At 49.2% G+C, this 120928-nt stretch overlaps 3 protein-coding genes and 2 pseudogenes across 4 annotated transcripts in view; 3 read left to right on the forward strand and 2 right to left on the reverse strand.

Annotated features, from left to right (window-relative positions):
* The window catches only part of Il22ra1 (interleukin 22 receptor subunit alpha 1), a 22338-nt gene extending 18431 nt beyond the window's left edge, over positions 1 to 3907 (forward strand). For both annotated transcript variants that reach the window (XM_042272090.2, XM_076565399.1), the window contains one exon: positions 2199 to 3907. In XM_042272090.2, the coding sequence (XP_042128024.2) occupies positions 2199 to 3152 (954 nt within the window). In that variant the 3' untranslated portion in view covers positions 3153 to 3907. The remainder of the gene's footprint in view (positions 1 to 2198) is intronic.
* An 11688-nt stretch (positions 3908 to 15595) lies between these two features.
* Myom3 (myomesin 3) lies at positions 15596 to 64868 on the forward strand. The gene is made up of 36 exons (XM_006975675.3): positions 15596 to 15811; positions 16556 to 16636; positions 17961 to 18120; positions 18755 to 18912; positions 24189 to 24284; positions 25041 to 25129; positions 27025 to 27069; positions 27382 to 27522; positions 29675 to 29836; positions 31063 to 31204; positions 31912 to 32111; positions 33250 to 33303; positions 33706 to 33833; positions 37697 to 37880; positions 40508 to 40682; positions 42322 to 42443; positions 42807 to 42994; positions 43210 to 43336; positions 44684 to 44862; positions 46981 to 47095; positions 48278 to 48434; positions 48858 to 48967; positions 49358 to 49402; positions 50448 to 50584; positions 53140 to 53284; positions 53482 to 53541; positions 53850 to 53917; positions 55001 to 55111; positions 57785 to 57872; positions 58339 to 58377; positions 58617 to 58725; positions 59890 to 60053; positions 60854 to 60890; positions 61062 to 61084; positions 63100 to 63155; positions 64514 to 64868. Exons 1-36 carry the CDS (start codon positions 15651 to 15653, stop codon positions 64775 to 64777), a joined length of 4320 nt encoding a protein of 1439 aa, XP_006975737.2. The 5' UTR covers positions 15596 to 15650; the 3' UTR covers positions 64778 to 64868.
* Positions 64869 to 73631: 8763 nt separating this feature from the next.
* Positions 73632 to 75337, reverse strand: LOC143272021 (heterogeneous nuclear ribonucleoprotein A3-like; annotated as a pseudogene).
* A 3583-nt stretch (positions 75338 to 78920) lies between these two features.
* LOC102903887 (large ribosomal subunit protein uL15 pseudogene) lies at positions 78921 to 91735 on the forward strand (annotated as a pseudogene).
* A 4130-nt stretch (positions 91736 to 95865) lies between these two features.
* LOC102904209 (large ribosomal subunit protein P2-like) lies at positions 95866 to 96408 on the reverse strand (the record flags this gene model as incomplete). Its single annotated transcript, XM_076563623.1, has 1 exon — positions 95866 to 96408. A coding segment is annotated over one exon (471 nt), but the record flags the coding sequence as incomplete, so codon positions are not given.
* Between the last annotated feature and the right edge of the window lie 24520 nt (positions 96409 to 120928).

Consider the following 120928-nt stretch of genomic DNA (forward strand, 5'->3'; position numbering starts at 1 on the left):
TTTTCAACACACGGTCTCACGATGTAGCCCAGGCTGACCTCAAACTCAAGATCGTTCTGTATCAGCCTCTCTAGCATGAGATGCCTCTGTGGGCAGGGATGGATTGTGTACATCTTGAATGGACCTCGGTGCCTTGACAACCCACATAGAGGGCCTTGCCTATCTATATCCCAAAACAGAACATGGAGCTGGCTTAGTGGGTAACCACTTGCCATGCAAACATGAGGACCTATTAGGACCCCTGTGCTCACATAAATGCTGGGAGGGTGTGGCAGCCCACCCTTAAACCCAGTGCCCTAGAGGCAGACACACAGGATTCTCAGATCAAGGTGGCTAGTTAGACCAACCAAATTGGTGAGCTCTGGGCTCATTATCAATACCCTGCCTGCTACAAGCCGCAAAAATATATGAAGTAGGATTTCAGCTGATTACGACAAAGCTAATACCTGGAAGAAGCCATGGTCCTTCCAGAGGTCAAGCTGAGGCTCAAGGAGCCTTGGTGATATTTGGCTTTTGATTATCAGACGTTTTCTGCTATGAGTTTCTTGTGTGCTATTGCAGCTTTTCCATCATTTATTGGGCACCATTTCCCCTCTACTAAAGGAATATTTAGATAACCTGCGCTGACAACTATGTACAGCCTGAACCCTAGTTCAAGCCTCCCTGTAATTATCGTCATTGGCAGCATCCAGCCAGGACTATCCCCAGACGGAGCAAAGTACCTTATCAGAGATACCTCTGTACTAAGAACAGACTTAAGCATCCGGGCTACCTGTTTGAGAAGGCCTGGCACATGTGCCAATTAAGCCTAACTTCCTCCTTTTCCAAACCTTACCTCTAGTCCCAGATCTCCCTCTAACTATCACCAGAGGCATCTAGCTGTTCAAGTTGCCTAGCGACCGAGCACACTTTCCCCCACTCTGCAGAAAAATGGCAGATAGCTTGGACAGATAGGAGCCACAGGAAAAAAGAAGACAGTTTTATTTCTCCCATTGACCTAGCAACTTATAAATTCTTAACAATTTTCTACCAATCATGTTTAAGGTTATAGTTGAGCACATAAGATCCCTATTCTTAGGTATTACCTGAATTTAGTCTTTAGTTAATTCATTAGTCACTTCCCTTTTGGGTTGCAAATGATAATTAACAGTTACTGCCCCTCTATGTGATTCTTATCACCCTCATTTTGACCCTGGAAGCCTGGTGGTCACTGCCTGAGGAAACTCTTACCTACCTTTATGATCCTGTAGAATTCAAGCCTGGTGACCTTGCTCGACCAGGGGACTGCTATTGCTTGGGTTTATAACTGGACTCCTGTAAGACTTGGGGGTTCTGAGGAGGTATGTAGAGAACTGAGAGAACAGAGAGACTGAGAACGGAGAGGGACAAGGAGGATTTTGACCAGAGAGAATGTGTGGACAAGATGGAAGATGAGGAAGAATCAGATGGGGAAGTACTAGCTGGATAAGAATGAGGTGAAAAGGTCCTAGATGAGGCCAAGAGAATTAAGATAGAACTTAGAGGGAGCAGTAGATAAATATAGAGAGAAATCAGGCAAGAAAGGAGCTAGACATGAGAACAGAACTGAAGCTGTGTAAATAGGATGTTATTCCAGAGGAATTAAAGTGAATAAACTAAAGAGCTCGGTGTGCTGAGATTCTATTTTCCCAAAGATAGTCCTCGCTGTTTGTAGTTTCTCTCCTGAGCCCCTGGGATTGTGGTATTAAGGCTGGTCCCTCTAATATTATACAAGACCTGCCTTGATATAGAAGATGAAGAATGGCCAAAGATACTGGGTGTCAGTCTCTGGCTTCCACACACATGTGCATGCATACACACTCAAGCACCCATGAGCACACACATCATGTACAAGATCATCAGAGAGAGAGGAGAGAGAGAGAGAGAGAGAGAGAGAGAGAGAGAGAGAGAGAGAGAGAGGAGGAAGGGATGGAGGGAGGGAGGGAGAGAGAGAGAGGGAGGGAGAGAGAGAGAGAAAGAGAGAGAGAGAGAGAGAAAGAGAGAGAGAGAGAGAGAGAAAAAGAAAGAAAGAAAGAAAGAAAGAAAGAAAGAAAGAAAGAAAGAAAGAAAGAAAGAAAGAAAGAAAGAAAGAAAGAAAGAAAGAAAGAAAGAAAGAAAGAAAGAAAGAAAGAAGAAAAGGAAGAGCATGCCCTAAAGGGTGGATTCTTGTCTTCCCACAGAATGTCCAGCGTGTCCTGTCCTTCCAGCCGCTACGCTTCATCCAGGAGCATGTTCTGATCCCTGTCTTGGACCTCAGTGGCCCCAGCAGTCTGGCTCAGCCCATCCAGTACTCCCAGGTGGTGGTCTCTGGGCCCAGGGAGCCACCTGGAGCTGCACAGCGGCCCAGCCTGCCTGAGATCACCTACATAGGGCAGTCAGATGTCTCCATCCTCCGGCCCACCAGAGCGCCACCTCAGCAGACATTGTCCCCACCATCCTATGCCCCAAAGGCTGTCCCTGAGGTCCAGCCCCCTTCCTATGCACCTCAGGTAGCCTCTGATGCCAAAACTCTAGTCTACTCGCCACAGCAGGTGATGAAGACCCATCCTTCCACCCATAACGCGCAAGGCATTCTGGACAGCTGGCCTGCTTCCTACGCTGTGTGTGGGGAAGACACTGGCAAAGACTCCGCTCCTGAGCTCCTCTCCCATCCCAAACACCCCATGCCAAAGGGTCAGCTTCAGGAAGACACTCTTGCTGGAAGCTGTCTCCCAGGGGACCTTTCTCTGCAGGGAGTCACCTCCTTGGCTCAGGAGGAGATACAGAGACCAAAGTCACTCCCCCTACCTCTGGAATTTTGCCCAGACAGAGGGCCTGACCTTCACACACTGCACAGCAGTGCACCAGACACACCACGGTACCTGAAGGGGGCGCTATCCCTCCTGTCCTCTGTCCAGATCGAGGGCCACCCTGTCTCCCTCCCTTTGCACACCCACTCCCTCTCACGTTCCCCCTCCAACCAGGAACCAAGTCCCTGGGGCCTGCTGGACTCCCTCGTGTGTCCCAAGGACGAGGGTCCAGGGACTGAGGCTGAGGCCGTGAGCCACCGTGTTGAAGCCTCTGAGCTGGAACAGTCCACAGAACTGGACTCTCTTTTCAAAGGCTTGGCCCTGACTGTGCAATGGGAATCCTGAAGGGAGATCAGAGCAAGCAGGCCGGGGCTTCCTCCTGCCCGACCTGGCTGACAACCCCACACCCACCAGGCCACAAACTCTAAGGCCAGCTCCAGGTGGGTGCCCTGGCGAGAACCAGCAAAAGGAAGATTTGGGGCCCAAGTGGGGATACAAGCGTATGGTGAGGGCTCTGGCGGAGAAACCACAAGCAGGTGGCATGCGCAAATGGCCTGTGCCACAGAGCCAGGCAGGTAGGACAGAGTGAGGTAATGCAGGGAAACCTCCTGGAGACCCACCCCACGCCGCCCCTCAGCTCCTAGGACATGGGGCTGGAGGCTGCCTATCTTCCCTTGCTTCCTGGCCAGCTCCCTAATGTAGTTTAACTAAAAGTGAGGCACCCACCCTCTCTGAAGGAGCGTGGATTGGAAGCTGGGAGACCCAGCCTAACAGGCACTTCTGCCGAGGCCAGAGGTAGCACCATGGCGGAACTTCAGGGCGGAGTGTGGCTCAGGGCTCACTCCCTGCCGGAAGCCCCTTCTTGGCTCCTCTGTGGGGGGCTTCACCCCGGAATGGCCTGTTAGTCCATCACAAGGTGAGGGGTGTGCTGCACAGAACTTCTCTGCAGGCAGGGGTCCAGAGAAAAGCATTTCAACGGGGCGTGGAGCCTCAGCATGTCCGGGCTCACATTCCGGCCTCTCCACGTGTCTATCGTCTGCATGACATCAAGCAAGTGAATTAGCTAGCTCAGACCTCAGCTCCCTCACCAAAGAAACCGGGATCATCACACTTGTCTTATGAGGCGGTGCCAAGGATGACATTAATGTCTGGGAGGTGCTTTGTGGCAGGGTCCAATACCCGGCCACCATCTTCCGCTGGGAGGATTTTTTGTTTTGTTTGTTTTTAAGTCTGGGAACACAAGGGGGGCGGGCCCTCCCATTCGTGTTGGCTCATGGGCGTTTTCTCCTGGGATGGAGACTGTCGCTGGCAAGGACTGAGCTATCTAGGGCAGACAGGAGGAGTCTCTACAGGGTTTTCTGGAAACAGGCCCAGAGGCAACATATGGCAGGGAGCCTTCTCTTTGAGACTGTGGGGGGAAGCTGTTTGGACAGAGGCCATCTCACAGGGCCTTCTGGGCGAGGAGGAAGCCCCAGGCCTCTGTCTGCCCCATCTCATGACACAGTGGCAGTACTGTACCACCCTGGCCCCTGACCCCGTGCCTGTACCCAGAAGAGGAAGCATCCTTTACTCTCTGCTGTCAGAAAGCTGTGCCCATAATACATACCACTCCCATCTCAGATGGGCCTTACAGGAGGAAGCTGAGGCCTGGGCCTAGCCAAAGGCCTGCTGTGGAGCCCACTTCAAATGCAGAGTCTTTTGTGTCAAGAGTGGATGCTCTCTGCCCTGTTGAAATTCTGGGGGGCTAAGTCTGGCCGAACACAGAAAAGGAAGGGCCCCTAAAGGGCTCCTGAGAGATAAGTGCCCTCCCCATCACCTTCTTGCCCCAGATTTCTGAGACACAGCACTACACTCCATCTGCGTCATCGTGGCCCTCCAGAAGTACACCGTGCCCTTCCGCTGTGCTCACCTGTGTTTCCCCCCTTTTTCCCCACTACACCCCCTTAATGACACATAGTGACAGGTGGGGCACTTATCTATATATCATTAATATTTAACCTCCCTCTAAGGTCATTGACCCAGTATCTCCGGCCAAAGGTTAACTGCCTTCACTTTGTTTAAGAGTAAAAAGTCACTGAAAAAAAACCAGGTAGGTCTGTTCTTACTCGGTCAGTGCAACCAGAGCTGCAGAGATGCTTTTATGGAAGGCCATAAACTGGCAGCCAGCTCCAGAACTATGTGTGTAGCACCCATAACAGGAATGAGGGAGAAACAGGAGTGTCTAAGGAGGAGCCCATGGCCCCCCTCAGAGGGCCCCTCTGAGGGATCACGACACAGACGCTGCTCCCCTGGCATCCCAGGTCTAAAGCTGGGCTGGATCCTGCTAGAAGGCAGGCTGTCGAAGTTCCACAGTGTCTCAGGTGAGCTTGGCTTTCCTGAGAGCCCTACCCTACTCTATAACCTGGAAAGTCTCCAGCTCTGCCTGTGGTGCCCTGTCCCACCCAGAGAAAGGTGAGTCTCCGAGTCGCCTGCCTCACAAGGAACTGCAGAACCTGGAGTACGAGACTAGTGATCACGGCATTCCCCCAACCTTATCCTCCAGGGACAAGTCAAGACCCCAGACCCCTGTCCAGCTGGAACCCACAAGCTGTGTGCAGCCAAGGAAAGACGTGACTGCATCCTAACACGAAATGGTAAACTTACTTAAAACATCACGACATGTTTCTGTTTTTTTTGAATGTAGTTGCCTGGCTTTGCAAGTATGAAGATAACAGTGTCATATCCAGAGGATGCTTGAAAACGCAGGAGCTTCCAAATCCTGCAGATGCTCTGGTGTGTTACATGCCTGTGATAAATCTTAATTTGTAAACTGGGCACCTGAAGAGACAACAAACCACAGGACAGAGTGGCAGCTGTAGGAAGCAGGATAAAAGTTACTTGAACACAATACTTAGTTACCAGTAACCAGTCTGACTGAGTGATGGGTGTGTAGCACATGGAGAATGGATACACCGGGTCACGGGATGATGCCCGTCTATGGCCAGATGGAAGAGGATGGCATGACATCTTATCATGTCAATTGGAATAAGAGGCCACATAAAACTTATAGATTATGGAGCTCAGTGGCTAAGAGCACTGGCTGCTCTTTCAGAGGACCCAGGCCTAATTCCCAGCACCCACAGGTGGCTCACAACTGTCTCTAACTCCTGTCCCAGGGGATCTAGCCTCCTCCCCTGACCTCTGGACACTGCGTGCATGTGGAGCACAGACATGCATATAGGCAAAACATCCATACACATAAAATAAAAACGAAAGAGGGGGAGATGTTTTAAACTTATGAATTATTTCCGGAAATTTCCATGTAATATTGTTGACTAAAAGTAACTGAAACCAGGAAAAGCAAAACCGTGGATGAGGAGAACTCACTGTAGCAGCTGCGGTGAGGGAGAGAAAGGACCTCGACCTGTCACTTAGTGGATTTCCGTCATCGTCTATCCTCCTGCTAATCTTCCTTCCGTGATGCACCGCGGTGCCCATCCTTTCCAGGGAGGAAAATGTGGCTCAGAGAAGTGAGTTTTCCTCCTCTCACAACTTGGGACTGGGAGTTAGGGACCTAGATGACTCAGCAGGTAAGAACATTTGCTGCGCAATCCTGAGAGCCTGAGTTCAAATCCCCAGCACCCATGGGGAAAAAAACGAGTGGACCGGTAACCCAGCTTCAGGAGAGGGAAGCAGAAGAGGAGCCCTGGGGCTTTGCCGGCCGCTAGCCCAGCTCCAGGTTCAATGACGGACTCTATCTGAAGGGAGGAAACAGCCAGGGACTGAGCAGGATGGCTGATGTCATCCTCTGTGTTCTGCACACATGTGGGCAGGGCACACTCACCCACATGTGTGCATTCACCACATACCACACTCACATTCACACACTCACCCACATGTGTGCATTCACCACATACCACACTCATATTCACACACTCACCCACATGTGTGCATTCACCACATACCACACTCACATTTACACACTCACCCACATGTGTGCATTCACCACATACCACACTCACATTTACACACTCACCCACATGAGTGCATTCACCACATACCACACTCACATTTACACACTCACCCACATGTGTGCATTCACCACATACCACACTCACATTTACACACTCACCCACATGTGTGCATTCACCACATACCACACTCACATTCACACACACACACACTGTGCCAACAACGACAAAACTTGGCGATTCGGCTCAGTCGGTAGCATGCTTACTTAACATTCACAACCCCCCTAGAACCCATAAACAGGGCATGGTGGCAAATACCTGTGACCCCAGCATGTAGGGGAAGAGGCAGGAGGATCAGAAGTTCAATGTTGATTGGATGTGATGGTTCCCACCTTTAATCCCAGCACTCAGGAGGCAGAGGTGAGCAGATCTCTATGAATTAAAGGCTAGCCTGGTCTACATAGTGAGACACTGTCTCAAGAAGAGGAGGAGGAAGAGAAGTTGTTCAAGGCCATCCTCAGCTACGTAGTAGGTTTGAGGCCAGCCTGGTCTACATGAAATCTTGTCTCAAAAAGGAGAAAGAGGAAAAGTTTCTTTTGGCTCACGGATTCTGAAAAAATGTTCTGTCGTGGTGGGGAGTGTGTGCTGGAGGGAACAGCAGCTCCTTCTCTCGTGGTGGGAGTGAGGTGACGACAGATGCCCAGGCCTTGTTGAATCAGGAAGTGCAGAGCTCAAGACAGCGAGGAAGAAGATATGCCTCCTCTAAGAGACCCACTTATGCTAGCTAGATCCCATGCCCCCACGGTCCCATAACCCCCCAAAACAGCACCATCAGATGGGGACCTGGCATCCAGGCGCATGGGCCTATGGGAGGCATTTAGGCTCAAATTTTAACAGGAGTTTGTTGAAAATATAACTTCCCAACATTGCTCTGGGAGAGAGACAGACAGACAGACACAGACAGATGACAGAGAGACAGAGAATACACGTTTTGTCATCAGTATTTGGGACAGAGTCTTGCTATGTAACCCCAGCTGGCCTGTCTTTCATTACATAAACAGGCCGTCTTTGAACCCATGACAGCCCTCATGAACTCATGGCCTATGTCTCCCAAGAACTGGGATTACAGGTGTGCAGTACCAGGCCAGGCTTAAGAATGTGTGTGTTAGGCCGGGTGGTGGTGGCACATGCCTTTAATTCCAGCACCTGGGAGGCAGAGGCAGGCGGATCTCTGTGAGTTTGAGGCCAGCCTGGGCTACCGAAATCCAGGAAAGGCGCAAAGCTACACAGAGAAACCCTGTCTTGAAGAAGAAGAAGAAAAGAATGTGTGTGTGGTTATGTTTTATTTATTTTGCGTGTTCAGGCCACGCAGGAGTCAGTTCTCCCCTTCCATCATGTGGTTTCTGAGGATCAAACTCAGGTCGTCAGGCGTGGCAAGAGCCTTGACCTCAATGAACCATCTTGCAGGCCCAAGAATTTATATATTTTTTTTCTCTGATTTTTTTTTTTTTGTTTTTGTTTTTGTTTTGTTTTTTGTTTTTTGAGACAGGGTTTCTCTGTGTAGCTTTGCACCTTTCCTGGAACTCGCTTTGGAGACCAGGCTGGCCTCGAACTCACAGAGATCCGCCTGGCTCTGCCTCCCGAGTGCTGGGATTAAAGGCGTGCGCCACCACCGCCCGGCCTAGAATTTATATTTTTAACAAACTCTTGTGAGGTTTCCCCTCAAGCAAATTAAAGTAACAGTGTCTCCTTCCGCAGCCTCAGTTTACAACCTTCGAACAGCCCATCACAGGACAGCAAGGCTGGGGTGATTAAAAGCCCTCAGCTCTGTGAACAGACAGGACTTGCCTGGGTTTCTGTCCTGAAATAAGGCTAAACTTCTGCAGGTCTCTAAAAGGCCAGGTCCTTCTGTGTCCCTACCGAGTCAGGGTCAGCCGGAGCAAAGAGGCTGTGACCACTTCTTCCTCCAGCTCTCCACCTTCCAGACAGTGCACCAGGACAGGCATGACCAGAGAGGGTCCTGTTTGCTTCAGATCCTGGCTGCATTGAGAATCAGAGCTCTGAAGCCCCAGCCCACACACTCAGCCCGCCCTGGAGACTAGAGTAGATCCAGAATCTCCATGCACCAGGAGGAAGGAGGCATCTAGGTAGGCAATTCTCCACAGCAACCAGAAGTTGGTCCCATCGGCCATGGACAGTTGCTCTCTGAAAACAAAACAAACAAACAAACAAACAAACAAACAAATGGTTGTAGACTGAGTTGTTGACAGAGATAACAGAGCTCCGGTGGCCCTTGGCTTGGTCATGAATCCAAGAAGATAACGGACAAATAAAAGGGAGAAAGATGGAAATAGATGTGAGATACGGAGCCAAGCAAAAATGCATTTCTTGCGTTTTGATCACAATTTAGTCTTGTAGCTATTCTGCAAGACAGGTGGCTGTGGTCTGAATGTTGGTGCCCCCACCCCACCCCAAAAAAAGTGTGTGTGTGTGTGTGTGTGTGTGTGTGTGTGTGTGTGTGTGTGTATACATGTGGGGGGGCACATGCGAATGTGAGAAGGCCAGAAGTCAGCATCGGTGTCTTCTTCAATCACTTCCTACCTTAATTTCATAGAGGCTCTCATTGAACCTGGAGCGCGCTGATTGGCTGGACTGGCCGGTCAGCGAGGCAGCTCCTGTGTCTGCCTCCCAGTGCCGGAATTACAGGCCCATGCCCTGCTGGGGTCCTCACATGTGCTCATCAAGCACTTTACCCACTGAAGCATCTCCGGAAGCCCTCACAGGCTGGCACTTACCCCTTCTGCAGCTGGGTCAAGAGCCGGGAACATTACAACCTGATTAGGTCCTGCTGAGGGGTCGGTGGGCATGTCCTAACCTCTTCAGCTCTTCTGTCACATGAAGACACAGCAAGAAGAATTGAGATGTGCTACACTGGCTGGTTTTATGGCAACTTGACACACGCTAAAGTCATCTGAGCAGAGGGAGCCTCAATTAAGAAAATGCCTCCATGAGATCAGGCTGTAGGCAAGTCTGTCAGGCATTTTCTTAATTAGTGATTGATGAGGGAAGGCCCAGCTAAGTTGGTGGCCCTGGGTTCTATAAGAAAGCAGGCTGAGCAAGCCATGAGGAGCAAGCCAGTGAGCAGCACCCCTCCATGGCCTCTGCAGCAGCACCTGCCTCCAGGTTCCTGCCCTGTTTTGAGTTCCTGTCCCGACTTCCTTCAGTGGTGGACTATGATGTGGAAGTGTGAGCCCAATAAACACTTTTCTCCCCAACTTGTTTTTGGTTGTGGTGTTCCACCACAGCAATAGTAACCCAACCTAAGACACATGGGAAATGAGACTTGACCTTGAACTTTCATACCTCCAGAACTATGAGAAATAAATTTCTATCCTTTTTAAATGACCTAGTGTATACCAGGTCAAATAGACTGAGACAGTATTTATCCACTCATTTTTTTTTTGTTTTCTATTAATTAATTAATTAGCTTTGCTTTGAGACAGGGTCTCATGTAGCCCAGGTTGACCTCAAATTTGCTATGTAATTGAGGCTAGTCTTGAACTCCTGATCCTCCTGCCTTGACCTCCAAAGTGGTATGATTATTGGCATGCACCTCGCTTTCCATTCATTTTGAAAGACAAGTTGGGGGCCCGGCTGTACTCCAGGCATTATTATTATTTCCTTGGGGCTAGGGAGAGAGTGAATGTAGGAATGCTATCTACAAACCTTTTCCAGTCTACAATTAAGGAACCTGAGGCTCAGGAAGGAGGCTGAAGGCTGAGCATGACGCCACATGCTTGTAATCCCAGCACTCAAGGTGCTAGGGATGGAGACTCATGGATTTGAGGCCAGCCTCAGCTACAAAGTGAGACTTGTCTCAAGATTTAACAATGAACTAAAAACACAGAAAGAAGGTCAAGGCCCCTCAGAGGCCAGGTCGCCCTCGTTAGTGAATAGAGGTTCCTATGACCAGCATCGAGGCCGAGAGCTGTGTGACTGAAATCATCTTCCTGCCACTCTGTTTCCCGTCTCAGGGTTGGCTATACTTACAAAGGACCAAGTGATATGGGGCTGCATCACCGTGCAGGATCGGCTGAGGGAGACAGGGGAATGGACCCCATGTCCAGATGGATGGGGGAGTGGTGAGACAAGGCCTTCAATGTCCCCAGAGTTCAGGAGAGACCAGTAAAGCCCTCATTTGTCAACCATCTACAGTATGTCTGGTGCTGTGGGGGAAGCCCAGGACTCTGCCGGGATCCTTTCCATTAAAGGGCCCAGTTGGAGACTGGAAAGGTCTCACTGTGTAGCCCAGGCTGGGTCTGGATGCCTGGGTCCATCTGCCTCAGCCTCCTGAATGCTGAGATTACAGGTCTGTACCACCATGCCCTGCAGGCAGACCATGAGGCAGCCATTACTGTCCCCTGGAATATAGATAAACCAGAAAAAAGGTGACTTGCTAAGCCAGAAAGCCAGGGGACTGGTCGGGATCCTGAACAGTCACTCTGAGGTGCCCCTGACTCTGGCGTGTGTCTGAGATGTCACTTCTGGCTGCCTCAGAGGGCAGGGACAATGGGGCCTATTTTAGGGCTGTGTTCTTCTGAGAAGAGGTGCATCTCACTTAGACATCACAGCAAGTGTGTGGACCCAAAGAAGCTCTTTCTAGATGGGAGAATAGGAGATGAGGAAGCAGAATGGTACATACTTGAAACCATGGCACTTGGAGACTGAGGCAGGAAGATTGCCAGCTGCAAACTAGCCTGGTTTACCATGTCTCAGAATAGTAACAACCTTGTGTCAGAACAACCAAAAAAAATGGTCAGGCTGAAATGATTTCTCAGTGTTAGGCCTGGCTCCAGTAAACCCGGGTTCAATTCCCAGCACCCACAGGGCAGCTACGACCATCTGTATTCTCCAGTTCCAGGGGAGCTGACGCCCTCTTCTGGCCTCTGTAGTTAGCAGGCACACATGTGGTGCACAGCCATACATGTAAGTAAAACACTCATACACATACATTTTTAAAAAAAAAAGAAAAAAAAGTGTTTAAAGAAAAGGATGTTGGAGCCAGGCACTCCAGCATCCTCCCTGGGAGCTGCTATGACCCTGGCCTGGGGAAGAGACAGACTCAGGGAAGCTTATGGAGGGCTTTGCAAGTACAGCAGGAGATTAAGATCAGGACCGAAGAGCTCAGTGCCACTCACGCCCTCTCCCCAGGGAGCAGCCTCCCAAGTTCTAGGAAGAGCTGCCCATGACATAACCCTGGTGCCCGTGGTCCCGTGAAGAGGCCCGTAGAGAAGCCATGTTCTCCAACCTAACGCTGGCACACTCTTCCCAGACCTGCTCACGCTCTGGAGGGTCATGTCCCTCCCTCATGGCTCCCCAACTCCTCTCCTGGGCCTGCCTCACCTGCCACACACAACCGTGGGCAACCCAGGAGCAGGGCCAGTAGCTGCTAGAATGACGGACCGGAAGAAGCCACACATCTCTGCCTTAGCCGAGGGAATCAGAGTTTTCACATTCGGGTCACACATCTGCATGGAGCCCGGTACCCTGGCACGCTGTCTCTGCCTTTCAAGAAGGAATTCAGATCAGGGAAGCTGGAAGCCGTCCCCAAGGTACCCTGCAGCTGGAAGGAGAATTGAGAGCAAACTATAGCTGGGAACACAGCGTGTCCACCTTCCCCAAACCAGGCTGGAGCTCTAGGCGTTACTGTTCGCTCTAGGCAAGGAATGGGGTGGGGTGGAAAGGCTAGAGGTGGGGGAGGGGCAGCGTGAGTAGTGGGGGCCACCCCACCTGTTGCTGCTGCCCAGCAGTGCTGGCAGGAAGGCACGGCCCTCCCCTCTGCCTCCACCCTCACCATACTTCCCATCCATTGTCATCACACTGTCTCAGCGCTGCTATATTTAAGACGGTGCAGGGCTCCAAGATCACATTCTTCACCCGTCCTCACTGAGCCGAGGGCAGGAAGAGACCAGGGACCTTCTTCCTGTCCCGGGGACGTTTGCGTGGACACAGCTGTTTCCGTGAGTCACATACAGGGATCAGGGTCTGAGAGAGCCCTGCTGAGAGAGACCCCAAGTCTCTTTCCACAGGGAAAGACCTATGTGGGGGTTGTATATAGTGTATGTGTAGTGTACATGTCTGTGGTGTATGTGTCTCTATGGTATGTGGTATTGTGTATGAGTATATGATGTGGGGGGGTCTATGCATAGGTTTACATGTATGTCTATAATGTGTGTATGTGTTCATGCTGTGTGTGTGTGTGTGTGTATCAAGTAGTGAGGGGTAGTATTTGTGTGACTATGGTGTGTGTATCTATAGTATAGGGTGGGGGATATGTGTATATGATGTGTGTATCTATTTTGTGTGTGTGTGCTATAGGGTGTGTGTGTGTGTGTGTTTATTGTGTGTATATATATATATATATATATATATATATATATATATATATATGTAAATATATTGGGAAAGGGGCTTGGGAGATTTGAGCTTGTTAGCACCCCAAGTGAAAACAGGGAACCCCAGAACTCTTTGCTTCATTTCACTGTTGTAGCCCTGGGTCGTGAGTCTTCTGGTCCGAGTCCCCCTTGATAGTAAAGCTAAAAATAAAGAAAAGAAAGGCCCTTGGGGGGACACTTGGAACTGGAGCCTTTGCTGCGTGAGGCAGCCAGTCAGGGAGCTAAGAGCTGACAGGTCCCGCAGGGCATGGAGCGTGCCTGCTGAGTCCTGCTTGTTCGAACCCAAACCCTGCAGTGCCAGATCCTAGGGCCACCAGGTTCCTCCGGCACAGGGGATGGGGACGTGGGGCTCTGCTGGGAAAGGAACAGCCTCCACTATCCAGGCCAGATCATCACAGCCCTCCAGGGAGCTAGGAAGCCACTGCACGTCCCGGCCTGTGCCGACCCACTGGGCAGGATGCATCCACTCCAGCCCAGCCAATACAGCTCCTCACAAAGGGCAATGGAGGCCACGAACCTGTTCCCTGCTTTAATCCCACACTTCAGTCAGCGCTTTAAAAAGCATCCATGGCTCACCGCAGAGGAGGGGGTCTGGAGGCTGAGTGCCAGTGGGCCACTGTGTTCCTCAGGGCAGAGTATCAGGAGAGAGCCAGTGCTGACGTCAGAGCACACGAACCCTTGCTGTTGGGGTCGTGGCCAGTGTCCCAGGACATCGGTGGAGCCTCGCTCCCCAGGTCAACCCTTGCAGCTGAGGAAGAAGTGTGCGATGGGCAGGTCTGGCTAGCTCTCTGGGTGTATAGATTTTTTCCTATCTAGGAGATGCCAGAGCCAGCCTAAGTGGGCAACTGTCCTTTGGCTCTGCTGAGACACTTAAGAGCCAGGAGACCTTTTAGAGCAGCCCTTAATGGCTGCAGGCTACAGCAAGACACTGTCTTCGCTGATGGGCACAGCTGTGGGCAGCACAGGAAACCAGACCTCAGTGAAGTGGAAGAAGCGCAGGCCCATTGACTAATCCTCAGCGGCCTGAGCCCCACCACCGAGTCACATCCGACCTACATACAGATTCGAAATAATCAGTAAGACGGGGCACCTTCTCAATCGGGACCAAATTGTAGGGTAGAGATTTATAACACCAATAGGAGTAAAGGAGAGAAAGTTCTAGAAGGCCTGCCATGCTTTTACAAGGCTTCTAAGGAAGATGGTGGCCATGCCTGACACTAGGGTGGGACTTACTTCTCCAGGCTTTCAGGAGTGTGGTGGGTACATTTTACGGATGAGGAAGCCAAGTTATAAAATCCAAGAGCATACACTTGGAAGCATGAGGAAGAACGAGGGTCATGGGATTGCACCCAGCCACGGGCCCACAGTCTCTGCATCATGAGTCCACATGGCACCTTCAGATTGGTCTTGGAAGAGTGGCTGGGATGTGGAAACCTGTAGTTCAAAGGCACAGGGTAGGACTCAAGGAGATGAGACACCTGCCCATTCTGGGACCTAGACCCAGCCTTGGACAGCATCATGCTGTCACTCGATGTTGCTTGGATTCTAACGGCTTCCTTGGGGGAGGGCGTGAGAAGGCGTGGCATCAACGACACAGACACAGGGAGTCCATTGAAAGCAAATAATGAACTCATTTATATATATATATAATAGGGAAGGCCTTATATACCCTCCTCCCAGTGCCCAGTCTGTGTGGTTGTCCCTCATTGGCTGGCCATGATCAGGAACTCTGACATCAATCAGGAACTCTGACAGTGAGTGTTGCTAGGTCCTCAGGCAGACTCTGCACAATCAGAAACTCTGTCAGCAACTAGGAGCTCTGACAGTGACCAGGGAGGAACTCTGACAGCTCCTGTTGCTAGGCCCTCAGGCAGACTCCAGGTTGGCTCTTAAGGAGTACTTATGTGCATGCTTAGGCAACTGGTCCGAGCCAATTTCCTCGACCCTATGGGCCTCTCCTACTACAACTCATCACCTAGAAAGCCAATGAAGGGGATGAATGGGATAGGACTGTGGCTGACAGCCAGGACTCTGCTCCTCAGTGGGCTTCTGCTCATCCACTGCCAAGGCACGTGGGACATTAGAGAAGCCAGGCTCTCTCTGTGCCTGCCTTGATCACCTTGGTCCCTCACCTTCTCAGGCTTCAGTTCCTATGATCCTCTAGAGCAGCGGTTCTCAAACTGTGGGTCGCAACACCTTTGGGGGACAGTGTCACATAACAGATATTTATATTCCAACTCGTAACAGTAACAAAATTATAGTTATAATGTAATGAAGTGGTAACGAAATAACTTTATGGTTGGGGGTCACCACAACGTGAGGAACTGTATCGAAGGGTCACAGCGTTAGGAAGGTTGAGAACCACAGCTCTGGGGAAAGAGGATGCCTGGTGGGATGACCGTACACCTTGACCTTGACAGGTTGTTGTATTCACAGTCATGACTCTGCCCCACGGTCCCGAAAATGCTGGGGAGCCCCAAGCCTCCCAGGCTGTGCAGGTGCACAGGCTGGAACACAGGCAGGAGGAGGAGCAGAAAGAAGAGCGTCAGCACAGCCTGCGTATGGGCTCTTCCGTGCAGAGGAGGACCTACCGCAGCAGGTGGGAGCACCCTCCGCAGCGGGTGGGAGCACCCATCCCTGGCCCCTCCCCACCCCAGGACCCCAGTTTGAAGCATAGCCCAGCTGTCTGTAGAGCCTGTCTGAGAGGAGACACGGGCTGATGGGGGGAGTGTGTTGCGACTTTTTGTCACCATGTCAAAGCACCGAGAAAAACACATTAAGAGTGGGGGTTTGTTTTGGGTTTTTTTAGGGGGGCTAGCCATTTATGGGTTGCATTCCAGTCTTGACTCCACTGCTTTGAGCCTGAGGTGAGGCAGAGCAAATGTGACAATGTAGTGAGGAACAAGGAAAGGAGGGGGGAGCCTGGGACATGACAAAGCCCCCAAGACCTACTTCCTCCAACCAAGGTCCACCTCTGGATGTTTCTTCTGCTCCCAATAAAACCCTCGAACTGAACCTGTCAGGGGATCCATTGACTGACGAGCACACAGCCCTGTGGTCCAGTCACTTCTCAATGAGTAGATCTGCCAGCTGAGGACTGCGATTTCAACACAAGTCCTTTAGTGGATCCTCAGATCCAGATCCTAACAGGAGGCACAGTGTGTTCTCCGGAGCCCATCTGGGGTGAGCAGACACCCCTGCTCTCCGAGACCCCAGCATGAAGAGGGAGATTCAGTATGAGAAGGGAGCTCAGGGGGTGCCTGCTGGTACCCTAATGAATAGCCATGGTCTCAGGGACCCCAGGGAGTCCCCCAAGAGCAGTGACCTCCCTTTCTCCTGGCAGTGAGGAGGAACAGCAGTTCAGTTCCGAAGACTATGCCCTGGCTGCTGCCCTGGCCCTGACAGCCTCCTCAGAGTTGTCCTGGTAAGTCACATGACTGTCCCTGGATGAGGAAGGGCTGGCTGTCTTGACCCTGGTTCCTGTCCCCTGTCCCCCACCTCCCCACTGGGCTCCCACTGATACACAGTGGACCTGTCCGAAGTCCCTTTTGGAGGAAAAGGGCTGGGCAGGGTGCAAACCAGCCACTTTCTCCACACCCAGCTTCACACACACACACACACACACACTCTCACACACTCACACAGGCATACACACACACTCGCACACACTCGCACGCGCGCGCGCGCGCACACACACACACACAAGCACACACACTCACACACACTCACACACACCACACACACCACACACATTCACACACACCACACACACACACATACCACACACACACACACACACACACACACACACACACACACACACACACACACACGAAGAGTCCCCACAGCAGGAAAGGACTGTCCCCGAGCAGCTATCCTCATTACCCAAAGTAAGAGAGGGATTGGCCTTGGATTACAGAGCTGGAAACAATTGCAAGTCTCACACAAGAAACGGAAGGTCCCTGAATGCCTCTCCAGAGGTACCACAGCTCTGGCTTCGGCCCTGAGCTTAGAGGTCTGGGACACAGTCCTGCTGTCCTTAAACCAATCACTAGACCTCAGTTTCCTGCCCTATGAAATGGGGAGGGGAACACTTATCCACCTGGACACAGCAAAAATCAGTCAAGGAAGCCAGGCGTGATGATACACACCTTTAACCCCAGCACTCCGGAGGCAGAGGCAGGAAGATCTCTGTGAGTTTGAGGCCAGCCTGGTCTACCAAACAAGTTCCAAGACAGCCAAGGGCCACACAGAGAAACCCTGTCAATAATAATAATAATAATAATAATAATAATAATAATAAATCAGCCAATGTTTGTTGAGCAGCCCTCACACACTCCATTCGCATGCTTATTAAGTTCTGTTGGTTAGCAGGTCCCCCACATATATACACATTTACATACACACTTTTTTGAGGCAAGGTTTTATGTGGCCTAGGCTGGCTCAAACTTACTATGTAGTCAACGGTGGTCTTGAACTTTTGGTCCTGAGTTCCGGGACTGTAAGCATGTACTACCACATCTGGTTTATGTGGTTCTGTAGACCAAACCCAAGGCTCTGTGCATTTGAGGCAAGCACTCTACCAACTGAGCTGAACCCCCCAGTCCCCTTCCAAGGTGTCTGCAGGCAGAAGAGGATGCAAGGCTGCGCTTGGTCCTAACGCACACTCCCGAGGACCACTAACATGTGAGGGTGGGGGTACGACTGCTCCAGCCTCCATGGGCCCTGTCTGAGTCCTGACCCTGCAGGGAAGCTAAGCTGAGGCGCCAGACCACCACAGTAGAGCTGGAGGAGCGTGGACAGAGGCGCGTGGGCTTTGGCAATGACTTGGAGCGGATAGAGATGGCCTTCCTCCGGACCCAGAGGCTGCTGCGCCAGAGACGTGACTGGAAAGCCCTGCGTCAACGGGTGAGGCACTGGGGTCCCCCTTCCCGCCAGCCTTGGATCTAACACCCACCACAAGCCCTATGCTCACTCTCACCCCCTTCTCAAAGGAAAGGACTCAGGTCCTGGGTTCCAATCTCAATACCCCTATGCTTGGCTGAGTAACCTGGGAAAGGGTCAGGCTGTTCTTGAGCCTCAGTTTCCCGCCTGTGACTCGGGTGTGGCTGTAACAGCTCTGTGCTGAGGTAGAAATTAAATGAACTTAGATTTGTGACTTCTCAGTGTCTGTACGACCTTCTCAATTGTCCAGGGTCCGATGTCCCTTCCCTACCCGCTGTCCAGGTCAGACTTCAGGCAGCTTCTTTACATAACATATGGTGTTTTTCATGGATTGACTCACTTACTCCCCATTACAATCCCCAGGGAGGGGGTGAGCAAGTAGATATCCTCATCATCCTCATTTTACAGGCAAGGAGAATGAGGCTCTGCCTGTGATCCCATAGCTGGTCCTACAGCACATTCCCTGCCCACTGAGCAACACTGCCTCAAGGTGGAGTGGATGAGGGCTCAGCCAGTCTGAATGCTGGGGCTGGGGGGTGGCAACATTGTGGGAAACCCATCCCTGGCCCCTAGGAGTCACACACCCCTTCACCTCCAGACAGAGGAGAAGGTCCACGAGGCCAAGGAGCTGATTGAGCTGTGCTCTGGCCGCGGCCCCTGGTTCTGGATCCCGCTTCGCTCGCATGCCGTCTGGGAGCACACCACTGTACTGCTGACCTGCACTGTCCAGGGCTCGCCTCCATTCCAGGTCACCTGGTAAGCTCCTGGGGCTGGAGACCGAGTGTTCACTCTGCACCCATCTCGCTTGGAGGTCTTTGTGGTCCTCCATCTTCACCCAAGCTTCTTCTGTCTCAGCAAGGCCACAGCCCACAGACTCTGAGCTCTGCCCACCCTACACACAGAGCAACGACAGCTGCCTGGGAGCCTCAGGCCACCTCAGGCCTTGGTTATTCTTAGTCACCTTCCAGCCAGCCTGGGCCTGGAAGACTGGCCCCCTGGAGAGCCAGCCCTTGTAAAAATATGATTCTGGTGGTGTGAAAAGGAAGCTGAGCTGAGCTGAGCATCTTCAGCACTAGAGACTGTCTGGGAGGACGGAGAGCTTGGGATGAGAGGTGGGAGGGCAGGACCCTGCTGGGAGAGCAGGCTCAGATCTAGAGTGTGAGCCTAAAGTCAGGCCTAGCATTCCCTCCGCTGAGTCAGAGTGTGGCCTCAGGTGTATGATGTCACCTTCCCGGATCCTCCTGGTTTGCCTTCACCTCCTGCTCATACAATGGGCTGATGATCCCTTATCCAGCTGATGCATGGCTAAGGGTTTAATGTCCCACAGAGGAAGTCCTCAGACCTTGACAAGAGCTGGGAAAGTGCCAGGCATGGTTGCGCATGCCTGCAATCCCAGCACTCAGGAGGCTGAGGCGGGAGGATCATGTCTTTAAAAGAAAGAAAAATGGAAAGAGCTAGGAAAGCAGGAGACATTTCCAGAAGCATACCAGAACTCCAGAAGCCTCATGGCTGTGAGGGTTCCCCTGAGCAAGGTGGTGGAGATGGGGTAATAGTGGCCACTTCCTAGAAGGAGTCACGCTGTCCACAGAGTGGATCCAGTCCCTGTTCACAGGGTCTTAGGCCAATTGCCAGGCATGCTAGCGGATAAGGAAGGGGCTTCAACAATATTTACCATCAGCATAGCCTTCCCAGGCCCTGTCAGGGTCTCACCATCAAGGAACGCTCAGCCCAGGGAGGACTGGCCACAGAGAAGTATATTCATGGTCCTGCTCAGATCAAAGGGGACGGGGAGGGAAGGTAATGGCTGTCCAGGACTGAAGTGTCCAGGAAGGCTTCTCAGGAAGATGTGGCATGGGAGCTAGACGGTGAAAAGCCCATGATCCAAAAACAGAAAAAAAGGTAGCATCTTGCTGGGACCCGCTTTATACAGACCCAGAACTCATGTCCCGTTTGAGCCTTATCTAAGGTCACATAACCAAAGTGGACCAGGATTCGAATGCGGTAATCCTTCCAGGAGCCACAGAGCAAGAGACCAATAAGTAAACTCTTTTTTTTTTTTTTTTTTTTTTAAACTTAAAGCGCACAGTGCTGAGGAGTTGAGGACGGGAAGCATGCAGGCAGGAGATATCACAACCAAGAGTGGTATCTCCAGGGAGCTGGCCTCCAGGCTGGCCAGTTCCAGCTGGCACACTTTCAAAGCCAAGCACGGGGCAGTGTGCCGGGCATTGAGACCGAGGTGCTGTGGAGACGAAGGCAATCCTATGTGCAAGTGACTGGCCGCAGTGGGAGGTCTGCTTCCAACTCAGATCTGGGCTGAGTGGGCGTTCAGAGCCCCAGCTGTCCATCTGCAGCCAAGCCCCGCCCATCTTGGCTCTTAAGCCCACTTCTAAGGCATTCCATGGGAGCCTCTAAGAGGGGGATTGGTTTCTGCTCCAGCCAACAAGGCCAGCCCCACAGGGCCAAGCATTCCTGAAAAGGGAGAAGTCAAGGCCAGGATGTCCAGCCCCACTGACTCTGGTGGCCCCAGGGGCCCCTGGCTCTGTGATCCCAGAGCAGAACCATGTGACTGGTCTCTAAGGGTAATTATCGCTGCTCAAGATCCAGGCTTGTCAAGAGAGTCCATTCATTCAGTAACTATTGAGCATTTCCTAGCTGCAGAAGCACTGGGAAGACTCAAACACACAGCCTTACCCTAGGGAGGCCAACACGCTGAGCCCCGGGTTACACAAACTGGAGCTGGTGTCACTGAGGGTGCTGGAGTTGGTGTGGCTGAGGATACTGGAGCTGGTGTTGCTCACTGAGGGTGCTGGAGCTGGTGTTGCTCACTGAGGGTGCTGGAGCTGGTGTTGTTGAGGGTGCTGGAGCTGGTGTCACTGAGGGTGCTGGAGCTGGTGTCACTGAGGGTGCTGGAGCTGGTGTCACTGAGGGTGCTGGAGTTGGTGTGGCTGAGGATACTGGAGCTGGTGTCGCTGAGGGTGCTGGAGCTGGTGTTGCTCACTGAGGGTGCTGGAGCTGGTGTTGCTCACTGAGGGTGCTGGAGCTGGTGTCCCTGAGGGTGCTGGAGCTGGTGTCACTGAGGGTGCTGGAGCTGGTGTTGCTCACTGAGGGTGCTGGAGCTGGTGTTGCTCACTGAGGGTGCTGGAGCTGGTGTTGCTCACTGAGGGTACTGGAGCTGGTGTCACTGAGGGTGCTGGAGCTGGTGTCGCTCACTGTGGGTGGACTTGCTACTTAGGGCAGGCAGGGGAGGGGTCTGTCCTCCGGTGGCGCACAGTAGAAGCCAGCGCTCTACTTGGGACCGCATGTGAACAGGAAGGAGAAACCCAAGTCTGGGTATTTGGGGGAGCTCGGTGCTTAGAGGGGTGCCAGGAAGAGGCGAAGGGAGGGGTCAGCAACAGCTGGAAAGCAGGCTGGAGCCAGACAAGGTGTGACTGACCAGCCCAGGTACATGGGAGATGATGGGGAGTTCTGGCAGCTTCAATGTCAGAGACATTGTAAGGGAGAGACACGGAAAATGCCCACTCCAGGCAGCTAGGGCCCTCGGCCAGGTTGATCAGGTCAAGGGAGGCCCACTCTGGCCATGGTTAGCCCACAGAAATAAACCTCGAATCTCACTAAAGTCACCTAAAATAGATCTTTCAAAGGACCCTCAAAAATAAAATCTAGGGCTGCAGAGATGGCTTAACAGTTAAGAATGAGTACTGTTCTTCCAAAGGTCCAGAGTTCGATTCCCAGCACCCATGCTGGTAACTCACAACTGCCTATAACTCCAGCTCAATGAAGCCCAAGTCTCTGGTTTCTACAGGTTCGAATGCACAGTTCCCCCCACACCTCCTGCACATAATTATTTTTAATTTAAAAAAAAAAAAAAGAGCTGGGTTGTGGTTCCAGGACAGCCAGAGATACGTAGTGAGACCCTGTCTCAAAGTCAATCAATCAATCAATAAAATCTAGCATCAAAATACACTGGGAAGGCTAAGCGTAGAAACACAGGCCTATGATCCCTGTTTTCAGGAGGCTGACTGAGGTAGGAAGGTCACAAATATGAGACTGGCATGGGCTACCCAGTCAGACACTGTCCCCAAGAACCATGAGATTTAGGCAAATAGTAAAAGTTTCTCTCGTGAGGCCCCTAGCTGGAAGTGCAGGATGAGGCCGAGGGCCTTGTGGTGCAGGCCACGCCCTGAGCTACAGCTGCTGCGTCTTGAGAGGAAGGCTGGACAGGCTGAGGTGTCTGGAATGTTCCTGACAGGTGTGGGCTAGGGGTCTGGCCCTCGGAGCTGGTGTGTGCCCAGATTAGGCACTGCCCTCCCCACAGGGGATTTAGCTGGGCCCCTTTCTGAAATGCATACAGCCTAGGGACAGGGTGGGTGTGCCTCTGTTCCGTGACCAAGGAGATAAACAGAGCACCCAGGACAGACAGGCTGGGTCCAAGGAAGGCCTTGTCCTCAGCCTGGGGCGCCCTCTGTCTGCAACAAGATGCCCTCCTCTTCAACCTTAACTGCCAGCACTGGAGCAGGAAGAGGCATGTCTGCATTCACCACACACACACACACACACACACACACACACACACACACACACACCACCACCACCACCACCACCACTACCACCACCACAACAACAACAATACTAGGGGTATGCTCAGAATTTAGCACTTGCCTGGGATGTATGAGTCCTCAGCAGGACTACACACACACACACACACACACACACACACACACACACACTCCACACTGGTCCAGGTCCTACACCAGAAGTCCTAATTTTATCTGGGACACAGCCTGCCTCCTGGGCATGGAATTACTTTATCTTCCAGCAGCTTAAATAAGGTAGGAATTCGTTTTTTCTGGTGTCTGAACACAGCACCAGCCACCGGCAATTCTGCCCACAGTGTCCCAGCCTTCTTCCAGCCATAGGACACAGAGGAGGTCACAGTGATGCGAAGTGTGTTGTCAGCAGCCACGTGGCACCTGTCCTCATTTGCTGTTGACCATTGTCATATGACCACACCTCCCAGAGGGAAGGGCCAGGAGACAGGCAGTATGTTGGGAGGCGCCAAGGTAAATCCTGTTTCTTTAGGACTAATATGAAGGAGCAATGGGTGGTCTCTGACGCAGACCCTACAAGGCGTGTGTCAAACACCATACATAGTGAAGAGCCTCCTGGGCTGCTGAGACAAACCTGGGCCTCATGTGTGGAAGGCAAACGTTCCACGCTGAGGCTGCACCCCAGCTCTGTGGAGATCTGGAAGGTTCCTTGGGTGATTCAATAGAGAGCTAAAATGAAGAACAGAAAGCCAGATGTGGAGGTGCACACCTGTAATCCCAACACTCAGAAAGCTGAGCCCTGAAGATCTCAAACTCAAGGCTCATGTGAGCTACATAGTAAGACCCTGTCTCCGAAGAAGATGGAGGAGGTGGGGAAGAGGAGAGGAGGAGGTGGAGGAGGAGGGAGGAAGGGGGAAGAGGAAGACACGCAGCAGCAACTAGGCTTGGTGGCTGTCCACTCGTGATCCCAGCGCTTGAGAGATGGAGGCAGGAGGATTAGCAATTCATGGTCATCCTTGGCTACATTTCCAAATCAAGGCTAGCCCAGGCTACCTGAGACCCAATTTCAAAACTTTAATAAATAAACGACAGTAATTATAATCTCTGCCATGGGGAGTTATAGAGAGGGGTTGTGGGGCTTTTGTTGGTACAGGCCCCCCAAAGAGGAGCAAAAACACAAGGCTTAGTCCTTGGTGTGCCCTGGAAGTGCCTCTGGTAGCAGCCCCAGACGGGGGCGGATCTCTGAACAGTGAGCAGGGCCGAGGAAGTGTTACCCCCACCTCAGGATCACAGCAGTTCTGCAGCGTCAGCCCTGTGTGCAGGGCCAGCCCAGTGCACTCCCACTCCCCAGGTGAGGACACCGAGGCTGGCAGTGAAAGTGCCCTGGGTGTTGCCAGCCGGTGAGCGGCCCATGACGGAGGCTGGAATCCAGGCCCGAGAAGCTCGGCGCTCCTCCTGCTCACGGCAGCTACTCTGTCTCAACAGGTACAAGAATGACATCCGGATTGACCCCCGCCTCTTTCCAGCCGGCAAGTACCGAATGACCAACAACTACGGACTCCTGACCCTGGAGATCAGGAGGTAAACCACAGACCCAACGTGGCCCTTCCATGACTCGGGTCCCAACACCACTGAGACCAAAGCTGGACCCTGGTGCCCAGGTTTAGTCATCCTCAGAAGGCTTGTAAGACCAGGGGGAAACCTTAGGGGTATAGTAAGACTGGTCTTTGAAGCAAGAGAGATCTTGCCCCAAGTGCCAGGGAACGCTTGGCTTGCTGATTGGGCCAGATGGACACATCCCACTCCTACTCTGTCATCAAGGTACCTTGGACAGGAACCAGTCCTGCTTTTTTTGGGCACACACAGGGTTGATCTGGCTGGTGATGAGACCCAGGCCTGAAACAGAAGATCTGGGCATTGTGCCTGGCTCTGGCATGGACTGGCACTAGTCCTCAGCAAGTCTACTGGCCTGTGTGAAAGGAGGCAACCCTGCTCCTGGTTTTTGACTTGGAGATGTCAATAGGGCAGGAGGTGGTACCTGGAAAGAGGCACAGACAGCTAGCTGCATTGAGTTTCAGTTGCTGTGGGATTCTGGGAGAATCGCTTCACCTTTCTGATCTTCTACAGTCAGTAATGAATGCAGTATGGAACACGATATTTTCAAAGCCCTTGGGCTGGTTTAGGCTGATGAGATAGCCCTAGTTTTTCAGAGAGACCCAGTGACCAGCCCAAAGACGCACAGCCCAGAGTCTTCCCACCAGGCTTCCTTCTCACCCAGCCTTTCCCATCTGCAGAGCGGCGTGTGCTCCTACCAGATTCTCCCTCCCTCCTTTTCAGATGTACGGTTGAAGACTCAGCCACCTATACTGTGCTAGTGAAGAATGCCTATGGCCAGGCCTCTTCCTTCGCCAAAGTCCTCATCCGCTGTAAGTCCACACATCCTCAGCAGGTCGGGTCCCGAAAGCTCCAAACCAGCAGATGGTCATGGACCTACAGTCACACATGAAGAAAGGGTCATGGTGGCTGAGATTGGGAATCCAGGGGGCCTTTGGACTGAGAGAGCCTCCTCTCTCAGACTAGCAAGGACAGCTAGGTAAGTTGATGGCATAAGCGTGACAAAACAGGAACCCCTGTCCCTGGAAATTGATGTGGAGAGCCACCAGGAGGAGAAGGAAGGTGCTAACTTCCCCCGAGCACTCATTATGCATCGAGGGTATACACTCTCTCTATCCTGTGCCGGCCTTGAACTTAGCTCTGTCTACAGGGTCATAACAGGCATGGCCAAGTCACTAGATTTTGTGTGGACAAAGTAGGTAGACGGACTAGAAAAGGAGGACTGCCCTCCATGTGGAGGACAAAACAGACTGGGTTCAGGCCCCAACGCCCCTTGACAGCCCTCCGTGGAGAACCTAGTCGACTGTTCCAGGTGACCATGTCTGCCCATCTCCATGAACATGTTGGAGCCTGACCCAAATGAGAGCCTCCAAGAGGGTGGTCCAGGCGCGCAGAGGATGTCTAAGCCTCCCGACGGCCTCCCCCACTGATGCTCTTGGCTTTCTCGTGTGCATTTTCCTGTTGGTCTCGATTTGCCCCATGAACATTCAAACAGCACAGCTCACAGCAGGTCAGACACCCAGGCATCAGCCAGACCTGGCTTCCCACCCTGCCTCTGCCCCAGCTAGCTGGGACCCTGCTTCTGCCTCAGACTGCCATACTGCTCCTGGGAGAGGATGTTGTCCTCTGTCCCTCTGTGAATGCCACACCTGGCTTTCAGGACTCTGGAGTGAGAGGCCCGCGGTTGGTGTATTCTCTCTGTGTGTCTCTCTGTCTCTGTCTCTGTGTCTCTTTCTCTCTCTCTCTCTGACCCTCATCCAAGCAGGGCAGCTGTCCAGCCCTGCCCTCCTTGCTTGTCTCCATCCTTGTTAAACTGTCCTGCGCAATCCTCTACTCTGTACATTCCTGAGATAGCTCTTGGGAGGCAGCTGTCCCCGTCACCAATCCTGCTCCTCTATGTAGACATTTGAGCTGCCCCCTAGCCTGTGCCCAGAGTGAAGCCCAAGGTCATACACTGGCCATACACTGTCTCTCTGGCCAACCCTCTCTCCCTCCCTCCATCAAGGCCAGCAATTCAAGGATCCCTGCCCAGGGCATCAGCTCACAGATACTATTGCTGCCCTCTATGTCATCTCCATGGTAACAGGGGTGCTGTCTCTACGCATGTTCCTGTGCTGGGAGACAAGACCCAAGGGTCTAATACTGAACCTCCCACCAGCTCTGTGTGCCACCTGGAACCTCCCCCTACCCTTTCCGGACCTAACCCTGGGACCAGGGTCACATCATGGCTCAGGCTGCTGGGGTTAGCTGGGTGACTCTGCCTCGGTTTCTCCATCTGTGAGGATAGCTCTTGGCTGGCTGGGGTGGGGGGTGCCATGTCTATTTTACTCTGAACTTCCAGTCTCTGTGACGATACCCACCAGAAAGCCCAGAATCTCTGGCCAGGATTGTCCCCTTTGAGGACAGTGTACAATCCTGTCAGGAACTCCAGACAGAGGAGGAAAACCAGCATTTATGAAGCACCTACTGTGTACAGGGCACTGACTGGGGCCAGTTTGTCCACAACCCACATCTTCAAGGAGCACTCACAGCTCCCATTTTATTGGTAAAGAAACTGAGGCACAGGAACATAATGATTTTTTCCCCAGGGGTGCTGCAGGGGTCACTGACATGTCAGGACTCAAACCCACACCCAAGGCCATGTCCCCAAATGTATAGGATTGTGGGATCTGAGTCCTCTCTAGCCATGTTTGCCTTATTTTTGCAGCTTACCTGGGAAAGGATGCTGGCTTTGATTCCGAGATCTTTAAACGTAAGTGAGCTGGGGGGTGGGGGGAGTGCATAGGGTGTCTGGGATCCTTCCTGCTCAGAATAGTCACTATTGCCTGCAAAGGCTGTCCACAGAAGGCTATCTGTCACAGGCACAGTTTCCTACTGACATGCCCACTTACGGGGTTCCCTCCTCCCACCCCACGATGTCTTTCCCTGCTGATACCCCTTTGAGAACTGTGAATCCTGACCTAGAGGAATGAGGACAGCCCAGAAGAGTCCTTGCTCCCATTTAGTCCCTGGGACAGGCTGGTGTTCAAAAGGACTTTGATCTCATGTTTCTGTCCCCACCCAGGATCTATGTTCGGCCCCAGCGTGGAGTTTACATCAGTGTTGAAGCCAATCTTTGCCCGAGAGAAAGAGCCCTTCTCCCTGACCTGCTTGTTCTCGGACGATGTGTTAGAAGCTGAGCAGAGGATCCAGTGGTTCAGAGACGGTGAGGCCTTGGCCTTCCAAGGCAGAGCCCCACTCCCTCCCAACCAGGGACAACACCCAGTCAGCCATGCCCTTTCCCCAGGCAGCGCCAGAGGAGTGACGGGCACAACCAGGTGGAGTCACGAGTTGTCTCCGCTTCTTTTCCTGGTGCCGAGATACAGCACCCTGGCAATAGCAGCTTGAGGGAGAAAGGATTTATTTTGGCTCATGGTTCAAGGGCACAGTCTACCATGGCAGGGAAGCCATGACAGCAGGAACATGAAGCGGCTGGTCACATCCCATCCACAGCTAGGGAAGCAGAGAGCAGTGAGCGATGAACGCTAGCTTCTGCTCAGCGCCCTTTCCCTAGACAGTCCAGGACCCGGTCAGGGAAAGTGCTGCTCTTGTGGATGGGTCTTCCCACCTCAACGAATGCAATCAAGAAAATCCCCCACAGGCACACCCTGAACTCACAGTCTTATTCTTAAGCATCCTTACTTAGTCTGATGGAGGAGGCTCAGCGCTGTCCTTAGGAATCCCTACTCTGAGGGGAAGAAACAGCTAGTCTGATAGAAGGCACCAGACCCATCCCTAGGAGACAGCTGTTCAAGGAAGGGTCGTGGCTGCTTCTTGAGGTGCCCTCAGTCTGAGGGAGGCAATCAGTCTGCTCTGAAGAGCACCATCTCTGGGGGTGCTGGGGGCACAGTTCGCTCAGTCCTTAGAAATCATCCTGCCTCAGATTTGCCCCAAGCTCCTGTCTGTTTCTATCTGCCCCACTTTGGACTCCAAGACTCCACTCTGAATTCAGGTCCAGGAGTGGGTAGAGATGAGCATGGCCTTCAGGAGTTGTATGTCAGAGAAGCCACCAGAGCCACTGCCAGTGAGGTCTACCCAGGTGGCTGTGATCAGGCACCGGCCTCATGTGTCTCCCCTACCCTGGAGTGAGCAATGATATTTGAGACAAAGGGACCAGAGGCCAAGGTCAGGGGGTAAGACAGGCTGTGTGGCTCATTCCAGGCTTTTTGAAGACAGTGTATGATGTACGAGTGCATACATGTGTACAAGTGCATGCACGTGTGTGTGTGTGTGTGTGTGTGTGTGTGTGTGTGTGTGTGTGTGTGTGTTCAAGATAAAGAGCTCCAGACTGGGAAAGGCTAGAGCAGGCTGCTCTGTGAGGACAGGGGACAGTTGAGCCTCTGGTCCTGACTGTGGCCAGGCCTGCAGCCTAAGAACAAGGAACACACAGCCTCCCTCCCTCCCCATGCCCTTGCCTTGAGCCCAGGGAGGAGGCACCTGCTGGGGGGTGGAGTGGAGGAACGCCGAGGAACAGCTGCAATAACAAGACCTGTGTGTTCTCCCAAACCTGTCCATCATTCAAAATAGAGTGCTGACAGGAAGACAGGAAGGAGGGGCTCCGGAGACAAGAAAGGACTGTCCTCCAAGGCAGCTCAGGGAAGGCTGCTGGGAGAGCCCCACTCAAGGTCCTAGTCACAGACCGCCCAGTCCTTCTGCTGACCTCTGCCCCCCCCTTGCCCAGGCCTCTGCCCTCCTCACTGTGAGAGACCCTGGCCCTTCACTGAGCTCCCTCTCTCTCAGTCCACTTCCTACATTAAAGTGCAGAAGCAGCCCTTTTGACAGGGGACTTGCCTACCAAGCCTGAAGGCCTGGCTTCCATTCCCAGAACCGCATAAGTATGGCATGAAAGCATATGCCTGTCGTCCCAGCACCCAGGAGGCAGAGGCAGGAGACTCAGAAGTCTGAAGGATACATAGGCTACATGAGACTTTATCTCAAAAAAAAAAAAAAAATCACTACTTCCATCCAGTGAGTCCCCCATGAGAACCCTCATGAAGGCTTCCTCTCTTCTTCCCACAGAACTAGTTCCTCACCTGCTCATTATCTTCCTAATCCTTTACCCTCTCCTTGAGCCCCAACCTCCCTGAGCTCTGGTCCCATCCTCCAAATATCTTAGAAGAAAGTCCAGAGCCCGAACTGACAGATCTCTGAAAGCCCTTAGGGGATCTACCTCCACCATCAACTTGGACCTCAGCCTTCAGCCACACCAGCTCTCTCTTGCCCCTGGCCAGGGCCTCCAGAACCCCGAGCTGCTGTGAGCTCCTGGGTGAGGCCAGGATCCCCCATGAGCTCACACTGGACCATGTTCCCCTCCACAGGCAGGCTGCTGAGGTCTTCAAGCCGCAGGCAGATGCTCTATGCAGACCGCCAGGCATCCGTGAGGGTGTCCTGTGCCTACAAGGAGGATGAAGGGCTCTATATGGTCCGAGTTTCCTCCCCCTTTGGGCCGCAGGAGCAGAGTGCTTACGTCTTTATAAGAGGTAAGGGGTGGTGCTCAAGAGGAGCAGCTGGAACCAGAGACCACAGCTCGGCAGGGGAGACTTTGTCCAAGGTCCCTGCACTCTTCAAAGCCTGGGTTCCTCTGCTATAAGATGAGGAGCTGGGTTGGGTCCCTGCTGTAGCAACATCCTGTGGATCCTAAGAGACACAACCAAGTCTCCACAGTCCCCAATAGGAGACGCAGTGGGGACCAGGAGGGAGGGCTCTGTACAGTGTTGGAAGGTTCTGGTCACTGACTTCTGCTTCTGGTGTCTTAACCCTGCTTGTATTCAGCTCCTGGCTTGGTGGTTCTGTGAGCAGGGTGTCCGTGAATGTATTGCTTTACCTCTGTGAGACTCGATTCCTCAGCTCTAAAACGGACATTGCTCTGGAGTTCACAGATCGATTGTTCAGATGCCTGGTATAAAATGGCACCTAATAAATGACACGTCGCCCCTCCCCCAGATGCATCTGTCTAGCAGGGGCCAGGTTAGCCCCCAGTCACTGGTCCTCCAGGTCAGAACAGGCCCTGGAGGACTCAGGGAAAAGGAGGTCAGACAGGGGGTAGGGGGAGGTCTAGGGGCCAAATGGTCTCAGAGGATGAGTCCTTGTTGTTGGTTGTTTTTGCTCTTTTTGGGGGGGCCCACCACCCGGCTTCCAAATCATGCATGGAGACTTATTCTTACTTATAAATGTCCCCTCCTTAGCTTGGCTTGCTTCTTGCCAGCTTTTCTTAAATTATGCCCTCTATCTTTTGCCTCTGGACTTTTCCTGTTCTCTTACTTCTGTAAATCCTCCTCCTTCTCTGGCTACTTCTTTGATCTTTCCTCCCAGATTCCTTTGTTTTGTTTTGTTTTGTTTTTTCAAGACAGGGTTTCTCTGTTGTAGCTTTGGTACCTGTCCTGGATCTCGCTCTGTAGATCAGGCTGGCTTCGAACTCACAGAGATCCGCCTGGCTCTGCCTCCTGAGTGCTGGGATTAAAGGTGTGCGCCACCACTGTCTGGCTCAGATTTCACCTTCTTTTAATTCTCTGTGCCTGCCAGCCCTGCCTATTTCTCTCTCCTGCCTTGCTATTGGCCATTCAGCTCTTTATTAGACCATCAGGTGTTCTGGACAGGCACAGTAACACAGCTTCACAGGGTTAAACAAATGTAACATAGACAAAAGTAACACACCTTAAAATAATATTCCCTAACAAGTCCTTCCCCCCCCCCCTCTGGGGTTCAGATGCTGCAGCTGAGAAGCCAGGAGTCCCAGGCTCCCCACTAAATGTCCGGTGTCTGAATGTGCATAGAGACTGCCTGACCCTGACCTGGGCCCCACCCAGTGACACCCGGGGCAGCATCATCACTGGTTACTCCATCGAGCTGTGAGTTACATTCTGGTGTGGCAAAGCCGCTTGGGCAGAATACTGACAAACAGCTTGTTGTGGGGGTCGGGGCAAGAGGTGGGAAAAACAAACTCTGAGCTAGGTGTCTCACCCCTGATTCTCAGAACAGGGCAAGGGACTAACAGTAAGAAACAGCTTAGAGACAGTGCAAGGTGTCCATTTTTCCAAATCTCTTTCACAGTGATGCCTAGAATTCTGGGACAAAACCGTTAAGTACTTTGAAGCCTGAGTCCCTGTGAATTTGGTGGCTAGGTCAGACCCCAGAAGGGGACACACTGAGAGTGGGGAAGGAGGGGTGCAGACACAGAACTCCCTACCTCCTTCATGTGCTGTGGACGCTGAAGCCGGAGCTAAGGAGAAAACCAGGCCTAAGAGAAGAGGGGGCGGTGACTGCTGTGTGGCCTGGGCCGGTTTTCTAGCTCTCTAAGAATGCAGGGACAGAGGAAGACAAAATCCAAGTGGGGGTGAAGGTCCCATCATGGTGTTGTGGACACAGCTCTCCAGAGGCACTGGACCTTCCCATCATGGCGGTGGATGGTGAAAGGTCTCTAGGCCCAGGCTGGGGCAAGGCTTCTTTCTAAGTGGGAGTAGAGGACGTGCATAGGCAGAAGGCAGCTTGTGTGCAGGAAACAGCCCCTGTAGGGGCTCAGACATGAAGGGCTGAAAGCCAGGGTCTATTTCCACAGGTGCCAGGGTGATTCGGAGGAATGGGTGCCCTGCCATATGGCCCCTGGGGGAACCTGTCGGTGCCCGATCCAAGGCCTCATTGAAGGGCAGAGCTATCGATTCCGAGTGCGAGCCATGAGCAAGGCCGGCAGCAGCCTCCCTTCCAAGGCCTCAGAAGTGGTTGTCATGGGTGACCATGATGCAGCCCAGAGGAAGACAGGTGAGTGTGGAGATCCTGAGGGGACCCTGGAGGGACCCAGTCAGGGCTCTCAGAATAGACTGCCTCAATGGGAAAGAGGTGACCTGGTGCCCGTTGTCAATGCTACTGTAAAACACCTAATAAACAGTGTAAGAAAGGAAACGGCTTGTTTGGGCTCCCAGTTTGAGGGTACAGTCCCTCACAGCGGGAGAGCCATGACCCTGGGAGCACAAAGCAGCTGGTCACATTGTATTCATGGTCAGGAAGCAGAGAGAGACGGCCACCACTGGTGATCTCAATTTCTTCTTTTTACTTAGTCCAGAACCCCAGACCACAGAATGATGCCACATGGCAGCTCACAATCATCTGTAACTCCAGTTCCAGGGGGCCTGACACCCTCACACAGACATACATGCAGGCAAAACACCTGTGTACATAAAATAAAAAATTTTTTTTAAAAAAGAATGATCACACACACAGTTAGGACAGGTCTTTCCACCTTATTTGACTCCCTCACAAACATGCTCAGAGGTTTGTTTCCATGGTGATTATAAATTCTGTCAAATTGACACTCTAATACTAACCATCACCCAACCTCCAGGAAGCCCCGAGTCTGAAATTAAGAAAAAGAAGAAGAAGATACTGCCAGCCCTAGTTTGATAAGAACTCAATAGTCTGATTCTTGAGTATCCTTAGTCTGGTGGAGGAGGCATGGTCCTGTCTTTAGGAACCCCTCCTCTGAGGGGGAAGAAACAGCTGGTCTGGTGGGAGGCACCAGACCCATCCCTAAGAGACACCTGACCAAGCTCTGATCACAGCTGCTACTTCAGGTGCCCTCAGTCTGAGGGAGGTGACCACCTGCCCTCAAGCCCCACCTCTGGGGGTGTTGGAGACACAGCTCTCCCAGCCCTTAGAAGTCACCATGCCTTGAGTTTGCCCTAACTCCATGAGCTTGAAGCATGTTGTTCCTGTGTTTGGCTCCATCTGCCCCAAGGACAACAGGGCCCACTTGGGACTCTAAGAAAGCAAGACCCAGAAGGCCCCTTCCTGAAGCTGCATGGCCAGGGCTGCTAGACCAAGCAGAATCAGGCAGGATACAGAACCAAAGGTGACTAGCTGACTCCTGACCCAATCTCCTGTGCTCCATCCTGCTCCCTAGAGATTCCCTATGACCTGGGCAGCAAGATCACCATCAGCAAGAGTGACTTTGAAGGTATGTGTGACCTTCTCCAGCTCTGTCCCTGGAGCCAGCCCTTCACAGTTCCAGGACTTGTGTTCATTGGCTGGCAGAACAGGGAAGCTATTGTGTTCAGAGTATAGAAGGATCTACTCAGAAAAACCAAACATGGGCCCTCATAGAAAAACCAAACATGGGTCCCCATAGAGTGCCTGGCTGTGCCTCTGTGGAATAAATGACTTCCCAGGACCCTGGGCAGGGCCTCAGGGAACCAGGGTCTGGTGCTGGCTCTGTCTGGGTTTGCTGGGTGAGCTAGGACAATCTTCTGCCCCACCCACCACCACCCCCATGCTCCTAGCACCCTCTGTGGAATGCAGGACTGAGATTAGGGGTCACTGAGGGCAAACTCATCTCTCTCTTGATGACTCTGGATTCCAGATGCTGTAACCATTCCCTCAGCCCCAACCAATGTCCACGCCAGCGAGATCAGAGAGGCCTACGCAGTTCTGAGCTGGGAGGAGCCACGCCCCCATGGCAGAGCCCCACTGACTTACTCTCTGGAAAAGGTACAGATGGGACTGAGAAACAGCCCCGGGGTAGCCTAAGCCATAGGCAGCTATGGGATCTGGGGTGGAGGTGGTGCAGAATGTGGAGAGCCCCAGGAACAACTTTGGGGTCTTCAGAGATGGGAAGGAATTACTGCCTGGAAGGGCCTGAGCTAAGCCTTACTCTAAGGCAGGAGGATGGATTACATGACCTTTTTGTGGTGAAAGCCAAGGTAATTATGTAGTGCTCCCTAGGGTCAGACAGCTGTAACTGCAATGAGATCCGCTGGCTTCCTGGGCACCTCCACACCTCCAGGTCAAGGGCATAGGGCCACACCCAGGGCCCAGCACTGAGTGGCAAGTGAGGCTTACACTCACCAGACAGGGCACTGAGTAATGGTCCTCACTAGAGACCGAGATGGAGCCAGGGAGCCTGTGAAGGAGGTGGAAGGAAGATGGCCCTTCTTTCTTGTCCAAGCAGAAGACAACAATGATAGGCTCCAGTCAAATCCAAGCTCTGCTGTCTGGGTCTGAACCGGTTTCCTAAGCTCGCTGTGGCTCAGTGTCCTCCGTCCTGTATTGGCAGTCTGCCTTGGGGGGTTGGGGAGAACACTACACACAGCCATGGCTCGTAACTGCAGCTCACTCACCTCCCCAAAGGCAGAGTCTGAGTTAGTAGATAACGTAACTGTTAGGGTCCTCGAGAAGTCCCATAAAAGACCACCAGTCACATATGCAATCTGCAAGAGTGTTTAATAAAAAAAAAAAAAATTCCAGCATGCTGGGGTCAAGCCTTCTGACAAAGAGGCTAAGGGTGACCCCAAGAGAAGCTTGCAGACTCCTTTTAAGCACAGCTAGGGGAATTCCAGCTGTGGTTAACTGTACTTTGAAGCGATTGAATATAGACCCTGGTACAGGAATCATTTTATGATTGGCTCCTGATGTCTAGTCACCAACTGTGATTACAGTGTCGGGGTCTGTCTGCTATGTCAGGGGTCTGTGTGCTGTGTCAGAGGTCTGTCTGCTGTGTCAGGGGTCTGTGTGCTGTGTCAGGGGTCTGTTTAACTGAAAATAGCAAGAACAGTTCCTGCTTATGGCTGGGTAGGACCCTGATTAGCTACCAGACTGGACATACTTCCTGAGGGTCTGATTGAAGGCAGACATGAGTCAACATGGGATGGGAGGGTAATATGGGGCAGAGGTCTTAGCAAACTGGTCCCTGGGGAAGAAAAAAAAAAAACTGGCCCTGTTAGGGTCAGTCCTGTTATAAGGGAGGACAGCCGCTTCAATAACGATTTAGCTGAATCCACGAATTTAAAATGTCCAAGGAGGACTCACCACCTCTGATTCTCCAGAGAGACCCTCATCTCACCTCTCAGATAAACAGCCTTCATTCTCTGGCATAGAGAGCTGCAGATAATTGACAGTTTGTGGAACTGGGAAGATGGCAGGTACTCGCTGCATTCAGATCCCCAGCATTCACATTCACGTAAAAGCCATGCATGCCAGTGGCTCTGGGAATCCCAGTGCTGGTGCAGGCAGAGTTAGGAGGCGGCTCCCTGGGCTGGCTAGCCAGTCAGTCTAGCCAGTGAGTGAGCCCCAGGTTCAGTAAGAGATTGTCTAAAAAAAAATGAGGAAAACAATTGAGGAAGTCATCCAGTGTCAACATCTGGCCTACACACACCCACACCTGCATGCATGTACGCACACACCACACGTAGGCACCCATGCCTAGGCATATCATTCCCTCACACAAACATAAGCACAAAAGAGAAACTTTGTTTCCTGGGCTATGGAGTAAGGGCAGCCTGGGCTCAAAGGCTGCTTCTGCAAGTTAGTAGCAATGTTGTTTGTGTTAAGCCTTCTCTGCCTCAGTTTCTTGTCTGGTACAATGTTCATAATAACGATACATAATAACATAATAAATAACACACACTGTGTTGGTCTGAGGTGTGTGTCCTCTGAATGTGCAGAGAGGAGCCCAGCACACATTTGCATGTGTGTCCACTGATGCCTGCGGTCAGTTTTGGTGGGTTCTAGGCCCTGACAGTCATGTGGGCCTTGGAGAAAAAGGGCCAGGGAGGCAGGGTCAGCAGGTCCTCACTGTGGCGCTCTACCCTCCATCTTCCCAGAAGCTCAGGAGCAGTGGTTGCCTACTGAGTCCCTGATAAAGCAGAGCGTGAGCTGAGCTGGTGCCGCCCACACCCGAGTTGGCGTGCCCTATCCGCATCTTGCTTGATGGGTGACTTCAGACACGTTATCAAAAAGTCTCAACACCTACGCTCCCTCCCTCGTGTGGAAATTAACATCCACCTTGCATTTCCTGAGAATTCATTTAGTCATCCATTCTCTCATGGGCAGGGACTGATCCTGGCCCTGGTGATATGGTGAGGTGAGGAGGCCTGAGAGACAAGCTGGGGCTGTAAAATTAAGGACAAGAGTTCATTGACTAGTGGGACTTGCTAAGGAATAAGACAGAAAGTGACTGGAGGCCTCCCTAGAAGGTGAGTTCTTAGTGAGAGCCTAAAGGAAATAAGGAGCCAAGAATACTCCAGAACATTCCTAATACAGGTTGCAGCAAGTACGAAGGCCCAGAGATAGGACCTGGGCCTCTGGAGAGCAACAGGAAGATCTAGGTATAATGTAGTGGAGAAAGGAAAGTGAGTGGTGGCCAGATAGGCGGCACGTCACAGGGAAGTGTCTCGTAAGAGGTCAGGACACAGGAGCTTGAAAGGGTTCTGAGCAGACAGGAACCAGTTGCTATAAAGGATCCCACTGACAGCCACTGAAGAAAAGACCAGAGCAAGACATGGTGGTGCACACCTGTAATCTCAATCGAGACATGGTGGTGCACACCTGTAATCTCATCAGACATGATGGTGCACACTTGTAATCTCATCAGACATGGTGGTGCACACCTGTAATCTCAATCAAGACATGGTGGTGCACACCTGTAATCTCATCAGACATGGTGGTGCACACCTGTAATCTCAGCACTTAGAAGACAGTGGCAGGAGGATTCAAGAGTTCAAGGCCGCCCTTGAATGAGTTTTATGCCAGCCTGAGCTACGTGAGACCTTGTCTCAAAAACCAAAGAGGGGGCCAGGCATGGTGACACACACCTTTAATCTCAGCATTTGAGAGGCAGAAGCAGGCAGATCTCTGTGAGTTCAAGGCCAGCCTGATCTACAAAGTGAGTTCTGGGACAGCCAGGGCTACGTAGAGAAACCCTGTCTCGAAAACAAACAAACAAATCAAAAGGGGCTAGAAAGATGGCTCAGCAGTTAAGAATCTGGACTGCTCCATGGGAAGACCAGAGTTCAGATCCCAGCTCTTCACAAAACCTGTAACTCCAGCTCCAAGGGATTGGATGCCCCCTGCTGGCCTCTGGGTACTCTCACACACAAAATAATAAAATATATCTTAAAAAAAAAAAAAAAGATAGCAAGAGGTAAAGAGGAAAGGGGGAAGGAGGAAGGAAGAAAAGAAAAGTAACAAAAAGCTGACGTCAGAATGAGAGGCGTCAGTGAGACTAGTTAGTAATTCAAGCAACAGGTGAAGCTGGCCTGGATCCAGGGTGTCGTGGGGAGCTCACATTGGACCCTGGATGTGTTTTGAAGGTGGAGTCAACTGGCTTTGTGGCCCAAGTGATTGCAGGTATTAATGCCATTAGCATTGTGTGAGCCACATCGGAACCTACAGTTAGTACTGGCCACACCTCCCGTGAGGGGCTCAGCAGACATCAGAGTGAGGAGGAGAGATCAGCTACCCAGGAGTTCATCCCAGCTGCAGTCAGCTGCTCTGAGAGCCTTCAGGGGAAGGGCCCAGCCCACAACCAGGCTCCAGCAGCCACTGAACCTACCCCAATCCTTCTTGCTCCCCAGTCCGTCATAGGTAGTGGAACCTGGGAAGCCATCAGCTCAGAAACACCCATCAAGTCCCCGAGATTCGCCCTCCTGGACTTGGAGAAAGGAAAATCGTACGTCTTCAGAGTGCGAGCCTTGAACCAGTATGGCATGAGCGATCCCTCGGAACCCAGTGAGCCCATTGCCCTGAAGGGCAAGCCAGGTACCAAGTGATGCTGCTCCATGGAGGGAAAAGGCAGGCTATTCAGGTTGTCATTCCTGGGATTGGAACTCTGGCTTCAGCAAGGAGCATTTCCCTGTCACTGAAGCTAAAAAACAACATAACATAACCTCCAGTCTGCAAGGTTTTGAGTTATCAGAAATTGCATTTCTCTGGGCAACAGACCTGGGGAGGGATGGGTGTTTTCCCCAGATCAGTGATTCACAGTGGACAGTCACCAGCTGGGTTTAGCACAGGCGTGAGCATCTCTCAGTTGTGAAGTTGTCCTGAGCCTCTTAAATGGGTGGACTTCCTGTGCAGGCCCCTACTTCCTCCACAAGTGGCCAGACAGTCCCATGTGAGAACTGCCTCTCCAGGCAGACCTGGTGCTCTCACTTGCCACACTGATGGTTCTGGGGCCCCTGGTGACTGTCCCCCCAACTTTTGACTCCTCCTGAGCTCCCCCATGGGAGTTCCATCCCACCCCAATTTCTCAAGGCCCCTATTCTTTCAAAGCTTCTGCCTTCTGAGGATCTCTGCTCTCCGAGAGGATCTGAGGGCTCCATGGAGTAGCCCTGGATTTGCCCTGCTTCAAAAATTTGTGTGTGTGTGTGTGTGTGTGTGTGTGTGTGTGTGTGAGAGAGAGAGAGAGAGAGAGAGAGAGAGAGAGAGAGAGAGAGAGAGAGAGAGAGAGAGTGAGTCACTGTTCTATTGCTGTGAAGAGACGCCATGACCAAGGCAACTTTAAAAAAGCTTTTAATTGGGGACTTGCTTACAGTTTCAATGGATAATCCATTATCACAATGGCAGGAAGCATGGCAGCACACAGGCAGACATGGTGTGGGGGCGGCTGGGTCTAGTATGGGCTTTTGAAACCTCAAAGGCCACTCCCCTACCCCCCACCCCCACCCCCGTGACACACTTCCTCCAACAAGGCCACACCTCCTAATCCTTCTAATCCTTTAAAACAGTTCCACTCCCTGGTGACCAAGCATTCAAATACATGAGCCTATAGGGGCCATTCTTATTTAAGAACCACTACAGTATGTATATACATGGCTCATGTGAATGGGCTGGTGGGCAACTGGTATTTTTGATTCTATTCTGATGGACATTTCACTTTGATTCTGGGCTTTGCCAGTGAATGGTTTGTGATTAGATGCCGTAGCCTCTAGACCAGCCTCAGAACATGACACTGGTACAATTCAGAAAAAAGAAAGAATTGAGAAGGAAGAAAAAAACAAGAGGCATTTCTTTGTATTATGAAAGTAGATTTTACTGTGCAAAATGAAAAGAAAAAAAAACAAGAGAGAAAAGCAAGGAAAGAGAAGGAGAACGAGGAGAAAGGAGGGAGGCTGTGCCAGGCTTTTTCTTTCAGGCCACCAACCAGCTCCCAAGTCACGAAGTGGAGGCTTATTAGTTACGAATGCTCAGCCTTAGCTAGCTCTTATTTTAATCTGTTTCTCTTTATCTACAATTTGCCTCTAGGGTTTTTCTTTTTTTTAATCTTTCTACCTTTCTGTCTGTCTTACTTTCCTGCTGTCTCCATGGCCGGCTGGAGGCTGCCTGGCTTCTGGCCCCAGATGAGTGTCTCTCTTTCTCTTCTCTCTCAAGCCTAGATTCTCCTCCTACTTATTCTCTCTGCCCACCAGCCCCTCCTATCCCTCTCTTGCCTAGCTATTGGTCATTCAGCTTTTAATTAGACCAATCAGATGTCTTAGGCAGGCAAGGTGAAATAAATGTGACACATCTTTACACAGTTAAGCAAAGGCAGCAGAGACAAATGTAGCATACCTTCACATAGGTAAAGTAACATTCCACAACCGGAAGCCCATAGGAAATGCCCTTCTTCCCATGATTCCTCTGGAGGTCACTGCAGTAAGCATCAGGGTTATCAGCTTCTACCCACCCATTCATTCATCAGAGCTCCCACACACCCATAGGCACACACATATCCACCCATACACACACACACACACACACACACACACACACACACATCACCCATCACCCATCCATACATCCACCTATACATGCCTGTACACCTCCATATATACATACAAACAACCATCTGTCCATCCATTTAGCAAATCATGAGAGTCCCAACTCAAGCAACTTGGTCTTTGGGAACCATGAAAATCAGTATAGAATTTTCAAGAAAAGAAAATCAAGTTGCTGTTGTTGTTGTTGTTTGGGGGGTTTTTGTTTTGTTTTGTTTTGTTTTTTATTTCTGTTTTTGTTTGTTTTGTTTTGTTTTTAAGATTGAAGTTAAACCTGGGGAAAGCTGTTCAAATTGGAGCAGGGTGGGAAGAATGGATGGATGGATGGATGGATGGAGGGAGGGAGGGAGGGAGGGAGGGAGGGAGGGAGGGAGAGGGGAGAGAAGGACTGACTGAGATTGGTGTAGAAGGCCTTAGTGCTTGGGTGAGGAACAAGGTGCTGTAGGACAGGAGAGTAGGTATCAGACACACTCAGCGTGGGTGGTCCCAAAGCCCTGTAGCAGGTCAGGAACCCAGCCACTGCCTTGACTGCTGGGGAAGTCCTCCCAAATCCCCCCGTGCTCCTCCTCCCCCCCCCCCTCATCTGTCAGAACCATAACTCTGTGCCCTCTCTCCACCCCTCTTTTTCAGCGACTCTCCCTCCGCCAGCTCAGGTTCAAGCTTTCCGAGACACACAGACCTCCGTCTCCCTTGCCTGGGAGCCTGTGGAGGGTGGCACGGAGCTCCTGGGTTATTACATCTACTCCCGGGAAGCAGGGGCATCAGAGTGGCAGACGGTGAACAACAAGCCCGTCCTGGACACCAAGTAAGTCTGTCTCACTGGCTCCTGGCCAGGACACCCCAGGCTGGGCGCCGCTCTAAGCTCTTCCGCTGAGTTCTCCTAGATCACTGCAATCCTGCCTTCAACATGGTTATTTGCGCTGTTGTTTTAAAGATGGAGAAACTGAGGCACAGAGTCTTAACTTAGACCTAGCCAAAGTTCCTATAATAAGTGAAGGCAGGGGACCTGGACCCAGAGGGTCTGTTTTAACACATCTGCTCATTGAGACCCCTGTTGACAAGAGTCTGAGGGTGGAGGTAACCTCTGTCAGACAGGCACCCCATAGAGCTACAGGAAATGTAGGTGAGGGGAAGGGAGGCCTAGGGTTCCTGTATCATCCAGAGGAAACAGGATAAGGAAGGCAGTTTCCTACAAGCCAGGGTTTCTTTGAAGGGCCTGGCATGATAATTCTCTGGAGGGTCTTTCGAAGGATTCTCAGAAGCTGAGTCACGGCATCAGTGTAGATCATACCAGACACTGTTCCCCAAAGCTGAGCATTCGTCCAGCAGCACTGGGCGGGAGGTCGGCTTCCTTGGCCTTGACCCAGCCCCCTTCCAGGCTGTATGTTTGCCAATGTGGTGAATATGTACATATATGTGTTCATGTAGGTTTGTACATGTGAGTGTGAAGGCCAGAGGTTGACATTAGATGGCTTCCTCGGTCAGGCTCCACCTTTGCGTGCGTGCGTGCGTGCGTGCGTGCGTGCGTGCGTACATGTTCATGTCTATGGATGTGGCTGTGCACATGACATAGTAAACATTTGAAGGCCAGAGAATGACCATTGATGTCAGTCTTCATCTTCCAACTTGACTGAGCTAGGGTCTCACTGCTGTGTGTGCTCGGCTAGCTGGCCTGTGGGCCACGGGCAGTTCTATCTGCCTCCCATCCTGTTAAGGAGAGCTGGGATTACAGACTACCACGTCTGGCTTTCTATGGCTCCTGAGGAGCAAAACTCATCTCCTCGGCTTGCTCCACAAGGGCTTTACCCACTGAAGCATCTCCCGAGCCCCACCTTTTAAAGATATTTTAAAATTATGTTTATTCATTAATCTGGGTGCATGTGGAGGTCAGAGGACAGCCTGCGGGAATTAGTTCTCTCTTTCCACCACATGGATCCTGGAAACCAAACTCGCGTGGTCAGGTTGAGCCATCTGTTCAGCATCTCATCTTATTTTTTGAGACAGGGTCCCTCAATGAACCTGGAGTTCACTGATGGACTAGGCTGGCCGGTCAATGAATCTTTCCTTCAGGGATCCCATCTCTACCCATGCACATACACCCTGAGCAGAAGTTACGCATACACATCACCACACACCACTTTGGCAATGGTGCTAGGGACCAAACTCATTTCCTCGGGCGTGTGTGGTACACACTTTACCAACTACGCCACCCCACAGCCCCTCATCTTTACGTGTGGGTGATGGTTTCTAGAAGAACAGATATTCTTTTCAACCCTAGGGACGACGTTCTTCATGTGCCATTTTGTATGTCACCAAGAGACGGGGTCAATATTTTAGACCCGAATCTTCTACCCCTATCTCACTAGTGACCATTGAATCCCATAAGCAGTTGAGATTCCGTCAGCTGTTTGGACACCCCTGAGGACTGAACTTTTCCCTCCCAGGTTCACGGTTCCAGGGCTGAGGACTGGGAAGGAGTATGAATTTTGCATCAGGTCTGTCAGCGAGGCTGGGGTTGGCGAGAGTTCAGCTGCGACACAGCCTGTCAGGGTCAAGCAGGCTCTGGGTGAGTCCAGGGCAGGTCCAGCCTGCAATCCTCAGGGAAGCCTGGCCTGAGCAGGAGCCAAGGCCATGTCCTGGAAGGTCTAAACTCTCTCAAGGGACTGGAGCTCTTTTGTTCACTCTTTCCTTCAGGGAGGAAGTGACAGTGCCCTGAGGCCATGGTCAGTGCTGACCCTGGGAAGTGGGAGAGCTCCCAGGCTCAGACATCAGACACCAAGACACCCTTGAAGGGAGCAGACACTGCTGCTCAGAGTGGACTCCCAGATCGGGGTGGGCACCCACCAGGGGAGGCTTATCAGCTCCCTGGGGCCCCACTGCTCAATTCAGCTACCCCCAAGCCCCCTCCTTAGTCCTTGCCTCCCCACAGCTACCCCATCGGCCCCATATGACTTTGCACTCCTATCCTGTGGAAAGAATGAAATGGTCATTGGCTGGAAACCCCCCAAACGGCGTGGAGGTGGCAAGATCCTGGGCTACTTTGTGGACCAGCACGATTCGGAGGAGTCAGACTGGCATCCAGTCAACCATCAGCCTATCCCAAGCCGGGTGTGCAAGGTGAGGCTGCAGCCTCCATCACTACTGCTGTGTAAGGAGCAAGAAGCATGGCGGAACAGCCTCGGGCTTCCCCAGGCCCTGCTACCCAGTGGCCCCCAGAACAGCCGCATTGGAAGCCCCCACAGGTCTCCCGCTCTGGCTGTCCTGCCGCCACGGTACCTCCCACTTCTCTGCCCCAGCCTCAGTTCCACGATCTGACTTTTCCACCTCTGCAGGTCACCAACCTTCAGGAAGGCCATTTCTATGAGTTCCGAGCCCGGGCAGTGAACTGGGCGGGTACTGGCGAGCTGTCGGCACCCAGCAGCCTGTTTGAGTGCAAAGAATGGACGATGCCCGAGCCAGGTGAGAGACCGAGAGCCAGTACCCAGACTTGTCCCCACTCCCCGTCATCATTACCAACAACACAAATGTCACTGCCCACCCTGGGCGTCCTGCCTTGTTCTGTTGGTCCAGACCCCACATCCTGCACAAGCTGACCCTGTAAACCAGTGGCTCTCAACCTTCCTAACGCTGCGACCCTTTAATACAGTTCCTCATGTTGTGGTGACTGCCCAACCGTGAGATTATTTTGTTGCTACTTCATAACTGTAATTTTGCTACTAAATCATAATGTAAATATCCGATATGCAGGATATCCGATATGTGACCCCTGTGAAAGGGTCATTCAATGCCCCCTCCAAGGGAGTCATGACCCACAGATTGAGAACCTCTGAGGTAAACCCTGATGCAGACTATATCTTAAGCCGGCCTGAGAGGATCCCTAACTAGACCACGATCTGGTCCCAGCCAAACTGTCACCCACCTTGACACCATCTGATCTCTTTCTGGCCACAGACCTTTCATTAACCCTAAGGCCACACTGTCGGGACAGCCAGGCTTGCCCAGGACTTTCAATCTAGCACCCTCAAACCCAGTCCTGGACAACCAGGGACAGTCAGCCACCCTGAACGCAACTCCTGCAACCTTACTGGTTGTCTTACCAGAAGCCTCTTAGCTCTCTAGTTCCTAGGAAGAAATAGACTCTGCCACATCGCCCTGTGTGTCTCAGTTCTGTGTTCCACATAAAACCTTCCCCAGATGCTGGGAATAGCTCGGCAGTGGAGCACTTACAGGCATGTGGGATGCCCTGGGTATTACAATGACGCCCCCCCCCGCCCCCCCTTGCTCTCTACAGCTCCATGTAATAACAATTGTTGTTGCCTCGCTTTGAGGTGAGGAGACAGGATCACCAAGGTTAAATAATTCCAAGTCCCCATCACTAGGAAGGGTGGAGCTGGGACATGACCCTAGCAGTCTGGCTCTGGAGGTCATAACCAGTACTCCTGCCATCCTTGACAACAAAGTGGCAAAAGTCTGGGAGGGGTCATGCTGTCTCAGAAGGGGCGGGGAAGGTCAGGGAGGCTTCTGGGAGGAGGTGATGCTGAGCATATTTTAAACAGCGAAGCTTCAGGTCCAAGGTTAAGCGTTGTGTAACCAAGGCTGGGCCAGGTCTCTCTGTGCCCTCAGGAGTCACTTCCAGACTCAGTGATGACTGACAAACTGTCCAGCTTGCACACTTACAGCCCACTGCTTGCACACTGACTTGCACAGCTTGCTGCCCACCTGTCTGGCTAGAAGGCTGACGGATGGTCAGCTAGCTGTTGCCTGCCTGAACAACCCACATCTCTGCCCATATTTCATCCCCCACAGGCCCCCCATATGATGTGAGGATGTCTGAGGTACAGGCCGCCTCCCTGATGCTGCAGTGGGAGCCCCCACTGTATATAGGAGCCGGGCCAGTCACAGGCTACCGAGTCAGCTTCCAGGAGAAAGGCTCTGAGGAGTGGAAGCCTGTCTCCCCAGACGCCACCTCTGGCACCCACCTCAGGGTGAGTTTCTGCCCCTCTGTCCTCCCCTGCTACAGCATTTGGCAGACGTCAGTTGTAATTACAAATACCAAGAAAACAAGATCCTCGGGAACAAATGAAGACATACAGGGAAAGTCTTTTATACCGACAAATGTCACTATCAAATGGTGGCTTCGAAGCTGAAATGTTTAGATGACATTAGGTCTTCTAGACACAGGAGTGTGGACATAAGGTGAGACCAGTGAAGAGGTAGAAGTTTGGCAGAGTCTGGGTCAGTCTCCCCACCGTAGGGTCGGCCAGCGCACGGTGGATGGTCTTCTTGCCGCTTCCCGTGTGTTGGCCCAGGCCAGGGCAGATGGCCTCTGGGACTTGGCACTGGTTTCCACCTTGGGACGGTTGGCTGCCACTCACTAACCACTTTTTGACACCTACTTACTGCCAGATCTGGACCAGGTCCCAGACATTTTAAGCTAAACATGCCCTGGGCATTGGTGACAGAAGGGATCAGAGGGATTCTGGGAGCTCCAGGGAGGAAAGACAGAGCAGCTTGCTGGCATCCTGGCATAGGTCACGGCTGACTAAGGACGCCTGGGTTGGAATCAGTTAGCCGAGAAGGAAGTGGGCTGGGTGTCCAGGCAGAGACCTCAGCAAGGGCAAAGGCCGGGGACCCTGGGGGAGCTCTCGAGTGGCGGTCACTCACATAGGAGGAAGAGGGCTCAGGTACACTGGAAGACTTTAGGTCATAAACATCAGAAGTGGAAATTGACCCTGAAGACCACTGGAAGGTTTAGGCATAGACAGATTGGCAGAGGTAAAGACAGACTGGGGAAAGGTCCAGGGGCAGAAATATGTTTGAGGGAACTATAGGGCTAATCCAAAAGAACAGAGAGAGGGTTTCCATCGAGGCACAGATGGAACACGGACAGGAGCGCCTCCTTTAATACGCGTTAAGCAGCCACATTTGGTACTACCATCTAATCCCGGCTACCCCGAAGGCCCAGGCCGGAGGGTAAGAAGTTCACAGCCTGCCTGGCCTCCAGAGCAAGTTCAAGGCCAGCCTGGGCAACTTATTGAAACCCTGTTTCAAAACAAAATATGAGAGCTGAGGATGTGGCTCAGGTAGCAGACTGCCTGCCTAGGATGCACAAGGCCCTGGATTTCATCCCCAGCACCAGGTAAGCCAAGCATGGTGGCTTACAATCTCCTCGCCCAGGAGGTAGAGGCAAAAAGATCAGAATTTCAAGGTCATCCTTGACTACATGTCTAGCCTACATGACACTGTTTCCAAAAATTAATTAATTGATTAATTTTGAGACAGGGTCTCACTGTGTAGCTCTGGCTGGCCTGGAACTTGGATGTAGACCAGGCTAGCCTCAAACTCAGAGATCTGTGCCTCTGTACTGGGACTAAAGGGATGCACCATCACACCCAGCTAACTTTTTTTAATGTTAGGGATGTAACTCAGTGGTAGAGTATTTGTTTAGCACCCATGAGGGCCTGGGTTCAATCCCCAGTGCCATTAAGAGGAAGAAAGAAAAATAACTTGTTTAGGGCTAAGAAAGGAGCATGGGAGGTGATCCAGGTCTGTCTCAGAGCCTCTGAGGAGAAGGCAGTATCTGTGAGGGATGAAGAATGCAGGAAGGAAGGGCTTTCTAGATGGGAAGACAGTGACATTCAATCAGCGCCCAGAGGATAAAGCCGGAGAGGGAGACCAATGGAAAACTGGAACTGACAGGCAGGCATGGTGGTGTGTGCCTGAAATCCCGGGACTTGGGGAGTACAGACAAGAGGCTGGGGAGTTCCAGGCCAGCCCCAGCTGCATAAGCAAGTTAAAGATCAGCCTGAGCTGCAAGAGACCCTGTCTTAAAACAAACGAAAATTAGAACTTGGAAGCCAAGAACGAGGATACCGGCCTTTAACCTCAGTAGCCCAGAGGGTAAGGCAGGAAAATGGCCAGTTCCAGGTCAGCCTGGGCAGCATAGAGAGGCCCTATCTCAAAAAGAAATCAAAATGCACCCTGGATCCCAGGAAAAGGGCATATTCCTGGCCTGCCCCGGCCCAGGCGGGGTCCCAGCAGCTCTGGACAGTGTGGGCAGATGCCCCCTTTCCTGTCCTCATGATCTGCTCTCCCACCTCCAGGTATCTGACTTGCAGCCAGGAAAGCAATACATGTTCAGGGTCCAGGCCATGAACTCAGCTGGGCTAGGACAACCATCGGTACCCACTGACCTTGTGCTCCTGGAGGACAAGCCAGGTACGATGACCAGGGAGTGCCAGGCTGCACGGAGGGACCGGGGTCTGGGTGCAGGGGATGCTCAGAGGGAAGACAGGAGACACATGAGGATGCATCTGGAGGCCTGGAGCCATCGGGCTCTGACCCACCCACCACTCTACCCACTGCCAGCTCAACTTTCCCTTGGCCTTGTGCCCCTCACCACCCCCTTCCACAGGCTGTGAGGGCATCTTCCACGCTTTCCATGCCATAAGCATGAAGTTACGCAACAACCTGAACTGGTACCCAGTTCCACCTCAGCCACTCTGTGGAGCTTTGTCTCTCCTGAGCTGCCAGGACCTGCAGTCTCTCCTGCGATGCATGTCAAGAGTTGCGCCCAGGTCCTCACACAGTAGGACTCACTTTGTTCTAGTGCAAAACAGTTCAACCACCAAGGCCCACAGACAACAGACTCACCCACACGGCTCGCTATAAAGCACATTCTGTTAAGGATTCAACCCACAAATACTTGGTGAGGGCCACATGCACCAGGGACACGGCTGTGGGTGAGGCAGCAGATCTAGGTCCGCATGCACCATGCACCGGGGAAGCAGCTGTGGGTGAGGCAGTGGATCTGGGCCCACATGCATGGAATCGCGGCTGTGGGTGAGGCAGCAGATCTAGGTCCACATGCACCATGCACCAGGGACGCGGCTGTGGGTGAGGCAGCGGATCTCTGCTGTTGTGAGAGGGGAGACAGGTGCAGGGAGTGGATGGACAATAAAGGCAGATGGCAAACTAGTCCATGAGGAAGTTTTAGGATAGCCAGGAGTAAGGAGGGGATGTAGCTCTGTGGTGGATGGCTGGCCCAGCTCTGGGTTTTGTCACAGTACTGCAGGGATGAGAAGAAAGAAAAGAGAAAAGGAGTTTTTAGAGACAGGTGTGGTTGTACACACCCATGACCCTAGCACTCCAAAGGTCAAGGTTGTAGAGTCCGTGGATAGCCTGGACTACATAGTGAATTCAAAGCCAGTCTGGGCTAATGTAGCAAAATTTTATGTTAAAGAGAAAAATTAAGAGAGGCAGGGAGAAGGAAGAGGAGGGAAAGAGGGAGGAAGAGGAAAAGTCAGTCAAAAAGGACTCAAGAAGTCTGAGCTCTAATCAGGGAACTGACCCAACCCAGTCATAACATGCCCGCTGTCCCTCCCTGGACCTCACCCCCAGATGCGCAGGAGATTGAAGTTGGCGTGGACAAGGAGGGCCAAATCTACTTGGCATTCGAAGCCCCCGAAGCCCCCGACTTCTCTGAGTTTCAGTGGTCGAAGGATTACGAGGGTCCTCCTGACCCGCAGAGGGTGGAGGTGGAGGACGAAATTAACAAGTGAGTGGGGCGTGGGGGCAGCATCTACGGGGGACAGAACTGGCAGCGAGACACGCAGGTTGGCCAGAGCTGCCCGGTCTGTCATGGCGGTGCTAGCTGCCAGCTCGGGGGGAAGCAAGGGAGGGTGCCTTTACAGGCGGACATGAAGGCATTCTTTAAGGATGCTTTGCCGCTGCCTGCAATCCTCAAGCATGCACGGAGTCACTGGCTGCTTGGTTGCAGATCATGTGCCCCACTGCCCAGCTCCAGAGCTTTTGCTGGCCACAGGGGACCTCAAGAGAGTGCAAGGGAATAGCTGTCCCTGCTGCAAGCTTGGCCAGGACTTGGGACAGGGCACAGGCTGCAGAGCCAAGATTCTCCAGCTCCTGCCCTTCATGAGCCCAAAGCCCCATCACAGAGCATCAGCTCGCCTCTCTCTGCCAGGTCCAAGGTCATCTTGAAAGAACCTGACCTTCAAGACTTGGGTATCTACTCAGTGGTGGTCACCGACGCTGATGAAGACACCTCCGCAAGCCACACGCTGACAGAGGAAGGTAATGGCCTTACTCCCTGCCACCTCCTCAGGGAAACAAATCCTGATCCAGAGCCCAATCACCAGTGCCCATAGGAGCCAAGTGGACCTTGAGGCTCAGCCTCACCAGAGCTGGGTACTAATGTGGTCACACCTGCAGAGCCTGGCATGTAAGAGGTGCTTTTCTGAGCAGGTGGGGAGCATGCAACCTTGGGGTGGCCAAGGGTAGCTGCAGCATCTCCCACAGTGCCCCAGGACCAAAGCCCACAGTTCTCACCACCAGCCTCTGTGAAGCATGTGACCCCAAGTTGATGGCAATATGGAGCTCTCTTGGAACGTCTCAGAATGGATGTAGTGGGACCCTGGGACCTAATGTCACATCTGTTTTCTTTCTTGCCCCTCACTGTCCCAGAGCTGAACAAGCTGAAGAAGTTGAGTCATGAGATCAGAAACCCAGGTAAACACTGAGGTGCAGCTTCCTCTGGTTCCTAAAGGCCTGTGAACATGTGCTGAGCAGAACTGAGTCAGGCAGATGTAACTGAGTCAGTCAGCAAGGATATACGGTGGGAGCAAGAGCTAGGGGAACCACAGACTGGAAGACCAGAGACCAGATGCATGTGGATGAGGAAAGGACAGCCAGCAGGGAACCAGAGATGTGTGAAGAAGGAAAACAAGGCAGTTCCTTACAAAGCATAAGCATCACCATCATCATCATCACTACCACCCCTTATCACCATCACCACCATCAATACCATCACCATCATCACCATCACTGTTGTCACCACTACCACCATCATCATCATCACCATCCCTACCCACCATCATCCCCACCCATCACCACTATCATCATCACATCATCACCACCATCATCATCATCACCATCCCTACCCACCATCATCCCCACCCATCACCACCATCATCATCATCACCATCATCACATCACTATTGTCATCATCACCATCATCACTACATCATCACCATCATCACCACCCACCATCATCCCCACCCATCACCACCATCATCATCCATCATCCCCACTATCATCATCATCATCACCACCACCACCACCATCACCATCATCACCACCACCATCATCATCATCACCACCACCACCACCATGATCATCATCCTTATGAGCTCTTGAGACATCTGGACATGAGATCATCTAAACCTCCACTTCCTTCCTTTATCTCTGGATGGTGGAATCCTTAAATCCAGTCCAACACTTTATCATGTATTGGAATCACCTTGGGAACTTTTCCAAATCTCGTGCCCAGGCCATGCCCCAGCCAAGTCAGAATGGGCAGGGGTGAAGCCCAGACGCCAGCGTTTAAGGTGCCTTGACGAGGAAATGCTTTTCTGAGGTCAATTCAGTTTGTATAAAACTTGCAGGCCTCCAGCCAGGCCCAGCTCCTTCAGGCTCTGCCAAGGGTGAGGCTGGGTGGGGCCAGGAGAGTTCAGAGAGGAGAGGGCTCCTCCCCACACCCTACTGTGTCTCCCAGTCATCAAGCTGATCTCTGGCTGGAACGTGGACGTCCTGGAGCAAGGCGAGGTGCGCCTCTGGCTGGAGGTGGAGCAGCTGTCGCCAGCCGCGGAGCTACACCTCATCTTCAATGAGAAAGAGATCTTCAGCTCACCGGTAAATGGTGCCCACAGCCCCGGGGAGCTCCCCTGCCCCAAGGCCTCGCCTGTGAGCTGGGGCCTGGGGCCAGCTGTCATTTCTGAAATAGCTACCATTGGGGGGGGGGGATGTGCATCTGTTTTGTACAGTCCTAGTGTTCCCCATACATGACAGGCGGGGACAGGAAGAGGACGCAGAGTACTGGTCACTAACCAGTTCAGGGGACATGTCTACAAAGCACTTTCCACACCCACTGCCACTTTCAAATGTCCTCCCCAGCATCCCTAAGATGGAAGCCTATGCTGGGGCTGACAGCTTCCCAAGCCTAAACCTCTGCTTTAGATAGAAATCTATAGCGCTTTCATACAGGCTCACCAGACAGCATCCAGGGAAGAGCAGCTCTTCTCTTAGCTGCTTTACACGCTTGTTCGTTTTCCTGTTCTCATCTTTTGCCCCCCCCCATTAAAAATCAGAACAAGGGGCTGTGACTGTAGGTCAGGGGTTGTGCGTTGTATCCAAGAATCTACATGCTGAAATACACAGGGTTTTATTTTAAATGGTATTTATACAGGAGTATTGTCTTGTTTTCATTTTAATGCATGGGGAATGTAAATAGGTTAGAAGGGGCTGTGGACATTCAATTGTTTTTACCTGAAAATGTGACAATTTCAGTCTCATGACAGTGGTCACTTGCGGATTTCATCTCCACATGGCAAACATGGATTAGGGCAGGGATGCAAGTCAGTGGTAGAGCACACACCTAGCATGGGCAAGACCCTGAGTTAGGGGCTGGAGAGATGGCTCAGAGGTTAAGAACACTGACTGCTCTTCCAAGGTCCTGAGTTCAGTTCCCAGCAACCACATGGTGGCTCACAACCATCTGTAATGAGATCTGGTGTCCTCTTCTGGCCTGCAGGCATACATGCAGGCAGAACACTGTATACATAATAAATAAATAAATAAATCTTTAAAATAAATAAATCTTTAAAAAAAAAAAAAAGACCCTAAAAGACCAAGAAAGGAAGGAAGGAAGGCAGGGAGGGACGGACAGATGGAGGAAATCGATCTTCCAGAGAAGGGGATGATGGTTTGAATCAGAGGAAATACCAGACAGATGTGGGGAACCATGCCCAGCTCTGTGGGTGCCCTGTGTTCCCTTCTCTACCTCCCTCTCTGTATGTGCACAGCAGGGCACGTTTTTCCAGGGTCAAAAAGGAATAAGCCTGTCAGTATTTTGAAAGCTGTGTGTAAAGAGTACACACTGAGCTTGCCACATGTTATGAGAGGCACTGTGAGGTCTACAGCAGTGGTTCTCAACTGTGGGTCTCAACCCCTTTGGGGGTGGAACAACCCTCTTGTAGGGATTGTCTAAGACTATCAGAAAGTATGGATATCTATGTTCTGATTCATAACAGTAGCATACAGTTATGAAGTAGCAATGAAATAATTTTATAGTTGGGGGTCACCACAACATGAAGAACTGTATTAAAGGGTCACGGCATTGGGAAAATTGAGAACCACTGGTCTAGAGGCTTTCAGTGTACATTGTTTGGATAATCAGCCATCCTTACGGAAAAATACAAGCAGGTCATTCCCTTCAATCATGCATGCAAGTAAAGCCAGGGGTAGTACGGACCTAAATTCAGAGAATGAAACTTCTAAACTGTTAGTGTGCCGCAGAATGTACATGACTGCTATTTCTAGAGAGTGAGTACTAAATTGTAAAGGGAATACTGGGCATAGGTACTGCTAGCTTGTGATCTCATCACTTAGGAGCTTCAGGCTGAACGACCAGAAGTTCAAGGTCATCCTCAGCTACAGGGCAAGTTTGAGGCCAGCCTGGGCTACATGAGACTTTGCTTCAAAAAATTATGGGGGCCAGGGGCTGGACAGATTGCTCAGTGGTTAGGAGCCCTGACTGTTCTTGCAGAGGATGCCCGGGTTTGGCTTCCAGCACCCACATGGCAGCTCACAACTGTCTCTAACTCCAGTTCTAAAGAACCTGATGTCCTCTTCTGGTCTCCATGGGCACTGCATGAGCATGGTACACAGACAGACAGACAGACAGGCAAAACATCCATACCCATAAAATATAAATAAATCAATCATTTAAACAAAAAACTGGGGGTGGGAGAGAGATGGTCCAGTGGGCAAAGGCACTTGCCACCAAGCTTGGTGACATCAGTTCAATCCTCAGGATCCACATAATGGAAGGAGAAAACAGAACTGACTCCCACAAGTTGTTCTCTGACCTCCACACATGTGCTGTGGCCTGTGCATTCCCCACCCCCACAAAACACACATACACACACACACATACACACACACATACACACTAAATTAAAATGTAGTAATTTTTCACTTAAATTGTAAAAGTTGAAAATAACCAACAATGAGACAGACTGAAGGTACAAAGTTTATTATTAAATTATAATTAATTAAAGCATAGGGTGCTGGGGACCCCAATCTATTCTCGCAGGAACCAGGAACCCCTCCCCCACTCCCTGGACATTGACAGTTCTGCACATAGCACCCCAATCTTGATCACATTCTGAGGTGATTTGTTCCCTCAGAACCGCAAGATCAATTTCGTCCGAGAGAAGGGCCTGGTGGAGGTTATCATCCAGCAACTGTCCGAAGACGACAAGGGATCGTACACCGCCCAGCTCCAAGATGGGAAAGCCAAGAACCAGATCACCCTCACCCTGGTGGACGACGGTCAGCCGGGCCCCACCCCTCCCTGAAGCACCTGCCCGCCAGCTTGAACCCATCCTTCCCTATGCACCCTCCCGAGGCTCTCCGCTCACAGCTTTGGGGTCCGCGGAGCACGCCCCTGCTTGTCTGTCCACCCCAGCGCCCACTCTGGGGACCTTTGTGCTCTCCGCTCATGCCGCTTCCTCCCGATGTCTTCACAGATTTTGACAAGCTCCTGAGGAAGGCAGATGCAACCAGAAGAGACTGGAAGAGAAAGCAGGGTAAGAACCGGTGATCCGCGGTGGAAAATACCAACCCAGCCAGGGACATTCACCGTGACCTGGTCAAGCCCTGCCCTAGGACAGAATGAAACTTCATTTTCCCAGCCCAGAGCCAGTGCCTCCTTGAAGTTATTTTCATTTAAGGAGCTCCCAGGCACCTCGCTTCACCCCAGTCCCTTGTCCTGATCTTGGGAGACCAGGGTCTTTAGCAGTCTCCTGCCCAGCTGAGTTTCCCTGACTGACCACCAGGTGGCGCCCTGGCTCAGCCTAAAGCACAGGACTCAAGAATGTGTTCTCATTCCCTGCAGGTCCCTATTTCCAGGAGCCTTTGAAGTGGAAAGTCACAGAGGACTGCCAAGTGCTTCTGACATGCAAGGCAAGTCTCCACCCATCTCACTGCCATCAGCCCAGTGACTCATCTCCAAGCCCAGTGGCTGTCCTTGCCCACTCCATTCTGGAATTTTATCTCCTGTGCCTGGCTGATCCCACACTCGGGAAGTGCCCCCCCCACATACATACATAGACACATACACACATGCACACATGCATACATACACACACATATGCACACACACACATGCACACATATACACACATATGTAGACACATATACACAATACACTCACACATAAACACACACATACAGACACACAGACATACACACATGGGGTGGGGGGTTGCACAGGATTAGTGTGAGTTGAGTCAGCAGCAGCTTCCCAGCCCCAGAGAGCTGGGAGCTAGTGAAGGTTCTCTGTGTTGACGGGGCTTCCTGTTTATTTTAACCCTTGCCGGACACTGCTCAGTGCACCGAGGTATGGGTTAATTTCACCTGCCTCACAGTCATCTATACTTCACCTCAGAGATGAGAAAACAAATAAGGAAGTAGCTGAAGACACAGGTCACAGGGGCCAGCTCCCCACCGAGCCACCCTGCCTCCAGAGCCCAGGTCCTTCCAGCATCTTGCAGCTGCTTTGATAACATGCAAGGGCCCCTCACCAACAAACGGAGAAGAAAACCACCAGGGCTCAGGAGGTCCTGGTCATACATAGTTCTCTTAGGCCTCTGGGAACCCTCAACGCAAGGCAGAATTACTGAAAAACAGCATGCCTTGTGGTTGACCAGACACAGTCAGGAAATGGTTTAATTATAGGGCAGGAGAGACACTGGGGGGCGGAGGGGGGCAGCTCCAGGAAGACTCCCTGGAGGAGGTGTCATCTGACTCGTTAAGAAGTGTGTACAAGAAAACAGCAGAAAGGGTCATGGGGGGGGGGGGGGGGCGGGGAAGTAACTTTAGGAAAAGTCAGGATCCAGAGGAGACGACCCATGGTGTGAGGAAGGGTCAGCTGACCAGTGAGTCTCAGCGGGAGGAGCTGTTTGTGAAGAAGCTATCCGGAGTTAGGCTTTTGTTTTTAAATGGAAAGTCCGGTGGACTGATGGCGTCCCCTCACACTGCCCTCAGGTGACCAACACCAAGAAGGAGACCCGTTTCCAGTGGCTCTTCCAGAAGAAAGAGGCTCCCAGTGGGCAGTACAACCCGCAGACCGGAGACGGGCTTCTCGGCATTGAGACGGTAAGTGCGGCTGAGTTCCAGGTTCACCCTGATCAGCTGCCAACCGGGCGGTGCCAAGAGCACTGGGTGGAGCCGGATCACAGCCTGTCACACAGGAGCACCAGAACCCAGCGAGATAAATACCAGGGGCTGGAGAGCTGCCTCAGCGGCTCTTGGCTCTTGCGGAGGACCCAGATTTCCAGTTCCCAGAACCCACAGGACAGCTCACAGTTGTCTGTAACTCCAGTTCCAGTGAATCTGACGCCCTCTTCTGGCCTCCATGGGCATTACACTCACATGGTGCACAGATACACAAGCAAACAAGCACTCTTACACATCAAGTTTTTAAAGAGAATGTTTTTTAGAAGATAAATACAGGGACTTGGGAATGTAGCTCAGCTGGTAAAGAGCTTGCTTAGTATGCGCACAGCCCTGTGTTGACTCCCCAGCACCACATAAACCAAGTGTGAAAGTGCTTGCCTACAGTCCCATGGGGAGGCAGGAGGATCAGAAGTTCAAGGTCATTGTCAACTAAATAAGGTGTCTGAGGCCAGCCTAGGTTACAAGAGTCCAAAAAACAACAACAACAAAAAAAAAAACTTATGCAATTTTTCAAACTCAAAATTAACATTAAAAACTGGGACATAAATGTTTCAAAAGACAGGCCCTGTATTACTTGTTACTGACTTTTTTTTTTCCTGTTTTGGAATCCAGACCTGGTTCTGATCCAGCATTTGCGGCCTTGGGCTAGTCACTGGCCCTCTCCGACCTTACACTTATCTGTTCTCTGTGAGCTCCCTGTCCCAGTCTAGTGTTGAGGACAGGGACGATGTCCTCCAGTGAGGCAGGTTCAGAGAAAAGCAGGCTTGGAGCTGGATTCTTTCCTACACACAGTCCCCAGAGGACTAAGGCAGGCTGGGAGAGAAATCCCAGGCTGATTCCCCACCTGCCCTCTGTCTGCTGCTGACTCCCAGGACCTTCTGGCTGGGTGCTGAAGGCACTGGACATTGATCACAGGTTCCGACTAGAAAGGAAGTGATAAGTCCAGGGTCTTCTCCCGCACCTTGACCAGGACAGTGCCCTGTCAGCCTTTGTCACTGTGAAGTATTCACCTCAAAGGGGTGTATCATTCAGGAGGTACTTAATATTCATGGATTCTTTCTTTTTGGTTTTCGAGACAGGATTTCTCTGTGAAACAGTCCTGGCTGTCCTGGAACTCACTGTGTAGACCAGGATGGCCTCAAACTCACAGAGATCTGCCTTCCTCTGCCTCCCAGGGCTGGGATTAAAGGCGTGCACCACCATCACCTGGCCTGTGAGGGATTTTCATTTGAATAGTTTACAGAGACTTGAAAGGTCTAATCCTGAGCTAGTTGTAGTAGGATCACATGCCTATGATCCCTAATAGGTTTTCTGCCCACCCACCCCCATAATAAGTTTCTCCACCTATGAAGTAAGCCAAATCAAGCTGAATTGAAAAAGTGTAACAAGAGGTATATTGAGCAAAGAAACTCCCTGGCAGGTTCACTGGTCTCACAGACCGAGACCAGAGAAGTCGGGCGCCAAGAATCCACCAATGGACTCTTGATATAATCACTTGTCCTGTGAGGCGGAGCTTTCTGGCTTTCGTAGTGTTCATCCCTGGGTCCTCTCAGAACCTGGGGTACAGCTAGGATGTCAGAACTGCTTCACACGTGAGTAAACTGAGGCTCTGCCGGGTGAAATGCAAGGACATGAATGAGGCTAGAGTGAGGTCAGGAATCACTCCCCAACGGGTGCAGCCATGTCTGCTCCACAAGGCTGAGGCGTCCTTGGTCTTCTGTCCACCCCGGTGGCCACTCTAGGGACCTTTGCCCTCTCCAGTAGCACCCCAATATGACTGGGACTTTATGGCCTCCTGTGGGTAAAGAGGATGTTGTATTGTAGGGGAAGACCAACCTCTGCCTTGGATCCTGCCCTAAAGGCACTATGTGGAGGTGGCCTGGGTGGGAGGGACCTTTGAGGAGCCCTGAAGGAGTTGCCTTCTGATAAGATGTCTCTTCTGACCTCTGCTTCTTGCCCCCAAAGCACGCCCCTGGACCGAGGCTAGCTCAGATGCCTTCCCTAGCACATGAGACACCAAGGTTCCATCCTCAGCAAACATTCTCAAAAGGGCAAATGGTTCTCACTTCGGTGGTTGTTGCTTTGGATTTAATTTGAGGCTGCAAACACAGGCCAGAAGGACCCCGAGTTCTGAGCCAAGGAAAACATGCTTTCTTCTGGGGACCTTGTAGGGATCCTTGTATCAGGGCCTCAGGGAGATCTCAGAGCATGTTGGAGAGTTTGTGTCTTCTATAGGCAAGTTCTGCCCAGGCTGAATTGAACTGGACTCCAAGGAGCCACCTGGGAATCCAGATAGGGTGTCCATTTCTACCCTCAGTACACACACGTGTGCGCGTGTACATACACACCACATTCACTCATACAAGCTCTCACACATACACACACACACTCTCACACATACAATCACACACTCATAGGTACACTCACACACACACACATTTTCACACACTCACAGACACACATGCACATACTTCCTAGACGCACCAACTCCAGAGCTGACAGAGGCCACACAGGGTTGGGACCTGGGACCTCCTGACTTGCTGTCACCTCTCCTTCTGGAACCCTGGCACACACTGTCATCCTCTTCTGCAGTTTTCCAAAGAAGACCAGGGAATCTACAGAGCGGTGGTTTCCGATGACAGAGGGGAGGATGACACTGTCCTGGACCTCACAGGTGAAGGTAGGAGCCAGTGATGTCAGAGATGGGCCACACTGGAGCAAGAGACTGTGGTGTGACTTGCGGCCTAAAATGTATGGGCTCTCCATATCACTTGGGGAAACTGAGGCACAGAGCGATTAAGTTGCCCAAGATTGCACAGCTAGCCAATAGTAGGGACCTGGTATGCTACTGTGGCATGCCAGGCTTGCCAGTTAATCCAGGCTTGAAGACACCTCCCCACACACAGAGGGCACTTGCAGTTCTTGAGGCTGGTTGACACAGCTCACCAGAAAGTTATTGGATATCAGTGTTAATGCCTGATCTATCACTCACCACCCAAGAACCCCTCCCACTCCCAAGTCATTCTCCAGAGCTCTCCACCCTCAGAGAGGCTCTGAGTTCCCTCACCCTTCTCCAAAGACATTGCCACCACCCCTGGACATCCCTAAGGGAAGCCACCCAGCTGAACATTCTCTGTCTTCCCCAGCCCTGGATGCTGTCCTCACTGAGCTGGGCAGGATTGGTGGTAAGTGAGCATGCCCCTCCTCTTTGCCTTGTCCTGATGCCAATGAGCCTCCAAGGATTCCCCCAGCAGCCTCAGCTGCGGGCATGGGTCTAGTGTCTGCCCTCGGGAGGGGGACAGAAGCCCCCACACAGTATTGTGTCCCTACCTTACGGCCCAGAGCTGCAGCAAGCGGGCTGGGCCCAAAACACACCACTCACTGCTCCTTGGGGGAGGCTCACCTTTGGCCTCTGCATCCTCAGCTCTCTCGGCAACGCCACTGAAAATCCAGGGGACTGAGGAGGGGATCCGGCTCTTCAGCAAGGTCAAATACTACCATGTGGAGTACATGAAGACCGCTTGGTTCCACAAGTAGGTTGGCCTTGAACTGTGCAAGCTGAAAGATGCCAGCACCTCCCCCATTAGGATTCTCCTACTCCCCCTACCTAGTCCTCCCACGGGTCCCAGACCCAAGGGACCAGCAGAGGGGAAGTTCTTACACAGGTCTGTCCACTGGAATGAGAGGGATAGAAGAGTCTTCCCCCAGGGAAGATGGGAATGCTGGTGGTAGGACCACTTATCTGAGGTCTCCATGACAACAGGATTATGGTCCCAGAGCAGTGTCTGGAAACCAAGGGAGGAGAGGATCCGGGAATCAGGGAGAGCCAGTCACAAGAGTGATGCTGAACTTGTGGGCCTCTGCAAACCCGGGTAGCCAGGCTCAGGAAGCAGGTACAGCCAGACAGAGCTGTGGGACGGTCAGGACAGGAAATCCCCAGATCATTTGAGAACGGGATCTCCGTAGAGTGTCTTGTCATGTGTATGTCTTGGTCCTGCGGAGTAGCCAAGGCCACACCCATTCCACATCAAAGTCTGGACCAACTTGGGCAAATCTGTATAATGAGAGAGCGTGAGGGCCACGGGAAGCGTCAGGATGATGGGGGCCCCTTTTCTATCCAGAGTTTCTGAGCTCTGTGACGATAAGCCTAGGCAACAGAACCTTGGGAACACGGGCTTGGTGTCTTCGGGGAGGAAATTTAAGTAGAGAAGAGAAAGAGTTGAACCTTCGCTGATTTCTGAGTTAGGAATGACTGGGCAGAAACCCCAGGAGGGTTAAGATGGGAATGAGGTGGGGGAGTGAATGAAGGGAATGAAGCAGGGAAGTCACTGCTTCAAGAAGGCCATTTGCTCATTGTCCCAGGCTGCAGGTCGTAGGACAGACAGAGACCCAGCTTTTGTATGAAGTTGATCTGCCATGGGATTTGATGAAAGAAGGAAGAAATGAATGGGTGGTTGAATGCTGAATGAATAGATGATCCGATGATGAATGAAACCCTGGACAATGAATGGGGTGAATGGTGGTCAGATGATGAATGAAACCTTGAACAATGAATTTGTGAATGGATCTATAGCAACCGTCTGGAGGGTGGTCACACTTCTCAGTCCCCCATCTGAAAACAACACCCCAAAAGAGGGGCTGCAAACAGGGAGTCAGACCCACAGTCAGCCTTAGCCATTCTCTGCCTTTGCATTCAGAGATAAGCGTCTGGAGAGTGGCGACCGGGTAAGGGCAGGCACCACCCTGGATGAGATCTGGCTCCACATCCTGGACCCCAAGGACTCAGATAAGGGCAAATACACCCTGGAGATAACTGCTGGGAAGGAAGTCCGGCAGCTCTCAGCAGATCTGTCTGGGCAAGGTAAGCCACCCGCCTGTCTGTCTGTCTGCTGAGAGACCTTTCTAGAAAATCACATGAGGTCAGGCAGCGTGGCACACATCTGTAGCCCCCACGCTAAGGCAGGAGGATCCAGAGTTCAAGGTCATCCTCAGCTCCATAGTGAGTTTGAGACCAGCCCAGACTACATGCAACCTTGTCTCACCACAGAGGATGGAGGGGTGACAAGATGACTCGGGGGGTTAAAAGCATTTGCTACAAAAACCCGGTGCCCTGAGGTCAAGTTCCAGAACCCACATAAAAATCGAAGAGGAGAAACAACTTCGTGAGATTGTCCTCTGACCTTCACATCTACACACAATAATAACAATTTTAAAAAAATTAGCTGGAGCGGCTGGTGGCGCACGCCTAATCCCAGCACTTAGAAGGCAGAGCCAGGCGGATCTCTGTGAGTATGAGGCCAGCCTGTGCTACAAAGCGAGTCCCAGGACAGCCAAGGCTACAAAGAGAAACCCTGTCTCAAAAAATCAAAACAAAATAAAATTTTTAAAGGAAAATCCCATGATGAGGTCAGACAGGGAGGCACATACATCCCTGCAATCTTAACACTTAGGAAGTAGAGGCAGGAGGATAGCAAGTTCAAAGTCAGGTCCTCGGCCACACAGTGGGAACTTGTCTTCAAAAGATAAAGAGAAAAGAGGGTCCCAGGGTCTTTTGGGAGGCTCTCTCCTCCTCCAAGCCTGGCACCGCCCTGTGAGAATCCTGGGATGGGAGGGAAGTTGCCAAGAGTCCCCTGAGCCCTGTCCTGCTTCTCTGTCCCACAGCTTTTGACGATGCCCTGGCAGAGCATCAGAGACTGAAGTAAGTGTCCCCCACAGTCTCCTTGTGAATCACGGGGGGGCCCCCAAGGGGTGGAGTGACTGTTTTCGGGCCCCTTCCGGGAGGCCTATCCAGCTCCACCTTCCTGGTCTCACGGGGTAAGAGAAGTTACAAGCGACAACACAACCCTCTGTTCCCATTTCTGTCTTTCAGGGCCTTGGCCGTCATTGAGAAGAGTGAGTCCCCAGCGTTCTCCTTCCTCACGTTCCTGAGTCTGAGCTGGCTTCTCTAGAACCCAGGCTCCTGGCAGACAGCCAAAGTCCCAGCTCCCCAGCAGGCTCCATGGAGTTCTGGGGCCTCACTCGGCTACTGGGGACACCTGGGAGCTAGCTGTAAAAAGACAGATGGATAAGGAAGTCATGGGTTAGACAGGCCCGGTGTGGGTCTGGTGCCGAGTGGGTGCACACAACTCTTGGTGGGAACCCCAAAGGCAGGGAACTGAGAGGAATGAACTAGCCTTTCCAAGTCAGCCTTAAGAAGGGGGTGACCTGGAACTTGAATATAAGGCTTTGGTGGGGATGGAGGTGATGACGGGTCTAACCCAGAATTGCCCAGGCCCAGAGGATGTGACACAGCTTCTGAGCTACCCAAAAACCCCACTAATCCATGTTCAAATCTGCCCACTTATGAGGTGCCCCCCCGCCCCCCCAAGCTAGCTTTGAACAGCCCAATGTTGGGAGTATAGCCCTCAGGTCTCCCCGGCTCAGTGATGGGTGATAGGGATTTCAGTGACAAACAGTGGCAACAGCAGAGTCCCACAGCCTTGCCAGCCTGACAAGGAAGGGACCTAGATGGCTACCAGTGTCAAGGACACTGCAGGACCATCAACACAGAGATGTTGGTGACCCTCCCTGCATGATGCCATTGGTCCCTACTGTCCCCAAGTGACAGGAAGGACAGGCATTGGATATGTAACTGCAGCCCTGACAATCCAAGATTCCAAGTGACCTTACCGTGTCAGCCAACATTGGGGGAGACAGTACATCCAAAAGCCAGCCTCACATGTGCTCAGGACAGAGGGGACCCTCACACCACCACCTAGTTATATGCCCAACACAAATGTCCCCTCCCATCCAGGACTCCCATAGAAGGAATTTAAACTTGACTGCATGTGGTTGCTGGGGCTGGAGAAATCAGTGTCAGTGAGAAAAATGGGTCTGCTTCCTTAGCTGTGGAAAACTGGTGCAAATTCCTGCCTGTGGGCGGAGTTTTCCTGCTGTGGGCGGAGTTTCCCTGTCCCATAGCTTCTCTCAAATAATCACTCAGAGGCTTAATATTAATTATGAATGCTCCGTCAATAGCTCCAGCTTGTTACTAACTAGCTCTTACATTTTAAGTTAACCCATATTCCTTATTTACACCCTGCCATGTGGCAGTACCTTTATTAGCATGGCACATTCATCTCCTGTTCCCTCTGCATCTAGCTATTGACCCTCTGACTCCGCCCTTCTGCATCCCAGCATTCTCTGTTTGATGGTCCCACCTAACTTCATCCTACCTTGCTATAGGCCAATCAGCTTCTTTATTCCAATGAGAGTAATACATATTCACAGTATACAGAAGGGGCTGCTATTCCACAGCACCTGCCCAGGACAGTGGCCATCCCTGAGACCTTCCCTGTCTGATTCAGGATTCTTCTCCCCTACACACAATGGACAGCAGCCATATGCACCAAACTTTTTGCACTTCTGGGATGCAGGGTCTAGGTGTCCCCATGGCCTCTGGTGCAGTATAAGGGACACATCCCTAGTTAGTATTTTATAACCACACTGTCTTCCTGTGGCCACCAGGACCCCCCTTAGACCAGAGTCAGGGTGTCCAAAAAGCTGCCACTCTCCCAGCCCTTTCTTGGTCCCCCCCACACACACACTCCCCACGGGTCAGAGACAAAGTTTGTTGGGTAGCTTCTGTTAGCTCCAGTTCATAGCAATCCCATTCACCTTCTTTCTCTTGAGGACAAGGCAATCACTGTCACTCCTGGGTACCGCTCATCATGGTGACCTCAACTCCATGGCAGAAGCAACTCACGTAGCTTATCTTCTGCTACCTGTGCAGACAAGGAGCACAGGACAGGATGTTGAGGCAGAAACTAGAAGGTTCCCGGATACTAACCCTCCACTCTGAGGAGAGCTGCTGGGCAGGAGGGCAGCAGGCAGAACTTCAGCACTCAGGTCTTTTCTTTCCATTCCAGATCGGGCCAAGGTGGTGAGGGGCCTGCCAGATGTGGCCACCATCATGGAAGATAAGGTACCGTTCCCCCCACCCCCAACCAGGCAGCCCATGCTTGTGTCCCCTCGAGGATTCCTTCTGGATCATGATAGAGCAGAGTGCTATGGATTCGAGAGCCCAAGGTGACAGGCTGACCAGGGAGGTGGACCCACCACAGCTGGCCAAGTGACTCAATGATCACATGTGTATCTGAGCCTGGTGTCAGACCCCTGTGCTCCACCCAGCTCTGTCCCATCTTTAGAGTCTTGGTGGGAGCCTGTGCCTCTGGCTTCCACAACAGTTCAACTAGGGAACCCCTGAAAGCCGTAGTGATTTCAAAAGTCTCCTGTTGGCTTTCTGTTGGCTACTAGTACATGTTAGTACATATCTCCTCGGGGCAACCACTGAAAATAGAGTATTGGTTCTAGTCCCTCTTGACAGCGAGGGAAACTGAGACCTAGCATGGTTAAGGGGCTGATAAAGGTCACACAACCTGATAGAGCCGGGGTTCGTACCCCAGCAGCCCAATTCCAGAGCCTGTGAGCTTCATCATTATGTTGTAGTATTCTGCCTTAGACCTCACTCAAGAACTTCCAAACTCAATTCACAAACCTTTGTGTTAAAGCGATACACTCTTCAGGGGTGGGAGATGGCTCAGCAGTTAAGAGCACTGGCTGCTCTTCCAGAGGAACCAAGTTCAATTCCCAGCACCCACATGGTGGCTCACAAGTATCTGTAATTCCAGTTTGAGGGGACCCGATGCCCTCTTCTGACTCCTGAGAGCACTGCACGTATATACACACATGCAGGCAAATGTTCATACACAAATTTTTAAAAACAATGTGATTTTATTTATGTGGTAATGTCACAATGGCATAAATCTTACCAAAAGCAAAAATGCAAAGCGCAGGCCATTCTGGGTAGGCCATTGCTAGAGAATCGTCTAAGATTCTACCCAGGAAGGTTTCCTGTAGAAGGTTTAGGGTTGGAGAAGGGGGTTGAAATAAAACATGTCTCCCTTTATGGGTTACAACAGAACACTGGAAGAGCTGGGGACGTAGCTCAGTTGGTAGAGTGTTTGCCTAGCATGCACAAAGCCCTGGGTTCAATCTCCAACTCTACATAAGCTGGGCATGCATGTATCCCAGCTCTGAGGACGTAGAGGCAGGAAGAGAGAAGTTCAAGGTCATACTCAGCCACCTTCAGTCTAGGATACATGAGACCTTGTTTTTAAAACGCACAGGCAAACACGCCCATGCACACATGCATGCATGCACACATACCCTTTGTTCATAGCAGCTGCCTGTACTGGGAACTCCCTATGTGCAGCTTAAAGGCAGATGCTGAGTTCAAGTCACAAGGAACTAAAATTGCTCTCTTCCTGTCAATCAAAACAGACCCTGTGCCTGACCTGCGTCATCTCGGGAGACCCGTCCCCTGAAATCTCTTGGCTAAAGAATGACCAGCCTGTCTCCTTCCTTGACCGATACCACATGGAGGTGAAGGGTACTGAGGTCACCATCACCATTGATAAGGTCACCAGTGAAGACAGTGGGCGTTATGGAATCTTTGTCAAGAACAAGTATGGCTCAGAAACGGGCCAGGTCACCATCAGCGTGTTCAAACACGGGGAGGAGCCCAAGGAGCTGAAGAAGATGTAATGGGAATGTCCAGGGACAGCCTGAGATCCACCCTACACAGACCAGCAGGCCAGCCAGAGGGTCATAACTTAGCACAGGCTATGGGGGGGCGGGGGGGGGGGGACAGGGAAAGGGACAAGGACATGACAGAGCCAGTACACCAAAGAATTTGAGCCAAGGTTTTGCTGGGGTCCTCAGAGGACTCCAGGATGTAGGGTAAGCACTGGCCTTAGAAACCGGAAGCTGGGGTACAGGACCCAGTTTCACAAAAGTGCTTCACAAGCCTTTCTCATCCATCAGATGGGCATTCCTAGCCACTCCGAGGGGCTTTATGAGAACCCCTTATCAATCTGTATCAGTGGGTCACAGCAGGAGGCACCCTTGCTCTGCAGGGGACAGGTGGTAAAGCTGAGAGTTTGTTTGTCACAACCGGAAGTGTTTACTGGCATTGAGTAGGTTGAGGCCGCAGATGGTGGTGAGCACTTCAGCTCCCATGGCACAGAAGAGATCCTCTTTTAGGACAGGGTTGTTACAGTTCGCTAAGTCCATCGCTCATTGGAAGAATAGCATACACAAGGCTGAGGATGACCCTGGAGCTACAAAGGTAAACATTACGGAGCAGCTCCTGCCCCCCGAAATGGACTTGGGTGCAGGTGACTCCAGGGCAAGGCAGGAGATAATAAAGGTCACTAAATGGGTCCACGTAAAGTATCTTCACTGATCAGAGGAAGTGGGCAATGGCCGACCCCACTGGGAGATGCAGCGCTTTACAGTGCCCTTCCACACTGGGTGGGACGGGGCCCTGAAAGGTGACTTCAGTCTGGCCGTGGAGCTGGGAGGAGGACACCGCAGGAGCAAAGGTGAGGAGAGAAGAGAGCCTGCCCCTGCCTAGGTGACCTGGGATGCCAGGCATGCAGCTGATGACCTTCAGGGCTTCTTCCAACATGGAGCCTCTATGACCTGTGACAGACACTTTGGCTGGCCTTACGCCGTGGATCTCAGTACACAGCTGGACATTTCTCTGCCTTCCAATTTCCCCTGCTGCAAGCAAGATGTGGGAGGCGTTATAAAATGAGAGCTGTTTGTTCCTAAAGCTTCGATAACTTTGGAAATTATAAAGGAGGAAATAAAAAAAAATCCGTATTCTCGAGATCAGGAGGCAGCGCCTGCCTGTGGTTTCTGAAATGACCTTAGAACTGAGGGACAAAAGGAACCAGCCCTCAGCCCAGCAGCTAGTCACCCAGCAGGATATGTGGGTGCCTGCAGCCCCCAGCGGCTCACGTTCTGGGCTCCATGGTGCTTAACGAGATCTCTGCTGAGGAGAGGTAGGGATGGGGGTGGGGGGTCTTGATGAAAGTTTGGGGAGCCATGCAGGTCTTTCTTTTATCACTAATGTTTAAGTGTGCGTGCGTGCGTGCGTGCGTGCGTGTGCGTGTGCGTGCGTGCGTGTGCGTGTGCGTGCGTGCGTGTGTGTGTGTGTGTGTGTGTGTGTGCGCGCGCGCGCGCGTGCACGTGCACGTGCGCACCATGGCATGCATGCAGAGGCCAGGTGACTTATGAGAGCTGGTTCTCTCCTTCCATCATGTGAGCTCCAGAAATCAGACTCAGGTCATCAGGTTGCAGGTGTGTTTATTCTGAGTCATCTCACCCACAAACACCTAACTTCAAATACCTTTCTGTCTTCCAGCCATGGGTCTTGCAAGTATTTTTCCTTTTTCTGAGCCTCAGTTTCCCATCTATAAAACAATAAAACTGTCAGGTAAGGTGACACGTGCCTGTAGTCCCAGAACCTCAGAGGTGGAGGCAGGAGGATCATGAGTTCAAGGTTATCCTCAGCTTTATAGTGAGTTCAAAATCAGCCTGGACTACATAAGACCTGTCTCAGATTTTTTTTTTTTTCCGAGACAGGGTTTCTCTGTGTAGCTTTGGGCCTTTCCTGGAACTCACTTGGTAGCCCAGGCTGGCCTCGAACTCACAAAGATCCGCCTGCCTCTGCCTCCCGAGTGCTGGGATTAAAGGTGTGCGCCACCACCGCCCAGAAAGAAATAATTTTAATTAATTTAAAAGGCAGTGAGCCAATAAGATACCTCCACGGGTGAGGTGCTCAATGGACAAGCCCAACAACCTGAGTTCAATCCCATGTAAAGGCGGAAAGAGAGAAATGGCGCCACAAAATTGTCCTCTGCCCTCCCATGTGCACACATCCACGTGCATCATACACTGGCATGCACATACATACAAATAATAATGATTAATAAAAATAGGGGATCGTGAAATGACTCAGTGGCTAAAAGCATTTACCACACAAGCCTGACAACCTGAGTTCAGTCCTGGGAGCCTCATGAAAAACCCCAGCATCTTTACATCAGGATGGGAGGCGGAGACAGGAGGATCTTCCAGAAGCTAGCAGGCCAGATTGTCTAGTGTATGCAATGTGGTTGAAACAGGAGAGACCCTACTGTAACAACGTGGAGAGAGAGAACCAACTGCCAGAAGTTGTCCTCTCCTTGTATGTGCTCTGTGGCACACATGCATCCCCTGCCACACAATAATTAATAAATACATAAATGCAAATTTCCAAGCCAGGCTGTGTTGATGAATGCCTTCAATCCCAAGACTTGGGAGGCAGAGACAGGCAGATCTCTGTGAGTTCAAGACCAGCTTAGTCTACAGAGTGAGTTCTAGGACAGCCAAGGCTACACAGAGAAACCCTGTCTCAAAAAAACAATACAAAACAAAAAGTGATTTCCAGGGCCTGTGCAACTGACACTAAATTTTTTAATTTATTTATTATTATTATTATTATTATTACTTTCCACAACTCTGTTCTCCTTTGCTTTTCTTTCCTATAAAAATGTGGTGTAGAAAAAAAGCTCCCTCCTGGACCACACTCCCATTCATTCACATATTCAAAATCTCTAAAAGGAATCTTCGCGGCTTTCCTGTGTTTATGAAAACAGCAGCACTTGGGTGACATTGAAAAGCCTATTAACCATAAAGGAACAGGGTGTGAGCGCCCCCTATTGGCATGGTTTGTGTTGCATTCTAAAAAGCAGATAAAGGAAAGCCTGGGGGCGGGGGGGAACGTCTTATTTAGGTGACAAGTCCATTTGGGAACAGAAGCTGGCCCTTGCTGCTGCTTTAGAGTCTCTGTAGCACATTAATCATAGATGGTTTTTTTTTTTTTTTTTAATCCCTGATCTGATAATTCCAGTACCTGGGCATCCCTGAGCCTGTCTCTGATACCTTGTATGGTCTGCCTTCTAGCCTGCCTTTGTATTTTCCTGTGGAAAGACAGACCAGGTAAAAATAACTGTCACAAATAATAAAACACCACATTTTTATTGGAAAGGTACAGGCTTTTAATTATTATTTAAATCTAATTTTATTAAATTTATTGTATAAATAATCGCTTCTCGGCCTTTTAGCTAAAATCAAGTATAAATTTATTGTATAAATAAATTGGCATAAATAAGAGGGAAAATAAAGGCTTTTAATGCTGAGGGGATGTATAAAGTATGGAAGAAGAAAAAATATTATCTAATGTGTGACTGGGTCTCAGGTTTTAGGGGAAGAGCAGTCTCTAGTAGCCCAGGCTGGCCTGGAGCTGGCTATGTAGCCAAGGCTGACCTTGAACTCCTGATCCTCCGGTCATCACTTCCCCAGCACCAGCATTACAAGCATACCCAGTTTAGGCAGTGCCGGGGATTGAACTCAGGGCCTGTGCATGCTGGGTAAGCCCTCTACCAGCTGAGCTGCATCTCAGGGCCTGAATCTCAGGCTTGGGTGAACCTGTGCCCAGTCCCTGAATTCCACACACACCCCTCAGGCTTTTCTTTCCTCCCCAAGGTGGGACAGGAAGACTCCATGGCTGGCAGTAGGTGTTTCCTTCAGCTGACCTGGTAAAATGGTTGTCCTAAGGTCAGGTTCCAGCGGGACTAGAATGCTCTAGCGTGTTAAAAGCTGGTTAATCTTTCCTCCTCCTGTTGGACATAAGAGCAGATTTTTCTCAGCTATTCACTGTAAGGACATGGTCTGGCTCCTACAGGTAAAACTCACAAAAGTGGGGGAGCCCCCAGCAGGCTGGATCCCCTCAAACTCTCCCTCAGACTTGGTAAACTGAGTCTCCAGCACTGCTTCCCATGTCCCCATGAGGTCCTGTGTTCACCTGTCTGTCTCTCCACCGCTAGAAATGGCAGTGTGCCTTGTGTCCCCAACTTCTAAGACAGATGGGTCTAAGAAGAGGGGTTCGGTACTTACTAGACCAGACTGCCAAGCAGAGGCCCCAGCTCTGAAGAACACAGCCTCCTGTGGAGGCTGGAGAGCTGTCTGAGGCTCTTTTCTGGTTGTTGGGATACAATATCCTGACAAACGCAACTTAAAGGAGAAAAGGTTAATTCTAGCTCACATCTCAGGGACTAGTCCATCACGGCAGGGAAGGCAAGAGAGCAGAGACTTGGTCACTTCTCATCTGTAGTCAGGAGCAGAGAGCGGCAAAAGAATGTGTGCGTGTGTGGGCAATGAATGAATGTGTGTGTGTTTGAGCAATGAATGAATGTGTGCGTGTGAGAGCAATGAATGAATGTGTGCATGTGTGGGCAATGAATGAATGTGTGTGTGTGTATGGGCAATGAATGAATGTGTGTGTGTGTGTGTGTGTGTGTGTGAGAGAGAGAGAGAGAGAGAGAGAGAGAGAGAGAGAGAGAGAGAGAGAAAGAGAGAGCAATGGATGAATGTGTGCGTGTGTGCCAGGGCTTAGCAGGACCCCTTTTTACACAGCACTGGATCTTCTGTGTAGGGAATGGTGCTACCCACAGTGGATGGGTCTTCCCGGTTCAGATAATCCCTTACAGACATTCTTGGCGGCCCATCCTCCAGGTCATTTCAAGCTCATCAAGGTGACAAGTAGCACTAGTTATCACAAGGACTCCCATCCTCACAGTGACCTCTTGCACTTAGTCCTAAGGAGATCTCCAGGACCACAGGGACAGGGCCCAGGTGAGGAGAGAGACACGAACTAACAACCTGCCCATGGGTCTTTTCCATCTCCAGCTTCTATATTCCTTGAGCCTGGGGTAAGTGGCCCTTGTGTGCTATGGTCCAGTGAAGCCAGACTGCCCATCTCCATCTCTAGCAGCTTGGAAGCCTGACCTTCCCTGTACTCCCCCTTTCCAACCTGCTCCAAGACCCCCTGACTCCTGCCTGCTCCTCCCAGCATCCTCAGCTATGATTCCCATCAGCCTCTCCTACCATTCTTGGCCTGACTCCTCCTGGGAATAGCTCAGTTCACCCAGTCTGAGTCCTGGTCCCCTGTGTGGAACACTGGACATGAGGAACCTTGACTCTTACGTGACAGGAACCCATTAGCAGCACACAAGCAAGAATCTCCAGAATACCCCAACAGGGGCTCTCCCAACATGTTATTCTTTCAAAGAGCCCTGGCATAAGCAGCTCCAGACAGGAAGAGCACCAGGTACAGGAGCCTGACTGGCAGGAAGCGGCAGGTGGGTGATAACTACTGCTAGGACTCCGCTGAGGCTCCAGGTGGATACTTTTAATACTTAGCGCCCCCCCCCCCCCCGCAATTAATTAACTTTTAAAAATTCCAAATAGCTTTAAGCAACGTAGGTAACATTTTCACACACACACACACACACACACACACACACACACACACACACGCAAATAGTTTCTGAAGCAACATTCCTCAGATGTCTCTAATGACAGGAAGCCAGATATTTGATTTTCAGCATTTGAGAAAACAGAATTTCAGAAGCTGGAGACATTTCAGCAAAGGAAGGCCCTGGGTAAGGAAGGGCAAAACAAACTACACAGCCTGGGAGCAATGTACCCCGCCCCCCTGGGCCTCCCAGAAATCTACCGTCTCTGAGCCGACCTTCTCCATGACCTGTCTGTCCTGTGCTAGCCGGTCTACAGAAGAAGAAACTCAAAAGCCTTTTCGTTCCCGATGAGGATTGTCCGTGAGGAAATGAGTCTTCCGGGGTTTTGCTTTAAATGCTCCGGTGTCAGACGGAGTAGGAGGAGAGAAATGGGAAAGTTAATGGTGGAGTTTCTTAGTGGGACGTGGTGGCTCACGTGGTAATCCCAGCACGAGGGGGCTGAGGCAGAAGGGTTGCTGTGAACACAAGGAAATGGGAGCTACACAGTGAGTTCCAGACCAGGGTACAGAGTAGAGACCCTGTCTCAAAAAGTATATGTATTTAAAAAAGGGGGGGGGGGGCTGGAGAGATGGCTCAGTGGTTAAGAGCATTGGCTGCTCTTCCTGAGGTCCTGAGTTCAATTCCCAGCAACCACATGGCGGCTCACAACCATCCATAATGAGATGTGGTGCCCTCTTCTGGCCTGCAGACAGAACACTGTATGCATAATAAATCTAAAAAAAAATCTTCTTCCTCCCTCCTCCTCTTCTCCTGCTCCTTCTTCCTCTTCTCCTCCTTGTCCTTCCTTCTTCTCCCCTTGCTCTCTCTTGTTCCCTCTTCTCCCTTCTTAAAAAAAAAAAAGAAAAAAAAAAGCAGGTTGGTGGTGGCACACGCTTTTAATCCCAGCACTCAGGAGGCAGAGCCAGGCAGATCTCTGTAAGTTTGAGGCCAGCCTGGTCTACAGAGTGAGTTCCAGGACAGCCAGGGCTACACAGAGAAACCCTGTCTTGAAAAACCAAAAAAAAAAAAAAAAAAAAAAGTATATGTATTATATACATCTAATAGAGATAATTCTTAGAGCCTGGTGGTAGTGAGCTAGTTTGTATATGTTCGACATTTTTTTCAAAGTAAACTTAAGGAACCCCAGGGGGAAAGAAACCCTCAACTGTCTTTTCATCTGAAGTTCAAGTATTATTTTAGGGTACTGAATTCGGGCACATGAGTGCAGACTCCCTCTCTTGGGACTTATGTGGCCTGGTTTTGTCCAATTTTTCTAACTCTAATTAACAGAAGCTCTACCGGAAACACTTCTCTGACCACTGAGATGCCTCTGCAGGTCAAGGAGGTGCCAGGCACTCCCCACAGTGGCCTTTCCTGAACAAGCAGTTGATAGTCTTGCAGCTGACATGGGATGTTTCCCCTGGCATCTGTCATAGCTGGGTCATAGTTGAAAGTGGAAGTGATGAATGTGGGCTGGAACCCACACTCCAAGGCTACAAAAAAGTCCGTGGGAACTACACCATATCTGTGCAGGGTTGCTTCAATTCAAAGCTGCCTAAATCCTCTTCTCTTACAGGATTTTACTTTGTTTTGCTGTTTTAAACAGTAAAAGGCCCAGCCTTTAGCAAGTTACTTAATATGTCTTCTTTTAAAGTATTGCTTTACATTCATTTATTTTACATTTTATTTACTTATATATTGTGTGGCGTGTATGTATGTGTTTGAGTGAGGGTACATGTTTGAAGGCCAGAGGTCGAGTTGGGTGTCTTACTCAATTGAGTTCCACCTTATTTTTTGAGACAGGTTCTCTTGATGAACTGGAGCTCACCAGTTCCACAGGCTAGCAAGCCTCAGAGATCCTCCTGTCTCTGTCTTCCCAATGTTGAGACTATGAGTTCGAGCTGCCATGCCTAGCTTTAGCACATGGGCAGTGGGGATCTGAACACAGGTACTCATGCTTTGCCTGCTAAGCCATTTCCCCACCCCCTGGACCAGGTTCTTAGAGAACAAGAAATGTCTGCCCCCTCGGGGAAACTATTTCATGACCATCTGAACTATGACATAATTAGGTTATTTTTAATGTAATTATCTGTTCCAGAGCAAACCGCAGCCTGTATGTCCCTGAATGCACAGCTAATTAAATGTAATTAATGCTAGTCTGAAGGGCATTCACAGCTTGAGAGCAAGGGAGCAAGCTCTAATTAATAGCCTTGCATTTTCCCCTCCTACTGGGTATAACTTTTGGCCACTTGAGTCCTTTTGTTTGTGTCAATGGGAAGTTAAAATTGTGGCTAACTAGGAAGTTAGCTAATCGATTGTTTTGTGCCCATCAGATAGCACATGGCATCATGGCTCACCTCAGTAACAGATTTGCTGGTGGGAGGGCAGAGGCTAAATTCTGTGAAAGATTATTTTAATTAAAAAAAAAAACTTTTTAATTATGTGTACCTGTGTATGTCTGTGTGGGGGTATATGCACATAAGTGCAGGTCCCTGCTGAGGCCAGAAGAGGGCACCACATTCTTTAGAGCTGGAGAGTTACAGGTAGTTGTGAGCCACCCAGCACAGGTGCTAGGAACCAAAGTCCATCCTTTGTGAGAACAACAAGGGCTTTGAACTGCCCAGTCATCCCTGTACCCCTCCATGATTTATGAAGCAAAGCTACTAATAGACATGGAAGGTGCAAACGCAGACATATGTTTGTTTGGTTCCAATAGCCTACTTCTCATTACATTCCCACATAGAAGCCCATGGATGCTATCACCTTACATTGTGTTAAATGGCTTATTGTTTTTTGGAAGCCTTTAGGCATTTATGTGTTATAAATATATATAGTGCTGTTTTTTCTTTTTCTTTTTTTTCTTTAAATTAAATTTTATTCCTGGTACCACTACCACAATTTATAGGGCAATATACCCAATGTAATGAAAAGAAAAAGACAAAGATATAACACATAAAAGACCTCAGGAATGTACATCTAGTTGACACTGCATGAATCAATAGCTGCACTTTTTGCAAACTGTGGCTATGACAGTCCTGAACAAGAAGTGTTTCCTAGCCGGCGGCGCACGCCTTTAATCCCAGCACTTGGGAGGCAGAGGCAGGCAGATCTCTGTGAGTTCGAGGCCAGCCTGGGCTACCAAGTGAGTTCCAGGAAAGGCGCAAAGCTACATAGAGAAACCCTGTCTCGAAAAACCAAAAAAAAAAAAAAAAAAAAAGCGTTTCCTGTTTAAGCTGCAGTAACTTTTCTGACTATGGATCATCGCTCCTTCTGTGGCAGATTTTTACAGTTCCTCTAATGCGTTTAGGACAACTGTCTCAAAGTAACCTGCAGCTTTCCTGACTACTCCTCGCTCTTTCTCCTACTAAGAACTGTAGCCCTTTTCTGCTTTTTTTTTTTTAAACCTTCTGCTACCATATCCACCACTTCCACCACCAGATCCATAGCCACCACCATAGGGACTGCCTGAGCTTCTTCCACCAAAACTGCCCCCTTTCATGGGCACATAATTTGATTGCTGTTGTCCACTATAATTTCCAAAGTCATTATAGTTCCCACCACCACCATAGTTACCTCCACCAAAATTTCCTCCTTCATTGTAACCATCATATCCTCCTCCACCACCACCTTGGTTTCCATATCCTGGTCTACCACCACCATAGCCTCCTCTACTACTGTAACCAGGACCACCACCATAGTTGCCAACATCACCTCCAAATCCATTATATCCACCATCACCACCTCCATAACTACCTCTGCTGCCAATACCTCCACCACCATAGCCTCTTCCACCAAAGTTTCCACCACGACCAAAATTACCTCCACCACCTCCAAAGTTTCCTCCATAACCCATAAAGTTTCCAGACCCACCTCCAAAACCTCTCTGTGATCCAGCAGATTGCATCTCTTGTTTAGAAAGGGCCTTTTTCATTTCATAATTATGTCCATTAATAGTGTAGTATTTCTGAACAACAATTTTATCAACAGTGTCATGATCATCAAAAGTTACAAAAGCGAATCCTCTCTTTTTTCTACTCTGTGCTGTGGGATGGTCTGTATGTCAAATTGCTCTGATTGGTCAATAAATAAAACACTGATTGGCAAGTGGCTAGGCAGGAAGTATAGGCGGGACTAACAGAGAGGAGAAAAGAAAGAACAGGAAGTCGGAAGGAGTCACTGCCAACCACCGCCAGGACAAGCAGCATGTGAAGATGCTTGTAAGCCACGAGCCACATGGCAAGGTATAGATTTATAGAAATGGATAAATTTAAGATATAAGAACAGTTAGCAAGAAGCCTGCCACGGCCATACAGTTTGTAAGCAATATAAGTCTCTGTGTTTACTTGGTTGGGTCTGAGTGGCTGTGGGACTGGCGGGTGACAAAGATTTGTCCTGACTGTGGGCAAGGCAGGAAAACTCTAGCTACAACTCAGCCTGTCTTCCATAACTTCTATGGTTTCGATTTTGTCATACTTTTCAAAGTAGTCTCTCAGATTATATTCTTCTGTATCTTCTTTAATACCACCAACAAAAATATTCTTCACGGTTAAATGGGCACCAGGCTTTACAGAATCCTCTCTAGAAACAGCTCTCTTTGGCTCCACCACATGCCAATCATCTTGTGTGGCCGAGCACACATTGCAGCATCCACCTCTTCAACACAAGAGTAGGTCACAAAACCAGAGCCCCTGGAACATTACCACATTACCACACAGTCTGTAAGTGTGTCCCATTTCTCAAAATGTTCTCTTAAGCGATCATCTGTGGTTTCAAAGCTCAGACCACCAATAAACAGCTTCCTCAACTGTTCTGGTTCCTTTGGATCATGGCCCTCCTTCCCCTGGTGGTGGCGGCGGCGACGGCCGGAGTCAGGGTGGGGGCGACCGGGCGGCAGTTTTACCTCCATTTTGAGACCACTGTTTTTTCTTTTTGAGACAGGTTCTCATGTAACCTCTCAGTGAAATATGTAGCTGAGGATGAACCTGAACTCATGACCTTCCTGCTTCCACCTCCCAAGTGCTGTGGTTACAGGTACACACCACCACATCTAGATTTTGTTGTTGTAGACCAGCCTGTCCTGAAACTCACTATGTAGCCCAGGCTGGCCTGGAACTCAAGGGTGATCCTCCAGGGTGCCTCAGCTTTCCCAGTGCTGGGATTACAGTCCCATAGGGGCACACCTGGCTAATTTCCACTTTTAAGCCCAAATTCCAGACTCAATTAGACTCGGGACAGCTTGAGAAGAGATGCAGAGTCCCCATGACTGACACCTCATATCCTTCCCACTCTAGAGTCCTCATCACCCTGACACTGGTGTCCTCTCCACTCCAGGAAAATCACAGAATGGAAAAAACCACCAGGCAGTGCCTTTGATCCCAGAACTCGGGAGGCAGAGCCAGGCGGATCTCTGAGTTTGAGGCCAGCCTGATCTACAGAGCGAGATCCAGGACAGGCACCAAAACAACACAGAGAAACCCTGTCTCAAAAAAAAAAAAAAAAGAATGGAAAAAACCTCTTTGTTGGAAGCAAAGAATGGGGGCAGAAGTCTCAAAAGCAGTTATCAGCTGCAGGGACTTGGCTGAAGGTTCACTCAGGGATGACAGTTGTCCTCGGGGCCTTGTGCTAGGCCTGGGGTGGATGACTCCACCTAAGCCTCTTCTCACACTGTGTGGAAGACTGCCGGTGTGATGTATGCTCAGTTCATTCCAAGAACAGGCCCTGAGCTCCAGCTGCTTCTGGCATGTTCTAGGTGCTGACATCTGTTTTCTTGAGGGAGGGAGAAAACCAACATGGACAGCTGAACACAGCCATGTCAATTCCACTCCAAGCGCCTTAGATATTTATCTCCCTGCTGTGAATAAAGACCTTAAGTGACCACTTAAGGGAGAAAAGCTTCTTCTGGCTCACAATTGCAGGACACAATCCATCCTGGCAGAGACAGAGGAGCCAGAACCATGAGGCAGCCACGGTCAGGAAGCAGAGAGCCACTAACACTGATGGTCAGCTCACTTTCTCCTTTGTTTTGTTTGTTTTGTTTTTGTTTTGAGACAGGGTTTCTCTGTGTAGCCCTGGCTGTCCTGGAACTCACTCTGTAGACCAGGCTGGCCTCAGAACTCACAGAGATCCTCCTGGCTCTGCCTCCCAAGTGCTGGGATTAAAGGTGTGCGCCACCATGCCTGTCCTCACTTTCTCCCAGACCATGGAATAGTGCTGCCCACACTCAGAATAGTTTCTCCCTCCACAATTAACCCGTTCTAGAAACTCTCTCACAGGCACACCCAGAGATTTGTGTGCTAGATAATTCTAAAGCCTGTCATCAAGTTGACAATCAAGATTAAAAAAATCACACTTAGTAATATGCTCAGAATGGTGAACAGGGAGTTGAACACATACTTACATACCAACGTATGGAGCTGTATTATTCACAACAGCCAGAAGATGGAAGTAATTCCAGTGTCTGTCAACAGATGAATGGATAACTCACATGAAATACATACATACATACAGACACACACACACACACACACACACACACACACACACACATATATATTATTGAATATTAATTGGTCTTTAAAAGGGATGAAATTCCAGCACATTATGACAGGGATAAACCTTAAATGCCAGACTAAAAGGAAACAGACAGTATGATTCTCCTTAAACGAGTGACCTAGAATAGGCAAATTCAAACAGAAAGCAGGACTAAGGTGGCCAGAGCCTCTGGGGAGGAGGGACTGGGGAAGTTATTGCATGGTGTAGAGTTTCTGCTTGGAGTGGTGAACATTTTCCAGAAATAGACAGCAGTGGGATTGCAAAACACTTTAAAACAATTAAATCAGGCAAACTTTATGTTATGTATGTGTCACCACAATTTAAAGAAAATCAGTGGAAACAACCATCTTGAACCCTGGTGGCTCTGGGGTCCTTGACACCTGTGAGGGGTTGGGGCGGCAGATCCTGAGCAAGGCAGGAGGCCTCTGGCCATGTTGTCTGGACTGGGCATGGAGGAGGTGATGTTCTGGCCTGAGACTTGAAACGTGAGAGAGGGTCAGCCTTGAAGAGAATGTCCCAGGGGAGGAAGCCACAGGCAGGGAAGACAGCCACAGGAAGGCTGATGGTGTCCAGGGGCACCAGCCAGCAAAGGGATCGAGCTCCAGAGGTCATGCTGAATGGCCAGCCACAAGAGAGTCCCAAACAATGATGCCCTGGAGACCAGAGAGGCCAGAAACTGGAGCTAGGAGACAGTTAAGAGACTACTGCCAGGCCAGAGATGGCTTAGCGCTAAGGAGCACTTGTTGCTCTATCACGAGGATGGGAGTTCGAACCCCAGCATCCACCTTAGGAAACTCACAAAATGCTTGTAACTCCAGCTGCAGGTGTGTATTTGCTTAAGGTGCAGCCACTGTATTGAATGTAAACAACACAGGCACACACTTTTTTAAAAAGGGGGGTTGGGAAAGTGACTCAGAGGTTTAGAGTTACACACTGGACCTGAGTTCAGTCCCCAGCACCCACATCTGGTGGGTCACAAGTGCCTGTAGCTCCAGCTCCAGGGGATCTAGTGCCCTCTTCTGGATTCTGCAGAATATTGCACTCACACATGCACATAATTTAAAAAATAAAAACAAGAGGCTACCACCAGCCAGACTTCCTTCACTTAGTCTTACCGTGGTTTCCCTAAATACACAGTTTTTTTCTCCTCCTCCTCCTCCTCCTTCTCCTTTTTCTTCTCTTCCTTCTTCTTTTTCTCCTCCTCCTCCTTCTTTTTTTTTTTTAAAGACAGGGTCTCTATATTGCCCTGGCTGTCCTAAAACTAGATATGTAGACCAGGCTGGCCTTGAACTCACAGAGAAGGTCTGGCTACCTCTGCCTCCTGAGTACTGGAATTAAAGGCACATGCAAGGGTTGGGGATTTAGCTCAGTGGTAGAGCATTTGCCTAGCAAGCGCAAGGCCCTGGGTTCGGTCCTCAGCTCCAGGAAGAAAAAAAAGAGTAAAGGCATGTGCCACCATGCCTGGTTAAACACCCAGCTTCCTAAACTGTGTGACCCCCACAAGGAGCTTCTGTAACTAAATGTGGGGGCCTAATGTGGGGATTTAACAAGGCAACTCCATGTAGTTAAAAAGGAGGTTTATTTTGGGGTAACTTACAGCCAGTGAAGGGGTTGGTTATAGGAGAGGAGGGTTCCGGGAGAGGTGAGGTGCAGTCCAGCAGAGTTCTCTGGAGAACTCTGACTCGGTCTGCCATCCAGCATCCAGGATCACGAGGAACCAAGAGGCCCAGCACGTCCAGATCTCAGCTCTTAAGGGCTCCCATCTCGGCCCCACCCCAGAGGCCAGTCATAGGTAAGCATGGCAGCTACCAGAAGCCTCACTAGGGGTGGTACTTCCAGGTCAAAGCTGGAACAGCTACCCACTACAGGGGCCATGAAAAATCTGGCAACCACAGAAGTTTTTGAACCCATGACAACAAATAAATTAATTCAGAATCTAACATAATGACCCCATGGTGTTTCCGGTGGCCTTCACACCGCCATATTGCACCATGATATTCACTGCAGCCTTCATTTGGAAACACAACATGGGCACTTCAAACTGCTCTTGCTCTCACACCACAGCCCCCATGAATGCTGCCCGAGACATTCATGAGGAACTGCGGGGTCTTTACTGTACTTACTAAGTTTTCTGCTCTTGGGACACATATGGCTTAAATACAGAAAATAATGACTGTTCATAATTCCCTGCCATCATTCCCTCAGCATGTAGGTAACAACTGAGTCGATCTTTGTGCCTCAGCCCTCATGGCTCCAGTCCGGGAACCCTGGCTAGGAGAAGCAAGGAAATGAAGAAAAGACAGACACACGTACAGTACAGCTGGGATCAGGTGGGCATGGCTACCTCCTCGACCCAGAACCCCAGCCTGCTTATTACGTACAGCACAGCTTATTACAGTGGCTAGTCTTGGTAACAGGTGTCTGTAGGAGAGCAGGTTGGGAATGTAAATCCTGGAGGAGAAAGTTGCAGTTGCTAGTCTTTGTACACACTGACCTGTTACTGGCCTTTGGACTCCCAGAGAAAGCTTTGCCATCCCTGCTGAGCCTCATCCAGGGAAGCCTTTGCCCTGACATGGCCACGCTCATGGCAACAATACACATTCAAGTTCACTCAGGACTTCACTCATTCACGGTTTCCTCTGCTCCCTACATCTTTGGATGATATTGTGCAAAATGTTTGATTTTCAAAATCGATGTTAGTACCAGGCTTGGTGGTACATGTCTAGAACCCCAGTACTCTGGAGGTTGAGGCAGGAGAATCAGGAGTTCATGGTTACCCTCTGCTATATTTTGACCTCAAGGCCAACCTGAGCTGTGAGACTCTGTCTCAAAATTAAATAAATAAATAGATCAGTGAGTAAAAGCTGCACCAAGCATGAGGACCCAAGTTCGGATCTAGCACCCAGGTAGGATCCCTGGGGCTTGCTGATTGCCAGCTTCAGGGAGAGATACTGTCTCAAGGGCATACGGCAGAGAAAGTACAGAGCATGCACGGGATATCATCCGCTGGCCTATGTGTGTGTTATGCACAAACACATGCACACAATCACTCATATGCACACACAGAACAATCACACAATGGACTGGACTGAACTGTAGCTCAGTGGTAGAGTGTTGCCTAGCATGCATAGGGCCTCAGTTCCACCCCCAGCAACGCACGTGCGCACCATTACAAAAAAAAAAAAAAAATCTGGCTGGGGTGGCGCATGCCTTTAGTCTCAGGAGGCAGAGGAAGGCAGATCTCTGAGTTCGAGGGTCTACAGAGCAAGTTCCAGGACTACACAGAGAAACCCTGTCTCAAAAAAACAAAAACAAAAAATTAATTAAAAATCATTTGTTTTAGCAAGCTCTTTAAAGCAAACTATGGAAGTTGCCACTAAAAGCAAGCTTTACACACGTTAAAGAAAAGCTACCATCGGTCCTAAGGCAAGGAGGCCTGAGGACTCCCTTTCCTCCATCTTTCTCACCCACATTACAGATTTCCGGGCTCTGTTCACCACACCAGAGTTCATCATCCTCCAGTCACCCTGCAAGTGAGAACTATTTCAAGCCTGAAGGCAACATCCTTGAAAACTTCTCTGGAGAATGTGCGGAGATCACCATGGCAACCTGTCCCAGGCCTTGCCTGGCAGGGCTCCAAGGCACACAAATAAAGCCACTGGAATGTGGTGCAGGGCTCAGGGTGGGGCGGCTAGAAAAGCTGCCAATTTTCCATGAAAACCATCGGTGAGAGGCCTCAGTCTCAGGAAGGTGTCAGTAGAGAGAACTGGGTTTTCCCTGAGACGTGCAGATGCGCGCACGCATGCGCAGAAACGCATCCTTCCCCCCCGGCCCCCCCCCCAGCTTTCCTTTGGGGCAGGGCTGCTTGAAAACTACAGCCTCCAGCTTTGTGCAGCTCAAGGGTAGAGCCCTTGCCTAGCATGCACAAGGCCCTGGGTACGATCCCCAGCGCGCGCGCGCACACACACACACACACACACACACACACACACACACACACACACACACACACGGAGCCCCGATAAGAAGAAAGGGAAGAAAAAGAACTCCAGCCCTCCTTCCTCTAAGACGCTTCCACACACCCCCAAGTCTTTGCTCTAAGGCTGTCTTTTCCTGAGACCTTCTCCTATCTATCGCCTTAGGCCAAACCGCAGTCTCCCCCTTCACCCCAAGCTCGGTATGATGGTTAATGTTTGGTTACTTTTGACACACGCTAGCATCATTTGGGGAGAGAGAACCTAAACTGAGAAAAATACCTTTGTCAGATTGGCCTGTAGGCAAGTTTGTGGGATAGTTTCTTGATTGATGATTGACATGGGAGGACTCAGCCCACGCCCACCCCCTGGGCAGGTGGGCAGGATTGTGTTTTTTTGTTTGTTTGTTTGTTTGTTTGTTTTTAAGTAACTCAGAAAGGCAGTAAGCAGCATTTATGGCCTCTGCTTCAGTTCCCGCCTCCAGGTTCCTGCCCTGACTTTCCTCAGTGATCAACTGTGACCTTGCTCTGGAAGCCAAATAGACCCTTTACTCCCCAAGTTGCTTCTGGTCTTGGTGTTTAACAAAGCAAGCCAAGACACTTCACCTTTGCTTCGTTTTTCTCCCTACACCCAGGAGCCCCTGGCAGCCGCCTCTGTATTCGGTTTCCTGTGTGCTACCCGGCGGCCCTCAGCTCCAGGCTGTGATTTTTGTCCATTTCATCCAGGCTGCATCTCTGCCACCCAGAACAGCATCCGGCAAATAGTGGGTACACCGGGAGCATCACACAGGGAGATATCTGGGTTTCTCTGGCCCTCAGTTTTCTGAATAATTCTACCTACACGGTTCATGTGAACCCTGGAAGAGGCCTTGTGCGTTAAGGACCAGCGTGTCTTCTGCCCTAGCGCCTCTGGGCAGCCTACGGGACGGGACACTGACCTTAAGCAGACCCCTATTGTCATTCTTTAACACTTCACTCACGTTCAAGAACAACTTTCACAGGGACTGAAGATGTGGAGGGGTTCAACTCTCCCACCCTCACAACTGAATTTAGGTCCCAGTTCTCTGAGAAGGGCAAACAGGTGTCTTCCCATCAAAGGGCCACTTATCAACAAGGCCCTCACATTCAGGGACGAGGGAGAGAATAAACACAGAGGTCTAAGTCAGCTGCACAGAGTCTCAAGGACAAACCCAGCAGCCCCCTCTGAGTCACGTCCACGTTTGTGCAGATGTGTCCAAAAAACGATAAGACTAAACCTCAGCCAATTAAAGATATACTAATGTAACTGCTGCTTACTTAACCAATTATGTAGCTCTCCCTGAAACTCCCCTTAGCTGTACATAAAAAGGAGCTTACATGTCCCTCTCAGGGGTCATCGCCATTTTGCACAGGTAAAGGACCCCCACATGCATGTAGTATAATAAATGCTCTTTGTTCTTACATACTATTTGAGTCTGGGGTCTTCCTTCAGCATTTTCTTGGACCCTAGGCTGATAGAGCACTTGATGCAGGCTGATAGAGCACTTAGCTAGTACACACAAGGCCCTGGGTTCCATCCCCACAAATGAATGACCTTTATGACATCCTCCCTGATACCCGGGTGCAGAATGACAGTGAAATAAATCAGAGGTTCTACACACGGAGAGATCTCCTGCCTCTTGATATGTGTTAAGACACTGAGAAGTCTTTTCCCATTAATAGATGAAAGGACTTCCAAAGAACGAAGGAAGAACAAGGTCTCATGGCACATACCTGTAATCCCAGGACAGGGAGGTGGTGGGGATGCTCCTGTTTCACAAGTTTGAGGGAAGTCTGAGCTATAAAGTGAGACCTCTCAAGGAAAGGTGGAGCCAGAGGCGTGGGAGATTGCTCAGATGGGAAAGTGCTTCCTGCAGAAGCATGGGGACCCGAGTTTGATCTGAGAAGGCACATTTAAAAAGTCAAGTGTCAGCTGGTAGTTATAGTGCACCCCTTTAATCACAGCCCTCAGAAGGCAGAGGCAGGAAGATCTCTGAGTTCGAGGCCAGCCTGGTCTACAAAGTGAGTTCCAGAACAGCAAAGACTACACAGAGAAACCCTGTCTCATAAACAAACAAACAAACAAAAATATTGAGTGTGGTGGCACACACTTTTAATCCCAATGCCGGAGGTGAAGACAGGTGAATCCCTGAGGCTCAATAGTCAGCCAATGTAGCCTAATTTGTAAGCCCCGGGTCCCAGTGAGAGAACCTGTCTCCAAAAACAAGGTGGATTGCTCCTGAGAAACAATACCTAAGGTTGACCTGTGGTTTCCACATGCACAGGCATGCACACACACATATTCATGTCTATGTGTACGTAGACACATCGGGGTTAGCTTTTATTGTTGACACAATTTAGAATCACTTGGGACCATTCCCATTGTCTCAGTGAGGGATTATTTAGGTTGGCTTTGTGAGCATGTCTGTGGAATGTTGTTTGTAATATGTTAATTGAGCTGAGAAGATCCACCCACTGTGGGTGGCACATTCCCTAGGCAGGAGATTCTGAACTGCTGGAGAAATCCAGCTGATCACTGCCATGCATGCATTAATTCATTGTTTTCTGCTCTAGGTGGATGTGATAAGGACTGGTTCCTTCTTGTTTCTGCTACCTTCATTTCCCTACAATGGTAGACTGTAACCTGGAATTGTAAGCCACATAAACCCTTTTCCTTTAAGTTGCTTTGTTTAAAATCACAGCAACAGGAAACTAAAACACACACACACACACACACACACACACACACACACACACACACACAAGAGAGAGAGAGAGAGAGAGAGAGAGAGAGAGAGAGAGAGAGAGAACAAGCATGGAGAAACTGAGGCAGAGAAGAGAAGTTTGAAAGCTGGCCTTCGGTTTCACCACAGTAAGTAGTCAGACAGAAGTGGAGCCCAGAATCAACTAAGCTCCGGAGCTTGTTTTTTTTTTTTTTTTTTCTGCCATCCCACCTCTGTTCTTTGAATACTTACTTGGTAAAAGGCCTGCATGCTCAGCTAGCAAGTTCAGAGTGTTCCATAAGTAACACTAAAAATAAAAACACAACTGAAGATAAGAATGGGGGATATCTACCAAGGAAAGAGGAATTATTTTTGGTTGATACAAATGCAAAAGTCTGCAAGCAGAAGGCAACTCTTTCACTGGCCTGGCGAAGGTTTTGGGATTCATGTTTCCATTTCATTAGCCCTCTCTGTAGACGCCATCGCAGATTTGGAGTTGCACATATGATGCTCAACAGAGCTTTCTCTTTAGACGAAGTTTCTGTCTTATATTTTTTCAACAAGCCGCTCCTTTGGGATGCTTTTGATCTTATTTATAACCTATTGCTTCATCACACGGCCAGGGTCTGACACATCTTGGCAACAGCTATGAGATGCAAGAGCCTCCAACACGCGCCACCCTTCCAGAAAGAGAGCGGAGAACTTTCAGCCAGAGCACACTGACCTGCAACTAGAACATTCCGTGCCAAATGGAGTGGTGTGATGGATTGGCTTGCACTCCTGCTCTGCCCAGTGCCTGCCCACGGGGCCTTGAGATCAGCCTGAGGAGAATACGGTCTGGACAGGACTGAAAACAGTTTCGTTTTGTTTTTTCCCCTCCCAATGCCAGATGTTAAACATGTGCCTGTGCTCAGCCAGATTACTTGAAGTCTCACTTATTATAAAAATGCAAAAGGGATTTTGTGTCCAAAATCAGAAAGAAAAAGAAACTATTTAAGGGATAGTGATGTAACTCGGTAGGTAGAGTGTTTGCCTCCTGTGCGTGAGGCCCAGGGTTCAGACCCAGGACCACATAAACCAGACAGAGGAGCTGGCAGAAGCCTGTAATCACAGCATTTGGGAGGTGGAGTCAGAGGGGTCAACAGTGCAAGGCCATTCTCAGCTATAAGAAGACTTTGAGGCCAGTGTGGGATACATGAACCCTTGCCTCAAGACTAAAAATTAAAGAAGAAGAGGGGGAAAGGAGATGAAGAGTTGGCTCAGCATTTAAGAGCATTGAGTGTTCTTCCAGAGGACCTGGGTTCAATTCCCAGCATCTGTATGTTGTATAACGATGATCTATAACTCATCCCGGGGATCTGATGCCCTCTTCTGGCCTCCACGGGCACTGCATGCACATAGTACACAGACATCCAGGCAAAACACCCACACAACATAAAATTAAAAAATAAATTTTATTTTAAAAAAATATAGGAAACGTATTAGTGTAGAACTATTTTAGCCCATCGGTTTTTTAGTTTAATGAATGAGTGTTGAACGATAGTCCCTTGCCTCCATTGTACTCATGATTATTATACCTTTTTTTTTTCTAGACAAGGTTTTTCTGTGTAGTTTTTGAGTTTTTGTGCCTGTCCTGGATCTCACTCTGTAGATCAGGCTGGCCTAGAACTCACAGAGATCTGCCTGGCTCTGCCTCCCTAGTGCTGGGATTAAAGGTATGTGTCACCACCGCCCAGCTCGTTATTATGCCATTTTTATATCTGAGAAAAATCTAGATCCAAGCCAGGCATGGTAGAGCATGCATATAACCCCAGCACAAGGAGGCAGAAGCAGAGCAGAATTGCTGCAAGGGTACAAGTTCAAGGCCAGGACTACATGAGTGACTGTATCAAAAAGGTACAAAGAAAGAGCTGGGCGGTGGCCTTTATTCCCAGCACTCGGGAGGCAGAGCCAGGCAGATCTCTGTGAGTTCGAGGCCAGCCTGGTCTACAGAGTGAGTGCCAGGACTGTTTCACAGAGAAACCTTGTCTCAAAAATACAACAACAAAAAAAAGATACAAAGAAAGAGAGAGGGATGAAGGGAAGAAAAGGAAGAGGGAGAAACGGGGGAAATGGAAAAGAAAATCTAAGTCAGAGACTGAATCATTTGCCCAGGATCACCGAGCTAGTAAACAGGCATCTAGGAGAACCTGGCTCCAAAGCCCATGTTCTTAATACCAGCCCCCAAAATCCTTCAGTGAATGAGAAAAGAAGACAGAGAGTGCCCTATCTGGGTCCTAATAGAGTTCAAACATCAGTGGACTTTCTGGAGGGGCTCCAAAACAGCTTGACCACACAGCAGCCATGACAGGCTTAGGGGCCTAGACACAGCTTCTGTGACAGGAAAAGCCTTAAGCTGATACCACCCAAGGGTGAGGAAGTACCTGAAATCCCAAACATTCCAACCATTAGATAAGGTGGTCAGATGTCCTTAAGTCTAAGACACACCTATTTTTGTTATACAGATACCCCTAGACAATTGTCAGCCAATCAGGGTCCTGGACCCTGGAAATCCCTCACCCCAACCTCTGCTATGGAAAAAACTCTGCCCCACTTGAGCTCAGGGTTCTCTGCTCTCACTGCTGTGTCGGACAGACAGAGGGACCAAGCTCAAGAGCTTGAAGAGAATAAAGGCTCTTTGCTTTTACATTCAGTCTCTGTGGTGGTCTTTTGGGGGTCCCCGTGATCTGGGCATAACAGCTTTACCATGGAAGTGTTCAGCAGCAGCCCGGAGAATGAGAGCCCCTCACCCACCTCCTGACCCCGGGGCATCTGAGAAGTGAGCAGCTCAGAGCGCTGCAGAGAAAAGCCCGGGAGGGTCTCAGGTGTCTGCTGGACAAGGAAGAGAGAAGCTTCCCCGAGGAGGGCCCATTTCTAGAGGCATTCGCTTGGCACACCGTAGGGCATTTGTGAATGCAGTGGTAAGTGCTAGAGCAGCCAAGCAACGGGAAGAGGGACCTGAAGGGAGACAAAGCCCAGGAAGGGCTTGGCTTTGAGTGTTAAAACAAGATGGAAGCGTTCTGAGGAACAGCAGGTTCAGTTGGCAGCGAAGTTTACAAAGCATCTGTTCTAGCAGTGTGCCGATAGGCAGGAAACATTCAGAACGTTCTGGAAGAAGTTCATCCTGTCCTAAGCCGGTTGTGGAAGATGTTCTCTAGGGGTGAACTGGCTGGCAATAGCTGTTTGGTCCCTAGAACTCCATCGGCTGGAGAACACAGCAGACGGAGGGAAGAGGCTGACGGACTCAGACCCAGGCCGCCAGGAACAGGTCAGCAATAGCCTAGGAGGAACAGTTTCTGACATAAGGCTATCCTCCCTGGGGGTCAGCATGGAAGTACCTGGCCAAGAAAAGCCATGCTCACACGGCTCTAAAACTCCAGCATATAACAGGTCCCTCGATAAATGCTTGTCAATTGGAAAAATTAATAAATGCATCTACTGCTGGGCAGTGGGGGTGCACACCTTTGATCCCAGCACTTGGGAGGCAGAGACAGGCGGATCTCTGTGAGTTCGAGGCCAGCCTGATCTACAAAGTGAGTTCCACGACAGCCAGAGCTATACAGAGAAAGCCTGTCTCACAAAAGCAAAAAGAAATGCATATACTGCTTGACAATATTTCTGACTATGGAATCTAGCACAGCCTCCTAGTAACATGGAAGTCTCCACGGCATTCAGTTTCCAGGTTCAATTTGTCTTAAGTCTGGATCACTTCCCCGTCTTCACCTCCCTGCTCCCCACCTTTCATTGTTAAACTATAGATATTTCCTACACAGGAGAATGTGTCCGAGGCTGCACCTACAAATCCTGCAGACCGCTTGAACTTGGCTGAGCAGAACATTGCGGCGAGCGTGGAGAGACAGAACAGAACCGTTAGCAGCCAAATGATCTTGGGCTGTCTTCAGGTTCTTTAAATAGCCGTTTACTCTCTGCCTCTGGATGCAACCAAACGGCCCTGTATTTTCTTTGGCACCGTAGCTAAGTGTGACACAACCAGCCTCCACCCACTCCAAGCTAAACCTGTGAAAGGGACAACCCCACAAGTCTCCCACCTCGCCGTAGCCCCCAATTTGATGACCCCAGCTATATGTACTATACCTATATTGATTTGTGGCTTTCTTTCCCATGACATAAAAGATCTCATTGGTGGACAGTATTCTGGTTTCCGCCCAGCCCGCAGCTCTCCGGCAGCGTGTACTCCTGAACTATTTTTTCTAAATAACTATAAATATATAACGTTAATGTAAGGCCAGGCCTGGTGGCTCACACCTGTAATGCCAGCACTCAGGAGACCGAGGCAGGAGGTCAAGGACATCGAGGTCAGCCTGAACTACATCAATGAGAGACCCTATCTCAAAACATGCAAGTTCATCCGAACTGGGTGAGCGCATGCCTTGAATCCCAGCACTCAGGAGGCAGATATACTTGAACCCATAGGAACATCGGTAGAACTTTCCTGGTGAATTCCCTTTTGGTTCTCAATGCCTAGTTTAATATTTTATTTGATAGACATGCCTAATTTAAAATGTTTTGGGGCTGGCAAGATGGCTTAGATAGGATTTGTATAGCCCAGGGTAACCTCAAACTTACTATGTAACCAACAATGAATGACCTTGAATGTCTGATCTTCCTACCTCTACCTCCACCTCCCAAGTGCTGAGATTACAGGCATGTACCACCTTGCAAAATGTATGTGGTGCTTGGGGTCAAATCCAGGGATTCCCAGTGCTAGGCAAGCATTATATCACGTGAGCTACCTCTCCAGCCCCTTCAGTTCTTTTTAATATCCATCTGGTATCATCTTCAGTATCTGACCTAGCACCCTCTTAACTTTTGGAATATATAGACAAACTTAGACAACCAGCACACTGGCTTAGCCCTGCAGCTACAACGTGCTAAGAACACCTGATCCCTAGCGATTTCTCCATCTTGCTGCAGCCTCCTACCTGATGACCCCACCTATGTATTTTGCAATGCCTGACTTTCTGTTCTGTGACTACAGAAGCTTAACTCTTTCTATGGTAGAAGGTCGTTCAGGGCAACTTGAATCCATGTTCACTCATACTTGGCTCAGAATAAACAGTCTTCGTATTTCCTGAAAGTAAAACCTTAACACTTGCTACATCAAAAGAGCAAAGAAACCAGAAAAGAATACCCTTACTGTGGGGAAGAAAACAGACTGTTCACATGATCAGGCAACTACTCAAGGTAAACTGACATTTTCACTTAAAAACCTTCTTTCTTTGCAGTGTTGGTTTGGAAGCCAGCCGGCTGTTACTCTAGACTGCATTCCCCAGGGAGCTCAGCAGAACACTTGTGCTTTGATTTGACACAAAACAAAGGCTGTGCTTTATACCCCTCATCATTAAGGAATAGCATTAAGCAAAACCAGTGACAGCCATAGTTTAAAAGTGCCACCTGAAGCCGAGCATGATGCAAGCCATGCTTCCAGCATGTGGGATGCAAAGGCAGGCAGATCTCTGAGTTTGAGACCAGAGATCTAGCCTGGTCTACATAGCAAGTTCCAGGACAGCCAGGGTTACATAGTGAGACCCTGTCTCAAAAATAGTAATACAAGGGACTGGAGAGATGGCTCAGTGGTTAAGAGCACTGGCTGCTCTTCCAGAGGTCCTAAATTCAATTTCCAGCACCACATGGTGGCTCACAACCATCTGTAATGAGATCTGGTACCCTCTTCTGGCCTGCAGGGATATATGCAGGCAAAACACTGTATAAATAATAAATTAATTAATTAATTAATTAATTAATTAATTAAATAAATAAATCTTTTAAAATATTAAAAAATAATAATAATACAAATAAAAGTACCACCCGAATGAAGCAACTATGACTAATGTCACTAAGGGCCTTTAAAGATATCATAAAATGCTTCAGAAATAAAGTCAGGCAGTGATGGCACACGCCTTTAATCCCAAGGCAGGTGGATTTCTGGGAGTTTGAGGCCAGCCTGGTCTACAAAGTGAGTTCAGGATAGCCAGGACTGTTACACAAAAAAACCTTGTCTCAAAAAACCAAAAAAAAAAAAAAAAAAAAAAAAAAAAAGCCGGACAGTGGGTGGCACACACCTTCAATCCCAGCCCTCAGGAGTCAGAGAGAGGCAGGTGGATCTCTGAGTTCGAGGCCAGCCTGGTCTATAGAGTGAGTTCCAGGACAGCCATGACTATACAGAGAAACCCTGTCTCAAAAAAAGAAAGGGAGAATATGAAGAAGAGAGGAAAGGCAGCTGAAGAGATGGCTTGGCAGTTAAGAGCATATACTACTCTTTCGGAGGACCTAAGTTCAGTTCCTAGCACTCACACTGGGCAGCTCCCAACAGCCTGTAACTATAGCTCCAGGGATCCAAAACCTTCTTTGGGCCTCCAAGGGCAATCATGTGTGATACCCCTGCAGCCCCAACACACATAATTCTTAAATAAAATAGTTAAAAAGAGAGAAAGAAGCTAGTTACAAAATGATATAAAAATCTTTGTTAGCTTTTTTGAAACATAATCTCATGGAGCCACACTGGTCTTGAACTTGATATGCAGCAAACTATGACCTTGACTTCCAGATCTTCCTACTTCCACTTCCCAAGTGCAGGGATTATAGAGTGTTACTGCCAAACTCAGTTGTTTTAAAAAAAAAAAAAAAAAAAAAATCATGAGGCTGGAGAGATGGCTCAGAGGTTAAGAGCACTGGCTGCTCTTCCAGAGGACCAGGATTCAACTCCCAGCACTTACAGGAAGGTTCACAACTGTCTGTAACTCCCGTTCCAGGGAATCCAGCACCCTCATACAGACACATATACAGGCAAAACACCAATGCATATGAAATAAAAATAAATAAATCATTTTTTAAAGTTTTTTTTTCAACCTGTTTCCCTCTACCAAAGGTATGGTTGAGGGGAAGGTTTTTATTTTTTATTTATTTTTTTTTTTAAGTTCACAATTCAGTGGCATGAATTACATTCAAGATATTAATTACACTCATGATATTAACTATATTTGTGGTATGCGTTGATTACATTCACAGTATTCATTCAATAACTATATTTATGATATTCAGCCTCTTCCATTCTGCCGCCATTGCCATCCAGACTGAGGAAGACCCGGAAACTCCGGGACCACATGAGCCACAGCCACGGCCGCATCGGTAAACACCGCAGGCACCCAGGAGGCCATGGTAATGCTGGAGGCATGCATCGCCACAGGATCAACTTCGACAGATACCATACTTTGGGAAAGTTGGTATGAGACATTACCACTTAACGAGGAACCAGAGCTTCTGTCCGACTGTCATCCTGGATACATTGTGGACACTGGTCAATGAGCAGACACTCGTCAACTCTGCAAAGAACAAGACTGGAGCTGCTCCCATCATTGATGTTGTGCGATCGGGCTACTACAAAGTTCTGGGGAAGGAAAAGCTCCCTAAGCAGCCTGTTATCGTGAAAGCCAAATTTTTCAGCAGAAGAGTTGAAGAGAAGATACAAAGGGTGTTGGAGGTGCCTGTGTCCTGGTGGCTTGAAGCTACCCAGAGAGGTTAATTAAATGCTAACATTTTCCAAAAAAAAACAAAAAACAAAAACTATATTTATGATATGCATTAATTACATTAATTGTATTGATTAATTATATTCATGATATTATGTCCTGATACTCCTGTCCATTTGTGGGGCTTTTCCATCACACCAAACAGAGATTCTGTACTGAGGAAATCATTGCTCTATATTCCTTTCTTCTCTGTCTCAAGATAACATCTAATCTTTCTGTCTCTATGAATTTGTATATTCTATGTATTTCATGTAATATAATTCTATAGTATCTGTCCCTTTTTTAATGTAAAAACATTTTATGTACAACTGCAGGAGAAATAATACACAGATACCTTGAACATAAAAACAGGTTATAATTCAAAAGTCCAGGGTTATTTGAAACTGGAAAATATTTTCTCTGTAGAAAATAGTAAAAATAATAACATTTCCCAGTAAGCCCTTTTAAGCCAAATAATAGCTGAATTATACATAAATCATTTTTTTAAAGTTTTTAAAAATCATATTCAATTATTTGTTTAGCCATGCTGGTGATGGAACTTAGGTAAGCCTGTACGGCAGCCATGACAGGGTTTCATGTTTCCCAGGCTGGCCTCATACTCACTATATAGCTGAGGATGATCTTGAATTTCTCATCTTCTTGATCCCTCTCTCCACCACCAAGGGTTGGGATCACAGATCTGCACCACCACGCCCAGTCAATGCAGTGCTGGGGACCAAACCCAGGGCTTCATGCATGCTAGGCAAGAACTCTACCAACTGAGCTACAGCCACAGCTGTACTTTGTTTTCTAAGACGGAATCTTGCTATGCAATGCTGACTGATGTAATCCTTACTTGTTTTGTGGCCTATGATGGCCTCAAACTCATGGAAATCCTCCTGCCCCAGCCTTCTCAGTTTTGGGACTGTTCCGTTGGAGACTCTGGCTCCCCCTTATATTGCTTCAGAAGCCCCATCCCCCCCCCTCTCAATCTCTCAATCTCTCCCTCCCTCCCGCTCTGCCCAGTTCTGCATTCTTGGCAACTGTTCCAACTTTCCCCGCTGATGCCGCCAGCTGCCCAAGTGTCAGCCTAAGTGCTCAGCTTTTGACCATACTTGGGCACAAACCTGTTTGTGGCAGTCACATCATCACTCCTCACCATCAGTCTATAAAACCTCACATCATCACCCCTCACCATCAGTCTATAAAACCTCCCTGCCTTAGTCTTGGCGCCTGACTTCTCTGGTCTTGTTCTCTGCTCAATATACCTCTTGTTACACTTTTTCAATTCAGCTTGATTTGGCTAACTTCATAGGTGGAGAAACTTATTATGGTGGTAGGTGGGCAGAAAGCCTATTAGGGATCATAGGCATGTGATCCTACTACAATCAGCTCAGGATTAAACCTTTCAAGTCTCTGTAAACTATTCAAATGAAAATTCCTCACAGGCCAGGTGGTGGTGGCTCATGCCTTTAATCTCAGCTCTGGGAGGCAGAAGAAGGCAGATCTCTGAGTTCAAGGCCAACCTGGTCTACAGAGTGAGTTCCAGGATAGCCAAGTCTACACAGAGAAAACCTGTCTCAAACAAAACAAAACAAAAAAGCAGAGAGTATAATAAACTGGAACTGACTGTATTAAGTGTTATAGGTTGAATATGAATTGTCCCCCACCACTTATCTGTGAACATTTGGTCTCCAGCAGGTGGCACTGTTTACAGAACCTTAGTTGGGGCCTAACTGAAGGAAATGAGATACTGAGAAGCAGGCCTTCTGGTTTATAGACCAGCCAAGGCCAAGCTTCTAGCCCTCTCCCTGCTTCCAGACTAATCCAGATTGGAGCAGGTTCCCGCCACCACAGTGAAGAACTACTTCCTCTGTGATTCCCACCACCATTGTAGTAGTTTGAATAGAATGGTCCCTATAGACTCATATATTTGAATGCTTAGTCATTCAGGAGTGGCACTACTTGAGAAGGATTAGGAGGTGTGGCCTTGTTTGAGGAAGTGTATCATTGGGGGTGGGCTTTGAGGTTTCAAAGAGGCCCAGGGTCACTCTCTCTGCTGCCTGTGGATCTGGATGTAGAACTGTCAGCTACTTCTCCAACACCATGTCTGCCACTTCTCCAACACCATGTCTGCCTATGTGTCACCATGCTCTCTAACTTGATGATTTTGGGCTAAACCTCAGAAACCATAAGCAAGCCCCAATTAAATGCTTTCTTTCTTAGAGTTGCCATGGTGTCTCTTCACAGCAATAGAACACTGATTAAGGCAACCATCCTGCCATAGTGAACTGTATCTCCTCAAACTATGAGCCAAGGCGAATCCTCCTCCCTTCTGTTGCTTCCTTCTTTCAGGACTACTCGGAGGTTAGTACTTACAAAACCTCAATGCTGGGGTGCAGAAGGAAGGCAGTCACCCAAAGCTCAAAGGCACATGGTCCCTAAAGCTTGTGTTGGCAGAAACTACCAAGTTCTATACTTCCAAGCCATTGCTCTTAGTCCTGCAGACACCTCCCTGTGGGAGCCCACGGAGGTTTCCTAGTGAGACCTGAGCTTGCTTTACCCAGCAGCGCTGCATTAGGGGATGGCTTGACCACGTGCATGGTTACCAGGTGTGGTCTGCACTTGGTTGTGCTGGGGGAGGTCTTTTGCTCCAACCCTTGGCATTCCCTTAAAAGCCCTTTAGCAGAGACAGGAGGAGCCAGTGGGTTTTGATCCAGGCCCTCCTGAGGCTATCCTATGTTTCTAACTCTCTTTCTCCTCTATATTTTTATCTAAATATTTCTCACTTCTCCCTCCTCAAGAGTACCCTGGGGGGAAAAGTGGGAGCTGGTCTCCCTCACCACCTTGAGAGGCAACACTGTTACTGTCATTTCCCACTGCTACCGAAGATACCACTAGAATCCAGAAGCCAGAAGAGAATCAGCTTCCTTTAAAATATATATCATACCTATGCTTCTTGTCAGCAGACTCTAAGTAGAAGGCAGCCAGGCAAGAGCTAGGAAAATACCGTTTGTCTTTCTCCGATGCACAGCGGAGTGAGGAGGTGGACAGGTAGGGCGGAGAGCAGCAGACAAATGACCAGAGTGATCTGTTCCTGTGCTCAGCCCAGTGTTCGACCTCATTAATCTACAGATACTTCTTATTACAACTGTAACAACCCACAAAAGGAGGCAGAAATCCCTCACACAAAGATCCATTCTCTCCCTGCCAAAAATGAGAAACGAAATTCATCTTTGAAGGCTGGGGCTGGAGGGCAGTGATCAAGCATATGCTTAACACAGAGAAGATCTTGGTTCTATCCAGCACTGAAGAAAAAGGATGGATTGTTGTTGTTGTTGTTGTTGTTGTTTACATATTTATTTTTATTTGATGCATATGTGTATGTACCCACAGAGGTACACATTTGTACCCACAGAGGTCCAATAAGGGCATCAGATCTCCGGGAACTGGAGTTACAGGTGGTTGTGAGCTGTCAGACAGGTGCTGGGATTGAACCCAGGTCTCCTGCAGGAATAACAAGTGCTATTAACCACTGAGCCATCTTTCCAGCCCCCAAAATTTTTTAAGGGAGAAAGTAGACTCTATCTCGTGTTTATCATTGAGTGATAAGTCCTCATGACAATCCATCTTTTTTGTCAGCTTAACTGAACATATAGAATCACCATGGAAACAGACAACTGGATGTGATTGTGGAGGTTCCTCCAGAAAGGTTCAGCTGACAGCAAAGATCTACTCTAAATGTGATGGCACCTTGCCATGAGCTGGGGTTGGAGACTAATACCAGCGATTATCTCTCTCTGCTTCCTGATTGTGGATACAATGTCACCCACATTGTATGACAATGCGTAACCTCATGTTCCTGCCTACATGCCTTTCCCACCATGATAGACTAAATTGCTTAGAACTCTGAGCCAAATATGGGCTGGAGAGATGGCTCAGTGGTCCAGAGCACTGACTGTTGTGGAACAATCTTTGCACACTGTAAATATGTATCACTCTCGTTGGTTAATAAAGAGCTGAGTGGCCTATAGCTGGGCAGGAGAGATTGGGCAGGAGAGCCAGAGTATGAGGATGCTGGGAAGATGGAGGGCGGAGTCAGAAGAGTTGCCAGGAAATGCAGAGGGAGCAAGACATGCTGAAGGACAGGTAAAGCCACGAGTCACATGGCAGCACATAGATTAATGAAAATGGGTTAATTTAAGTTGTAAGTGCTAGTTAGTAATAAGCCTGCACTATAGGCCAAGCATTTGTATATAATATTAAGTCTCCAGGTCGGTTATTTGGGAACTAGCGGGTGGGAAAGAAAAGTGTGCCTACAACTGACTGTTCTTCCAGAGGATCTGGGTTCAATTCCCAGCACCCATATGGTGGCTCTCAAACCACCTGTAACTCCAGTCCCAGGAGATCAGACATCCTCTTCTGGGCTCTCAGCGCACCAGGCGTGTATATGTTGCACAGACATACAAACTGACAAAATAACCATTCACATAAAGTAAATTTAAAAATAGAAAAAGAAAAAGAACTATTAATCAAAATGAACCCTTCCTTCTGTGAGTTGCTTTTGTCAGAAAAGTAGCTACAGCCCCCGCTCTTGGCCCAACCGCACTTCCGTCTGGATGGTCTAAAATTCAAAGATACACTGGAGTCGGGCACCATACTGTCTTCATAGCATTCTTTTCTTTTTTCAAGCTATATTAAAAGGCCTTATTTGCACAGGAGCAGGAATGTCATTAAACCAGCCAAATGCCATGTCCTCGTCTGACTCCTCAGACTCCTCTTCCGTCTTGTTTTTCTTCGCCTCCGCTTGCAGCAGGGCAGAGCCGCTGCAGGAGCTGCGTCGGCAGAGGGAGCAGAAGTCAGCCGCAGCCCTACCAGCAGCCCCACCAGCAGCCCCACCAGCAGCCCCACTGGCCAGCTTCCCAACCTCCTGGGCCCTGACCTCGTCAATGTGTCTTTCATTCAGCTCACTGATGGCCTTGTTGAGTTGGTCTATGCCCACGCTGTCTAGAATCTTCTTGATGTCCTGGGCACCACGGGAGGAGGTGGCCCCAAGGGTGATTAGCAGGTAGGAGGCAATGCACAGGCCTCCCTGTGCGAACTCAGGCAAGTGTGAGAAGATGCTGACGCAAGGGGCAATGAGGGTTTGAAACCACTTTTAACGTTCTTTCTCAGGAGCCTTTCATGAATCCCTTTTATCTTCAAAGACAAAAGCTGCTGAGGTCAGCGTCCCCCAAAGGTGTGGTTGAAGCCTTGGTCTCCAGCCTGTTGGAAGTAGATGGAACTAACTTTCTCTCTCTCTCTCTCTCTCTCTCTCTCTCTCTCTCTCTCTCTCTCTCTCTCTCTCTCTCTCTCTCTTTCTCTCTCTCTTTCTCTCTCTCTCTTCCTTCCTTCCTTCTTTCCTTTCTTCTTTCTTCTTTCTTATTTTTGTTTTTTTGTTTTGTTTTTCGAGACAGGGTTTCTCTGTGTAGCTTTGCGCCTTTCCTGGAGCTCACTTGGTAGCCCAGGCTGGCCTCGAACTCACAGCGATCCGCCTGGCTCTGCCTCCCGAGTGCTGGGATTAAAGGCGTGCGCCACCACCACCCGGCTCTTTCTTATTTTTTAAGATAGAGTCTCACTGTACAGTCATGGCTAGTGTGGAACTCACTCTGCAAACCACCCAAGGCCTCAAATTCACAGGGATCCTGCCTACCTGTGCCTCCAGAGCACTGGGATTTACATGCCACCGTAGCCAGTGTGGTGGAATTTTTAAGAGGTGGAGCTTGACTGGAAATTAAGTGATGGAGGGCATGCCCTTGAAGGGGATATTGGGACCGCTCCTGCTCTCTTTGCCCCCTGGCTGCAGGAAGTGAGCAGCTTCCTCCGGTGTATGCCAGGCACCATGCACTTCCCCATCCCAGATCCAGAGCAAAAGAGCTAAGCAACCATGGTCTGAGCCTTGGACCAAAAGCAAGTATTTGTCGTGTGGAGAGGTGGCACACACTTGCTATCCCAGCATCTTGAGAGCAGTGGTTCTCAACCCTCCTAACACTGTGACCCTTTAATACAATCCTTCGATGTGGTAACCCCCGGCCACACAATTATTTCATTTCTACTTCATAAGTATGATTTTGCTACTGTTATGAATCCTAATGTAAATATCTGTGTTTTCCAAGGGTCATAGGTGACGTTTAGAAGATAAAGGCAGGGCGAGCAGAAGTTCAAAGTTATCCTTGTCCACTAAGTGAGTTATAGGTCAGCCTGAAGTACATGAGACCCTAATCTCCAAACAACAAAAACCAGGGATGGAGATGACTGTTCTGTTCTTCTGATCACGTGCTACAAAACCATGAGGACCAGAGGTCAAATGCCAGAACTCCTGTGACAGAGGGCCATATTGCCAGCTCCTGACATTCCAGCTGTTGGAGAGCTGACACCTTTGCTGGCCTCCATACATTTTCATACATGTGCACTGGTACACATATATGTACACATGCTCCCACAGATAACAGACATTCATAAATAAATAAAATAAATATATTTTAAATTTTTTCTTTTGTTTCTTTTCTTTCTTTTTTTTGGGGGGGTGGGGTGGTAGTTTTCGAGACAGGGTTTCTCTGGCTGTCCTGGAACTTGCTCTGTAGACGAGGCTGACCTCAAACTCACTGAGATCTTCCTGCCCCTGCCTCCCAAGTGCTGAGATTAAAGGCGTGCGCCACCACTACCCAGCTAGTTTTTTTTTTTTCTTGATGGTGTAGTGGCACATGCTTTTAATCCTAGCACTCAGGAGGGAGACGCAGGCAGATCTGTGTGAGTTCCAGACCAGCCAGAGCTGCATAGTGAGAGTCTGTCCCATTTTTTTTTTCCTTTTCTCCTCATAAATTAGTTATCTCATGTATTTTAACAGTAGTGGAAGTCTGACTAACATGGCTTCAGATCTAAGGCCTTACTAAACTAGACCCAATGCCCTTCTGTTACCTCTGTTAGCTTCAGCTGAACCCAGAGTCAATCTGAGGGAGCCTCAGTTGAGGAACTGCCTGGATCAGACTAGCCTGTGGGTGTGTGTGTGTGTGGGGGGGGCATTTTCTTGATTGCTAATTGATATGCAAGGGCCAGGACCACTGTGGGAGGTGCCCCCTGGGCGGTGGGAGGTGGGGGGATGGGGGGATGGGGGGGTGGGGGAGGGTCTGGGCTGTTTAGAAAGCTGGCTGAGCTCCAGTCAGAGGAAACAAGCCGGTAGGCACTGTTCCTCCATAGTCTTCACTTCCTCCCTCCAGATTCCTGCCTTGGCTTTCGTCCAGGATGGACTGTAACCTGGAAACTGAAATAAACCCTTTCCTCCCCAAGTTCTTCTGAGTCCGGTTGTTTAGTCCAGCACCAGGGACGCATGCCACGCTCCTCACTGTGGAAACCACACTGATTTAGAGTTCCCTTCCCTAACACACCTTGTCTGCCCCTCCCTCCAAGCTTTTCAGTTTCACTCCCGAGCCCCACAGTGACTCATTATTCAAGGCCTGGCTCCAGTTCAGGTCTTCCACACAGCCCTATCCTAAAGGCACAAGCCCTCCAGAACTATCCAGGCTCCCTGGGTTTGCTTTTTCCTGGCTACCTCACAGCACCCTGGGGATAATGTCTCCTACGCCTCCCTTTATTGATGACTGGCTGGCTGTGGAAGTCGGGGAAATGAATTGGCAGTACACAGCGGGCTATTCATTTGAAGCCCAAGATACTAACTGCCCAACCTCTGCTTCCGGTAGTCTCCCTTAGTGCCCACGCAGGCTATCTGATTCTGAATGATCTAATTCAATATCTCGATTCACCATCAGAACTTCCAAGTTCAGCTGGCCCTCAGAGACACTGTTTGCAGATTATGACCAAGCTAGCCGCTGGCAGGCTGAGGTGGTTAGTGATCAGTGGGGCTTGCCAGCCAATATCAAGACAGCAACAGAAAAAATGCTTTCCAGGGGGGCTGCTGGATGACAATTGTTCACCCTAAGAAAAGCTAGGACGGGTGGCCAGAAAACTTTAAAGACCCCAAACAATAATTTTCTGATTAGCTGTCCTGGGACTGGTCATGGCAAAGGATAGAGTAAGTGAAATAGCCATAAATATTCCTTTTCTGTAGCGATGTTGGTTTAGATTTGGTTTGGTGTCCTAAGGTGTGGTCTCATGTAGCCCAGGCTGGACTCACACTCTCTATGTAGCAGCGAATGGTCCTGAGCATCCTACCCCCACCTTCCAAATGCTAGGATTACAGGTATGAGTCACCTCGCTTTTTAGAGGGTTTTGTTTGTTTGTTTGTTTGTTTGTTTGTTTTGAGACAGGGATTTCTCTATGTAGCTTTGCGCCTTTCCTGAAACTCACTCTGTAGTCCAGGCTAGCCTCAAACTCACAGAGATCTGCCTGGCTCTGACTCCCGAGTGATGGGATGTGCCACCATTGCCCGGCCAGCCTTAGAGTTTTTAAGAGATGATTAATATACAAGTCTCTCGATTTGAATCCCAGTCTTGCAGAAAAGAAGCCAGGCTTGGTGGCACAAACCTATAGTATCAAAACTTGGTGGGCAGAGACAGGATTGCCTCAGATTCTAGCCCAATCTAGTTTATATGGCAAAACTCTACCTTTTAAAAAGTAGAAATGAGCCAGGCAGTGGTGGTACACGCCTTTAATCCCAGCACTCGGGAGGCAGAGGCAGGTGGATCTCTGTGAGTTCGAGGCCAACCTGGTCTCCAAAGCGAGTTCCAGGAAAGGCACAAAACTACACAGAGAAACCCTGTCTCGAATAAAGCAAACAAACAAACAAACAAACAAAAAAAAAAAAAAAAAAAAAAAAAAAAAAGAGCCTGTAGATATGGCTCTTGTCACGGTCCTACCCAGATCGAGACAAGTTTCTGTCCCCAACTACAGTTCAGTTTTCCTCATTGGGAAAGTGAGGAAATTGAATTAGGTAATCTCCCAGGAACCTTCCAATCATGAAATCCAAATTTATCGCTCAGTGCTTTCTGTTCTCGTTATAAAGTATCTAACTACTCATTGATGAGCTGTCTGCCATGTTTGAGGCCGCCGCATACGACTGAACACATCCAGAGAGCACAGCTGATGTCATAATCTGTGTAAACTACACCCTGGTGTTGGGTGTTGTCTTAGTCACTTTTCCCGTGACCAGATACCCTGACAAAAGCCATTCAGAGGAAAGAGAGTTGCTTCTGGCGTACAGTTTGAGGGTGCAGTCCACCATGCTGGGGAGATGGAGCTCGATCCTAAGAACCCGGAGTCAGATATTGGGGTAAAGCTGAAAGATCAGGGAATCTAAGGAGCAGCCAGTCACTTCTTCCATCCCTGGATTCTCTGACCGAATGGGTCAATCTTGTCTGGGCAAATCCTCAGACTGAATGGGCGAGATCCTGTTTCTACCCCTCTTATATTCCTGTCTTCACCTCCCTAGCGCTGGGATTAAAGGTTTGAGCCTCCCATGTGCTGGGATCAAAAGTGTGAGCCGCTGGGTGGTGGTAGTGCACGCCTTTGATCTCAGCACTCAGGAGGCAGGGCCAGGCAGACCTCTGAGTTTGAGGCCAGCCTGGGCTACAGAGTGAGTTCCAGGAAAGGCGCAAAGCTACACAAACCCCGTGGGGGGGGGGGGGTAGAGCCACCACTGCCTGGCTTCTAGGATTAACTCGTGGCTAGCTCCACCCTCTGAGCTCCAGGCAAGCTTTATTTGTCAGAACACAAACAAAATATCATACAACAGGGAGTCATGGCGGCAGGAGCTGGAAACAGCGGCTTATATCACGTTCACTGAAAGGAAGCCAAGAGCTTCTGATGATTGCTTTTTCTTTTTTCTTCAGTCCTGGATCTCAACCCATGAAACCCTCACAGTGGGAGGGTCTTCCCACCTCAGGTAACCTAATCTAGAGAATCCTCCGGGTCCTGGGAAGTTGACAGTCAGTATTAACCAACACAGGTGGTACACAATCCGATTATGCTCTTCGATTGGGTAAATAAGTAAGATCATGTAATTATATAATAAGTATATATATGTGTATATGTTTAACTTTTCTTCTTTTCATGTGCTTGTTGAGGGATACATGTGTCATGTGTATGTGTGTTCACATCTATGTGGGTTCAAGTGTGTATACAGGTGCACATATATGCATGTGGAGGAGGTCAGAGGTTGATGTTGGAAATCATTTTTTTTTTTCTGAGACAGGGTTTCTCTTGGTATCCCTGTTGTTCTGGAACTTGCTCTGTTGACCAGGTTGGCCTCAAACTTAGAAATTCTCCTGCCTCTGGAGTGCTGGGATTAAAGGCGTAAACCGCCACGCCCGGCTAAATTCCTCACAAACCTTTTGAAAATGTCAGGGGATTGGATTATTCAGGTTTGGGGTGGGGGTTGGGTTTTTGCTGGTGTTGTCTATTTGTTTGGGAATGTTGTTCAGGGTTTTTGTGGATTTCTTATTTGATTGTTAAGTATGGGTGTGTCTCTGTGGGGGTGCAAGCACTTGAGGGCAGGTGCCTGTGGAGGACAGACAGGCGGTCAGATCCTCGGAGCTGGAGTCACAGGCAGGTGTGAGCTGCCCAGTATGGGTGCTGGGAACTGAACCTGGGCCCTCTGCAAGAACAGTATGTGCTCTGAGAGCTGAAACATCTCTCTAACCCCCCTGTTTGAGATTCCCGAGATACCGTCTCAAACTGCTGATCCTCCTGCCTCTGTGACAGTGAAAACTGTGTCAGCTAAAGTGAATGTTGGGTTGAGACGGCCAGGCTGGGAACCCCAGACAGGAAGTAGAAGGGCTTGCAGTGGGGGATGAGGCCGCCAAGCTGACTAGAGAAGAGGTCGGAGAGGACCCTGTGGGGAACAGCAAAGCCCGTCTCCACAGATCTGGCTGGCTCCCAGGAAGCTGCCCTGTGGAACAGTCCCGAGGCACTGATGTCCTTTCGCACTCATTTTGCACCCAATGTAGTTAATTGCAGCAAACTAAATTATAAGAACGGCTTCCAAGAAAACTGTCACTGTCCTGGGAAGGAGAACACCCCAGGCCCTCCATAGGCAAGGAGTTAAGACACTCCAAGATAGAGATGTGGCCAAGAACTTTTTGAATAAAAACCCTAATAGTGCAGGTAACGACGCTAAGAATTGACCAGTGGGACTACGCAAAGCAAGGAACTAGTAGATAGGATAGACACACCACAGAAGGAAACGATGGCCAGCTATGCTTCAGATAGGGGCTTAACGTCTAGATATGTACAGAATTAAACACACATACAAGGCCGGGCGGTGGTGGCACACGCCTTTAATCCCAGCACTCGGGAGGCAGAGAAAGGTGAATCTCTGAGTTTGAGGCCAGCCTTGTCTACAAAGTCAGTTCCAGGAAAGTCAGAGCTGTTACACAGAGAAACTCTGTCTCAAAAAACCAAAACCAACAATAATAAAACCAGGTTGGCAATGTGGCTCTCCCCATAAAAGTCTTACCACAAGCCTGGCTACCTCAGTTTGATCCTCAGAACCTACATAAAGATGGAAGGACAAAATGGACTCCACAAAGTTGTCCTCTGACCTCCACACATGCATGGAAGCACACTCACTTCACCCTACCCTGCACACCATGCACACGCTCACAAAACAAACAATTTACATTTTTTTCCCTCAGTGGGAAACACACACAACAACCTGACAATCAGTAAATGGACCAATGAGTTGAACAGACAGTTCTCAAGAAATATAAACAGCCAATAAGTATTTTAAACAGTGTTGGGCATCCTTGGCCATCGAGAAGATGCAAATTAAAACTACTTAGGCCAGGCGGTGGTGATGCACGCCTTTAATCCCAGCACTCGGGAGGCAGAGCCAGGCGGATCTCTGTGAGTTCGAGGCCAGCCTGGACTACCAATGAGTTCCAGGAAAGGTGCAAAGCTACACAGAGAAACCCTGTCTCAAAAAAACAAAACAAAACAAAACAAAAACAAACAAAAAAAATTACTTAGAAGCTGAACATGGTGGTTCGAACACCTTTAATCCTAGCACTTGGGAGGCAGAGGCAGATAGATCTCTGAGTTCGAGGCCATCCTGGTCTAGAGAGTGAAATCCAGACCACTGGGGGCTACACAGAGAAACCCTGTCTCGGAAAACAAAACAAAACTACTTGGAGATTTCATCTCATACTAGTCAGAATGGCTATCATCAAGAATACTGTGGTAGCTCACAGAGGCTTCCTGGTGAGACCTTACTCAATGTCAGAGAATCTGGGCTTGTTTTAAAGGGTCTACACTTGGCTGCACGTTGTACTTTGATCTTTTTTTTTTTTTTTTTGAGACAGGGTTTCTTTGTGTAGCTTTGCGCCTTTCCTGGAACTCACTTGGTAGCCCAGGCTGGCCTCGAACTCACAGATATCCGCCTGCCTCTGCCTCCCGAGTGCTGGGATTAAAGGCCTGCCGCCACCGCCACCCAGCGTACTTTGATCTTGATAAGGGGAGGTCTTTTGCCTAACCCCTTGGCATTGTATAAAGAGCCCTTTGGAATAAAGGACTGGGTGACTAGGGATTGACCCAGGGCCCTCCCAAAGCTATCCTGTGTCTCTGTCTTTCTTATTGTCTCTTCAATAGGTCAGAGCTGGACTCCCACAGACTCCCACAGACTACAAATGAAGGACCAGGAGTGGTGGCACAGGCTTTTAATTTCAGCCCTGAGGAGACAGAGGCAGGCAACCTCTGTAAATTCTACGCAAGCCTGGTCTACATAGAAAGTTCCAGATCATCCAGGGCTACAGTGTTAAAAGAAAGAGAGAGGGTGTGGTGGGGTGTAGTTTACTTTTAATCCCAACACTTGGGAGGCAGAGGCAAACTGAGTTTGAGGCCAGTCTGGTCTGCATAGGGAGCTGCAGGCTAACCAAGGTTACATAGTGAGACCCTGTCTCAAAACAAACAAAGACGACAAGGAAACAAATGGCAGCAATGGCAGGTCAGGAACCAGGGAAACCCTTATTCTGTCGTGGGAGTATACACTGATGCAGCCGGGATGGAGGTCTCTCAAGAGATGGCTCTGTGGTTAAGAAGAGCCCTTGTGGCTTGTGTTGGCTAATCTTGGTGGCCAACTTGACTATATTTGTAATCACCAAAACCCCAAGCAGCTGGGCACACTTATGGGGGGTGGTCTTGCTTGGATCATGTGAGGTGGGAAGACCCACCCCAAATCTGGGTCGTACCTTCTGTTAGCAGCCCACATAAAAGGACGTGGCAGAAGGAGGCCTTTGCATTTCACCTGCTCACCCCCCACTCCCACTGGCAAGTTCATCTATCCTACTGCCGAAGCGTCCCTTCGAGGCTATTAGAACTACTTCTCCGGGATTCCAGTGTAGATCTCCAGCACTAGAGAGGGACTGCTGAGACATGTAGACTTGTGAATTCTTGGCCTTTCTATCCAGAGACAGCCATCATGAACTACTTGGACCACAGCCTGTCAGACACTCTAATAAATGTCCCTTTGATATTGATTATCGTTCTCTTAGTTCTGTTCCTCTAGAGAACCCTGACTAATACATTGTTCTTGCACAGGGCCCAGGTTCAATTCCCAGTACCCATATGATGGCTCATGACCATCCTCAACTCCAGTTCTAGGTGATTCAATGCCTTCTTCTGACCTCTGAGGGTACAAAGGTATACATGTAGTACAAGACATAGATGCGGGTCAAAACACTCATGCACATAAAATAAATCTTTTAAGGCTGTGATATAGCATCATTGTTTGAGTATTTATCTAGCATGGAGAAGGCCCTAGGTTCAATTCCTATCCCCAGCTTTAAACTGAGCCTGTGGTGGATCACTGAAATCCTAACACTTGGGAGGTAGAAGTTGGAGTTCTAGATTGTTCAAGATTGGCCGGGCTTGGTGGCACAGGCTTTTATCCCAGCACTCAGGGCACAGGGGCAGGTGGATCTCTGTGAGTTTGAGGCTAGCCAAGTCTACAGAGTGAGTTCCACAACCACCAGGGCTACACAGAGAAACCCTTTCTTCAAAAAAAAAAAAAACAAAAAAAAATTCAAGGTCAAGGTTATCATCAGAAACACTGTGAGTTCAAGGCCAGCTTAAGCTTCAAGGGACACCATTTCAAAACTAACGAACAGACCAGGGCTGGGGTATGGCTCAGCTGATGACATAAAACATAAACTAAGCCTTGGTTCAGTCTGCAGCACTGCAGATAAGCAAATAGATGACATTGAAATAAAAAGATGTACTTTCCCACCGCCCTAAGACAGCACTAAAAAAAAGGGTTGTTTTTTTCCAGTGTGTGTGTGTGTGTGTCTATGTCAGGGTATGTGTGCATGAGTGTAGATGCCCTCAAAGCAGACACGGGTTAAAAGGAAGAGTGTGGCTGGGCGGTGGTGGCGCACGCCTTTAATCCCAGCACTCGGGAGGCAGAGCCAGGCGGATCTCTGTGAGTTCGAGGCCAGCCTGGACTACCAAGTGAGTTCCAGGAGAGGCGCAAAGCTACACAGAGAAACCCTGTCTCGAAAAACCAAAAAAAAAAAAAAAAAAAAAAAAAAAAGGAAGAGTGTGAATTGACTTATGGGTGGGTATAAATATGTATGTGACCCAAGTTTCCAACTCACAGGTATCTAAAGAACACTAAGTCCTCATTGTGAGAAACTGGTGCATTGGCTTCTCACCAGTGAGAAGGCCCATTCACAAGAAACACCAGGTACATCTTAGTAAGCAAAGAAAATGAATGTGCTCCAATTGGTTGGTCACCCACAGAGACACGACATGAGCAGCTGTCACTTGTGGGCGCCATGGGCCCTGGCCCCCGACTGTGAGTGGCTGTGGCCTTGCTTGCTGACCTTGATCAGATGTCCTCCCTATTCAGATTCCCTGCCGGTATCCACCCTTCTGAATGCTTAAGGGAAGTTCCTTGTTTGTGCATCCTGCATTTTGGGCGTTAACTACTTAGATGCTAGAATGTAGAACATTGGGTCTGCAATGTAGACCATTGATAGCGAACTTCTGCCCTCCGGGGGTTCCTCCATTTGTGCTGTAAGCCTGTATTTAAGGTTTCTTCCCTCTTTCAATAAACGGCATTCGACATCCAATCGTGATGAATGACTCGCTGTCTCTTGTCTCTATTTTTAATCCGCAGCCCTTTGCTCGGACATGGTGAACGGGTATCGATAATGCAGGCGTTACCGCTACAAATGGAGGTTCCTACCGAGATCTGAGAAAGAAGGACCAGCTGACAGACACTCTTGGAAGGCCGGCCGGCATTTTAAAGGTAAGAGTGGATTGAAATGGCGGCGGCTAGCTCACAGTCACTCCTCGAGGAACAATTAATTGGACTGTTGAGGCGGCAAGGCACTATTATTAAGAGCAAGACGGCTAAAGATTTTGTTCAAATCCTCCAGAATGCTAGTCCTTGGTTTCTGGTCTCCGGAGGATTTAATATACCAGATTGGGAACAGGTCAAGGTTGACTTACAGAAATATTTGCAAAAAGAAGGGCCTGATTCCGTATCCTTAGCTACTTTTTCTTTGTGGCGCTTGGTTAAGGATGCATTGCTTAGTGATGATATTGAAGTCCAAGAACACTTAAATGAAGCTAAAGCTGTGTTGGAGGAGTTTCAGATAGAGGAGGCTCTCAGAACCCTTCAAACTTCTGATGTTTCTGATTCGGCAGAGTCGTCTTCCGATTCTGCAGAGTCATCTTCAGAGGGTGATGATGTAGAAGTCAGATCAGAAAAGGATGCTAGATGCCTAAGAGGGAAATCACAGATTTCTCGCAAGGATAGACCTCCAACCCATAACCCTGACTTTTGCAACACGGAAGTCCTTCCTTCCGCACCCATGGAGGGATTGACGGGGGGAGTTGCTTACCCGGTTATAGAGACTCAAAATGCTCAAGGACAGAGACAAAGGGAGCACAATCCTCTAGATTTTAAAAGCATCAAACAGCTCAAGGAAGCTGTGATGTCATATGGGCCCCATGCTCCTTTTACCACCGCTATACTTGAATCTTTTTCTGCCTTAAATTGCACCCCTAGCGATTGGATGCAGTTGTGTCGCGCTGCTCTCTCTGGGGGGGATTATTTAATTTGGAGGAGTGAGTTTCAAGAACATTGTCAAACTACAGCTAATAGAAATGCTGCTGCAGGCTTCCCGGCTCGTAATCTTGAGATGCTCACGGGTACAGGGCAGTATGCCACTTTACAAGCACAGATTTTATATGATCCTGCAGTTTATGCACAGATTAGTGTGGCCGCTACCAGAGCATGGAAAGGGCTACCTAATAAAGCTGCTGGTGAACAACTATCTAAAGTCATTCAAGGGCCGTCAGAACCATTTGCAGAATTTGTAGATCGCCTGCTTCAACTAGCAGGGAGAGTGTTTGGGGATGTTGATCAAGCCATGCCCAAAGTAAAGCAACTGGCCTTTAAAAATGCCAATAAATATTGCAAGGAGGCCATTAGGCCTCATAAAAATAAGAGCTTAAATGATTATCTTAAACTATGTAGAGATATAGATGGGCATCACATCATGGGACAGGTAATGGCCTCAGCCATGAGGGGGATTAATTCTGGAGGAAACCGCCCAAAAACCTGTTTTGGATGCGGCCAGCAAGGTCATATTAAGAAAAATTGTCCTGGAGCCCAAGCAACGGCAAAGACACCGGGACTTTGCCCGCGATGTAAAAAGGGGCATCACTGGAGTAATGAGTGCCGATCTAAGGTTTATGCTCAGGGAAATATGTTACTGCCGTCGGGAAACAGGCAGCAGGGTCCGCTCCGGACCCCAGAAGCCAGGTGTATAGAGCCCTGGATACACCTGTCCCATCCCCAGTTTCCCACCATCCCATCCAGTTTGTTCCTCGAAGGAACCCCTTTTTGTCCAAGACCTTATCAGAGGCACCCCTGGAAGCGCAGGATTGGACCTCTGCTCCTCCACCAGAACAGTATTAACACCTCAGATGGGTCCCCAGGCTCTCGGTACTGGAGTTATGGGTCCACTACCTACAGGGTCTTTAGGACTGATTCTGGGCAGGAGTAGCGCTCTTATGTAAGGTATTAGAGTAATTCCAGGAGTGATAGATGAAGACTCTGAAGGGAAAATTAGAATTATGGTTGAGGCTGATAAAGGGGTGACAATTATTCCCCAGGGTGCTCGCATAACACAACTGCTTTTGATGCCCCGCTTTCATACTAATAATCCTTTTCTTAAACCACACAGAGGTGAGGGTAGATTTGGCTCTACGGGCCCTCTAACATGCTGGGTTTCCACCTTAGAACAAAGACCCATGCTAAATTTAAAAGTTAATGATCACAGTTTTCGGGGTCTTTTAGATACTGGCGCTGACACTTCAGTTATTTCTTTAAAACATTGGCCCGAAGCTTGGCCCCTTAAAGATTCTACCTCTCACCTACAAGGTATCAGCACAGCTCAGACGCCATTACAGAGCAAGCTACTTTTAAATTGGAAGGATGAGGAAGGTCATGCAGGAACTTTTCAACCATTTGTGCTACCTGACATTCCAGTAAACTTGTGGGGACGGGATGTGTTGGATGGCATGGGAGCGGTGCTTACTACACAGCCTGTACAACAGATGCTGAAGAGTCAGGGCTACTGACCGGACAAAGGCTTAGGGAAAATGTTGCAAGGAGACCCGCTCCCTGCGGCAGACAAAAACTGTGTCACTAGGGGTCCTGGCGATACTAGAGGATTAGGGTCTTTTCCATAGGGGTCACTGCACAGCAGCCTTCAATAATACAACCAATAAAAATCACTTGGAAAAGTGATGAGCCTGTATGGGTGGAGCAGTGGCCCCTTACTAAGGAAAAATTGGAGGCTGCGTATGCATTGGTTAAGGAGCAGTTAGATGCTGGACATATCATTCCCTCCACTTCACCTTGGAACTCACCTATATTTGTTATTAAAAGGAAATCAGGAAAATGGAGGCTATTACAGGATCTTAGAGCTGTAAATAAAACCATGCTTCTCATGGGAGCAACACAGCCTGGCTTGCCTGCCCCTGTGGCAATTCCTAAGCATTGGCACTTAATTGTGGTTGACTTGAGGGATTGTTTCTTCACCATTCCTTTGCATCCCGAGGACAGTCCTCGCTTTGCTTTCAGTGTTCCTTCAGAAAATCTTAAGGAACCTTATCAGAGATATCAGTGGGTGGTATTGCCTCAAGGAATGGCCAATAGCCCTACTATATGTCAAATTTATGTGTCTTTGGCCCTAGCTCCAGTTCGAAAAGCTTTTCCAGGTGTTTATATAATTCACTACATAGATGATATATTAATGGCTGCTAAAGATAAAAAACTTGTTTTTGATGCCTTTTCTAATTTACAAGAGGTTCTTAGCCTGGCTAATTTACAGATAGCCCCAGAAAAGGTACAGGTATCTTTTCCCTATCATTATTTAGGTCATGAATTGTTACGCACGGGCATACGCCCACAAAAGATTACTCTGCGTATGGATCAGCTACGCACACTTAATGATTTCCAAACCTTCCTGGGAGATATTCAATGGCTTCGGCCCACTTTAAAAATTCCAACAGGTCAGCTTCGCCCCTTGTATGATGTCTTAAAGGGTGACCCTGACCCTTCATCTCCCCGTAAATTAACAGCTGAAGGATGTGTAGCCCTACAACGTGTGCAAGAGGCCCTGGAACAGGCTCACGTACAGTATATAGATCTTAATTCTCCCTTATTGTATTTGATATTTTGTTTTACTCATTCACCTACTGGAGTGTTTTGACAAACAGGTCCTATTTTATGGGTACATTCCCCACCTTCTCCAGCAAAAATCATCACTCCTTATCCACAGGCTGTCGCTCAGATTATATTTAAGGGAATCAAGATCAGTGTTCAAACTTTTGGTAAGGAGCTAGATATTGTGGTGACCCCATACACCCAGTCTCAAGTAGCATGGTTGCAAGCTAATGATAATGATTGGGCCATATTGACATGCTCCATGCAGGGTCAGTTTGATACTCACTACCCCTCCAATGATGTGTGTCAATTTTTTAAATTGCATCCTGTTATATTTCCCAAGATAGTACAAATGAGTCCTATTCCTGAGGCCCGTGTGGTATTTACTGATGGCACTTGACGTGGTTTTGCTGTGGTGGTTTCTGGTAACATAGTAAAGAGAATAAAAGTCCAGGGCACTTCTGCCCAGGTGGCAGAGGTACAGGCGCTGTTGCTTGCTTTACAAATGTTTTCTGATGAGAGTGTAAATATTTATACCGATAGTCAATATGTGGCACATGCCATTATGCCTTTGGAAACAACAGCCTACATACCATCCATTTCTTCCATTCATGAATACTTATTGCAAGTGCAAGGACTTATATGGTCTCGCTCACATAACCTTTATGTGGGCCACATCAGAGCTCATACTCAATTGCCTGGACCTCTAAGTGAAGGTAATCAGAGGGCTGACGCCATTACTCGTATGGCTGTCACATTAGTCTGTTCTGCCTTTGATAAGGCTACTCAGTTGCATCAGTGTTATCATCTTAATGCTGCATCTCTCCGTTATCATACAGGCATAACCCGGGAACAAGCCATTCAGATAGTTAAATCATGCCCTATTTGTGTGGAATTTTTACCTGTTCCTCATTTGGGAGTTAATCCTCGAGGACTTTTACCTAATCATGTGTGGCAGATGGACGTCACACACGTGCCTTCCTTTGGAAAATTACAATATGTCCATGTGTCTATTGATACATATTCTTCTCTAATTTTTGCTTCTGTCCATTCAGGGGAAAAGGTTAAGGATGTAAAGAATCATTGTCTTCATGCTTTTGCTTACATGGGAGTGCCAAAATGCATAAAGACTGATAATGGTCCCGCCTACAGTAGTACGGGATTTTCAAAATTCTGCCAAGATTTTTCTATTGTTAATAAGACTGGTATTCCTTATAATCCTCAAGGGCAGGCTATAGTAGAACGCTGCCATCGTACCTTAAAAACTTATATTGCTAAAGTAAAAAGGGGGGAGCTAGGGGCTCATCTCTCCTCTCCACATTCTATTCTTTCCCTTGTTTTATATATTTTAAATTTTTTATCGGTGGATTCTGCTGGAGTATCTGCTGCAGATAAGCCCTGGAGGGCTCCTGTTGCAAATCATCCTCTGGTGCGATGGAAAGATCTTTCTACTGGCACTTGGAGGGGACCTGATCCGGTGTTGGTGTGGGCCCGGGGATCTGTTTGTGTCTTTCCACAGGACAATGAAGTTCCTCTTTGGGTTCCTGAACGCTGTGTGCGCCCTATGGCTGCTGCTGAATCCCAACATGGCAGAGACCTATTGGGCCTTTGTAAAACACTCTCCCCTTCTGATGCCAATGGGGATTGAGAGCCCAATACGGCCAGCCTTGGCAAACATTATTGTAAGCCTAGGAACTGTAGCCATGTGGTTGGATTCCTCAGAAGGTAATGTATGGTAACTTTTTTCAAAAAACATTGAGAATGTATCACACCTTGGAGATTAAGGATAACTCTGAAGGTCAATAAACTTCATTTGCTAACAGTAGCATGCCAGCTAAGCCTTTTTCGCATTTTGCAACCCCCCTCAAGCTGGTGTAGTACCTACTTTTCAGGAATGGCTCTGTGCAACATTTATTTGCCTCCTGAAATTCATCTAGCCTTTTTGAAGATACCTCAAAATTTGTGAGCCTGAATGTAGCCATTATTGAGGCCATTAGTTCTGCTCCTTGTTTGCTGTTTTTGTTTTCTGTTTTCTTTATGTTTCTCAGTTGTTCTCTTGCAGACCTGCCAGCCTAAGTAGTGCTGGAATCAAGAAAAATGGGCCTTGGTGGTTCGTGTTCCTGGAGCCGTGTCCATGCCAGTGGACCGTGGCAGCTAGACACAGATGATGCTCACACGCTCCAGAAGAGACTCTGACATCGCTGTTGCCGTTGTTGCTGTTATAGCAGTGGTGGCCACTGCTGCTATTGTTTCTGGGATTGCTATTTCATAATTGGTTACTACAGCTAGCACAATGGAGACCCTTGACAGCAAAAGTAGCTACCACAGTTAGTTAATCTTTCTTCTTATTGGGCATGATAAATTTAATTCCACTTCTATACATTATAATTGGCTTTGTAAGTTGTAAAAAATTATTGAAACTCAAGTTCCATTTGCTTATGGGATACCACCTTACAAGGACTCCAATTTGCAGTAAGGCTAGTTTAAGAAGGGAATGGTTCAATTGCCTTTAGCCTCCTGGCTATGGGTGGGTTAGGACTTCTGTTGGTCTTTTCTGTGTCGCACAGATTGCAAGCCCAGTGCCACTTTGAGATCTTTGGCAGCAGTCACTCTACAGCTCACATGGTTGAGTCTGTATGATAATGAGTATTCAGAGACGGGTCATGCTTGGGGGGCTGCCATCAACCTAAGACAGAGCACTTGTGTGGCCTGGGCAGGTGTCTCTATGACGGGTAAGGTGGTCTGCTGGTCCCACGCAACCTAAGACAGAAGCTCATTTAATAAAAAGGGGGGACCTGTGGGCGCCATGGGCCCTGGACCCCGACTGTGAGTGGCTGTGGCCTTGCTTGCTGACCTTGATCAGATGTCCTCCCTTTTCAGATTCCCTGCCGGTATCTACCCTTCTGAATGCTTAAGGGAAGTTGCTTGTTTGTGTATCCTGCATTTTGGGCGTTAACTACTTAGATGCTAGAATGTAGAACATTGGGTCTGGAATGTAGACCATTGATAGCGAACTTCTGCCCTCCGGGGGTTCCTCCATTTGTGCTGTAAGCCTGTATTTAAGGTTTCTTCCCTCTTTCAATAAACGGCATTCGACATCCAATCGTGATGAATGACTCGTTGTCTCTTGTCTCTATTTTTAATCCGCAGCCCTTCGCTCGGACATGGTGAACGGGTATCTATAATGCGGGCGTTACCGCTACAGTCACTGACAAGGGTCTGAATTAAATTGTACCAACAAAACCAACATCGCTGTCAACCCAAGACAGAGACACTCGTGATCGACCCTGAGGGTCTACTTCTAACATTCAGCCTGTGGTATCTGGGCCATCACCTATAAAATAAGAGGAAGCTATTCATTCCCAAACCAAGGAAATGAATAGGCATCTAGCTTTCAGGCGAGTCTTAGCTCTACAGTTTTGAGAACAATACCCATGAGAAGTGTTTATCTGTTGGTTTATTTAATATCACGTGTGTGGCATTTTGCCTGCATGCCTGGTGACTTCAGAAAGCCAGAAGAGGGCATTAGGTGCCCTGGAACTGGAGTCATAGACGGTTGTAAGCCATCTGCTCTAGGTGCTGGGACTCTAACCTGGGTCTTCTAAAAGAGCAGCCACTGCTAAAATTGCTGAGCCACCTCCCCAGCTCCAGAAAGTGTTATTTATTTAGAGACTGGTTCTCACTCTGTAGCCCTGGCTGGCCCAGAACTTGCAATGTAGAGCAGGCTGACCTAAAACTCAGAGATTCACCTGTCTCTGCCTCTCACATCATGGGATTAAAGGTGTACAATACTATGTCCAGCTACTTTGTTTTGTTTTTTCAAGATAGGGTTTCTCTGTGTAGCTTTGGAGCCTGTCCTGGATCTCGATCTGTAGACCAGGTTGGCCTTGAACTCACAGAGATCTGGTTCTGCTTCCTGAGTGCTGGGATCAAAGGCGTGAGCCACCACCGCCCAACTTACATCCACCTACTTTTTAAGTTTTTTTAAAAAAATATTTATTTATTTTTTATTTCATTTGTATTGGTGTTTTGCCTGCATGTATGTCTTTATGAGGGAGTCAGATCCCCTGGAACTGGAGCTACAGATAGCCGTGAGCTGCCATGTGGGTGCTGGGGATTGAACCTGGGTCCTCTGGAAGAGCAGTCAGTGCTCTTAACTGCTGAGCCATCTCTCCAGCCCTTCTCAGCTATTTTTTGAAGATATTATTTTTATTTTTAATTGTGTGTGTGTCTGTGAGTGGGTGTGTGCACAAGAGTGCAGTGCTCACGTTGGTTTAAAAGGGGCAGTAAATCCCCTCCCTGGAGCTGCGTTTCCAAAGGTTAGGAGACTCCCTATGTGGTTGCAATATGTGCTCTTAACTGCAGAGTTCTAAATAATCCCAATCACATCTTTAAGAAGTGGTTCTCAGCCATCCTAACACTGTGACCCTTTAATAGTTTCTCATGTCGTGGTGACCCCCAACCATAAAAGTATTTCCTTGCTACTTCATATCTGCAATTTGGTTGCTGTTATGAATCATAATGTAAATACTTCTGGAGACAAAGGTTTGTTAAAGGGGTCATGATCCACAGGTTGAGAAGTACTACTGTCTTTAGGGATTGCGTACAGTAGTACCCTTAGAGTCTCTAATTCAGAGACTAACATTGGAGCCTTTCAAAGCTAAGTTCGGGGGTGGGCACAATGGAGTGCAATCTAAACGTAGTGCAGGGAGAAGGAGGATTCCAGCAAATTCAAGCCCAGCCTGGTCTACATAGCAAGTTTCAGGCCAGCCAGCCTGAACCTCAACCAACATAACAAAGAAGCTAGGAACTGGAGAGATGGCTCAGTGGTTAAGAGCACAGGCTGCTGTTGTGGAAATCACTTTAACTAGGTAAAGATGTGTTAAATTTGTTTATGCTGCGGAATATTACTTTAATTAGTTTATCCTACATTTGTTTAACACTGTAAGGATGTGTGTTTAATTATGTAATGATGTATTGCTGTTTCACCTTGCCTGCCTAAGACACCTGATTGATCTAATAAAAAGCTGAACAGCCTGAGCCGGGCGGTGGTGGCGCACGCCTTTAATCCCAGCACTTGGGAGGCAGAGCCAGGTGGATCTTTGTGAGTTCGAGGCCAGCCTGGGCTACCAAGTGAGTTCCAGGAAAGGTGCAACGCTACACAGAGAAACCCTGTCTTGGAAAAAAAAAAAAAAAAAGCTGAGCAGCCAATAGCTAGGCAGGAGAGGGATAGGTAGGGCCGGCAGGCAGAGAGAACAAATAGGAAGAGGAATCTAAGCAAGAGACAGAATGAGAGAAGAGGAGAGAAAGAGGGAGAAAGAGAAGGACATGCCCTGGGCCAGAAGCCAGGCAGCTGCTAACCAGCTAGACATGAGAAGCAGTGAAAGTAAGATGTACAGAAGGAAGAAAGGTAAAAAGTCCCAAGGCAAAACATAGAAGAGGAAAAACAAGTTATAAGAGCTAGCAAGAAACAAGCCTAAGCTAAGACCAAGCATTCATAACTCAATAATAAGTCACCACGTCATGATTTAGGAGCTGGTTGGTGGCTCAAAAGAAAAAGCCTGGTGCAGGCTGCTCTTCCAGAGGGCCAGGATTTGATTCCCAGCACCCACATAGGGGCTCATGACCAACTTTAACTCCAGTCCCTGAGGATCTGACACCCTCTTCGGGTCTTTGAGGGCTTTTGGGTATGTGATACATAGATATATGTATAGAAAAAACACCTATACACATAAAAATAGAAAGAAATAAAGTCGGGTTATGGTGATGCATGTCTTTAATCCTCCCAGCACTCAAAAAGTAGAGGCAGGCAGATCTCTGTGAGTTTGAGGCCAGCCTGGTCTACACAGTGAGTTCCAACAGCCAGGGCTACACAGAGAAACCCTGTCTCGAAAAACCACCACTACCACCCAAAAAAATGAAGAAAGAAAAATTTAAATACAATTATTTTTAAAAATAAAAATATTAAACAAAATATACCCAAGAAAGCCAAAGGGGGGGGGGATAATAAAACTCTCTTCTCTTGAGATTATGTGGGCAGCCATCTTTGTCCTGCCTGTGACAGGATCTTTGGTAGAAGTCACAGGGATGCAAAGGCTGCTGTCTAGAAAGACCATCACTGACAACATTGTCCCAAGTGTTACTTTCTGCCATCCCCACAGAAGCCCTGGGGTCTGGAGAGGACAGTGGTCCCGGGATCAGGGTATTAAAGGCAACAAAGAGTTTTTACATGGCACAGCCACATCTTGCCCCTCCACCACCTCTTACTGACGCATAGGAAGCTCCCTGCAGAATTTGCCCATGTCTTTAAAACTGGTGTAGCCGGCCGGTGGTGGCGCACGCCTTTAATCCCAGCACTCGGGAGGCAGAGGCAGGCGAATCTCTGTGAGTTCGAGGCCAGCCTGGACTCCAAAGCGAGTTCCAGGAAAGGCACAAAGCTACACAGAGAAACCCTGTCTCGAAAAACCAAAATAAATAAATAAATAAATAAATAAATAAATAAATAAATAAATAAATAAATAAATAAAACTGGTGTAACAGGCAATGGCCCAACAGTTAAGAGCGCTGGTTATCTTACAGAGGACCCAGGTTCGGTTCCCAGCACCCACATGATGAATCACAACAGTCCATAACTCCAGGACCAGGGGATCCAACACTCTCTTATGACCTCCAAGGGCATCAGGCACATACACGGTGAACAGACATACATGCAAGCAAAACACTCAAACAGATACAATAAAAGTAAATAAATGTTAAAACTGGTGGAATAGGGCCCTAGGTGCATGGAAGGTTTAACTAGGTTTTTTTGTTTGTTCAAGACAGAGTTTCTCTGTGTAGCCTCTGCTGTCCTGGAACTCAATCTGTAGACCAGACTGGCTCAAACTCAGAGATCTACCTCCCAAGTGTTGTGATTAAAGAAGTGAGCCACCATTGCCCAGCTTATCTTGTATTTTCTATCCTCAGAATTATATGTGATTACTTACCCAGAGATCATATCAATAGCAGAGTTAAATGGCTATGTAATTTTTTAAAAATATGGTGCCTCTGTTGGAGAATTTATTAATAAATTCAGTGAGCAAAACATTGCCTAACTAGAAGATGCAAAGCAGGCACCCCTCAGACAGATCCAGGATGCAAGGGAATTCGAGAAGTCTCTGTTTCAAACGCACCACTACCTTTTCTGTGGACAAAAAAATGGCACTGCCATGGCCTTGGAGGGGGCTCATCTGGACAGTACATAGAGCAGATAAGTCGGTAAAGAATTGCCTGCAATATCCTCTTTCTATCCAGGATAGGATGCACAGGAAAGAGTGAGGAGGCCCGAAACACTGGGTGGAGGAGCAGGTGGAGCAGAGAGCATCTTCACCCCCACAGGAAAGGGAGATGATCACCAGCTGTGCTGCATCCACAAAGGGTGCCTCACAGTGAAGGCTCAAGTGTAACTCGTTATGTAAATACACCTATCTCAATTGTGGCAGCCAGAAACAGCTGTCCATGGCACTAATCTACATGACAAAAATCTTCCTGTGTTGTTAATGAAATTACAGAGCCTTTCCTAAGAAATGTACATTTAGTGAATTGTATCTATTGGCCAGTCAGGTATTTCTTTTTTTCTTTCTTTCTTTAAACAGGGTTTCTCTGTGTAACAGCCCTGGCTGTCTTGGAACTTACTTTGTAGACCAGGCTAGCCTTGAACTCACAGAGATCTTCTGCCTGCCTTTGCTTCCTGAGTGCTGGGATTAAAGGCCAGTGTGCCACCACCGTCCGACCTAGATGGGTATTTCTAATCCTCACTGTGCTTTTAGAGTCATTTGGTGATCACTTTTTTAAAAAAGATTTTAAAAAAACGTGTACATGTGAGTGTCTGTGTGGCGGTATGTGCACAGGTCCCTGTGGAAGCCAAGAGAGTAGGCAGTAGTGAGGCACCTAACCTCAGGGCTGGAAACTGAACTCAAGACCTCTGGAAGAGCAGGCACTGTTGGGCCCTGACCCCCATTTCTTGAGTAGCTGTTGCCCCGCTTGGTGACTTAGACCAGATGCTGATTCCCTGCCGGTTTCCTTACTCCTGAACGCTCACCGCTCACCGGAGGTTCTTTGTTTGTGAATCCCACATTTGGTGTAAACAGCTTAGATGCAAGAATGTGGAACATCTGTAGTAAACTTCTGCCCTCCGGGGTTCTCCCATTGTGCTGTAAGCTGTATTTAAGGTTTCCTCCCTCCTTCAATAAATGGCATTCCGCTGAGACAAATGACCCGCGGTTCTTGTCTCTGTTCTTTGATCCACAGCCCCTCCATCAGACATGGTGAACGGCGTTCACTACAGTCATGCTCTAAAACCACTACGCCATCTCTCCAGCCTCTTTTGAATAAACAATTTGCAACAACTTATTGCCCCACTCAAATTACCAAATTATAAATTATACCATCTTTCAATAAAGCAACAATTGAAAAAAAAATGGTTTGTATTGCACTGGGCATTACTTTCATGAAGGGGTGTTTGTCTTAGTTAGGGTTTCTATTGCTGTGAAGAGACACACGTCTTATAAGGACCATGACCACACAGGGTTTCTCTGTGTACTTTGGGTGCCTGTAGACCAGGCTGGCCTAGAACTCACAGAGATCAGCCTGGCTCTGCTGATTAATTAGGGTGGCTGTCTTGCAGTTTCAGAGGTTTAGCCCATTATCATCAGGGCAGGGAACATGGCAGTATGCAGGCAGACGTGTTGCTGACTGCTACATCCTGATCCGAAGGCAACAAAAAATGTTCTGCCAACACTGAGTGAAGCTTGAGCAAAAATAGACCTCAAAGCCCACCCCCACAGTGACAGACTTCCTCCAACAAGGCCACACCCTCTAATAGTGCCACCCTCTTTGGGATTAAAACTAACACAGGTGTTGGACTGCCATTGCCCTCCCTCAACTCTACCCCCTCAGCAGATCCGTAATTTGGTAAATTGCACAATGTTCTCAAAAGCCAGGTGGCCAAGGGGTGCTGATTTCTTGCTTTTCTTCTTCTTCTCTCACCCTCTCCACAAACCTCATGTTTCCCGGGATATGTGATATATTTGAAGGGGAGTGAGATGGGTGCATCCTCTCCATTGTAACTTCGACCTCAGTAAATATTAATTCATATAAGCTACATTTTAACATTTGGTGCTGTGTTCATTTCCAAATATTTTGGGAGTTTTTTTTTATTTTATTTGAGTACGTGGGTGGGGGTTTGGTTGGTTTTCTGCTTTTTTGATTATGAGTCCCATCCACCGACGAGGGTGCTGGAAACTGAACTTATGTCCTCTGGAAGAGGACTTATAACTATTGAGACATCTTTCCAAGCCCTGGTGGGTTTTGATTTTTTTTTTTATTGGCCATTCAGTTGTTTATTAGACCATCGGGTGTTTTAGACAGACATAGTATCACAGCTTAAACAGAGTTTAACAAATGCACAGAGTTAAACAAATGCAATATAAACAAAAGTAACACACATTAAAATAATATTCTACAACAGAGAAAGAAAAAAAATCTTGCATTGTTACAGGTTTTACATAATGTTGAATGCTTTCTATATTCTTGGAGGTCTGGCTGTCTGTCATGGATTCTCCCATGAAGTCTGGTTATTGCGTTGTAACTTGGCTTTTTTTTTTTTTTTTTTTTTTTTTTTTGAGACAGGGTTTCTCTGTGTAGCTTTGCGCCTTTCCTGGAACTCACTTGGTAGCCCAGGCTGGCCTCAAACTCACAGAGATCCGCCTGGCTCTGCCTCCCCAGTGCTGGGATTAAAGGTGTGCGCCACCACTGCCCTTTTTTTTTTTTTTTTTTAAATGCTGAATGCGGTTTATTGAAGGAGGGACGAGGTCTTAAATACAGGCTTACAGCACAATGAGAGAACCCTGGAGGGCAGAAGTTTACAATCTTGCATCTAAGCTGTTAACGCCCAATATGCAGGATACACAGACAAGGAACTTCCCTTAAGCATTCAGGGGGAGGCCGCTGAGACAGTTTCTTACTATGTAACCCAGGTTGGCCTTGAATTCTCCAACTCACTGATCCTCCTGTCATGGCCTCCTGAGTACCAGGATCACAGGTTTGTACCACCAAAGCCCGTTGTAGTTTAGGAGTGTTTGTGTGTGGTGTATGTGCACATGACAGCTGGTACCCCTGGAGAGCAGAAGAGGACATTAGATTCCCTGGAGCTGGAGTCACAGGCAATTGTGACCCACCCAGTATGAGTCCTGAGGACCAATCTGCTTAACCACCAAATCATCTCTCCAGCCTATTTGTGGCCCTTAATGTATTTTCTAGACTAAAGCAGCTCAGTAGAAGTGTTCATATAGTTCGTGCAAGCTCCTGCATCCATTTTCCAGCAGAATCACAGAGAGAGGAGAGACAGACCTAAGGATTTACTTAACCAGCCTATCCCACGATGAGAATTCAAAATTAAAGGCGGATGACAGAGCAGAGCGAGGGGGATAATGACAGGGTGTCAGTCACTCTTTAAGGTGCAGGTCTGTGGTAGACTTGGCTAGCGCATGCAAGATCCTAGACTGGATCCCCAGAAAACAACAAAAGAAAGTAAAGAAAGAACACCTCGCCGAGGCTTTCATAAAATTGGCATGGAAAGAGAACCTTTCCCATATAGGTACTTTGCATAGTCCGCACGACATGAGAACAAACACAGCACAAGGGCAGCAGAGATTTGATCCAGTTCTCATCGGGAGGGAAGTGCGTGCACAGGTGACCGGGTGTGGGGCAACGGCAGTCCCAGGAAAGCAGAGAGTGCATGCACGCCGTGCAGAGAGCTCTGGAGCCACAGGCCTCGCTTTCTGCACATCTCCCTTCCCAAACCAAGCCCTGCAAAGAAGATGTAAGCTCCTGTCAGGGATCTGATTAAAAAAACCCGAGGCACAATTCGGACCGGAAGATTTCAGAGCTGTCTCCCCGGGTTCTGAGGCTTAAACACCCAGCCGCTGTAGTTGAAAACATGCGCTTGCTAATAGGAGAAGGGGAGCCG

The sequence above is a fragment of the Peromyscus maniculatus genome, chromosome 2 (genome assembly GCF_049852395.1).
Source record: "Peromyscus maniculatus bairdii isolate BWxNUB_F1_BW_parent chromosome 2, HU_Pman_BW_mat_3.1, whole genome shotgun sequence".
Classification (NCBI taxonomy): domain Eukaryota; kingdom Metazoa; phylum Chordata; class Mammalia; order Rodentia; family Cricetidae; genus Peromyscus; species Peromyscus maniculatus.

What these genes read in the sequence shown, in the direction of transcription:
- Myom3 (XM_006975675.3), top strand. Translation starts at nt 15,651, where the DNA reads ATGACTCTGCCCCACGGTCCCGAAAATGCTGGGGAGCCCCAAGCCTCC. An exon ending in TGATTCCGAGATCTTTAAAC is followed by an intron (nt 27,070 to 27,381) that starts GTAAGTGAGCTG and finishes GTCCCCACCCAG; the next exon opens with GATCTATGTTCGGCCCCAGC. An exon ending in ATGGACGATGCCCGAGCCAG is followed by an intron (nt 43,337 to 44,683) that starts GTGAGAGACCGA and finishes CATCCCCCACAG; the next exon opens with GCCCCCCATATGATGTGAGG.